The sequence below is a fragment of the Lissotriton helveticus genome, chromosome 4_1, assembly GCF_964261635.1.
Source record: "Lissotriton helveticus chromosome 4_1, aLisHel1.1, whole genome shotgun sequence".
In the NCBI taxonomy this organism is placed as follows: Eukaryota; Metazoa; Chordata; class Amphibia; order Caudata; family Salamandridae; genus Lissotriton; species Lissotriton helveticus.
The window spans coordinates 98396430-98540608 of NC_136063.1; the positions used below are offsets into that span (position 1 = coordinate 98396430).

General features: G+C 44.0%; 1 protein-coding gene and 1 pseudogene across 1 annotated transcript; both read right to left on the bottom strand.

Annotated features, from left to right (window-relative positions):
- Positions 1 to 7439: 7439 nt before the first annotated feature.
- Positions 7440 to 68052, bottom strand: LOC144827945 (uncharacterized; annotated as a pseudogene).
- A 6444-nt stretch (positions 68053 to 74496) lies between these two features.
- On the bottom strand, positions 74497 to 116363 carry LOC144827946 (vomeronasal type-2 receptor 26-like). The gene is made up of 3 exons (XM_078686110.1): positions 116193 to 116363; positions 106766 to 106889; positions 74497 to 75816 (listed from the first exon to the last, which is right to left on the bottom strand). The coding sequence occupies exons 1-3, from the start codon at positions 116361 to 116363 to the stop codon at positions 74915 to 74917; spliced, it is 1197 nt and encodes a 398-aa protein (XP_078542236.1). The 3' UTR covers positions 74497 to 74914.
- Between the last annotated feature and the right edge of the window lie 27816 nt (positions 116364 to 144179).

The following is a 144179-nucleotide window of genomic DNA, read 5'->3' on the forward strand; positions in this document are numbered from 1 at the left end:
TGTGGGACAGGCTCTTGGAACAGTCGTCCCTTGCAAAGGTTTTGTGGATTCCACCAATGCAGAGAGTTGTATGCCCGACTGGTCACCAACACTAGGTCTTTTAATTGCCCGTGAGCCTGGTTCCACTGCCTTGCTAGGCATTCTTGGAGCGGCGCATATGTAGCCTGGCATGGGGGACTATGAATATGCACGATGCCATCATGCCTATTAGTTGCATAAACACTCGAGCTGGTAATGAGTGTTGGGGTCTGAATCTTTGGATCAATGTTTGCATTCCCTTGATCCGTGCTGCGTTGGGATATGCTTTTGCTGCCAGTGTATCTATTGTTGCTCCCAGGTACTGTTGGACGTAGGAGGGTTGCAGATGTGATTTTGGGTAGTTTAGTGAGAATCCTAAACTGTGCAGGAGATGGATGGTCTTTGTGGCGCCGCGGCCAGGGCGAATGACGCTGGAATCTGGGGACCACGGTTCGATCCCCGGCTCCGGCGGCAGGTTAGCCCAGCACCATGTGACTCTGGGCAATAGCTCGCTTAATCTTCCCGACGGCCCCCAGCGCCTAGAGACCCTTATGGGTGATTGTGCGCTTTACAAATGTGGACTTTACTTTACTTTGACATGTGGTTGGCACATTGCTGGGCTGATGGCGCGTGTATTAGCCAATCGTCCAGATAAGGGTACACATGGATGTGTTGCCTCCTGAGATGTGCTGCCACTGTAGCTAGACATTTGGTGAACACTCGTGGAGCTGTTGTGATACCAAATGGTAGGACTTTGAACTGGTAGTGCTGTCCTTGAATGGTGAACCTTAGATACTTTCTGTGAGCATGTGTATTGGTATATGAAAGTATGCGTCTTTGAGATCTAGAGCTGCTAGGAAGTCTCCCTGGCGAAGCAATGGTAAGACTTGCTGGAGAGTGAGCATATGAAAATGCTCCGACACAATGTACAGGTTGAGGGGCCTGAGGTCCAATATTGGTCTGAGAGACCCATCCTTCTTTGGAATAAGGAAGTATAGGGAGTATACTCCTGTTCCCTGATGTTGTAGTGGGACTGGTTCTATGGCCCCCTTTTGCAGCATACTGGTGACTTCTTGCTGTAGTAGCGTTATATGTTCCTGTGACATGGGACGGTGCACGGGTGGTATGTTGGGTGGTGGTGAGGTGAGTTCGAGGCAATAGCCATGTTGGATAATTTGCCTGACCCACTTGTCTGTAGTGATATTTAACCAGACTGGCAGAAATTGTTGTAGTCTTCCCCCGACCCGTGTTATATGGTCTGGGGGTAGTGCTAAGAAGTCACTGTTTGGTGTTAGTGGAGGATCTATTTGCATTGCCTCCACGACCTCTTCCCTTAGTATTATTCCCTCTGTATCCACCCCTGTTGGTGTTTTTGTTGTATGTGGATTGTGTGTTACTCTTGTAGGTGGAGGATTGCTGTGATGTATTACTTTGCGCTCCTCCTCTATAATTGGAGCGACGAAAGGAGCCCCGGTGTTGTTGGGACTGGAGAGCTCCCATGGACTTCGCTGTTTCCGCATCCTTTTTCATTTTGTCCAAAATTGAGTCAACTGCTGGACCAAACAAAAAGTCTGGGTTGATCGGCTGATTAAGAATTGTGGATTGGACTTCATTCTTAAAGCCTGATATGCGAAGCCATGCGTGGCGCCTTAGCAGCACGCTTGTATTGATGGATCTGGCAGCTGTGTCTGCCGCGTCTAGGGCACATTTAATTGAGGCATTAGTGATGAGCTTTCCCTCCTGTATAAGTTCATCTGCCTGCTGTTTGTAAGGATCAGGTAAGTGTTGGAGAATTTCCTCTAAACTGTCGTAGTGCGCCCTGTCATATCTGGCCAGCAAGGCCCGTGTATTGGCTATTCTCCATGAGTTTGCTGCTTGAGCTGCCACTCTCTTGCCTGATGCCTCAAAGATTTTTGACTCCTTGTCTGGAGGAGCAGCCTCCCCAGTAGTCTGGGAATTTGCACGCTTACGTGCGTTGGATACCACTAGGGAGTCTAGGGGTAGTTGCCCCCTGATGTACGTAGGATCTATAGGTGCAGCCCTATATTTCTTTTCAATTCTAGGGTTTATGACCCGTGCCCTAGCAGTGTCCTTAAAAATGTCACTTGCGTGCTTCGGGACGTCCTTCAACATGGGGAGTGTTTTTACATGTCTTTCAGATGTTGTCAATGTATCAAAAAGAAAGTCTTCTTCAATAGCATCAGAGTGCATATCTACATTATGGTAGGTTGCTGCTCTATCTAGTAGGGAATTAAAGGCTACTGTATCTTCTGTGGGTGATGGCTTAGTCGGGTATACTGCAGGGTCTGTAATGGGCAGAATCCCTTCAGTGTCTGGTTCTCATCCCCCACCCCATGGCTGTTAGTTGGGGTCTCGAATTGGGTTTTGGGGATAACCAAACCCCACATCTACATCCTGATCTTCATCTGGGTTGTAGTCAGAGCGTGCAGGTGAGGTTGGGGCATATGGAGTAGTAGGCATAGCTGGAGTGATAGGTTCAAAAAGTATAGGAGAGGTAGCACAGTCTCTCTTCTTCTTTAGTGGAATTCTAGAAAAGTCTTCAGTTGGCAGAGGTCTTTTCTTTTTTGTGTAGACAGGCACTTTACCAGTTTTTGGGTCAATATACAGTTTTGACTGGTCTTCTGTGGAGGGGTCTGGATGAATAATCTCTTCTTCCACAGTTTTTGGCCTTGGTGCCGTTGGTTTGACTTTTTTCGGGTCGATGCCTTTTGTGAGTTTGTCTGCTTTTGGTGTTTTGGCCTCGATGTTGACTCGGCGGCTTTCGACTTTGAGCTCGACTCGGCAGCTTTGGTCTTCGATGTCGACTCGACGGTCTTTGGCTTCGAAGGTTGTATTGGAACTGTGGCCTTCAGGTCGACGCCCTTCGGCTTAATCACCTTCGGTTCGATGACGTTCGGTCCGAAGACGATATAGTCGACGAGTTTCGATGGAACCGGTGTCGTATGTCGTGTCTCAGAGGTCTCTTTGTGTAAGTTCTTAGCCGGGCGGTATGGCGGGAGTGTAGAACGAAAATGTTGATCTTGGCTAAGGCCTGCTGGTGATGGCTCGACCTGAGACTCTGATATAGGTGTAGTGTCTATATGGGGCGGTGTACTCACGGTTCGCCCCTCGTCGTCATCGGAGTCGTCTTCAACCGCTACGATGTCTTGATCGTATTCCTAGAGATCGACGATTAGTTCCTCCGCTTCGAGGTAATATTCGGAGTCGTGCTCCAAGTATTGTTCTTCGTCTTTATCCGAGTCTCCGGCGCTAGCTAGATCTTCCTCATCGTCGAAGATATTATCGGGCTGTAGCCCGACCTCTGCATTTCTTGCCTCGCCGCCCGTCGATTCAGGATAGTCTATTTTGATCGGAACTGGGCACAGGCTAGGCAACTATCTTCATTGTGATCTGGAGATAGGCATTTGTTGCACACTGGATGCTTATCTGTGTGCGGGAACTTGGAGTTGCACTGCGGGCAGTATTTGAACGGACTTCGTTCCATCGACGGTCGGTCCACGTGGTGTCGAGAAGGCCTCACGGCCCGATTCGACGACCGGAGTGCAATGGATGTTCAAAAAGTGTATTGTTACCGAGCGCTTAACAATACCGACGGATCCGAAGGCCTTTTGGCCTTTTGAAAAGTTGTTCTTGATTCCGAACTTGCAGTGCAGGAAAGTACTTCCGAACCCAATGGTGGAAAAAAACAATCTGAGGATGGAGAAGATGCCCATGCGCACTGTAGTCCGAGGGAGGAGCCACCTATCTCGTGATACTTCGAAGACTCTTCCAGGACAACAATGTGCAATCATCCGGACCCAACACTAGGTGGCGATCTATGCACAGATATGAATTCAGCAGCCTTGAACCAAGACTAGTCCTGGATTAGAAAGACTTCTAGCTAGGAAATATGATTTCAACTTTCATGTTAAACACATTCCTACGGTAAAGAACTCGCGGGCAGATTTCCTGTCCAGATGTCCGGCCAGCAGCAGTGATGGTGGGTCCAGAGTTGAGGACATCAAATGCATTATTGGTAAGGTGGAAGGGGGATGAAATTGTGGCTGGCTGGGTAAGCAGTATCCTTCTGGGAATGGGAAGAATGTACCATGCTTGACAGTTGCCAACCAACGCTGCAGAGATTCATCATTGGGGACTGGCCCCGTGAAGGGAATGTGAGTAATGATTTCCAGACTTATTTTAGGATCAATAAGGTGTCCATAGAGGGCAAGTTGGTGCTGCCTGGAGGACTGTTGATTCCCCTGGTTACCCATAGAGCTTGGTTGATGAGAAAGGCACATGTGGGTCATGTGGGTATGACAGGCACAAAGAAAAGAGCACATCATTTTTTACTGTGGCCTGGCACGGACAGTCTTGTGAATTTATAAGACCCCTTTATGTCCAGTTGAGTTTCCTAATGGTCCATGGGAAAAGCTGGGTATGGACTTCGTGGGCCCCCATGTACGATTCGCCAGCAACCACGAGATACACTTTGGTGGTTTTAGACTATTTTTCCTAAATGGTTAGAATGCAAGTTCATGAGGAAACCCCACACCGTGGTTGTCATTGATTTTCTATCTTCACTATTCAGAAGAGAAGGTTTCCCCAAGCTATGGTCACTGATAATGGTGTGCAATTTAAGTCTAATGCAATGTTCTAGGTTTGTCAGCTGCCATGGTATCTATTGGTTGCCATTTATAACCCACAATGGAATGAAATGGTGGAAAGGGTCAATAGAATGCTGAAGCAAACCATACAAGTATCTGGAACTAACGATGTGATCATATAAGTTCATCCATTATTTTAAGTGATCGTTATGGGATTTACGGGTGCTGGGGATAGTGTGTGCCCTTCTTTTGGCTCTTGGATCTTGGATCAGGAAACAAGGTGAGAAATGTACTGTATTATTTGTGCCTCTCAAGAACTGCAAGCATCTGTTCATAACTTAAAAGAATGATCTAATACACAAAAAGGAAGTCTTGTCTCTGCTCCCTCTGGATACTGGAAGTACTGTTGACTCACTCTGGAGACAGAAGTCCTATTTGTTACAGACACATTCATATGTATTTCTAAGGTCACATATTTACAATGGCAAAAATCCTTACCCAAAGGTTGCAACTCTTATAGTTGTCTCCTGTGGAGCAAAGGTTTGGGGTCCTTGACATGAACCAGTGCAGATGGGTTTGCCTTTGGTACACCAGAGTAGTGAAAACATCACCTGGGCTCCCCTCTGGATCCTCTTCCACACAGAATCTGGAAAGCATTTGGGCAAGAAACCTTTCCTTGGCTGCGACAAATTTTCGTCCAGTCCCTGGAAGAAGGAGAGGTACCGGAGGCATGGAAGCAAGCACTAGTAACTCCTCTGCTTAAGAAACCCTCCCTAGACCCCACGGTCCTGGCAAATATCAGACCCATCTCTCTCTTGCCATACCAGATTAAAATCCTAGAGAAAGTAGTTAGCAAGACCCTGTCATGCTATCTAGAGGATAACCATCCGCTAGACAGGGATCAATTTGGCTTCTGCCCGAGCCACAGTACTGAGACTGCCCTGGCTACCATAATGGACAATCTACGTATGTGTGCCAACAATGGAGATTCTACTTGGAGAAGTGTGGCTCACTGGTTAGAAGTGGCAGACCCTGAAGCAGAGGTCGGCCCGGGACCAGGGTTTAATTCCCGTCGCGGCAGGGTCTTGGGTCAATGTCTGCGGACTCGATAATTCTCGCCTAGGTGCCTAAGATAACCATGGGTCCCACTCTGCAACTCTGGGCAATAGCTTGCTTAATCTCCACAACGGCCCTATCAGCGACGGGGATGCCTGGCTTCACCTTGGGGGTGCACAGGAGGGACCATCTCACAGGGAAAGCCAGGACGGGTTCCCCAGCGGTATACAGCGCCAGGACACTGCGTGATGGAGTAACAGTGCGCTTTACAAGTATACATTTACATTTTACTGTCCTAGTGTTACTAGATATGTTGACCACATTTGATACGGTGAAACTAGACCTTTCCTGCCATCTTAGATTTGCTCACATGCCGAATATTCTTAAGTCTAAGGGCCAGGATACCCGTAGGCTGACACTCTGCGCTATATAAATCTACAATACAATAAACAGCCTACACAAGATATGAACAAAATAGCGCTGTGGCAACTACAAACAAGGTTGCCGTGTCTGGCTGCTCCCGACCCTTCAGTAGAGGGAGACTGGAAAACCATACTGGCTCTCATGGGATTATTCTTAACTATATTACACAGAGAGGTAAAGACAAGTTGCTCCACTTTCGAAGGCACAGATTTTTAAATAGCCTTCTTCTGCATTGAGACTACTTCACCTGGTGTCAGCGCGCCGTACCTGTAAACAAACACCTTCCATCCTTACAGATTCATTCCAATTACAGATTACTGAGGTCCTTTGGTGAGTACTCTCCCCCGCACATGGAGACATGGAGAAAAATAAATGCAACCCCATACAAAAAGGGGAAGACTGTGTGTGGCAAAAAACAAATAGAAATAGAAGACAGATTTCACTTGCACAGAAAATTTGGTAATAAATACGTAGAGTAATTTTTCTCCCAAAAACAATAAGATGAATTAGAATAATATGTATTTATTTACATATTTTACCAAAATATCAACAAGTGCATCTTTATCAACAATCGCTAGCATGTCTGATGCCTTTCTTGGCTGCTAGGGGCCATACTACACTAGGGTGCACTGTCCCAGTTTGCGTATCAGCACACCTTTAACTAGGTGCACTGGCACTATCTGTATAACAGAAGGTGCCCCAGCTTCCTCCTTCAGCGAATCTGGGGCCAATGCTTTAAGATGTCCAGGATGGGAGACAAGAAGACACTATCTCCAAACGGCCATCTGTTTCCTTCCACCACCCACAATTCATTGAACTCTTACAAAACCTGCCATTATCACAACATTCAGATGTCCATGTTTAATGATAATTCTGAATTCTGAGGTCTCATTTGTAGCAAGCAGCACTACATTCCAGTCATCAGCAGCAAACAATAGTTCTCAGTATCCCTGGACCTAAGTTCTCCCCCATGAGTCTCTCTGGTGCCACCATCAAAACCTGAACCCCTACTCCTCTTTAGGGAGAATGCGACCAAGCCTCAGGATGACATTCTCGAGGTAGGCGGCCACTTCACGGCGGTTCTTTGCCAGTTCTGATCGGGCTCCTTCGTTGAGGTGCATGATCCCTTTGTAGAGCTCTTTGCCATTTTCGTAGAGGGAGGCGGCTGCTGTAACAGCCTGGGAGAGGTACTCGTCATTTCCCTTCTTCCTTGGTACTGCAGCTACTTCTTTCGAGGCTCCATCGTGCAAGGGGATGGTCTCTATGGGTAGAGGCTCTACAGATGCACCCTGGGGCATTTCACCGATAGATTGTTGATGACCTGGTGATATTGCCTCAGATGTTTGATTTGCGGAATGCATCTTTGACTGCCAATATCTTCTCAGAGTTAGTGGCCAATGCCTTCATAAACTTGAACAGATGTGATGTTAAGTTGGAGTACTTCTTTTCAATCCTAGCTGGTTGAAAGTAAGACAACCTAATATTTATGTCCATGATCACTTGAAGAAACTTTGTCCCGGAGAGACCCTCTTCCTCTGCCAGATCCTGAGTTTCCCCTTAAGTTCATTAAAGAGAGTGGATATCTCTTGCAGGTGCTCCGCACATTCTTTAAATGTCTTGTCAGCAAATATCTCATTCTTCATCTGGTGTTCCTGCCCACCGGAACATGCAAACTCTCTAAGGTACCCCCCTATTGAGGATATTCCCATTCCAATAACAGAGACCAACGGTGAGGCTTTGCCCATGTATTCCAAGATGATTCCACCAGCATTGATGAGGTCACCACCTACGGATACACCGGACCAGAAGACCACGTCCTCTGTAACGTCTTTATGGACTTTGTCCATTTCATCAGCAATAAAGCGGAGAGAGGCTGCATGTCTCTCCAAGGATTCTCCATTCCTGGACACAACCTCATTGAAATCTTCAAGGTTTTCAGAAAATGTTTCCAGTTTTTTATACAACCTACAAAATGTGTAAAAGAAGCATGTTATTGTAAATGCAGTATAAGACATTATGCAAAATCTTTGGATACAAGGAGTTACTCCTTGTACTGCTGTTGGACAATCCTGAAGAATGCTATCTCTCCAAGCATCTGTGCATGCACCCTATTAATCTGATGTGAAGTACTACACTCTCGTGAATGAAAAGTGGTTGACCTGTGACAACCATGCAACCTCTGATTTTAGAGCTATGCTAGTCAATGTGGCCCGCCCTTTCCCTTCTTGTTGCAACTATGGGGGAATGCCCTGTCTTGGTTTCTTTCCCCACACTCACTTCTCCACACCAACTTGGCTCTTATCCCAAACCTAGGGGCATATTAACAACGTCTGGCGATAATTATCGCTAAGCGCACTTAGCGCTAGGATAATTATCGCCGTCGCCGGCCAACTCTGAATTTTATTGCAAAGATAGCGTACTATCAGCAACGCTTATCTCCACCGCGATAAAATTCAGAGCGCAAGTTGCCAATTGTGAGATTATCGCTGGAAATACAGCAATAATCCCACAAGGTTCGGCAATAGCTTGCTGATAGGGATGGACATACTTAGCCATGATATACACATTACATAGGATATCATGGCTAAGTCAGAAAAACACCAGACATAAAAAAGCAGCGTTAACCGCTGTTAGTGCTGCTTTTTATAGTGCTAACAGGGTGAGCGATGTAAATGTAAATGTAACTGTAGTAGTATTTGTATAGCGCCCGAATCGACCCCCAAAGGGGTATCTCAAGCGCTTGTACGCATACCGCTGTGGAACCCTTCCTGGCTTTTCCCTGTGAAGTGCCCACTCCTGGGCACCCCCAAGGTGAAGCCAGGCATCCTAGCGTTGTTGGGGCCGTTGTGGAGATTAAGCACGCTATTGCCCAGAGTTGCAGAGTGGGACCCATGATTAGAATAGGCACCGAGGCGAGAATTATCAGGTCCGCGGAAATTGAGCCCAAGACCCGCCGTGGTGGGAATTGAACCCTGGTCCCGGGCTAGACCTCTGCATCGCGGTCTGCCGCTCTAGCCATTGAGCCACACTTCTCCACGATATCCTTGATAATATGAGAAATGTTGCTCCGGGACATTTCTCCTTTTATTCTACTCTGGAACGCCCCCTTTGCAAGTGGAAGCGTAGAGTAAAAGGGTGCTAACACAATATTTTGTGTGTTAGCACCCTGTTGCTGATAGGGCGCTAGTTTTATCTCTGCTTTTTTGGCTTTTAAAGCCAAAAAAGCAGGGATAAATCCCTTGTTAGTATGCCCCCTAGTTTCCTATCTGTTCCATCATGGATCCTCTCTCCACACTCACTTCTCTGTTTCAGTGTGTGGCTCCTGCCTCAGTCTTCTTGTTCCAACGTGGGTCCTGTCCCCACACTCACTTCTCTGCCGATCTTAGCTCCAGCGTCACACTCACTTCTCTGTTCCATTGTGGCTCCTGTCCCCACACTCACTTCTCTGTTCCATTGTGGCTCCTGTCAATCAATCAATTAGATATTTGTAAAGCGCGCTACTCACCTGTGAGGGTCTCAAGGCGCTGAAGGGGGGGGGGGGGCAGCTATTGATCAAACAGCCAGGTCTTGAGGAATCACCTGAAGGTCAGCAGGTCTGTCGCAGGTGGATGGGGAGGGTGTTCCATGTCTTGGCGGTGAGGTAGGAGAAAGATATGCCACAGCTGGTTGTTCGCTGGATGCGTGAGACGGTGGTGAGGGTGAAATTGGTGGAGCGGAGCTGGCGGTTGGGGGTGTAGAAGGTGAGTCGCTTGTTGAGGTTTTCTGGTCCGGCGTCGTGAAGTGCTTTGTGAGCGGCGGTGAGGATATTGAAGGTGATCATCTTGTTGATGGGAAGCCAGTGCAGGTCCTTGAGGTGGGCGGTGATGTGGCTGTTACGGGGGTTGTCGAGGATGATGCAAGCGGAGGCGTTCTGTATGCGTTGGAGTCTTTTCTGGAGTTCCATCCTGCGGGTGACGAGGGCCTGGGTGAACATCCTTTTGGTTTCGGAGGGGATCTATCTGTAGATCTTGTGAGGCAAACGGAGGGTGTTGAAGCAGGAGGAGGAAACGGCGTTGACTTGTTGGGTCATTGACAGAGAGGAGTCCAAGATGAAACCCAGGTTGCATGCATGATCGGTGTGTGTCGGGGCAGTTCCCAGTGAGGCTGGCCACCAGGAGTCATCCCAGGAGGAAGGGGTAGAGCCGAGGATGAGGACCTCTATCTTGTCCGAGCTCAGTTTCAGGTGACTGCTCTTCATCCATTCGGCGAAGGCCTTCATCCTAGCGTGGAAGTTGGTTTTGGCGGTGGTGGGGTCTTTGGTGAGGGAGAGGATCAGCTGGATATCATCGGCGTATGAGACTATGTTGATGTCGTGAGATAAGACAATGTTGGCGAGCGGTGTCATGTAGACTTTGAAGAGTGTCGGGCTGACGGATGATCCTTGGGGAATGCTGCAGGTGAACTTGGTGGCTTCCGATCGGAATGGAGGGAGGCAGACTCTCTGGGTTCTGTTAGTGAGGAAGGAGGTGATCCAGTCCAGTGCTTTGCTGCAGATCCCCGCATTGAAGAGGCGTGTGCGTAGGGTGTGGTGGCAGACGGTGTCGAAGGCAGCAGCCGAGATGTACAGGAGGATAAGGGCAGCAGTCTTGCCATAGTCCAGTAGGGCCCTGATGTCGACGGTAGCGGCGATGAGGGTGGTTTCTGTGCTGTGGTTGCTGCAGAATCTGGATTGGGACAAGTCCAGGATGTTGTTCTCTTTGAGGAATTGGGTCAATTTTCTGTTGATGCTCTTTTCGATGACTTTCGCTGGGAATGGGAGTTGGGAGATGGGCCTGAAGTTTTTGATGTCTTTGGGTCTGCCTTGAGTTTCTTGAGTAGGGTGTTGATCTCTGCGTGTTTCCAGCTTTCCGGGAAGGTGGCGGTCTGGAATGAGCTATTGAAGATCTTACGGAGTTGGGGTGCGATGATGGAGCTCGCTTTGTTGAAGGTGTGGTGGGGCAGGGGTCTGATGGTGAGCTGGAGTGGATGGTGTTCATGGTCTTGATGGTGTCTTCATCGATGACGTGGTGCCAGGAGATCAGATGGCCGGTGTGACTGGAGGGAGGTGAGTCTGTGATGTCGACAGATGTAGGAGAGGTCTGAGTGTTGAACCTGTCGTGGATGTCTGCGATCCTGCAGTGGAAGAAGGTTGCTAGTGAGTCGCAGAGGTCTTGTGATGGTGGCATGTCGTTGGAGCTGGAGCTGGGGTTGGCGAGTTCCTTCACGATGTTGAAGAGCTCTGTGCTATTGTGTACATTGTTGTCGATGCGTTCCTTGAAGAAGGTCCTTTTTGCCGTTCAGATGAGTTGGTGGTGTCTGCAGCTGGCGTTCTTGAAGGCTGGCTGGCTGTCCGGTGTTTGCTCGTGGCGCCATTTCTTCTCTAGCCTCCGGCAGGTCTGCTTGGATGTCTGGAGGTCAGCGGTAAACCAGATGGCTCTTCTGTCGGTGCGTCTGTTTGCATTGTTGTGTCCTCACACTCACTTCTCTGTTCCATCATGGCGCCTGCCTCACACTCACTTCTCTGTTCCATCGTGACTCCTGTCCAAGCACTCACTTCTTTGTTCAATTGTGGCTCCTGACCAACAATCACTTCTCTGTTCCATTGTGGTTCCTGCCCCACACTCACTTCTCTGTTCCATCGAGGCTCCTGACCCACACTCACTTCTCTGTCACTTCTTTGCTCTTGACCCACACTCACTTCTTTGTCACATCTTTGCTCCTGACCCACACTCACATCTGTCACATCTTGCTCCTGACCCACACTCACTTCTTTGTCACACCTTTGCTCCTGACCCACACTCACTTCTTCGTCACACCTTTGCTCCTGAACCACACTCACTTCGGTCACATCTTTGCTCCTGAGTCCTGACCCACACTCACTTCTCTGTCACATCTTTGCTCCTGACCCACACTCACTTCTCTGTCACATCTTTGCCTTCTCTGTCACATCTTTGCTCCTGACCCACACTCACTTCTCTGTCACATTTTTGCTCCTGATCCACACTCACTTCTCTGTTCCATTGTGGCTCCTGACCCACACTCACTTCTCTGTTCCATCGTAGCTCCTGACCCACACTCACTTCTCTGTCACACCTTTGCTCCTGACCCACACTCACTTCTCTGTCACATCTTTGCTCCTGATCCACACTCAATTCTCAAGTCTCTGTTCCATAGTGGCTCCTGACCCACACATACTTCTCTGTTCCATCGTGGCTCCTGACCCACACTCACTTCTCTGTCATATCTTTGCTCCTGACTCACACTCACTTCTCTGTCACATCTTTGCTCCTGATCCACACTCACTTCTCTGTCACCTCTTTGCTCCTGATCCCCACTCACTTCTCTGTTCCATAGTGGCTCCTGACCCACACTCACTTCTCTCTTCCATGGTGGCTCCTGACCCACACTCACTTCTCTGTTCCATCATGGCCCCTGACCCACACTCAGTGTAGGAGAGTAGGATCTGCTTACTATGGTTACCCCCACTTTCTGCTGGTGTTTCACTGTTTTTCGACTTTAGTCTGGCTGGGGCCCTGCTAACCAGGACCCCAGCCTAGCTGCTTCCTCTCTAAATTGATTGCATGTATATTAGGTACACTCCACATTGGTTACTGGGTTACCTCTGTGAGTCCCTAGTATATGTACTTTAGGTACTAAGGGCATAGGTACCCCCCAGAGGCCTACCAGGGTCTGAAGCATGTTCAATGCCACCCCTGGGAAGCCTTCCGAAATGGCACCACAGTTCTGCTACTGCAGCCTGGGTAAGGTGGTGCATGCACCCCTTACTAATATATAGGTTACCTAAATCTACCTTGTATCAGTGACACATATAAACCTACAAGTCACTCCTATGGCAGACCTTAACAATCCTGGAGGCAGAGTACTTGGTTTTGTGTGAGGGGGTGCCCATGCATGAGCAGGACTCCTCTGCAGCTTTCGGAATCCCTTCTCTGTAGCTGTTCTGTGATGTAGCCAGACCATATACTCTTAAGCGCATTATAACCTCGCGGTTAATGATTACTTTGGAATGGCTGCAAGGAAACATGTCATGTTTGGTGTCAAACACTTTGGAATCCTACCCACCCCCCATCAGTTCTGGTGGCGGGGGTAGAATTCCACCCTTCTAGAGGCAGAAGACATGTACACACTTACCTAACCGGTAATAGTTTAAAAGAGCCCCAGCATCACAAGATGTATGCTACAGCCACAGACACAAGTCTGGCCTCCTGCTGCTAGACAAAACTCTGGCAGGGGAGGTCTGGAAAATAGGTTTCCTGTCACAGGGAGGTGTAACCACCTCCCAGACAGGCTTTTATCTATTGGGGCTGGGTGGGTGCATTCAGAGAATGCATTTCATACAGTGATGGGGGCACACTTGGTGTCCCTGTGCATACCCCAGTTCAAACCGGTTGGAGGGGCACTCAGCCCCTGCTGTGGTGCCAAACTGGACAAAGCGAAAGGGGTGTAACCACCCTCCTCCCTGGATCCACCCATAGGTGGGTCCCTAGAGTAAGTCCAACTCTTAGTATAAGTATAGGAACCCAGTCCTTAGGACTTCAGATTATCCTGGAAGAAACTCTGCAACATATATCCTGGAACTTCGATATTCTATTTTGACTACAAGATGGAAGATTCTCTCTTCTTGGGGTCAAGGAGTGACTCCCCTGTTCAAACAGGCACCAAAGCAGCATCTTGCTAGTCTGCATTTCCAAGGCTTCTGCCGGATCCCGATGGATTTGTGACTCAGGACATGGACTTTCAGACTTCTCAGAGGTCGACACGAGATCCCAGCAAAGCTGAGACCCGCTGCCCTCACGAATGATGTTGGACCGGAACTCCTGGACACAGTGCATATTTGCAAGTGCATCAACTTCCCGAGCTTTTCAGTAGTTGTGCATTGGGCTACTTGTAGTCCAAGCCCCTAGCACCATTTGCACCGAAGAATGTGGGCCTACACTCCACAAGTGTTCCATGGGCCCCCTTCTAGCATTTCCACTCAAGGCTCATTTGTGATCCCTGGTCTGTCAACTGGTGGGTCCCCAAAAATGTAACTCTTCCATTTCTTTGGCTTTTCCGGTTGCTCCAAACGTGCCCTGACTCCCCTCCAAAGGGTGAGTCCCTCAGACCTTCCTGGTCTGTACCGAAGCCAATATTTGCTTTCTGTGTGGGTTGCTGTTGCCAAGGCTTGTTGGGTCCAATCCAGAAACTGCCACCGCAGCACTCTCCAGCCATTGTGGGCAGCTCGAATCCAGCTCCTGGTCACCCTCGATGCCTCCTGGTCCTCATGGATGAAGAGTCAAGCTTCACCTTCTTCACCTGAAATCACACGACATCGGTTGGCATCTTCTCCTAGCCTTCCTGGTCACTGGCTAGTGACCCAGACTCTGTCCCCTCTGCTTTCAGGTTCTTCAGATCTTCGATCCACCCTTGGATCCACCCGACACTTTCGACTTGGTTGCCAGCATCACTTTGCAGCAGATCGCCATTGAAAACGACGACAATACCCGACAGCAAAAGATACCTATGCACCCGACTTCCCTGGGTGAGGTAACTCGAGTACTCCGGTGCTCCCGTGGGTATTTACTCTACAAATGCCGAGTTCTAAAGGGGTTTTCTCCAAGTTCTCTTCTAAGTGTCCTTTATCTGTAATTTTCCACCAGCGACTTTCCCCATAGAAGTTAATGGTGATTCCCAGCTGTGTTTAGACACTGCACGCGTCCTCCCTGGGTCTCCTCTGTCACTACCTTGGGTGGTTCCTGGTGGCCCCAGCGGTTCTAAAAGCTCTAGGCTGTGTATCTATGTCAGTCGTGGTTCTTATACCACTTTCTTAGTATATGGTTTGTGACGCCCCTAGGGCTAATCATGTATTGTGCTAATTTACTGTATGCTAATTAAGTTTACTGAATGTACTTTTGCCTCTAGCCTCATAAAGAGACTAGAGGTAAGTGTTTAGAATAAATACATATATTTTATTTATATAGCTGGTGTGGTTCTCCTTTCATTTGCTCATTCACAAGATTATAGACTGGAAAAACAAGCTGCTTTACATTCCTTCAAGACTTAGCCTGAAGGCTGCTCTCCACAGCTACCACTAGGATAGCTTTCTATAGAGTTTGTCTTTGAACCTACCATCAATAAGGGTCGGTTGAACCGGTGCAAGGTGCCCACTTGAATAGTGGACAGCATATGCCAGGCCAACTTCTCACACTCACTTCTCAGTTCCATCTTTGCTCCTGCGTCACACTCACTTCTCTGCTCCTGCCCAACACTCACTTCTCTGTTCCACCTTGGCTCCTGCGTCACACTCACTTCTCGGCCCCATCTTGGCTCTTGGCTCACTCTCATATCTCTGCCTTATCTTGACTCTAGCCTCACACCCACTTCTCTGCCTCTTGCACTGTGAATTCCCACCTAGGTTTTTTATAGTATATAGGCATGGATGACCGTAATGCTTTACCTGTCTTCCAACTGCAGTTGGTCACCTGCGGAAGAAAAGATAAAGAGGTTAGAACTGGACACACTCCGTGAGTATTTGCATGAGCATGTGTCTATACACATAACTAAAGCGCACCTTGATCGGTTTCACTTCGTTATAGTTTCACTCCACCATTTCACTTTATTGCACCTAATGGAAGTTTTTGTATTCTTTTCACACATTTATTGATAAACACCACATTGTGACATCTCAAGAAATACTGCAGATGTTTAAAACAACACTCTATCTTGTATCATTAAGGGTTTTATTTCAATTCACAGAAAACACTCCCTGATGTGGAGCATGTTATGCTCGAAATGCATTGGAGATAATTATAAATGGGAGATGATCATATGTCTGCTTCAGCAATGAATATATGAATGAAAGCAAAAGGAGACAATACAATATTTGGAATGAATGAATAAATTAATGAAATAATTCAAATGAAACTTCTTTTGTGAAATTATTTGGAACCTTTAAGGAAACACTGAGAGTGCCCCAAGGGAGTTAAAACCAGGATTTATGGAAGCACCAAGGTTCAGTGTGGAGGCGGATGTCACGCTCAAGAGACTCCCATCACTGGTCCCTACGTTTGTCCTTGAATGTAGCATCTCATTAGTTGACTCTACACAGGGTCAACCACCTGCCTGCAGAAGTTGTACCAACTCTTAATCATCGGCAACGTAAGTGATCATATGAGATTTCAGGTGAGTCTTATCTTGACAACCTTTGAAGCATTCGATGTTGAGGCACCAGGGTTTTCACATGGGTTTCTGGAGGTTCCAAACAATAATTTGGCATGAATTTTTATAACAATGTTTTTTATCTTACATGTAGCAGGGTAGTCAGAGCACTAGAATATGGTCTGGAAACCTTTTTATACCCTATCCATATTTATTTTGTATTATTATGAGCTGGCAATTTTAACATTCAGGCGTGTCCTTTACAGCAACACGTGTATATGGACATACTAATCAGGGTGGCATAGGCTTTGTTAATTGTTGTCTTAATGAATAGGGAAATGCATTAAATGGCATTTTTCAAAGCATGATTTATATTTATTAAAGTGTGGACCAGACTTTAATGGGAAGGAGATTCCATTGTTTACTGGAAGAAACGCCTCTACAGTCATCTATCATGTATAGACTTCTGACTCTCTAATCAATTTGTGTGGCATCACTTGCACTGTGACCATTACCTTTTTTTCTGGGGTGAGAAATGTGAATGGCCTAATGGCATACAAAATAAGTGGGCAGATTGTGATCCCAACCGCATACTACAACAAATAGTAGCAGACAATTCTATCTACATTTAATTACTATATATAGGATGATGTGGCTCCTAATTTGCTGATAGATAGCTTTAATCATATTAGCAGTTCTCTTAAATTACTTCTGACCCATTAACAATTTGGTAATGGAGGAAGTATTAGGGGATTGTTCTATCATGCTTGTACCCAGGCATCCCGGGGTCTGTAAACAAGCTCTAAAAAGTTTACCCCCGGTATTATGGTTATTCAAGTCTTTTTTCTTACAGTACAAACATGCTCTTTCCCCAAAAAATAAAACACTTCAAGACGAGGCGTGGTTAAAACTGAGATTAGCTTCAGAAACTAATGATAATAAGTTATTTTGGGATACGTTCAATGCTCTGTTTAAAAAAAAATATATATTATTCCTGAGTTCTGTTCCTTTGTTTCCATGTAAGGCCAGGGTTGCACATCGTTCTGTAATTTGTAAACAAAATAATATGGACAATGGTTTAGAAGGTCAAGAGGTTATACATAGATTAGAACCCCTTCCTTTAAAGATCACTATTGACGAGGTCCTTTTGGCATGTTGGAGGGCAGTAGAATCTTTTAAATCTCCTGCTAAATTATGGGGGCCTAGAGTATGTATTGTTGCTCCTGTCAACATTATCCCACCCTCCTGGGGTACATCTATTAGTCTATCAAGGGTGATGAATCAGGCCCTAACACGAGTGTCCTATTTTGCTCCTGGACGCTTTGGTAAAAAGTTTGACCAGGATCCTACTGAAGAGGTTGCAGGAATGCTCACAGGAATATTCTATTTTATCCCCCACCCAGTTTTGCTTCAGAAAAGGCCTAGGAACTATTGGGCAAAGTGTCAATCTGGACCTATTGATACGGAAATGTATCCAAGCTGAATCTTGCATCTTTGTTTTGCAGATCTAAGTAGTACATTTGATTTAGTTAACCATACCATCCTTTGGTAATTGTTGATCTGCCTTGGTGTTTCTAGGCCAAATATAGGTTTTCTTACAAGTCTTTACATGAATGTATCCAGAAAAGTTAAGTTTGGCTTACAGGGTTGATGCTTGCACACTTTCAAAGTGGGGCAGGGCATTCATCAAGTCTGTGTTTAGGCCTCTTTGCTGTTTTCTATTTTTATCAATGGGGTGGATACGTCTTGTAGTGAAGGCAGGGCCCTGCTTACAACCAATGCTATGTTAGCATAGGCTTATTAGAAGTTTAAATGCCATTTTACCTGTTTGTGGCTTTTGCACACAACAATACATGTAACCGTTGTTGTAAGTTAGACTGCTTGAATTTCTTCACATGAGAACGGCTTGTTTTCAACATCCCTAGACTTACATCATGACCTTAGTCTGCACAGTGGGTACAGAAGCCTCCAAGGTTACCATAATAATGTTATCTGTTATTCAGGCTGATCGGTCCACGCTCTAGACACAACATGCACACAGCTACAGCTAACTGAAATTCTAGCACCTTTAATATTGCACTGCATGCATGATTAGGGCACTTGGGGAAAATCCTTTTCCAGAGAGAGAGAACTTTGCTGATCCTGATGTGATTCACTTCTGCTGAACTTGGAGGTATGGGGTTCCCCATTCAAGCCTAAGAGACCTTCTATTATTATAAAACCTAGTTCTTAGCAAGGGAGGGTGGTACACAAGGCGCTATAGGACCTGTTTCTACTATCATTATAATATGATTTCTCCTTTTGTGTTTTATGGAATTGTAACAATGCTGATTGTATTATTTTCAATCATATGCCTGATTATGTTAGCAAAAATACTGCATCTTAGAGCAAGTCGTTAAAATAAACATTTTCAACTTTTCCATGTCTATAATTACTCATGTTGTGGACTTGATTCCCACCATTCCAGAGAGTACCCTAAGTCGCATGTTCCGGGTTATCTAATCATTGGTAACTTTGCTATAGGACGGAGAGCTAATGAGACACTGATGGTAGTCGGTTGGGGTTCTAGGTAGTGAGGTCAGTTTCTTTGGGACACCACAATTCACTGAGGTCCTGGGTCTCTGTGCACAGTTCTGTGTATGAGCAGAATGCCCACAACAGTCTTTGCAGTCATTGCAAGCTGATGCTACTTATGTAACTGGGTGTCCTATAACAGGTTAGTTATGTGCTGATGATGCTGTCTTGCTGTCTAGGACTCCGGTTGATCTGCAGAATTTGAAGAGTGCCTTTGGAGAGTTTATGTCTTCTGAAAATATGGTGATCATCAAATCTGAAATGTTCACAATGATCTGTGGGCAAAAACCCAAACTATGTAGATAATTTTTACTGATAGTATCCCAATTGTTAACGTAAATTCTGTTTGCAACTTGGAGGTTCTATTTACAGGTACTGGCTATTGGGCACAACAGATATTAAATGCCAAAGACAAAATTAGCAGAAACTCTAATGGGATTTTTCGGTTCTCATCTAAGCTAGGTAGCCGACACATTAGAGAAATGATGGAGAAATATAATTCTAAAGGGGTGGCTTCTGCTTCCTATGGGACTGGCCTACGGTTTTGCTCTTAGTGCAGCAGTGTAAGTTGAGGACATTGTGTTTTTTAAACTATTATTATTATTTCTCCCTCTGATCGAACATCAGGAGATTGGTCTACACTCAATATAATAAAAATAATAATAATAATCCACATTTGTAAACCGCGAACAATCACCCATAAGGGTCTCCAGGTGCAGGGGGCCATTGGGAAGATTAAGCAAGCTATTGCCAAGAGTCACATGGTGCTGGGGTAATCTGCCGCCGGGGATCGAACCGTGATCCCCAGATTCCAGCGTCAGTCGCCATGACCAGGGCTCCACACCTCTCCCAAGACATACTCTTGTCAAGGCCTTTGTTATTATGGTTTTCTATATGAGCAAAATAGGTAAACAGTATTCCAAATGTATTATCCCTTGGCTTGCAGATATTAATTCTTCTTTTAGTTTTGTGGTATATAAATAAATAATACCGGATCTATTTTTGAATAAATGAATGAATAACAGATAGCTCAATAAAATAAGAGTCAAGATTCGAGGTAGTAGGAGTTTCTGCAGGTTTATTACAGCATAAGGACAGGATCAGGACAACCTGCATAGGAACAGAGGTGACAGGGCCCAGCAGGACAACTGGGGCCCAGCAGCTGCCGGGGCTTGATCTGGGATGAGCGCGCTAACTTTTAATAACAATACATTGACTTATATACATAGCGCAAACACATAGCATTACATTGCAGTAGGCGTAGCAGTGGGTGGAGCAGAAGGCGTGACGCGTAGCAGTCGCGAGAGATAACAGTAAAAGTAGGTGTAACTGGGAGTATACATAGACATGTGATGCAAACGTAACAGAATATGTCATGAATGGGCGGAAACATAGGAGGGGGCTACCTAAGGAGCCGGGACCTCTAATCTAATGGTGCGCGAAAACTGGCAATGACGTGTTACTAGGAGAAGCTGGGGGCTACGAACTCTGTGCTAGGAGCAGAGACTAGAGTCTGGAGGGTCGGAGCGACATGTACCTAAACCCTATCTGGTATCTAATGTTTAGAGAACATATTGATATAAACTAGGAGTCATGAGGGGAAAAGCTAACTTGACTCTAAGACTGGACCATGCATTATTCTACATGTAATGCGTGATGAAGAATATTAAATGACCATTAATACAGTATTTCTCTAACGTGGAGCCGAATAGGCTAGACAATGACGGAAACTATTGATGCAGTTCAGTAGCTTAGGAATGCAGAGAAGAAGGACTGAACTGATAGCTGGAATCATAACATACTCTTGGCAGACTCAGAGGCAGAGCCAAGCTGCACCGGGCACTGCGAGGCAGGAAGTAAGTGAAAGGTCGAGGATACAGGTGGGGGCTGTATCGCTCCTCAGCGAGGCTTTCAGGAGACAGGAGCTGAATCTGATGTCCGGGCCCTTTTGAGGCCTGGAAACGGGGACTTTATAATGAAATAACGTGCACACTGGGAAACGTGGCGACGTAGCTTTACATAGGCCTGATATTCGTAGTATTCACGAGGACTGGAAAATGACATACCAGAGGTGGACACAACTGGAATTGCGTCATTAATCGGACATGGGGAATAACATATGCATATTGGTCATGCACACATAACATATGATGGATGAGGCGTAGGGACACAGAACATAGCAAAATTTACTTTTCCACATTCCCTCCTTGTCACTACGTTTCCATCAGGAAACATCAATTTTCATGATACCGTCTATCATTTCATACAGTACCATTTGCTCGTCTCGAATTGCCTTGGAACGGGATTTAGAACGGGGCTTGGGACTAGGAATACAAGAGGTAGCACACATGCTGCAAATCGCAGGGCCACATTGTATACAGAGGCAGCAGCTAAATATGATCGCTACTGCAATACCTAGAAAGGACAGGACTTTCCATCCCCATGCGGAAATTATATTCCAGCACCAACCGGACCATGTCCAGGTGCCTGGATCTTGGTGTAACAGATGGGCAATTTTATGGAGTCTGGTTATAGCTGAATAAACAGACGGCGCGTTATTTGGAATGAAAATACAGCAACTAGATCCGATGACTCTACAGGCCCCGCCCCTATCGGCCAGTATGACGTCAAGGACGAGACGATTTTGCAAAACGACAAATCTCATAGCAGATTGTTCTTCGGTTAAGTTACCTAGAGCAGAGGCAGTCTCATTTACTACAGCTTCAAGGGTTCTGGTTAACCTACGGATCAGTTTACTATTCTGGACAGGTCCTACAAAGAAGAAGAAACCTTTATTGAAATCTGTATACTGTTCTAGAGTAGTTTCAGTATAATCGACAATTGGGGACTCCCTTCTATGTCTAATGTGTACTAGATGTGTGTTTCTGTGATAATCAGATGGGGCTAGGAAAACAGGTGGCAGTAGGAAGGCAATGTAACAGGTTCCCTCCCAATCGAGGGGCAGACGAACATATGCAGTTTGACCACAAATAAAATAAGAATGACGTGAAGCTTTAAAAATAGATTTCCTACTGTCACTATACTTGACAACAGTAGTACATTCACTATGTCCTACATGTACAGAACCATAATTACGGACACATAATTCACCTTTGACTGGTAGTACTGAAATAGCAGGTAAGTCTGGAGTAGTATCAGACTGAACATTCAGAACCATAAAATTCGACGAATAATTACCTAAATTATATACTTCATTTTCTAGATCTAAACCTGTTCTGTGGGGGAAACCTTGCTTGTCTGGAAAACATGTACTGTTAAGAAAAGACATATCTGTTGAGGATGACGTTAACGTGGACCATGCTCCACACGAACCATTGTGTGAGAATGGATAAGGAAACAGTGGCAGAACTCCCTTCGGTGTCTGAAAAGGGGGGAGTCGACCACACACCCAACAATTAGTGGCATTGCTGGTCTGGTGTGAATAATGTAACATACGGATGAAAGAGTTGTTGCGCATAGCGAGGCGGTATGAATATTCGTGAGGAGGCAGATCACTAAACGTGTGCTCTACTGTAGCATTAGCAGACATATTTACATGAGGAACTGGAAAATACAGATAGAACGCATAGCTGGTGCAGGAAATCATTATGCTGATGAATAATACGAAACTCAGAAAAACGATACATTGAATTGAACTTCGACTGACTCTCTCACTATGGGGGTCTATTTTATACATGTCAGAAACAGTCTAACCGTTTCACCTAGGGGAGGACTTATACAATCAAACTGACTGACTTATTTTACTAGACCTGAGCTTTAACTTATACTCCTGTTGCGGAGTTTTCTCTAACAAGGGAGGGGTTGTAATAATGTCTTGTGCGGGACAGTCCTTAAGAGCAATATTCTGGCAGTCCTTCAAATCCTGGGAAATGTTTTTAGAAACGGATTTCAGTCCTTTAAAAAGTTTAACATGAGACAGGTGGATCCATCCTTTTCTGCCTTCCAACTTGACGGCGGTACGGGTGGTCAAGAGGACCTGACGTGGCTCCTTCCAACGTGGTTCCAGCGGACTTGATCTGTCAAAATTTCTGATCATCACCAAGGAGCCTGGAACGATTTCATGCGGTGCCACCTCGGTATTGTCTGGAAAGGCGGCAGCAACCTGTGAACGACATGAGTTGAGGGCAGACATCAAGGAAGCTAGGTAATCTGTCAGCATATTACATGAAACATCAGTAATACTTCGGGGTCTAGGAGTACCCCACATGTTAGGGGGGCGGCCGAATACGACCTCATACGGGGACAGACCTGATCTGGAATGTGCGACCATGCGCATATAAAACAAAGCGACTGGCAGAGCTACTAGCCAGTACACACCTTTTTCTTTACAAACTTTGGCAATGCGGATTTTCAGGGTCTGATTATGTCTTTCGACTAGACCGGCTGCTTCAGGATGGCGTACACAATGGAACTTCCACTGGTACCCTAACAAAAGGGAAACGTGCTTCATTAACTCTGAGGAGAATGGCTGGCCATTATCAGAATATACGACTCTAGGGAGTCCATATCTAGGGAAAAACTCACGAACCAACTGCTTGGCAGTGGTCGCGGCTGTGTAATCTGGGACTGGATATGCTTCTGTCCACCTGGACAAAGCGCATACTACTACAAGGACATACTTGAAACCTCGACATCGCTCCATTTGAATATAATCCATCTGGAGGACCTCAAAAGGGTGGTCAGGGGGCTGGAAACCACCTCGTTCCACCGGGACACTTTTACCTGGATTAAACTGACAACATATCATACAGGTACGGACTTTCTGCTTGGCTGCAGCTCGTAAATGCTTGTTGAACCAAATGTTCTGGATACTGTCTAACATAGCTTTTTCTCCTAAATGTGCTGGACTATGTGCGGTATTGATAATGACTTGAACCATAGAATCGGGGAGAAACCATGTGGCTCTACCCTTCGTTAACCATCCTTGATCTGTCTGGACCCCTCCTTGTTCAGACCATTTCTTGATTTCATCGGGAGTAGCATGTAACTGTATATCTATGACGTCTTGAGTAGGGTCCTTAACTGTCATGCATGTAATCGGATCTGGAGTATGTGTCTGATTAACTGGAATGTCTGGAGCCTGTGCTGTAAGCTTGGCTGTGCGGTCTGCTAGATCATTACCTTGGGAAGTAATGTCTGTAACTTTCGTATGTGCTTTGCATTTCATGATAGCAATAGATGTCGGTAAATGTATGGCATCTAACAGGGCTTGAATAAGGAGACCATGCTGAATCTTGGTTCCATGAGAAGTCATGAAACCTCTCTCCTGCCAGAGCACTCCGAAGTCGTGTACAACTCCGAATGCGTAACGTGAATCTGTGTAAACATTAACTTTCAGGTTCTTGGCATGTATACAGGCTCGTGTCAGAGCGACTAGCTCTGCTGCTTGAGCGGACAGGGTATCGATACGGTGTGTTTCAATAACTTCGGTGTCAGTAGTCACTGCATACGCGGCGACTAGTTCTCCTGTACTAGTTCTCATACATGAACCATCCACATAAAGTGTCAGGTCAGGATCTGGTAACGGAATGTCTGTCAGGTCTTGTCTTGGCTTTGTCGTAATATTAACTACTTCCACACAGTCATGTGGGTCAGGATTTGAATTAACTGATGGTAACAGTGTAGCAGGATTCAGGACGTTGCAGCGTCTGATTTCTATGTGTGGCTGGAACAGTGTCAATTCATAACCTGTTAAACGTGCAATTGTCAAATGCTGAGTTTGTGTTCGGTTTAAAAGAACTTCTACTGAATGTGGGACTTGTACTGTCAGGGAGTGTCCTAAAACTATGGAATCACTTTGTCTGATAGCTAGTGCTGTGGCTGCAACTGACTTGAGGCACGCAGGCAACGCCTGGGCGACTGGATCTAGTGTGCTCGAAAAATAAGCACAGGGCTTGTATTGACCTGCTTGATCTTGTGTGAGAACAGATAATGCTGTACCTTCCCGTTCAGTAACGAAAAGTGTAAAAGGCTTACTGTAGTTCGGTGTAGCTAGAACTGGAGCTTGGCATAGGGCTTTCTTTAACTCATTGAAACTAAGTGTATGTTCAGATGTCCAAGGGAGGACAGTCGATACGGCTGCCTCCTGTGTCGTTAACTGTATCAGTGGCTTGGCTAGAAATGCATACTGGGGAATCCATTGTCTACAATAAGAAGTAAGGCCAATAAAGGCACGTACCTCCTTCTGGGTTCTGGGCTGGGGAAGACTCGCTATTAACTGGATACGGTCGGGTGTCAACTGCCTACCCCTCTTGGACAGCAAGTGTCCTAAGTATACCACTTGCTGGACACAGAATTGAAGCTTCGAGGGTGACACCTTGTGCCCCATCTCGGCTAGAAAATACAAGACTGTAAGGGATGCTCGCTCGCAGTCACGTTCAGAACGGGCTGTGATCAGGAGATCATCGACATACTGGAGCAGGGCAGTGTCAGTTGGCATGTGAATATTGTCTAGTTGTCTCTTAAGTGCCTGACTGTAAATACTAGGGCTTTCTGTAAAACCTTGAGGAGCGCGTGTAAACATATAGCTCCTTCCATTTAAACAAAATCCGAAAAGAAACTGGCTGTCTGGATGAATCGGAACACTAAAAAATGCATTCTTGAGGTCTATGACAGTGAAGAACATGGCTTCGGAATCAATGGCTGTTAACAGGGAAGAAATATCTGGGACAACTGGGTACTGAGGAATAATACATTTGTTAAGCTCTCGTAAATCAATCACTAATCGATATACTGGGGGTGCCTTCGGATCAGTACGTTTCATGACTGGAATGATCGGAGAATTGCATACATTGGAGTCAGTTTCTACAACTACTCCTTGAGCCATGAGCTCGTCAATAATTTTGGATAAGGCTGCTACAGCCTCGGGTGGCAATCTGTACTGTCTGATTCGGGGTAACACTACACCGGATTTGAGAGTCACACGATGGGGTGTGATTTGCATGTAACCTACATCAGTTGGACCTTGCGCCCATAAATGCTGTGGAACATTAGACAATCTTGAATCAAAATCTCGTAACACATAGTGACCCTTAAAGTCACGTAGGAACAGACGTATTCCCTCTGGGGAACAGCAAATAACTGCACCTAATTCTTTCAATGTCTTAATGCCTAATAGATTTTCTGGACATGACTTAGTAAGTAACAGATCAGTAGTGCGGGACAATGGACCTACTTCTAGAGTGACTGGCTTAGATATCTCATTAACTATTGGCTTTCCTGAAAATCCAAGGGAAACATTTCTTGAGCCTGAGAGCGGAGCCCCTGGAACTTCGGCGTGACTAATTGTGGTCCTACTTGCCCCTGTATCGATCAAAAACTTTCTGTCTTTCCCTAATACTTGACTGTGAACATAGGGACCTTCTTGATCTACAGGTATCTCGATGAGAGGCAAGCCTACCTCCCTCTCTAGGCTGTTTCATGAATATGGCTGATACTCTGGATACTCGGACTGTGCATACTGGTACATCTGCGATGTAACGTGCTGTGTTGCAGCAATGGGCTGCGGTGCGGGAACTGTCTGTTGTGCATTCTGTGGCTGAGGAATCTGTGAAACTTGTTCTTGTCTCAGCGGACGTGGTCTTTCTTTAGTTTTACCAGTAGCTATGTTATGTTTCAGAACTGCACACTCGTTTATAAAATGACCTGGCTGTTTACAATAATTGCAATTCCCTTTAACGGGAGCTGCAGGATGACTGGTTTGATTCGGACCCCTCTTCTGACTGTCTTGAGGAACGGTTTGTGCAACTAGTACTTTCATTTTCGTGTCTTTCATACGTTTTCTCTCGTGTTCTTGCTCTTCTCTAATTCTATTCTGGTGATACTGGAGCATCTGGAGCATCTGGGACGGGGTATTTGCTTGCCAGGTGCTTTCGACTTTCAAAACTCGATTTTTAATTTGTGGACTTGAATTCTCGACTAATTTAGTAACGAAAAGGTGAGGGTATGACTCACTACTTGTCTTGAGACCACTGTTAATACTGAAACATTTCTCAAATCTAGAATAAAAATCACTAATATCTTCATCTTGTTTCTGTTTACAGGCTGAGATTGCATCCCAGTCTTCTTTTCTCGTTGTCAATAATCTGGGTAAAACTTGAATCAGTAATTCTGGTAATTCTTTACATTTATCTCCAAGACCGGTACCTGGTACTCGTGCCTTGTCTTCAGCTTCCAGAGCTGCCCAATCGATCTTTTTCTCTCCCACCTCCCATTCCTTTTCCTTTAACTTTTCATACACCCCTGCGGGTAACAGGACCTTTAACATTTTAATGATATCTGGGTAAGTGTATTCTCCCATACGGAGCATGTCTTTTAATTCTCTATGGAACCCTGCTGGATCTTTGTCATGACAGGGAATTAATTTCTTCATTTCAAGAAGTTCCATCTTTGAAATCGGAGTGTATACAAACACTCGTTGCATTACGCCACCCGCCCCTTGGACTGGGTGGACTTCTCGTAACGGATTCTGTCTGTCTATGTAGAATGATTTACTTTCTGGGGGTGGGACATGAACAAAATGCGGGTTCAGGAACGTTCTATATTTGTGACGCTGTTCTAGAATGACACTCATTAAATCGGTACCTAGACCTCTCCATCTATACTGGAGTAACTCGTTCAGGATATCATGCAACGGACCTGGATCAGAATGTTGACCCTCATACAAAGTAATGAGGTACTGGATCATATACATACCCACCAGTCGTTGCTCGGCTGGGGGCAGTTTCAGAAACATTTGTGCCACTATTTCGTCTGGAAAAGTGGTAGAATCAGTAATCCATCGGACTGCTGATCGGGCTAGTTCTTGTTCATGCATAGTACTTAATTCACTGTAACCGACTCGTGATTTCAGAATGTGATCGGTAGCTTGAAATACTTGTTCTAGAGAACCTTGTTCTGGTGCTGGATGATGAAAAATAGACTTGTGTTCTAGACGTAAATGGCGATCCGGAAATCTAGATTTTCCTACATACGCTATTCTGGCGGAATTCTCGTCTTCCTCTTCAGGATCAGAGATACTTTCTTTCTCGCTTACTTGTGCTGCTTTACGCTGTTCGTGTATCTTTACTATCTCTTTACGGATTTTCTTGTACATACTCTCCATAGCACCGACGGTCTTGTGCTTACCCTCGGCTATATTATCACTCCACCTTGTCAGAATTCTCATTTCGGCAGAATCTTTAGACGGGTAATCTTGTTCTCTTATTAGACAATTGATCAGGAACTTTAATATCATGAGCTGAATCTCGGCTTTCCTTTGAGACATAATCTCGCCAATACTTTCTGGATCATCCCCTGTACGGATGAAACGATATATTCTGTCTAGATCTTCTTTCATATTCGGCAAGGTGACTAGATACTCGGTCACTCTCCTTACACGTAAGGAATATAAAACCATATTATATTCGCCTGGAACTGGATCATAGACACATTCGTTAAGGGTTTGCCTGATTTCTGTAACAGACTGATGTTTAGGCGTGCGCTGTAACGCTTGAGCATGTAATTCGAGTAATGTTAAACGCTTGTGTGGCGGCGGGGTTTGAGGAAGACCTCCTCCTGCGGCCCCTAGACTAGAATCGTCGACTGACATTCTTCGTCCTGGCAGGGTCGGTAATTGTAACGTGGGCTGGACTTGTATGGCGGACTGAGCCGGGGGAGCTGTTAAGGGCACCCCGGTGTCTGGAGGAGCAGGAAGTGCCTGATTTACAGGGACTGGCGGAGTGCGAACAGGATTTGCATATTCGGGGACTGTATCGTCCAGATAGGACGAAATAAAAATATCAGCTGCGGTCGGTTTGTGACGTAGCTTGGTCGGAACTAATGGTGGCGGGAAATTACTAGATGCCTCTGGGGTCGCTTTCGGCACACCTTCGGCAAGAAGAGGATACATACCCTTAATGAGGGCGTGCCTCTGTCTGTCTGACTGTTCGGCTTTGACTTGTTCACCTATCTCGATTAATTCTCTTTCTTGGGCTCGTTCCTGGGATTCTCTACTTAACTCTGACTTTCTGACTTCCTTTTCCGTTCTTCTATGCGCTTCTTTACGCCATAACTCGATGGCATCTTTCTGTGACTGTCTGGCTTTCTTTTTCCATAATGCTTCTTCTACTCGCATGATACATTCGGCATCCCATGTACCCGATACGGGCCATCTATACTTTTCTTCTAACTGTTTGGTATACTCTACCCATAAATCTAGGTACATTATGGCGCTTATGCCATGTTTCTGATACATAAAGTGACCTGGACTGTCCCTAGGCGGGACAGGAACCGCTTCCTCTAACAGACCCTTTCTAGTTTTTAACTGACGTAACTTGGAAAAGAGCGGCATGACTGAACTGTAATCTGGACACAATACAATATACAATGAAAACACAAAATCACGTCACACTCATACCACAACATTAAAATACATGAAGAACATTATAAATAACAGTTCGAACAGAATATTACCTGGAATACTGAGAACAGAAACAGAACAGAATTTCTCGAGAACGGAACAGACTAGAGTTACTGGATGCACTGCTGTAACAGTACGGAACATACCGGTCCCATAAAGGGACGCATCAAGACCCGTATCCACCTAGGTGAACACTTCGTTTGTGAGTCTGGGCACCACCAACCCACGGACCAGGAGTCAATTTAGATTGGTCCTGTCTAGATACTACCCCAGCAATGGTACTCACCGGGCAGCACGGAACGGAAGGCCTCGGACGGGACTGGACGACGGACGACGAACTTCGGACTTCAGTTACAGGTGGGCCTCCGGATACCTCGGACCTTGGACTCTCGGCTTGGGCTCTGGTCGGGACTCGCCGCGTTCCTCCACCGTCTCGTTCGGATGCTGGACCGCCTCCTCCGTCTCCTCCGTGGGCCTGAGGGATACTTGGAGCAGAAATATCTGCCAGTGCACGGTATGGTTCCGTCACGACTGCAGAGGGTCAGGGGGTCGGCGTGGCTTCACCGACGCGTGGGGAAAGGGCAAGTCCCTATTCGGGCGCCATTATGTGGTATATAAATAAATAATACCGGATCTATTTTTGAATAAATGAATGAATAACAGATAGCTCAATAAAATAAGAGTCAAGATTCGAGGTAGTAGGAGTTTCTGCAGGTTTATTACAGCATAAGGACAGGATCAGGACAACCTGCATAGGAACAGAGGTGACAGGGCCCAGCAGGACAACTGGGGCCCAGCAGCTGCCGGGGCTTGATCTGGGATGAGCGCGCTAACTTTTAATAACAATACATTGACTTATATACATAGCGCAAACACATAGCATTACATTGCAGTAGGCGTAGCAGTGGGTGGAGCAGAAGGCGTGACGCGTAGCAGTCGCGAGAGATAACAGTAAAAGTAGGTGTAACTGGGAGTATACATAGACATGTGATGCAAACGTAACAGAATATGTCATGAATGGGCGGAAACATAGGAGGGGGCTACCTAAGGAGCCGGGACCTCTAATCTAATGGTGCGCGAAAACTGGCAATGACGTGTTACTAGGAGAAGCTGGGGGCTACGAACTCTGTGCTAGGAGCAGAGACTAGAGTCTGGAGGGTCGGAGCGACATGTACCTAAACCCTATCTGGTATCTAATGTTTAGAGAACATATTGATATAAACTAGGAGTCATGAGGGGAAAAGCTAACTTGACTCTAAGACTGGACCATGCATTATTCTACATGTAATGCGTGATGAAGAATATTAAATGACCATTAATACAGTATTTCTCTAACGTGGAGCCGAATAGGCTAGACAATGACGGAAACTATTGATGCAGTTCAGTAGCTTAGGAATGCAGAGAAGAAGGACTGAACTGATAGCTGGAATCATAACATACTCTTGGCAGACTCAGAGGCAGAGCCAAGCTGCACCGGGCACTGCGAGGCAGGAAGTAAGTGAAAGGTCGAGGATACAGGTGGGGGCTGTATCGCTCCTCAGCGAGGCTTTCAGGAGACAGGAGCTGAATCTGATGTCCGGGCCCTTTTGAGGCCTGGAAACGGGGACTTTATAATGAAATAACGTGCACACTGGGAAACGTGGCGACGTAGCTTTACATAGGCCTGATATTCGTAGTATTCACGAGGACTGGAAAATGACATACCAGAGGTGGACACAACTGGAATTGCGTCATTAATCGGACATGGGGAATAACATATGCATATTGGTCATGCACACATAACATATGATGGATGAGGCGTAGGGACACAGAACATAGCAAAATTTACTTTTCCACAGTTTGCTGTTTAAATTGATGATATTGTCAGACTATTGTCACTCATTAATAAGACTATCAAAGGATACTTTTTTCAGCATAGACAGGGATGGAGCATGGGCACTGAGATTATAAAATCTATGGTTGCTTTTTAAATGTCACTTGATTTAGAAGAGGGTTGCAAAATATATTTATCCTGTGTCACCGAACCACCGCAGGCAGCTGAAGATGGTCACGACTGCTCACGTTCAGAAACCATCCGCGTTGAGGAAGCTGCCACTCGAGGAGAAAATCTCCTTGACCTGCAGAAAGAAGCAGTGTCCTCTTGACCTGTGCATTATGCCATTTGTGCTGGGACAAGCACCAGGTGCTAAAAATCAGTGCAAATAGCACAAACTGATGCACTCCACCGTTTGTGGAACTTTGCATAGGGCAGCAGAGTTTTTAGCCACAGTGCAGTTCCGAATAGCAGAAATCTGCGAACTATGACCAGCCCACTTTTGACAAGACTCAGGTTTGGTGCAGTGTATCACTTGCTGGTTTCTTCCTAACATGAAGTCCTGCCCCTCGTATATGATCTTTTGCTAGTGTGATAGTCAGAGTAAACAGAGCATGTTGCAGTTTTGGATGTTTTGCAACTTTTTCTAAGCTATAGTCATTTTGTCTTAAACCCCAAATTGTTGCCAAGATCATTAGATCTTATATTGTCACTATGAAGTATTAAATTACCCTTCTGTGTGTTTTACTGTTGCTCTTTTTATCCTAAAGGCAATTAATTTGAGGAAAATTGTTATGTATTGGCGAATCCCCTGATTTTTATTAGAAATGTCAAAACATTTTAAACAGTGTTTAGCATATGCTTTATGCAATGTTATGGCTGTTATTGTACTAGCTGAATAAAGTTGATGAATTTAATCAAATTGTATAGCTCACCTCTAGTGGACAGTGCTGGAGCCAAAAGGCCCAGACCCTCAGAGTGCAACTCTCAGAACACCACAGGGCATCGTTGATGAGCCGTGGTGACAGTGGTCGTGCCTGCCACAATCCGCATTACGTCATGTCATTGGGCAGCAGGCTCTGTCCAGACATCGGAAAGCAGAGCGGGTACAGGGAAGGGTCAGTAGTGATCTCCAGTGCTTCAAGGTCTGAGGGCCACATTGGCTGAGTAGGGCATGGGAGCCAGTGATATGACTCAAAGCTTGCCCCGATGTCTGCAAGGCATTTTCCCTCCAGGGGAGTCAGCCATCATGGCTGGGTATAGGAGAAAAAACCCTGATGTTGCCAGAGTTATCTGGACCCACACAGAGTAGGGATATCTAGGTCAGTGGCAAAAATCTGTCCCACCGAATCAATATTAATTCAAAGGATTGCTGTCCATATCATTTTTAATTGTCCTGCTTAAAGGTGGAAGAGATGAGAAGATGCAGAAGTAGAAGACAAACAATATAACACTTTCAGTCCCTGCAATTCCTTCCTTTTGGGTGTGATTAAATGTCCATCCTAAGGGAACACATCACACAAGAACAATACCCTCTGAAATCATGAGATGCCATGGAATGCAGTAAAAGGCGGATGATCAGGGTGGTTATAATCCAGCTTTCCTAACAACAGTGGTTCACTCTTGTTGTATCATGTGCTCTGTGCGAGCACAACAAGCTAAATACTCACCATGGCAGGGTCTGTAATTCACCACTGGTGAAACATCACAACAGACAGACAGCAACAGTACCAAGAACAGACCAATACCTCCATGGCACACATGTGTGTGTGTCTCAACTATTGTTGAGGGCCGGATCTTCCAGGTAATTTCATAATTATAGGGCACGCTGTGGAAGTAGTCTAGGGTGGCATAGTCCAGTCAGTCTCCTCCAAATCTCCTGTTGGAACCACAGGAGTGCATTGTTGCTGCTGTATCCCATGCAGAAAGAAAGAGGAATCATATTTATGTCCACTGTACAACACTGGCAGCACAAAGACAGATTCTTTTGGTGAACTCACACTGATGGACTGATCACCAAGGTGAAGTGGTATTTTAAGTATTATGCCCGATTAGTCATGTGCACCAGAAGAGGTAGCATATAGAGATAAAAGAAAAGGTTGAACAAGTATTCTAAAAAGCAGTACAAAAATAAGAAGATTCCTTGGATAATCTCCATAAAATAATATGGGTGATTGGCATTTATTTTTGGCAGTGTAAAGTTTAAATTATAACTTTTGAGTCAGGCCAGTAGAAATCCCAGGCCCTGGAATCTTGTCTAAGTTGCCTTTATCAATTAGCAGAGTCTCTATTAGTTGCTAATCTCTGATTTTGGCTACTTTGGAACTGGGATGGGCGTGGATTTTTTCAAAATAGAGACAACATTTATGTAACAGCATTATTGATGACTGATTATTGTCTGTTTGTTTCTTCTACCTGGTCGGGACACAACCCCAAACTTATGATTTACAGTGCTCACCTGCCAAGAAGCTGTGAGGCCATTCGTCACACCTCTGACGCAGTAATACCCCAGCTTAGTTGTTGTCAGTAGTTGTTACAAGTACCTGGCATGCAGAGTCTGGACTTGTGAAGTGTAACACTGTAAGAAAAAAGCAGATGGACTCATGTCAGCCTCTCTGGGAATACACATGCTTGGTACTGTTCGGGCTGTTTACGGACCACCAACCTCCATATTGAGCCATCTTTGGTTCCTGGGTTTATGAGATGGTTTCATCTGCTTGATGCATTGAGTGATCCAAGCCCAGACCCTTTAAACACCCATAGACATTGGCTCGCGATCAGAGAAGGTGCTCCTCCCGATGAGCTACTAATGATGATGTCATCTGTAACCATGGAGGAAACTGAAACCTAGTGTCACTGCTCTATTTTAAATACCAATGCCAAATTTCTATTGTACAGTCAATGTATATCCTGCCAATAAATATAAATGCAAATTGCTTAACAAATCCCTGTGTTGACATGTGATACACAAAGAGTGTAACACACTGCTGCATGCTCAAACACTGGCTGACTTTGAATCTCTGACTCCTTCAGTTGTATCACTTCCTTTCCACCACCAAGGGCTGTTTAATTATGAACACATCTGTGCCTGAACCAGAGAGACAAGGTGTCACCTCCCATCTGAGATGCGGCTGGACATTTTGGATCAGTCACCGGGGACTGACCTTGAGTTCATCCTTCTTCTTCCTTTCCAGATTGAAGGCCATCAGTGGCCAGTCTCATGAGAGTCCCAACTATGTAACCAGTGCCTATCAGTGGGACCCTACCAGGGGCTCCCAGCCATTCCTGCCTTGCTTCTATTTCTTGGCCTTAGAGGTGAACAGTAATGTGTTTATGTCCACAATTGTAACATGCTCTGTAATCCTAAAATTGGTCTGCTTTATGCTGTAACAAAACCCATGTCATAAAGAATATAAACCCGCCTAATAATTTACATTGAAAAAGTAAATAAACTTTAGTTGACACTGCTGCATCTACTATGGGTTGTGTGTTTTATTTATAGCTATTGATTGAGTGTTTAATGGGAGAGGTGCTGTAAAAGGAATAATGGCAAATAGACCCCTATATAGAAGAGTTAATGAATGAAGACACAGAGTCTTATAGACGAGGCCGCCGATGGAACCCTCAGTGACATCGAACCATGGCAGATGCCTTGACTGCCATCACTGTGAAATTCAGTGGAGGACGGGTTGGACCAAAGTGAAGTTCAAGACTGTCTCTCAAGTAAATTGTGGAAGTCTGGGTCTACTGTTAGTTGAATAGGCCTGAACATTTTAAACCTGCTCCCAGAAGTAAGCACTTAAAACACACTATAAAGCTCTTTATCATGATTGGGGATAAAACAAGACATTTACTAGGTCAGATGCTGACCTATAACAAAAAAAACTTCCTTACAGAAAAAGTGGCACCTTATGTGGAGAAGTCTTACCCACCTGTGGCACACATTGGTTATAGTGGAGAAACAGAAAGCAAATGAAGAGGAACATAGTTATATTCCCTGTCCTTCCATAAAATGATCAAAAGAAATGCTCCCCAGATCAGGAATCCAATGACCTGGAAGACTTGAAGTGCTCTTTCCAATTTTAAATGAAAATTGCTCTTGGATTCTTGGGAGTGGGAGCGCTGCTGCTGCCCCTGTGTGGCCCTGGACACAAAAACAATGTGCCTGTAGTCCTCCTAGCCCACTTGCATCACCACAGTCCAAATATGCACATTTTTAAACAACACTGCAGATGATTCTGGGATGCCCCGAAGCTCTCAGGTCTATTGTAAGAAAGTGTATTATTAACTGGGGTGGGTAGTCGTCCTTATTAAGGAATAATAACACCAACTGCCAGAGTGTACTGTAGGTGTCACAATAATTAACATGAGCTCAAACCCCTGGTAGCAATGACACAGAACATACAGGCCTAATCTAGGGACATTATTTATGCAGAACCAGAGGAATGAAACTTGAAAAGCTTAAGTACAATTTAGTGCCAATAATATTCTAAGGTACACCAGGACATAAGCACACTTTATCACTCACCAAAATGGACATCGAAGTTGAGTACAAAATGGAAGTCACAATCTCTCAGCGGGGCAAGGCATCAGACTTTATCAGGAAATGTCTCACTGAAGTTGGACAGGCATCAAGAAAGGTCCAAATAAAGTTGGTGATTTTGTAGGTAAAAGCTCTAATCAGGAAAAAATAAAACTTTGCATTTAATAATCTACATTTGTAAAGCGCAAACAATCACCCGTAAGGGTCTCTAGGCACTAGGGGCCGTTGGGAAGATTAAGCAAGCTATTGCCCAGAGTCACATGGTGCTGGTCAAACCTGCCAGCCGACTCTGGGGATCGAACCGTGATCCGCAGATTCCAACGTCAGTCGCCCTGGCCACGGCGCCACACCGCTCCCATTTAGAGAATTTGTTGTATAGTATCTTTGGTAAATCTGCCAAGACCAGATTTCTACGTTAGGATAATGTGGCATATTCATCAAAGTTTTTCCTTGCACTTGTGCAACGCAATTGGCTGAAAGTGCAATCCATAACCTATGATAGTTGCCATGCTACATTTGCACCTAGCGTGCCTCATTGTGGCTTGGAAAATGTGGAAGAACACTGCCTTGCATTATTCTGCCCCAGGGAGCAGTTCTTTGGGTGGATCAGGTCTATTCCCACACATCCACCCATGGATGTGTGGGAGGTATAGCAAGAAGAGGCATAGCAAGAAGAAATAACTTGATATCTCCTTGTTTCTTGCTCCTTCTATTCTTGTTATATTTCACAGCATACTTAGAAAGAGGAAACACCATCAGAGGTTTGTGTTTTGTACAGGAAGATGTCCCTTCTTGAACAAAAACAATCCTGCTTACAATGCATGTCAAACTTGCACCATGGTGCAAGGCATCACTTTGTGTGCAAGCACAGGCAGACTTTAGGAATATGTTGTATAATGTGAAATATGGCAATTTCCTGCCCACTCCCTTCATGCAGTGCAGGAAGGTGGCTTGCTGCTTTGCATTGGGTGAACACATTTTTGGGAGGTGTAATTCTTGTAGCAGGCATGGTATACTGTACTCTAATGGGTTTCCTTTCACTGAAGTCCCACTGGAAAAGATTTACTTCTGCAAAGGAGCTCCAAGCCGTACAAATCTGTTTCTTTATCCCACGGAGCGTGTGTTAAATTCACCGCAGTTGTTGGTCTCTGTCATACGGTTGTCCTTTTTTCTTTAACTATTCACATAGGGTTCCCAGACTTCAGGAGTAGTTCTTTTAGGGATTTGCATGTCCAGGGCAAGACCAGGGACCTGTTCTTCATTGGTAAAGTAATTTTCAGCTTGTGTGTCCCTGTAGCCACACAGGATTTTATCCCACTCACCCTCTGTAATCACTCAACTATGCTGAGTGCAAAATAAAGCAGAAACCCTTATGGTTCACACTAGGTAGTGGGCGGGGGTGACTCCTGGCTCCTCCCTAACCAATTAGCAAAAGGTTTACTGTGGCAACATGACAATCATGTTCTGGAGTTACTGGTTACCTGCAAATCATTCAAAAATACCCCTCCTTCACAAACCCAAGAATGTAATGTATTGTGGTGCAGTGAATTTGAACCCTTTGTGGGCAGAGGTTGAGAACTCCAAGTGCATATCATTCACACCGGGCACTATGGACCAAGAGACCACATCCCAGCAGCCACCACTGGAGCGGCAGCTATTGGCTGCTGCTCTTTTTCCCCGTTACATTATCCATGGGTCGGAGTGGGGGTCTCCTTACTTTATTAATGATAGATAGAAACAAATGTCTACAAACACAAACAGCATAGTTTACAAAAAATGAACACATTGCATGCTGCAATATAAACGTTATTGACACATTTGATTGAAAGTTAAATCATTACTAAATGAAAGATAAATAAAATATGACCAATCTTAAACATTTCAAAGTTGTGCTATTCGTATCTTAGTGTAAGATACAAAATCAGAAAGGATCCTACCCGCCCTGGTCCGACACGGTAGCTAGTACCGTTGCGTGTAGGGCGTGGTAGGTAGAGTCAGGCACTTCCGTCTCCACTCCTGCTTTAGCAGGTTAGCGCTCTAGTTGCATGGGAGAATCCTGCATAAATTCCACTTGCCCCAGCGACCGCGCAGCGGGCGCGCCGCTGGTGCGCCGAAGGCACGCACAAGGCAAGCCCATCTGCGCCCGTTCGCGCCCAGCCTGGGCCAGGACCCCTGGAGGATCTCAGGTATGGATATCTTATTTGCAACAGGAGCTGCTGGCTCGCCGTACTGGGGCGATGGTTAATTATAGACATTTTATGGACCCTAGCGGGGCTGATCAAGTTAAGGAGTGTAGGTACTGCCGGTTTTCTACTTATCCTTTTTTAGGGAGCTGTGAGACTAATAAAGAGCTCAGATGCGCCCTGATCAATCAAGAAACATAGGGTGGAAATACGTGACTACTTAGTCGATAGTCAGCTAGATATATTTTTTATTACTGAAACCTGGCTGGATGAGGATTCGGCTCCAGAAATATTGGATGCATTACCTCCAGGGTCTAGGATATGTAGGCTGGATAGACCCTGCAGAAGGGGGGGAGGGAACGCTATGATTCACAAGGGCAACATAAAGTGTACCTTAGAGCCAGCGATAATATCTGATAGTGAAGCAGGTACCTTTTCCATAACATTGTCAAATAACTATATAATTAAGGGTCTTTTAGTCTATAGACCGCCGGGAGGAAGTACTCGATTTACCGCAAGCCTCATCCAGAATATAATGCCCCCCGTCATGCGATATGAGAAGTTCATTCTGTTGGGTGATCTGAATTTGCATTTCGAGGATGCCTCTAATGTACCTGCCCAAGAGCTTCGACAGGACTTGCTTACCCTGCAATTATTATTAAAATCTGAGCTTCCGACACATCGGATGGGACACCTTTTGGATCCTATTTTTTGCAATTGGGAAGCTCCCAAAATTGAACCTCCTATACCCATGGTCTGGACGGACCATTTTGTGGTTCCGTTCCAAATTAATTATATTCCGGGAAGCACCGCTGGAAAAGTGGGAGGCACTAATAAAAGGCAGAGAAAATGGTCTAAGTTCTCTTCTGAGAACTTTTGCACTGCCTAGGCTCAGGGAGGGTCACTGGGAAGTTTGGGCTCTCAGATTGATGGTGCGTGTGAGGCTCTGAACCATCGTATTCAGCTCGCTCTGGATAAAACAGAGCCTTGGTCTAGTACGGGCCCCACACGGCGAACTAAATCGGCCGTGTGGTTTAATGCTATATTAAGGGAGGCTAAGACTGCTTGTAAACGTCTGGAGAGAAGCTGGAGAAATGGTTATCTACCTGCACCGGAGAGGGTATGGAAATCCTGCCTCAACGAGTACCATGCCTCAATAAGGAAAACTCGATCGGGCTATTTGCAGAGCGGATTGATAAGGCGGATTGTTCCGCCAAAGAACTGTTCCTGGTATATAAGGAGTTATCCTCTCTGGCCTCCATTAGGGAACCAGAGGTTGGCTCTGCGGAATCCTGCAATCAGATAGCAGACTTTTTTGCCAACAAAGTGAAGGATATTTACTCTACCTTCCCGAGAGAATCTAGGGTTGGATCTGTTAGTGAGGAGACACCCATGGGCGGGTTAATGGAAAAAGATTGTCTGAAGATGTTCAGGGTCTCTGACGCTGACCTGCTGCTTAAAGTTGCGAGGGGCGTGAAATCTGGCTCACCTAAAGATCCCGCTCCAGCTAAAATCCTGTGAGGTAACCTTGAGATCTTAGCACCGTACATTATATACCTGTTAGAGCTGTCTTTTGGATCTGGTACGGTGCCGTTAACTTGGAAAGAAGCGGTGGTTCTTCCTCTAAAGAAAAAGCCACAAATTAGAATGGATCAGATGAGCAATCTGCGACCCATATCGCTCGTCCCATATTTTGCTAAAATAGCTGAAAAGCTGGTTAACCAGCAAGTGACTGATCATATTGAAACCCATAGCCTCATACATCCATCACAGTCGGGCTTCCGAGCCTGCCACTCTACGGAATCAGCTTTGCTCTTCTCCACAGAGGCCTTACGGAGACATGTGGATGAGGGTCAGACCGCCGCATTGATTATTCTTGATCTCAGTGCCGGGTTTTACACTGTGGCGCATCACACCTTGCTGTAGTGTCTAAGGAAGGGTGGTGTGGTCGGCAAGGCATGGGACTGGCTGGAATAATTTCTCCACAAGCACAGTTTTCGTGTTGAGCAAGGTCCCCATAGGTCTAAGGCTATTAGCCTGGATCAGGGGGTCCCGCAAGGTTCCAACCTGAGCCCCACCCTTTTTAATCTTTTTGTGGCACCTGTGGCGCTAATAACTGAGCAATATGGGGTGGTGGTGACTTACGCAGATGACACGCAGGTGGTTGTGGCTTTGGCTCAGCCCGCTGAGTGAGCAGCCAGCAATTTTGCGTCTTGTCCCCAAGACCTTGCTGGATGGATGGCCGATAATTGTCTCAGACTGAACGGCGATAAAACGGAGGTGCTGATTGTGGGCAAGACTCCGTCAGTCTGGACCTCGGCCTGGTGGCCCCAGTCTCTGGGTCCTCTACCTGTACCTAAAGATCAAGTTAAGGATCTTGGAGTCTGGATTGACTCTAAGATATCATATGAGCATCACACCAGATGGGTAGCCGGAATCTGTTTCGGCATCCTGCGCAGTCTTAGAAAGACATTGGATCTGCTCCCTATGACAGCTAGGAAGGCCCTAGTTCATGCTTTGGTTACCTCCAGGCTGGACTATGGGAATGTCCTTTATTTAGGAGCCAATGTGAAATGTCTCCAGAGATTACAATATATCCAGAATGCGGCCGCCCGCCTGGTGCTGATGCTGCCTAAAAGAGCCGCCTCTCAAAAAGCTTTGGAATTGCTGCACTGGTTACCTATTAGGGAGCGTGTTGTATTTAAAACTCTCTGTGTTAGTCACAGAATAGCACAGGGAAAAAGGCCCTTGCTTCCTCCGTAATCTGTTAACCTCTTACACCCCGACTCGGCTGCTACGATCAGAAGGGGCTGGTATGATGTATGTCCCTAAAATTAGAAGGGCAAGAATGGGAGGTAGATCCTTCGGTTTTTTGGCTGCTAAGCACTGGAATGCTTTCCCCCATAGGCTTCGTGTTGAAGCTTCTGAGGAGGTTTTACGTAAAGAACTGAAACCCCACCTATTCCCTAGGTACTAGTTCCACTGGGTCAGGCTGGGAGAAAATGATATAGTGTGTTGGTCGTGGGTCAAGTAACTAGCGCGAGGACACACTGGTTAGTGTAACCAGGTGCTGTATAAATTCAGGATTATTATTATTATTATCCAATAATGTTCTCACATGAGGGTATGTTCAAAAGAAGGTATGTTTATTCCAAAAGAAGACCTCATCCATATCCCAACAGATTCTCTGGGCAACGTTTAATCTCTCTTCCACTTCTACATTCCACCTACGAGTGTGACACAACTATCATTCCACTGCCACCTCTGACCTCACATTACCTCTCACTGCCCAGATACTACACTTATCCTCCAAGCTGATTGCAAAACTTTAAGACATCTTCTGTACACCTCCTATTATTGTTTAGGGCCCATATTAAAGCATAGGGGAACACTCTATGTAGATTTTGGATTTCTATGGGCTCCAACAGGTACAATAAAAGCTCCTTGTTTACTTTGGCATGAGAAGTGTGTTCAACAATACTATTGGTCCAAAAGCATGTAAAAATAGCAAGTGGGGGGCACAGTAAATTGTATGTATAAGCTTTGATGGATGACAGAATTTAAAATAACCCATAAACACCTTATAGTCCTCAAATGTATCTTCACATTTAATCTTCAAAAGATTTTAAGACAACAGTGTAACTCTTTCACTAAAGAAAGCTCCCAACCCCTATATTTTGTAATATTAAGACCAGTAGGAGGGATTAATGTAGGGTGCAGTCAATAATCATTTAACGGCAATATGCTCAGCCGTGACCTAGCATACCTTATTAAAGGACTTTGGATGAAGCGGGTCTTTGCATAACATCTTGTAGGGATTCTGTATAGGTCTTTGGTTCTCTATATGCTGACTTCTGGTAATTGGTGTCCACCATGCATGTGAGTCTGCAAGTCCCAGATACTAAAACTGGGAGCCTCTTTTCAACACCGTTTCTCCCAAGCCTCTTGTGCTCCTGCAGTTTTTGTTGGGTTAAATGCCATACATTCAGGGCCTAGATTCTGGGTTCCTGGTGCAGGGCAGCACAGCAAGTTAGTTACTTTGCTGTGCTGCCATGCATCACAGGGAAACTGCAGGAATGGGTTGTATGTATGATATACGGTGCATTTCTGTCCTTTCACACTAGGCTAGCGCCATTTTTTCTGTCTTTGCTGCGTTGTTGGTGGGATTGGTTTTGTACAGGAAGGGGCACCTTCCTACATAAAAACATACCTTAGAGGTATTTTCCTTGTTTTATGTGTGAAGCAAAGAGAAAAAACACGGAGAAACGCATGCTCTGAAGAGGTATCAGGATTTGGCACCCCCTCTCCCCCAGATTCATGTAATTTTGCAAATCTGGAGCAGCATCAAAATCCATGGATGTTGCATAGGAGCACCCACCGCAATGCCCATGAAAGGCCTCCTTGAAGCAGAGTAATGTAACACAGCACTTTGAGTTGCCTTGCCTGACTCCATTCTGGGAGTGCAGCTCTTGGTGTTCTTCTGGTTAATGGCGATTCTACCTCTGGGCTTGTGAAGTCTGTCTTGTCTGGCAATCTTGTAGCTGAGGGATGAATATGGCGATGTCAGGTGCTGTTACAAGTTCAGCCTAGTTTCCATGATGGAAGCGAGTCAGGGGCATTATCATGCAGCCGGTCCCAGATCTCTGGGGCATGTTTGCTGCTTGAGCATGCGTGCAAGTGCAAAGTGCTGTGTGTTGGTTGTAGGACCATGTGAGTGTCACAGAGAGGGGTGTTGGGTGCTGGGGGTAGAGAGAGTTCTGGGTATGGGTAAGAGCATGAAAGGTTACAGGAAGCGTATTCTGCATCAACCCATGGGTTTTGATGCAATCTAAATTTACAAGGAGCAGCACACATATATTTATGTCAAAATGATGTGCTTACCTCAGCCTGAGGTCAAAAGTAGAAATATCTTTCATTCTCCTCCCTATTTCCTACTTCCTGCACAAAAACTATCCTGACCATAACACAGACACCATTGCACTTTACCGCAAGGGCATCTGTGTTGGTGATAATGAGCACAAAGTGCACCGGAGAAAGGCGAGAACAGAACCGTGCAATTTGCTGGAAAAGATGGTGCAATTCTGCTTGCTTCCTTTTATACTTGTGGTGCTGAGATGTTTGAAATGTTACTAAATCCATGCCTTGATTCATATAGCAAGTGTACCTTCGTAAATGTAAGGGTACTTTGTTTTTTGCTGCAAGTGGTCCCTTCCTTCATAAAGATTTTTTTTTCTTTTCTTTTTATGTGTTTATTGGAATGTAGCACACGGGGAAAGAGGATTAAACAATGGTGTAATTCAAACACTATTTTTCATTCTCCTATGTTAAGGGTAATTGTAAACCCCACTATAATTGGGAAAGATATCCTTGCTCTGAGCAGTTGTTTGTGTCTGGGTATTTGTGTGTGTGTATAGCATCAATTAAGGCAGGCAGGAGGGAATATTCAAACAACTATGTCTTCAGCTTCTTTTATAACTAAATAACTGAGGAGGAGCCTTGGATATGTCATTTCAGGTGGTTCCACATATTCTAAGCTCTGTAGGAGATGAAATGACTTCTGAATGAAGTTTAGCATATGCATGAGGTGCCTGCAAGTAAGAGTCAGCCTGAATGAATTGTGAAAGGTGAGCTTTCTATTGAGGTATGCGGCAACAGGGTTGTGCAGTGCTTTGATAATGTGAGTGAGTATTATTAACTGTGGTTGCTTGTGTATAGTGAGCCAGGAGAGGTCCTTGTGGTGCAGTGTGATGTGTGTGTGAAGTGAAAGTGTGAGTCTGATTCTTGTTGTGAATTTATTATTGTCTGGAAGATGTGTGAGGACTTGTGTAGAAAGTCAAAATTAGAAGATCACATAGTCTAGTTTGCTTGTGACAATATTCCATGTGATGTTTTGTGTAAGCTGTTGGGAAGCATTTTGAAGATGTTCATAATCATCAGGGTGTTGAAACAGGAATCTTGAATATTGTTTGACAACCCCTGCTCAACCCTGTATTATAGTAGCACGAGCAGTTGAGCCTATCTCAGAGGAAGTGTGTGAAGTGTTTATGACCACGTAAAATAAGGCAGTAATGACACCACAAAAGGAAACAACTCAGGTAGGTATAGAAAAATAATGTCTTTATCTAACAATTTTACTCAACTCTCAAAGCGTTTAAACAACTACAATTCATGTCAACCCGTAGGGAGTCACAGGGATAACAACGTATTCACCAAAGCGTAACACTGACTGAGTTCAGGGACGGGGCCTACGTGACCCGTTGCGCACCAGGTACCTGTCGTTGAAAGGGAAGACATCATGCAGCTTCTCGAAGAAGTGGAGACGATGACAGGCGGACTCCCAGCGGCCACAAGACAGGCTGCAGAGGTTCGAAGCGAGAGATCGTAAGTAGCGCGTGGGGTGGCTGCACCCTTACACTGTTGCTGTGGGAACTTCCTTTTTAAACTTTTTAACTTGAGCATTTTTGCACAGAAACTTGAGCATTTTTGCACAGAAACGATAGAATATTTTAAATACCTCAAGCCTTGCACTCCTTTGCCGTTCGCCTCCCGCTCCACCCCGGTCCACTGCAGCTGAGGCTGTTTGTTGTGGAGGGCAGACCGGGCAGAGCGAGACACACCCACGCTGACGTGGTCTCAGCATCAGTAGATAAGGTCATTAGCCTACACGCGCGTTTTGAGATCGTAAGTAGCGCATGGGGTGGCTGTACCCTTACACTGTTGCTGGGGGAACTTCCTTTTTTAACTTTTTAACGTGAGCATTTTTGCACAGAAACTTGGGCATGTTTGCACAGAAACGATAGAATATTTTAAATACCTCAAGCCTTGCACTCCTTTGCCGTTCGCCTCCCGCTCCGCCTCGGTCCACCGCAGCTGAGGCTGTTTGTTGTGGAGGGCGGACCAGGCAGAGTGAGACACACCCACGCTGACGTGGTCTCAGCATCAGTAGATAAGGTCATTAGCCTGCACGCGCGTTTAGAGATCGTGAGTAGCGCGTGGGGTGGCTGTACCCTTACACTGTTGCTGTGGGAACTTCCTTTTTTAACTTTTTACCTTGAGCATTTTTGCACAGAAACTTGAGTATTTTTGCACAGAAACGATAGAATATTTTAAATACATCAAGCCTTGCACTCCTTTGCCGTTCGCCTCCCGCTCCGCCCCGGTCCACCGTAGCTGAGGCTGTTTGTTGTGGAGGGCGGACCGGGCAGAGCGAGACACACCCACGCTGACGTTGCCTTCCGGGTATAAATGAGGACACCTCCCCGACCGCGCAGCGGACGCGCACAGCGGCGCGCACAGCGGCGCGCACAGCGGCGCGCCAGCAGCGCGCTGAAGGCGCGCCAAAGGTAAGCCCGTCTGCGCCCGTCCGCGCCGGGACCAGGCTTAAGGCCAAATACTCTGCTCAAAATGCCCCTGATTTAGGAGATCTAAAATACTCTAGCGAGGAACTATTAGCCTTAAGACCCAGCCCTTGCTGCCGGCCTCATTCGCCCCTAGCAGAAATTAAGCACTGCCTGAATTGTGGGCTTATATTTGCCTTTACCCAAAGTAGTACTTTAACAGCGAGTACCCGGTCAAGGAAAATAACACAAATACCCTTTAGGGCGGGCCTTATGAACGCACGTTCCTTAGTCAAACACAACACCAAAATGGCAGACCTCATAGACTCACAGAAATTGGATCTAATCTTCATTACGGAAACCTGGGCGGATGAAGCCTCAGATACAGACCTACTACTAGCAATCCCAGAGGGATATGGAATTACTAGAGCAGACAGGAAAGAGAAAAGGGGGGTCTAGCTATTATTACCAGGAACAAACTAATGGTGAAGGGATGTAGCTTGGGCAGCACCCCAGATTGTGAAACCTTATCATTTAATATTAAGTTAACCTATAACTACACCTTCAATGGGCTCCTGTTATATAGACCACCAAAAGCTAAAACCCCGCTGACACTGTTACTTAATCCCTTCCTAGAAGCCAGTGTGAAGCACCCAGATTTCACCATTCTGGGTGATTTTAATGTCCACCTGGAAAAAAGAGATAAGACAGATACGGTAGCATTGATAGACACCTTTATTAACCTATCCATGGAACAGATTGTGCATAAAGACACCCACAAAGCAGGGCACACGTTTGACGGATTTTCACGTCCAATAAACACATTGGAATGATGGACTGCCTTCCTGTTACCTGGGCAGACCATAAGGTCGTAATCTTTTCAATAACACCAGACAATGTTGAAGGGGTAGCACTACCTCTTATCACGGATATATCTACATCATTTGTTGACTGGTCCAGATTAGACCCACAAAAATTAAAAGAACACTTGGCATCAACTATACCTAGGTTAGTGCCGGATAGCAATGCGGCCACCGACCAAATTTGTAATTGGATAGCAGAGGCTATAAGAACAACTGCACCACTGGGGAAAAAATCTATTCTCAGAAAAAAACAGGCATCACAACCTTGGTTCTCTGAGTCTCTTAGGCAGAGGAAAAGAATTTGTAGGAAGCTTAAAAGGCTGTGGAGGGTTAGCTACGATCCTGACAGTAAAAGGGAAAACAAAAAGCCTTAAACTCCTATAAAAAACTAATTTTCGCGACTAAGAGCCAATTCTTCACCCAAAGGATAGAGGAGTCAAAAAACAGTAGTAGAGAGCTCTTCTTGACGGTAAAAAAGTTATCTAAGAGATAACAACAAACAGCAATACACCTAGTAGTACGGATTTCTGTAACTCCCTTGGTCAATTTTTTACTGACAAAGTGACATCCGTATACGAGTCATTTAAATCAAACAACCTCCAGTCAGCGACCTCAGAGAACATCCCTCCTAGGAATATATCCTCTGTTGTTGAATCATCGGAATCAGAGTTCAAGTTCCGCCCCCCAGGGCTAGAACAGGTCTTTCAGGCAGTCCTGTCCACAAAATCTGGGGCCCTCGGGGATCCTTGTCCACCGAAAATTCTGCATCTTTTTCCTGAGCTTCTCAGTGAGCAACTGACTAAACTCATAGAGCATATAATCACCTCGGGGTCTACCCAACCACATGGAAATCTACTTCGGTCCTTACCCTACTCAAAAAAAACTATTGAGATCCACTAGATCCGGGAAGCTATAGACCCATAGCTAGGATCCCGTTTGGCGCAAAGGTTCTTGAAAAACTGCTGAATAAACAACTGGCTCGGTTTGTTAAGGAGGCAGACATTCTGGACCCATCTCAGTATGGGTTTCGAGAGGGACATGGCACCGAGACTGCACTGGTGATGGCGGTGGAAGAACTCAGGAGTGTGCTGGATGCCGGGGGAAGGCCGCCTTAATCCTGTTGGATATTTCGGCGGCCTTCGATACGGTAAACCATGGCACACTCCTGGACCGGCTGACAGCAGTAGGGGTCCATAGAGATGCAAGAACTTTGCTGGCGTCATTTCTGAGAGACCAGTCCTTCACGGTGGAGACGGGGAACGCTAAATCCAAACCTTTCAACTCCCCGTGTGGGGTCCCGCAGGGGTCCTCACTGAGCCCGACATTATTTAATCTATATGTATCACCACTAGCTGAAGTTATTAGGGAATGTGGCTTCCTCCCAGTGTCATACGCTGATGACACACAAATCGTGGTCACAATCTCCAAGGATGTTTTAGGCATGGCCGATAGGTTTAGAAATTGTATGAAGCAGGTTAGCCTCTGGATGGAAAGGAACTGTCTAAAACATAACGGAGACAAAAGTGAAGTAATGATACTGGGGAGTAACACTGAAATTTGGTCTCCGAGTTGGTGGCCCTCAAACCTTAGCAAATGCCCCTCGCCGGTCGAAAAAGTAAAAAATCTGGGGATGCTGATAGATAACAAACTTACTTTTGAAGCTCAAGTTAATAAATTATCATCAACCTTGTGGTACACACTGAAAATGATTAGAAAACTAATACCTTATATCCCATTGGACTCAAGGAAAACAGTGGTCACCACATTAGCTTTATCGAGACTTGACTATGGGAACGCCTTGTTTGCCGGTATGCAGACCCAGCATTTGGTGAAATTGCAACGCCTGCAAAATTCAGCAGCTAGGCTGCTATTAAATATCCCCATATCAGAACGCATTTCTCATCATTTGAATTCCTTGCACTGGCTCCCCATAGCGAAAAGGATTACATTTAAATCATTGTGCTTAACATATAAGGCGCTGCAGGGCTCCGGATCTCTTTTTTTGAGAACACACCTGAAACCGTATGTTCCAACTAGAGAATTGCGTTCTACCCAAGCCAAACTAATTCAGGTCCCCCGCTTCAAACAAGTGAGGTGGGGCGGCAGAAGCTTCTTAATGCACGCTGCTAAGGACTGGAACCGACTCCCCCGGGTCATTAAAAGTTGTACTTCCCTGCTGTCTTTTAGAAAATTGACAAAAACCTGGCTTTTTAACTTACAATAATCCATGCTATTCCATTAGTACTGCTCACGTGTTCTCTGTTTAGCGCTAGGACGCCCATGGGCATATGCGCGCTTTATAAAACCACAAATCAAATCAAATCAAAATCACTCACAATGTGTGTAAATGTGTGTGTAAATGTATTTGAGCTTGTAAAGCGCACTGCTACCCGTCCGTAGGTTTCCTGGCGCTGTATAACTCTGGGGAACCCGTCCTGGCTTTCCCTGTGGGATGGTCCCTGCTGGGAGTCCCCAAGGTGGAGCTAGGCATCCCCGGAATTGATGGGGCCGTTGTGGAGATTCGGCAAGCTAATGCCCAGAGTTGCAGAGTGGAACCCCTGATTAGAGTAAGCACCGAAGCGAGAATTATCGAGTCCGCTGACCCAAGTCCACAACCCTGCCGCGTCGGGAATTGAACCCTGGTCCCGGGCCGACTTCTGCTCCTGGGTCTGCCGCCTCTAACCAGTGAGCCACACCACTCCACAATGATTCCGGCACTCAGGACAGGCAGGCTCTCAGCAGGAGCAGCACGCGGCTCTGGCGGCCCAGGTTGGGGGTGGCGAGGACTCTCATCGTGCAGCTCCGGGATGGGCACACAGCAGCAGCAGCCCTCTCTTAGCTGCGGCGGCCCACATGAAAATTCCAAAGGGATGTAAAGTTTTCAAGGTGCTCTGCGGCCACAGCTCTCTCTTAGTGGCGGCAGCCCGCGGGGCAAAATCTGATGAGGCAAAGTAGCAAAGGGTGTGGATGCTTAGCGGCTACAGCTCTCTCTTAGCTGCGGCGGCCCACACAACAAATCCCGGTGATGCACAGTAGCAAGGGGTGTTGGCCCTCAGCAGCTACAGCTCTCTCTTGGCTGTGGCAGCCCAAAAGCCAAATCAAGATGGTGCACAGTAGCAAAGGGGTGTGGGTACTCAGCGGCTACATCTCTCCCTTGGCTGGGTCGGCCCACGGGACAAATCACGATGGTGCACAGTAACCAAGGGTGTGGGCACTAAGCGGCTACAGCTCTCTCCCAGCTGTGGCTGCCCACACCGCAAATCACGATGGTGCAGGTTCCAGCAGCTCTCAGCAGGCGGCAGCTCTTCCTCAGCTGCAGCAGCCCACATGGATCCTGTAGAATGTTGAAAGGTACAGATTTAGGCAGGCTCTCAGCGGCGACATTTCCCTCTTAGCTGCAGTGGCCCACACAGGTTCAGCAAAAATTTAGAAGATCTCAGCTTAGACTCGGGCTGGCTCTCAGGGGTGGCAGCTCTCTCTTAGCTGCAGCATCCCGCACACGTTTAGCAAAAGTTCAGAAGATGCCCAGTCTGCGGTCCTTACAGTAGAACTAGAGGCTCCGGATTACTCGACGGGGGCCTCACCTGCAAGCAGAACTCCTCTCACAGGAATTCCGATGGCTGACTGGGTGAAGTCTAATGTCCCTGAGACTTCGGAAGGGGGCTCTCTCGATTTAGGCCCTCGGGTAGTTTCTTCGGCAAGCTGGGTAAAGGTTGTAAAGTTCTTTTCTCTGCTCATTCTGACAGAGTGTTGTCCTGATATCCAGAAGTAACACAATTGGCCAAAGTTCCAGCGCAGCATTTTATACCTAAAATGTCTTTGTTTTCTAAGGTTGCAAATCACTGACTCCAGTCAGAACCAGTTCGGTGGGGTTGGGGAGCACTTACTTTAGGAGGCAACATCCTGCCCTTTCAGAATGAGGGGGTCTGCTATCAGACACCCAGTGGGAGGTGGAGCCATCATTCACCTTGCCAGGCACGGCGCTGCTTGGGTCAACGAGTCACCCCTCCCCATGCTTGGAATACCGTCTCTCTCTCTCCAGCCAGGTCTGACCCAGCTGGCCGTGCTGCTCCAAAACCAGACGGCCAATACGCATAATCGCAACAGCTTGCAGTAGCTTTAGACAAGAAACTATAGCTTTTTCAGGAAAGGCATTTCACAACATATGATACCTAAATGGTCCTTACTACAAGGTGACTGTCCCTGGCCTGAGCATAAACATATCAAACTCGAAGTTCCTATCGGGTTCCTAGGGCCTGATAGGGTGATAGAAAGTAATCCTTAATAAACAGGCTATACAGATGTAAGCATTAGAGTTATCCTTATTCACAAAGTCATTTATATACAGGGAGCATTCGCGCTGTGGCCCTGATTAGCAGTGGCACGGCGCCTAGAACATCGACATCCAGCCAACATACAAGACAGGAAGAGTCACAGGGGAAGGAAGACCCATGCCAATGATGCCAGGTCTAACACGCATCCCCTCCAGTTGAAATGTGGGAGAGAACTAACATTCCCCTTGGGGCTTCTCCAAACTAAGGCGGAAAAATCTGGACAGTTCTGTACCAGGGCGGTGTTCCACCGTGAAATCCATACCCTGTAGGGAAATGGACCACCTCAACAACTTGGGATTCTCACCCCTCATCTGCATCAACCATCTAAGGGGCCTATGGTCTGTCTGAACCCGGAAGTCCCAAACAGGTATGGTCTCAACTTCTTCAGTACCCAGACCACAGCAAATGCCTCATACTCTATTGCAGTACACTTCTGTTCCCGGGGAAGTTACCTTCTACTTAGGAAGGCTAGTCCCCACTCATTGATCTGTGACAGGACAGCCCCTATACCATGCTTACAGACATCCGTCTGGACAACAAATTCCTTTGAATGATATTTGAGCGGAAAACATGGCGGCCGCTAGTTAGAGCGGCACGCACGTCCCGACAACACTCCTGACCCGGCGCCCTCAATGTTTTGAACCGTTACCTGGTCGGCTTGTGGAGCAGATGTGGTGAGGCGCAGTGAGCCTGTGGGCAAAATCAGCATGTGGTGGTGCTCTCCGGGCCCCCCCGGCTTTCCCGGTCAAGTTTCGGCTCAGTCGGCGTTCCATGGAGCTTTGACCGCGGCTCACTACAGCCGGAGCAGTCCATGTGTTTTGCACTTGTCCCGCCCCCGCGCCGTTTCGCTGGCTGGAGGCAGCCGTGGAGCTGCGGAGAAGCCGCAGGGAGGCAGTCCATGGTCTACTCAGAGGCGGAGGAGCGTTCAAGGGGTGCGGTAAGGGGGCTGCATGGGGGTCGCCAGTATTAGGGTCCCGTAGGGCAGGGCTGGATATTAATAACGCTACAGAGCCAGATATTGCCGCAAGTTCTGTTCATGATGCACCAGCTAAACCTAGTTCCTGTCCTGATTTTGCCCCAAAGCTGAGGGAAATCAGGAGCAAGATAAATTTAATTAATACCACTGTTTTGGCTCAGAGGAGCGTGAAGGCTCCAGAGAAGGGGGGAACCCCGAGGGAAAAGAGAAGGTTCCAGCAGAACTCTGGGGAAGCGAGGGGGCAAGAGCAGGAAGCAGGGAAAAAGCCTGTTGACCGACAAAGACCCTATTAGGGACTCTGTCAGTGAACCTGAGGGCGAGCCGGGGGCCGTGCCTGAGTCTGAACCGGTGCCTGGACCTGAGCCTGGGCTTGATTTAGTGTTGGGGCCAGGGGACGATATCTCAGGTGAGGCAGGTGAAGCAGTAAAATCTGTATCTCAGGTTGCCAACGCAAGAGCTGAGGGGTCTGGGTCTGGGTATAACATCAACCCAAATAAGCAGCTGCCGAAGCAGTCACTAAAGAAAGCCAAATCCAGAAATACAGTTAAAGGGCTGCCCAAATAACCCCCTCTCTAAGGTCTTATTTTAAGGTCCTACCTCAAGTCCTGAATATAGCTCAAGAATCGCAGGGTCCAGTGGTCGGACAAACTGTATATAGTAAGAGGGTAAGCGCCCCTATCTCCGACCCCAGCGCCTCTGGCAGCAGTGATACACGGGCAACAGGGGAATTACTGGGGCAGCTAGATATGATGGCTACAGGAGTACCTGGACAAACAACAATTACAGCGGTGCTAATGGACTCTGTCTCGGTCGTTCCGGCGGGGCCTGATCCCAGAGGTGAGGTAAACGGCACCAGCGCGCCGGAGATTTTTTCTGGGGGTAGCAGTGAGGGTTCCCTCCAGGATATGCTAATAGCTATGAGGAGCGAACTTAAAAGTGGCTTTGCGTAATCGAGACAAAATCAATCTGAGATCCGGGCGGTGTGTGAAACTCTAGAGACGAAAGTGGATGGCCTCTTTGAGAGGAAGGAGAGCCTGGAAGGCGCAGTAGGTGAGCTCAAGGCTAAGCTAGAGCATGCAGAAGTCAAAATCCAGACATTGCGGAGAGAAGGGGAGGCGGTAAAAGACAGGGTTGAGTACCTGGAAAATTACTCTAGGAGGAACAACCTCAGACTTTTAAAGATCCCAGAAGGAAAGGAGGGAAGTGAAATCAAACAATACGTTGTTTCCCTTCTTAGAGATGCCCTTAACTTAGATGAGTCAGCAGCAGAGTTAGAACTGGATATAGAAAGGATACACCGGGACTCTTTCCGTCTGAATTAAGGGAGGACAAAGCCCAGGAAAATCCTTGTGAACTTTCTAACCTAAGCAACAAAGGAGAAGATTCTGAATCTTGCAGTCAAACCTAAGACATTGAAGGCCCTGGACTTCTTCGAAGTTAGATCAGATCTGTCAAAAACCACATTAGAAAGGCAGTGGGAGCTCGGGCAGAGAATGGAGAAGTTCAGGTGCTTTGGGGGCCTCAGTGCAAATGAGGTTCCCTGCCTTCCTGAAAATAATGTTTAACAACAAAATGCACAACATCAAGACACCTCTAGAAGCAGATGAACTGCTAGTTTCTATCAGCAAGTTTGCACAAAGGGGTACCTAGTGTCTCTCTTTTTCCAGGGGGTGGTCTTTGCTTCTATACCTATTCAGATACCCATTGGCCGTCTCCTTAGGCTTATATACTAGTCTATATAACAGTCTATACAACAGATAGCAAGGTCTAAGGGGTAGAAGTACAGTATAGCACTGGAACACATGGAATAAGGTGCTCAAAGGAGTTCAGTAAAGAGTACCAGAAAAAAAGGGGGGCACTAATAAGGAAAAAAGGGGGGGAAGGAGAGGGAATTAAAGGGGAAAAGTGTGAAATAATAGCAGTAAGAAAGAGAGGAGAATATAGTATAAAATAAAGGAATAACATGTACCTATTATGTAACTAATGAGGGAATCAAACATTAACATTACTCTATAGGGACAAACCTTTTGCATAACCGGATTAATGGTCTTTTCCACTCTTTTCTTCCTCTCCACATCTTTATCTTGGTTTCTTCTGCACACCACCTATCTATTTGATTCCTATTCACTAGCTGGCCAATATCGACCATTTAAGATGGATAGGGGCAGGGTTGGGGGTATGTTGGAGATGGCACACTGGCAGGACATCTAGCCAGAGTAAGTTGGGGGGGGGGTTCCAGGGGGAGGGGGATGGGGGGGGGAGAAGGCATTAAAAAGTCCTCATAAGCAGCTCTTTGTTTTTTTGCATTATGCAGTTTCCAAGCACTATTTCAATTACCAGTTTGACAGTATAACCCAGGTTAGGCAGGAGATTGGAGGGAGAAGTACAGGGTTCCCAGGGGTAGGCAGGTCTGGAGAGGGGAGGATGGCTGGCAAAGATAAATGAGGGAGATTATGTTTTTATCCTGGAATGTTAATGGCCTGCGCGTGAAGGGAAGGAGACATACAATTATGCAATATATTAGGGATTTCCCCGCGCAGGTCATAATAATCTAGGAGACACACTTGCTAAGGCAAGAGGTCATTGATATAATGAAGAAATTGAAATGGGTTGACAAATTTCTCAGTACGGACCATAATGCCAATATTCGCAGGGTTTTCATTATTTTTAAAAAAGAAGCCAAAGCTCAGATCGCGGATTATAGGGTGGATCCGAGCGGTAGATGGCTAATATCCAACGTCCAGCTCGATGGGAAGGTGTTCACTCTGGTCGGGTACTATGGCCCCAACCAAGATGTCCCTTCCCACCTTGACACAATACAGAATCATCTGATCACGTCTCAGAACCCCGTGATATAGATGGGAGACTTCAACCTGGTCCTAGACCCGAAATTGGATAAATCCCCCAGCTCTAGAGCAGTACCACACAGCAAAGCGAGGGCTACCCTTTTGACTTGTATGTCGAACTTGGGGCTGGTGGATTTTTGGCGGGAGAGAGCAGGCAACACCTTGGGGGTTTCGTTTCACAATTATAAATATAAGCACAAATCTCGTATTGACTATGCCCTATTTAGCTTCACCCTCAAAGATTCCCTAAAAAGCTTGGTCTAGCTACCCTCTCACTTGTCTGATCACTCGGCTATTCTCTTTTCATTAAAGTTAGACCAGAAAGTCACTCACACCTCATGGTCCTTCGATCGTACCATCCTACTTGAAGAAGAGGAGAGGGAATTTCTTATATCTGAGTCCGCTGCTTTTCTGGAGCGCTATTTAAATTCTGCCCCCCTGGTGTCTGTGTGGGAGACTTGGAAAGCCTATCTAAGGGGTTGCATCACCAACATCGCCTCCTATAGAAAGAGGAAATATAGAGAGGAGTTATCAAATATAGAGAGAGACCTGGCGCTCATAGATTAGGACGACCCCCTATCCCCAGCGAATTCGGAAAGAAGGTCTGCGCTAAAAAATAAATTAGATGCTGTATTGCAGGAGAGAGTGACTAAAAGGTGGCAGGCTAGAAAGCTCTCACACTTCGAATACGGTGAGGCTGCGGTCAAATTGCTTGCCTGGAAAATCAAAGCAGACCAAGCCAGAAACTATATTAAAGAAGTGAGGGTAGAGGGCGAAGCCAACAATAGGAACTCAGACTCGGAAATAGGGGACGCCTTTCGGGTCTTTTTTGAGAATATATATATGGAGGGAATCGGAGTCAATGCTGAGGAGAGAGATATGTGGCTGGAGAGGGTGGGCCTTCCAAAACTAACTAAGTAACAGAGCGATCATCTGGACAAGGAAATAACGGAGGCAGAAGTCACAAGAGCTATCAAACAGCTGAAGCAGGGGAAGGCCGCAGGGCCTGACGGTATACCCGGCAAACTGTATCGGGTGTTAGACTCGACTATCATCTCAGTCTTGACGGACTTGTTTAACAACATATTAATCAGTGGTGGGGCACTGCCTAGGTCATGGGGTGAGGCAAATATCGCCCTAGTCCCAAAACCAGGAAAGGACCCAGCTGAGTGTGGATCTTATTGCCCGATCTCGCTCCTAAACAACGATTATAAGATCTTTGCAGCAATTTTGGCAGCACGTTTGGGGAGTGAGATCGGTACGATTATCCACCAGGACCAAAAGGGCTTCATTCGGGGATGCCAGTTGGCTGATTTGACCTATGATTTGGACGGGGAAATAGATATTGCTTCAACTTTTGCCCTGCCTTTTGCGATCATGAAACTTGACGCAACGAAGGCATTCGATAGGGTCGATTGGCCCTATCTAGACGCCGTAATGAAGAAATTCCAATTTGGTCCTAAATTTTGTCGAGCAATTAGCCTGCTATACAGTGATCCGAGGGCTAGCCTCTTGATTAATGGCACCCGCACAAAACCTTTTCAAATCCGTAGGGGGACAAGACAGGGGTGTCCGCTTTCCCCCCTCCTGATCAATCTTTATGTTGAACCCTTTGTTCAGACCCTTAGGGATGATCGCAAAAAAGGTCGGGTTGTATGCGGACGACATTCTCGCATATACAACTGATCCCCACCAGGCTTTTCCCAGGGTTATAAAGAGGGACGAGGAGTTCGGGAAGTTTTCGGGTTATGAAGTCAATGCCGGGAAAACCGATCTCATGGCTTGGAATATTGCAAACCTTCATCTCCCAGTAACACCCTCAATCCGCTATTTGGGAGTCAGAATTACAAATGACATTGGTATTTTGGCCCAGATTAATTTAGATCGGATTTCCCGCAAATCTAAGGCACTGTTGAAAGCATGGTCCTTTCTCCCTCTTAATGTTTATGGGAGAACGAGTTTAGTGAAAATGACTATCCTTCCTAAATATATATTTATCTTTAATGCCATTCCGTTGGCATTTGACTCTAAGCAACTCTTTAAATGCCAACAGGACATCAACTCTTTCATCTGGGGTTTTAGATCTACCAGGTTGGCCTGGAAAAAGTTATGGAGAAGTAGGGAGAAGGGGGGCCTTGCACTGCCAGACCTGGAATATTATGCTTGGGCTTTCCATCTGTCCCACTCTAGGATGTTATTAAAGACCCCCGAAGACAATTCAAATGGTTGCATGTTTCAGGCAATGTTATCTGGCTCTAATCTCCCACTTGACGGTTTCTTGTTTAAATTCGGACACCAGAGATATTTCAAGAGAGTGAGGTTAAAGATCCTATATCTGCTTGTAAAAGAATGGACCCAAATTAAAGCTAGGGTTGGGCTGGCATACTTTTCTAATTTCGCTCCTATTTGGGATCTTCCGGGGCTCTCTCCGCACCTTGTAGATAGCTTTACATCTGTGCTATTGGAGGCAGGGGTATTAAGATGGGGAGAGCTGGTGGCAGGAGGGATTTTAGTAGAATGGCATGCTTTTTCTGAGAGGGTCAGCTCACCTTTATTCTGGTTTATATATATGCAACTGTCAAGCTGGTTTCGAGAACAGACAAAGAAAAAGGTTAAACTCGGGGGATATAGTTCTTTAGAGAAAAATCTCGTAGAGAAAGTAAGGGGTGGTAAGGAAGTCGCTTTTTTGTATTGGACCATTATGGAGGAAGCGGATGGAGACTTCAGCCTCCCGGCTGAACTGTAGGGAGGGAATGGAGAAGTCCAGGCGGAGGAGTTATGGACAAGATCTTTTAGCCTCCTGTATAAAGTCATCAAACCTGCCTGGCTGAGGCGCAACCATCTATTTACTTTGCATCGTGCATACTTCTCTCCCCAAAGACTCTCTAAGTTCCAACCAGGGAAGTGCTTCAATAAATGTCTCCTCCTAGCAGCCTCAGATGTCCATATGTTCTGGGAATGTCCCAACATTAGTAGCTTCTGGCAGGAAGTTAAGGCTTCTTTAGATTCAATCCTCAAAATCCCGATTCCTTTTTCCTGGTCCTTAGTTATTTTTGGACTAAGTGATAACATCGGGGGGTAGAGAGGTCATTTGTGTTTTATGCCATCCTGGTAGCAAGAAGACAAATTTGTAAAAACTGGGTCAACGCCAACCCCCAGACTCATGCAGAGTGGTTGGCATCACTCTATGAAATATCCAAAGTAGACATGGCAAGGTCTTGTAGTCCCCGTAGTTTGGCCTTTTGGAATTTGCTACTTAAGTGGAGATAAAAACTATCAGGGACCGCGGGGTTGTTTTTTTTTTTTTTTTTTTTTTCTTTCCCCGGGTCCGATGATTAGGCCCAGTACTCTAGGTCCAACGGGAGGCTCCCCCATGCCACGATGAAAGCAGGCCGACAGCCTGATTTAGGCTTTGACGGAGAAAGATCGTCCGGAAGGTACCTCCCGCCAAGTTACTTGGTTTGTTCCTGGGAAGAATGGAACTATTTTCTAGTTACCTGCCTTTCAAGGACTTTTATGGTGGTTGGTTATTTCTTGGAATGATAAGGCGGCTAATGAGGACACAAAAAAAAAAAAATCCTTTGAAAATTTGGGCGCCTGAAGCACAGGTGCGGTGCACATGGCAGTCTTCAGGTTGTCAAATGCTTTCTGACAGGTGTCAGTCCAGTAAACCTTCTTTGGCTGCTTATTAGAAGTCAGCTCAGTCAAGGGTGCAAACATTTTGCCATATCCCTTGACAAAACTCCTCTAGTACCCTCTGACTCCTAAGAAGGCCCTCACCTGCGTCTGAGTCTTGGGGGATACCCACGCCAAGATAGTTTTAAACAGTGAAGTATTAAATAGTAAGTTTTAAGTAGTTTTACTAAATTAGTACTCATGGGTTCTAAAAGTTATAATGGCCATGCTGGTTCATGCCTCAATACTTGAGGTATGGCTTACAGTAACGCACTGTATTTTATGAACCCATTTTGTTAATATATTTTATTAGCACTTTTTAGAAATGAATTCAATTTTGCTCTTAGTAAGCACAGTGTACTTTATGATCAAGCAGTCTTTTTGTATTGTATGTTACAAAATTAACGAAGATTACTATTTGAACATGAGGGGAAATGGAAGCCCGGCATTGCACTACATGTTATCAATGTTCATTGAGAACATATTCTATCAGTGCTTTTTAAAAGTAAAATGAAGTCTGATTTCTTGAGAAGGCAATCTTATCACCATCAATGTATCCTATTTCAAATAGCTGTATGGTTGTTGTGGTTGTTATTCACTAAACAACAAATATTAATTAATTCATTCAAATATTAACAAACATTTAATTTGATGAGATATTGTGCTGTAACATTTTATTTTTATTTATAAAATAATACTTTGAATACTTTACCATTTCTATTATATATTAAAATTGTTGTAATAATGTTTTTGGAAAGATGACCCCATTTTAAGAAATTTCATATTCTTTTCCTTATACCTCAACACCCAAAAATGAGTGTCAAAAAGGCAACAATCCTCCCTATTCCCTCTCCAAACCCTTCAGCTCTACAGAATTCCCAATATCCCAAACTCTTAAATCCCAGCCCCCCACACTCTATCTAGGCCTCCCACTGAAGTTGTAGATCCTAACATGCAGGGACACAGGGAGATGCTACGAGTGTGAGCGGACGCGTACTCTTGATGAATGTGTTGCTACAGAGTCCATCCTCCTCTGGTACCCTTATGATGTCTGTTGAAAAAACAAGTCATTTACAACCATACAAGGAAATGTCCTATAAATATGGTCTGTATGGTAACCTGCATGCTTATTACTATTTAATTGCAATTAATTAACAATCGCAAAAGGCAGGGTAAAGCCTAATGACCCTTTATGGGCTATATAAAGGCTGAAACAGATGCCTGGGATCATTAATTCCTAAAACATCACGCTGATCTATTTTAACCTACCCCTAGATTTCAATGGTGTAAATCCCTTCAGTAGTTGATGAGAAATTCAAAAATAAAAGTTTTGATATCTATGGCCGCGGTGGAGTAGTGACCACTGTTCCCAATAAGCCGCGCGCCATCGCCCAAGGCAACGGAAGTCAAACAAAGCGTGCAGTGTGCTGTATTTAGCGCGCACACAACATCAGATCCTGCGAGACCATATTCATGTTAATTGCAGCGCACACGTGCGCTGCAATTAACCAAAGGCCTTTGGGACCTTATTAGTGTTGGGCCATGCAACAGTTGATGTTGTTGCACCGAGGATATTGTGCTGGATACCGAAACACTTATAAGGCCCCAAAGGCGAGAACTATTGCCAATGCCAATGTTTGTTTTCTTTTCTTAACAGTGCACAGCTGCGAGACTCTGAGATTTTGAATGGGCAGACTGCAAGTGGGTCAACTTGAACACTCAAAATACGCCCAAGTGGTACATTATTAGAAATTACTATTTCACGTAATATGATGGGCCCCTTTTGAAATGAAGTCTTAAGCAGTTTTGTAAAAGAGGGCTAGTTTAAAATCAATGGACTCCAAGGGCATAGCAATTTAGTGATCAAAGGTCACACACAGAGTTTAAAATTCATTAGGCCACTTATGTGTTACGAGTGTACAGCACCACAAATTGGCAGTGTTGTAATCACATTGTAGGTGGGAACGCCATTTCCCCCTTCAGTATTGGCGCCTCATAACGCAAGTGTCCTATTATTTTAGCTGAATCAAATTAGAAGCAATCATTTAATCCAACTGAGTATTAACCCATGCGTCATCAGAGGTGTCCTCCCCTTCCTCCACTTACTCCCTTGACTAAACTTGTGCAGTTTTGTAAATTTATCGGGACTGCCACTTTTAGTTGGTACTTTTCCGTCACATCCTAGCTTCACTTTTTGGCACTGATTTTTAGTATCTTACAATCAACTGTTTTATTGATTTGTTTATGTTTTTAATTGTATAACAAAGTTGTATGAAAGTTGGATATTTTAAATTGGTCTTTTATTGGTGATATGCTGAAATAAAGATCCTATTGCACAATCAATACACCCAAAGGGTTCTTAAACAATAATGGAATTCTTACGCACACGTCATACAGGAAGTCCACAGAAAGCATATCACAAGTCCAATTTCCAGTTGCCACACTTTCATATCTGTATTACTTCTCTACCAGTTTACATGATGAGTACTCTCCAGGCTGCCGGCTACACAAAGGTTTGGATATTCTGTTCATTTTTTTTTTATAATAACATGTGTGATGGATTATTGCCTAATAGCATATAGCTAGCATAGAGTGATATTAAGCCCTGATGAAGTCTTGGGCGATACGCCTTCGTGACGAAACAGTAAATGCAACCACTATCCAACTGGTGCTATAAACCTGTGTGAGCAGTGGGTTTGTAGTTCGGAATAAGTTACCTGTTAAGGAGAGTTCAGACAGGCTCTGGGCTGAAATACTGAATTATGTCTTTTCTAGACGCATATGGAAATGCCCTTTATCAGGCAAGAACACATCCTTTCAGCTTCATCCACCTGCAGCTCTTAAAGAAAGAAATATGAGAATGTGAAGGCTGATGTCAGGGAGGCATGTATGTGTTTCTCCAATTTCCCTTTACATATAACAACAGAATCACTGTATGATCAAACACACCTCGTCACAGAGATTAATTTGTCTATTGATAAATAGATATTCAAGCCCACTATTTTGGACTTCAATATGGTCAAACATTCCAGTATTTAAAATCCTCCTGTTAAATGCTGCACACAAGTTTTTCATAAAGATTATACCAGTAAATAGAATTCTTAGCACCTACTTGTGACCAGTTTTTGTGCTCTTGGTACCCGGCCCTTAAACTTGCCCTAGCAGCTTTGCAGATAGAACATGAATTTAAAAATGTCTTCTGCTGTCATTCCGTCTTCCACCATTAGAGGCGCTATGGACTCATTGGTCAAACTCTGAACTTCTCCTAACACACAAACTTGAAACAGGCTCCAATGATGACTTCTTCTTCTGAGTACATCTTCTGCTTGTATCTTTCAAAGCAAATATACACACTTTGATCTTTGAGTCATTAGTTTTCCTGTTAGAGATTACTTTATTTTCTGTAGCAATGCTGAAGATTATACCGTATATGATGGTATTTCAACCTCCGTGACAGGGGCGGCCTTAGGCATGTGCAAGCTGTGCACCTGCACAGGGCCACCAAACCCCAGGGGCCGCCACGCCAATATATATCCTTAATATAATAATCCTCTGAGGATGGATACATATTTGCGCGGCGGCCCCTGGCAGTTCCACCTTCCTGGGCTCCGGGGGGCTCAGCCCCGCCTGGACCCCCTCTTCCGGGGCCCCCTACCTACGCTCCCTGCTCAGGGCCGCCATGAGCCTAGAGCCGCCCCTGTCCGTGACTTTGGACTAGTTTTCTTGAGGTGTTTTGGCTGAGAAAAACGTTCTTCTCCTTCAATGTTTACAATATGTTTGTTTATTTGGAGCCCTTGAGCAGTTCTTCAGTGTTTAAGATATTTTATTGAGTATTATTGAGACAAACAGTTAAACACACAATAAATAATATAGAAAAGTACAAAGTAGTGTACATCGTAGGGGATTGCAAAGTCATTATAATGATAAACGTTCATAGTAATGTTTTACAGTCATACGACCGTCCTTTGAAAAGTGAAACATAAAAACAACATGGAAAAGGCCTACTCATATATTATGAAGTCAAAATAGTCTATATAGGAATCAAGAGATGTCCACATGTTAAAAGAGCTTGTACATTTTAGGGCTACAAAGCGAGGATAACTGGTGACTGTTAGGATAAATTACCCAATGAGCAGACAACAATTTGTTTTAATAAACTGCGTTCTATGAGCAGTAATTGTGGAGGAGCAGACAGGTCATCCTTGTGAAACCACAATGAACTCTGTGCAACAAGGAAGCAAGAGTGACATTTTTTAAGTCAGGCAGATTATTACCACCATTGGTTTTAGTGAATTGCAAAAATATATATTGTATGCAAGGAGGATTGTTATTCCAAATAAACTAGATAATCAATGTATTCAGATTACTATAGACGGTAGATGGTAACCATAATGGTAGAATAGATAATGTTTATAAGATCATTAAAATACTAACTGTTGGAAATGGCTCTCTCTTCCGGGGCACCCCCAAACCTTTTCCCTTTTTCCCTCAGAATTTTGATGATTTTGGGTTGTTTGCCTTAGGGCATGGTGCACTTTACCACTGCTAACCAGTGCTAATGTGCATGTGTTGTCTCCCTAAAACATGGTCGGATTGGTATATAGCTATTTGGCATATTTAATAATTATATGTCTCTACTAATGTGCACTACATGTGCCCAGGGCCTGTAGAATAAATGCTACTAGTGGCTCTCCAGTACTGCTTGTGCCACCCACCTAAGCAGCACTTTAATACATGTGCCCAGTTTGTCATTGCAGCCTGTAGACAGTGTCTCCTAGGGCAGGATGCTGTGTAATTAAAAGGTAGGAAATGCACATTTATGTTTTACATGTCCTAATATTGAAAAAACTCCTATATCATGTTTTCAGTACTGTGATGCCTGCCTATCTCATAGGATAACATTGGAGATTCCTTATTACATTTATTAAGCTGCAATTCCTAAACAAAAAGAGGTGGTTAAATCATGTTTGGTACCTATGAACTTGTACTAATAACCCTCTTTAATGTAAAGTCAAATATATCATTACAAGTTTGAAAATGCAACTTTTAAAAAGTTCACATTTTCCTGCCCTTAGCCTTCTATGCCCTCAGCCAGCCTTAGTTCACATGAATTGGTGAAACTGACAGTTGAGTCTTTGTGAATTAATCCCAGACTGTCACACAGTAGTAGGATTAGCATAGCCTAAGTGGCCTTCCCACAGGCAGGATGGGTTGTGGAGCTGAACACAGCCTTCCTTGCACCTGAATAGGTGGTTTTCTGCCACAACATAATAGGCTTAATGACCCTCTATTGTCTGTGCAGCGAGCTAGGAGGCAGGATACCCCTGGAATGTCAATGAACCTTTCTGGAAACTTCTCCAAACTTCTAAGAGCAGGGCACCAGGGTAAAAAATTAGGGCTCTCAGGCCTACTCTTCAGCTCACTACTGGACCTGCAGAATGGCTCTCAGAGGACTGCCTCCTGTTGCGACCTGCTGTGCACTATGCTGAAGAACCTGTAAGGACTGCTTTCCTGCCTGAAGCCTGCATTAAACCCTCAGAGGCCAGATATGCTGTTGAGCCCTGCATCTACACATGCACCCAGTACTACCAGAAGTGACCCCAAGGGCTAGATCGCTAGCCTCCCACCATCTTGAGCCCGCACCTGGACCCAGCCTGAGTGGGTCCTGAACCCTCAAGAGGTCTCCATCTACTCCTGGACCCTTGGTTGTGGTGCAGAAGGAACCCATGTGGCCATTTTCCCAAACTGAACCTTAAAGTATAAAAAAAAATCATAATTCCTGTTCTAGTGATTGCATGTATGTCATTTTAGTGTTAAATCATGTATTCAAATGTACTCTATTGTATACATTGGTTTAGTGTTTTTCTTGTTTTGTATCCACACATTTTAACTGTTTGTGTGCTTCATATGTACTTTACACTTTGCTACTAAGTTAAGCCTGACTGCGTATTGTGCCAAGCTATCCAGGGTAAGCACAGATAAATGATGTGGCCTTTTGTGGTTCACCCTGCAAAGGAGTATGGCTGATGCTTGACCAGGACTCACACCTCGGTCAACCAACAACTTAATTACTCACACTAATCATTTTAACAGCTTCAATCTTACTTCACCAATTCAATGCAGTGAGGGACTGCTTGATTAATAGAGGTGGAAAACACAATACCAAGATCTTGAGTTTAAGCGGGTTCCATATATTATTCTTCCACTCTTGCATGTCAGGAGTTCATAAAACATTGTAAGGGATTAATTGAGTTTTAGTAATAATTATTGCGTATCAAAAGACAGAAGCATATTGTTTGAAAATATTTAAAATAAATGGAATCAAGGTAGAAGACTTACTAACATAAAACAAATATAATCCACAGACTTCGAGAGCAATATCCTGTATTAAAATACCTGTATTGTCTGTACTATTTCCGATAAAACATAATAAAGGTTGTATCGCAATGAGAAATAAAAGTGGGAAAAGAAGACATTAAGGTCTAGTAACTTTATGCAAAGTAATACATGAAGAAGAAAGACCAGTAAGATATATTTTAGCTGATTGGCTATTATATACTGCCTTGACCATTTTAAAAACAATTAGGACCAAAATGAAAAAAAATCCAACACAGCAAATACAAATTGTAATTTCACCTTGTTGAATGCTTGTTGAGCATCTGGAGCTAATAGGCCATCAGGAATTTAAATAAAGGATAGAACATGACATAAGTTGTGTGGTATGTGCGGAAAGCTTTCCTTTCATAAACTAGTTTGTTCAGAATGAATTAGGGAGGCGAATATTGTGACTAACCTGTTAGCTAATGAATTATCATAAATGTTATAGTCTTGCTAGTATGAGCAATACTAGTTGATAATTAGAAATTGAAGTATGATTTATTTGGGAAAAACAGCATTAATCACTTATTTCAATAATCACTTATTTAAAAGAACCCCTTAATAGTAAATACTAGTTAAAAATCATGAAATCAAGAAAGAATGGACGATAGTTGTTTCTCAAATGCTTTATGGAAATCAGCAGAAATACCACCTGGACCAGGTGTTTTTCTTGAGTTTAGGGATTTAGGGCCAGATGTAGGTAATTCTAATTTACCGATTCATAAATACCGAATTTTACCAATTCGGTATTTATGAATCGGTAAATAAGAAGGTGGGAGATGTAGGTACATTTAAATTTTCATTTACCGAATCGGTAACATTCGGTATTTACCGATTCGGTAAATACCGAATCAGTTTTGCCCATTGATTCCTATGGGCTTCAAGGCCCATAGGAATCAATGGGCAATACCGATTCGGTATTTACCGAATCGGTAAATACCGAATCCTGCAAGGGTGCAGGGGGTGTCACTTTGACACCCTCTAGCACCCCAAATACAGGCATGTGTAACATGTGGCACACATACATGCCCTAAGGGCATGTCTGTGTGTCACATGGCACAGGTGTGCATGCACAGATGTGCATGCACACCTGTATTCGGTATTTTACCACCCAATAGGATTGGGTGGTAAAATACCGATTCTTAAGGGCCTGTGGCACTCTTTGCAGTGCCACCTACATCTCATTTACAGAATCGGTATTTTACCGATTCGGTATTTTACCGATTCTGTATATTTACCGAATCGGTAAATTTACCGATTCTGTAAATGACATGCCCCCTACATGCCAAATCCTAAATACCGGTCGGTCACGGCCGAATTCGGCCGTTACAGACATCTGGCCCTTAATTTCTAAAGAGATTTCCAGCAGGTAAATAGGGTTTCCTAACATAAGTCTATCTGCTGTAGTAATTTGAGGCAATGTACACTATAGGAGGAATTTGTTAATAACAACTTATCGGACTCTCATGAAGGTCAGACTAAAATGATAAAAATTAATTTGCGATCTACTCTAAATCACGCCTTTTGTATCTTAAGGAGCGATTACAATACGGCCCGTAAAGGCTCTGACCTCAGGGGCCACATTGTAATGGGCCCCTAGGTTTCCTTTCCCACAACCTTATTATGTCAGAAAGGACACCAGCCTGTCATTCCGGCAGGCTTCTGAAGGGCTCAGAGAGCCCATCCACTAGTGGGTAGCCAGCAAGTAATCTCAAGGACGGATCTTTCTGCCCTTGAGATTATGTTCACAATTTCCGACCTGGTTCCAATGCCAGTGAGTCCAACATGGATAACATGTAACGCGTGTTTGGGGGTCCTTGCAGGTCCAACTTTGGTGCACAGCCTCCTGTTGGATGTTGAGGGGGAACCTATAGTGCCCCCCTGTTGAACCCTGCACCTTGTGCCTACCACGGGTACAGGAATGAGCAGCATCTCTCATTTCACTATGGGAGCATGCATTACAGACGGTTTTATGCTTCCATAGTGAAATATAGGAAAGCAACCAAACAGTTTTTGGTCATATCCTAATGCGGCACCGAATGGGTGTCGTGTAGTCCCAGGACCAAGTCTGCCTGACATCATAATGAGCCCCTAAATGTATACATTTTCAATTAAAGGTTTTATTTGACTTAGAAGAGGAGTAATTTTGCTGATTGCTGCTGCATTATCTCTGATTTTTATCTTATTATCAGCCTCTTTCATAGAGAGAGTAGTAATATCTCATAGAATCTGTGTAATATCACAACATATCATATCAGTATTGTTATTGAATTGCTTGTATTTGCTCAAGATTGCAGTGCTGCCATACTTCTTGTGATTCAATAAGTTTGGATTTCAAAGGAGGTGTTTAGGCTACTTGTTTTCTTTTATTTGAATGGAATGTTACTGATTTTGGCCATAATTTATATAAAAAAACACATTAATGTTGGGAAATATTGCTTGAGCTAGTAAAAATAATAAATTAAAAGTATTAGCAATAATGTTGTTCCAATAAAAATCACAAGCAGGTATATATCACCAAAGAAGGAAGCAGTGAAGTCAAGCAGAATACCAAAAAAGCATGTTAATAAATGAATCAGTCAATAATATTCTTTGCAGACTGAATGAAAGCCAGCAAAGCCAACATATTGCAGCAGCAATACCTTTAAGAGGGACAATGCATTGAAGAAGAACTGTAACAGACGGGGGGGGCGGAGCTTGCCGGCAGCTAAAATGGCTGCTTAATCCCAGAGCTCCGCCGTGAACTACCAAATATTCTACAAAATCTTGCAACAGAGCACTGTTTTTTCGCCCCTGACCCCCCCCGCAGAAGTGGCCAGGCGCGGTGCCCTTGGCAACCTAAAAATTGCGGTGCCTTGCCGTCCGGAGCTCAGCTGTGATGCAGTGCGGTGCTGCGGGGGACTGGGCTACGTAGCCACGGTCCACAGTGAGCGTCGCACCGCCAGACGTGCCCCTGTGTGCGGCAGAAGTGCGAGCGCCAGCCCGTGCACTGGTGAGGGGTATCGGTGAAGTGGGAGGCGCGGAGCTCCTGGCGACCCCAGGTTTGCGCTGATTTGAAGCCCCGGAGCCCAGCTGTGACCGTGCGTGGGGCTGCGAGAGACTGGGCCGCGAGGCCGCGGCCCCCAGTGAGCGCCACGCCGCCGGACGTGCCCCGGCGTGCAGCAGCAGTGAGAGCCCATGCCCGGGCGCCTGTAAGGAGAATCGGTGGTCTGGTGGGGCGCGCCTGGACACGGGCCCCGGGAGGTGAGAAGGGATACCCCCACATTACTAGGAGGATTACCTCCGCAACTGATACGTGCGAGACTCGGCGCGGGAGGGACGGGTGCACCGCTAGCCACGTGGTGTTGAGATGACCTACTGAGGCTGGGACACTGAGGCCTGGAAGACTTGGGGGACAAGGCCTACTTCACCCGCTCTGTGTGACCAGACAGTAGAACACCCTGGGAGTGCGGGGTCTATCCCCCTCCCCCCTCAGACCTAGTATTCTAGTATTACCTGGTACCAAGGCGACCTGGGAGCCTGCAGGGGAGTATACGGGCTACTGGCTATGAGGGCCTTCAATAGACGAGACTTTGGAGTGCAGTGGTGGCTCCGTCGGTCTGGCTTTGACCCTTGTCCCCGGACACGGCTATGAGAAGGTCCCCTCCAGGCAATCATCTACACGTGGAGTAGTAGCCCCTGCGAGTCGCCAAGGAAGGACTGCGTTTTTCCCAAGGGAGGCTAGAGGCGTAGCGCGACAGGGACGCGGGGCGGCTGTTTCCTACCGATGCCGCACGATTCTTACATGGCAGTGTCACAGAGGCGCTGAGCGGGCCGTAATACGCGGCCATACCGAGGTACAAGGACAGGCGGGAGAGGAGCTACACAATCAGTCGGCGATACTTTCGACCTCGCGCCCCAGGTCGGCGAAGAGCCTTGACATAGCACCAGGCCCCCTGGGGTAACCCTCCGCGTCGCTAAATGCAGCATTGCGGCTGCCTGGCCTTAGCAATGGGAAAGGGAGATAAAACAGAAAGCAGGCTACCATTTGCGCAGAGAAGTTTGCAACTGCAAAGCCCCCCACCGGAGCATAGGGAGACTACGCAACCTGTAGAGGAACAGACACCTGACTCCGACATCAAGAGTATTATGCGCTCCATGGAACAAGGCTTGCAAACTATCATATCTGCGCTGGGCGCCAAGATAGATGCTATGTCCTATAGGATGGACCGTATGGCCGAGCGTCTAGATAAGCACGCTGAGAAACACGACATGGCCGAGAGGAGAATAACTGAAGTGGAAGAGGCGCAGACTGAACTGGATACGGCACACAGGAAAATATACCACTTGATGCGTTCTCTCCAAGACAAGACGGAGGATTTGGAGGCGCGCTTGCGCTGCAGTAACCTCCGTATAACGGGACTGCTGGAATCCACAAACACTGGTACGATGGAACTCTTCGTGGAGAAGCTACTCACTACACTATTGGGTGATGGAGTATTCTCATCAATGTTTGTGGTGTAGCGGGCACATAGGTCTTTGGGCCCCCGCCCGAAGCAGGGAGCACCGCCCCGCCCGATTATTGCCAAGTTGCTGAACTACCGGGACAGGGATACGGCCCTCAGACTCGCTAGGTCAAAATCTTCCCTGCAGTACGAGGGGTCGGCCATTTCGATATACCTGGACTTTACCGCGAAAGTACAGGAAGCGCGCAAACACTTCATCCCACACAAGAAGCGACTCAGAGAGATGGGTCTGGACTATGCGATGCTGTACCCTGCTAAACTACGTGTCAACAGGCAGGGTCACTGGCATACATTCACGGACCCTAAAGAATTACTGCAGGCCATGAAGCGGTGGTCGAGGGAACAGAGATCCGAGAACGCTGAAAAGCCGGCCGACGAAGACAGCAGCCATCTCGACGACCAGGAATGACTGAGTTATTAGCACTGTGGAAGGCCTGGTACGAGGAGATCTGGAGTGTCAATTGCTTGTGAGGATGTGACTAGGTTCCGGATTCACTCGCCAGGGGGAAGACCCTGCCAGAAAAATAGTGGAGAGAACTGGAAGAGAATGTGGCATTGTGGATATTTATCTAGGATTGCTGTCCTTCTGCTGTGACCTAAGGTGGAACAAGCCAATCTGAGATATGTGGGGCTGTGCGGGGGGGGGGGATATGCGGGGGTGAGGGGGAAGTTGCAAACTTTATTCTAGGAACCGAGATACTATCATGCAGCTCTGTTTCCACTTATGGTAGTGCATGGCGGAAGGAAGGGTGGAAGCCTGACATTGAACTTTGAGACCATTAGAAGCAACGGGCTGTTGGGCGACCTTGGTCCCCGAGCGCAAAGCACTTTTGAAGTTCAAGTTGTTGCGGTGAGGGGTGTGGGAAGGGAGTGGGGAGGGCTGGAAGGGTATCTGCATGGCCATGTTGGTGGGGTCTGCTGTGGGAGGGGGGTGGAGGGTTTGGGGAGTGTTTGGATGTTTTTTGGTATGCTCTGCATGCTCGTCCTATCTGAATTGTCATTTGTGATGGTTACTGCCTTACACCGCACTTTTCCGATTCTACGATGGCTGGGTTGCACAATGTAAATGCTGATGGGGAGGCTGTCACGCTCAGAGCGTTGACGTGGAATGTAAGAGGGCTGAATGATCATCGAAAACTCAGGAAAGTCCTAAACTATTTGCAGCGCCACAATGTAGACCTCGCACTACTCCAGGAAACGCACCTCCCGCTTACGAGCGGAATGTTTCTCAGCAGGGGACTGGTAGGCCACTATACTGCTCCTGGATTCACAACACATTCTATAGGGGTCTTAACCTGGGTAAATCCAAAGTCAAAACTGACGTTGTCCCTGCTGAGAGCTGATCCGGAAGGCCGATTTCTTATTTCTAGATGTGTGGGAAAGGGTCACGACCTGATTGTAGTTAATGTTTACGGCCCTAATTACGATTCCCCGGATTTCTATGGTATACTTGCTCAGCATTGTCATGCATACTCCTCTGCTCAATTGTTATGGGGGGGGACTTAAACTTGGTGCTGGACCCTGGGCTAGATAGGTCTTCAGGCCCTCCTCGTAAGCCTACTGCAGCTGCATCAAAGATTCACTCGGAACTCATTACGCTAGACCTAGTGAATGTGTGGAGAAGTAGGCACACTAATAAAGGGGGTTACACTCATTATTCGGCATACCACGACATACATACCAGAATTGACTATTGGTTGGCGTCATCCTCGCTTATGAGACTCATAAAATCCTGTGCTGTGCTGTCACGTACGCTTTCGGACCACTCGCCGCTTCTTTTGGTTCTTGAGACGCCAGCGAGGAGGATCCCTCCTTTTACGTGGTGTTTCCCTCCGTACTCTCTTTTGGATGAGCTCTTTAACCCCTTCGCCGCGGTTGAGCTGTGCTCATAACGGAGCGGTTCCGTCATGGCCCCGCCCGCTCAATGGAATTCGCGCCGCTCAGGCGCGCCCAGCGGGCCATGACGGAACCGCTCTGTCATGAGCACAGCTCAGCCGATGCTCATGACGGAGCGGCTCCGTCATGAGCATGGGAGGGGTTAAGGATGAACTTGCGGAAGAGATAGAGAATTTCTTCGAAACCAACGTAGGCTCGGTAGACAGCTTCCAAACTGTGTGGGAGGCATTCAAGGTCTACATTCGAGGCATCGCGATGGCGAAGCACTCCAGTGTACTTAAGGCTATACGCCAAAGGCTACTACACTTGGAGACGCGGCTAGCTGAGTTAGAGAAAATACAGATTGAGGGCCCAGGCGCTGATGTATCAGAGGACATCAAAACTCTCATAGCTGAATATAACGTGGAAGCTGACAGAGAGGTTCAGCACATGTGTAAATACACTAAGGCTCAGTCGTACGGTGAAGGAGAGCGCCCGGGCTCCCTCTTGGCCAAGATAATGCGTAACACGAGACGCCCTCAGGTGATATCTGAATTGGAGACGTCTGATGGACTTCTCCTTACTGAGGAAACAGAGATCGTAGAGGAGTTCAGAACTTTTTACTCGGGACTTTACACCTGTCGCGATGCGCACAATGAGGAGGTCATAGACGACTACCTGGGTCATATACAGTTGCCTTTCCTATCGAATTCCGACCGGGAATTCTTGATGCAACCGATACACAAGGATGAGATAGTGGATGCACTTGCGAGTATGCGCTCTGACGGTGCACCAGGGGCGGATGGGCTCACAGTGGGCTTTTATAAGGCATTTAAGGATGTACTGATCCCTCAGCTTGCCACTCTATTTGATGATATCTGCGTGGAGGGCAGCATGCCACGCTCCATGAGAGAGGCTATTATAGTGACTATTCTGAAACCGGGCAAACCTGCGCACATTAGTGGCTCTTATAGGTCGCTTTCTCTCCTAAATGTCGACGCCAAGCTCTATGCAAAGGTCTTGGCAACACACTTGGCATTATTGGCCTCGGAGCTGGTTGCCCTGGAGCAGGCTGGATTTATCCCCTCCAGGAACCTCACTTATAACATTAGGACCATATTGGGTACTATGCAGCATGTCAGACAGGACACCAAAGCCATGGCTGTCTTCCTAGACATGGAAAAAGCATTCGATTCCGTGGAGTGGCCCTTCATGCTCCGTGTCTTTAGGCGAATGGGAATGGGCGAACCTTTCTTACAAATGGTGGGTGCCTTATATTATAACCCCACTGCTAGGGTCCGGGTAGGTGATCGGGTCTCGGACTCCTTTGCAATAGGCAGAGGCACAAGGCAGGGCTGCCCACTCTCGCCATTACTATACGCACTGGTAGCTGAGCCACTGGAATGTGCACTCAGGGAGTACCATGGTCATGAAGGGGTGAACTTTCCTACGTACAAGATGGTCATATGCACTTACGCGGATGATACCTTGCTCTATGTACGTGACCCGGAAGCGAATCTCACTTCTGTACTCCGGGAGGTGGTGCGGTTTGGAGCACTTTCCTGCCTTCGAGTAAATTGGTCGAAATCGGTGGCCTTCCCGCTGACCCTGCCTTTGATATGGAGTAGCCATTGCAATGGACCACGGAACTTCTCATACGCGACAACTATGGTGTGGCCTACAGTAAATTGGAAGACGACGTAGAGAAGTGGATTAGCTTGCCGCTGTCCTTAATGGGACGCATAGCGATCATGAAGATGGTCGTCTTACCCAGATTTTTATTTCTCATTAATAATATCCCGATTTCAAAGACTTTTTTCAAAAACCTGACGCAGCTGCTAATTAAACTCGCTTGGGGGGGGTAAACAGCCGAGAGTGAAGTGGTCTACTCTCATGCTACCTTACGAATTAGGGGGACTAAATGCACCAAATATGGAACGGTACTACAGAGTAGCTCAGGCGGCGCACATGCACACGTGGATTCACAGCAAAGAATCCATTCCGCATGTTTGACTAGAGCGGCTTTTTGTGGACCCTCTTCCGCTCCCATCCACAGTATTTTGCCCGACGGACCGTAGGACTGGTATACAGGATTCTATTACGTCCACCAACCATGCCTGGAACGCGTTGCGACAAAAGCACCACAGCACTTTATTGTACTCCCCCCTAATGCCCATAGAATGGACATTATGGCTGCCCCCTCTAACGGAAAAGGGAGTGACCCAGGCTATGCGTAGACTGGGTATTATTACGGCGGGAGACTTATTTCTGAACGGTGCCATGAAAACATAGGAGCAGATGGCGCAGACCCCTGTAGAGACCCCTCTTCTTCTTCACTTCCAGTATCATAGGATCCGAAGTGCACTACTGGGCCTCTTGGGCCCGGAGCTAGCCAAACCACCGGAAGTTCCGGAACTTACCCATGTTATTAAACATCCCTCCCCCTACAAATTAGTCACAAACCTATACCGGATGAACGGAGAACATGACGACCAACAACACTCGAAAGCTAGGACGGCCTGGCAGCGTGACCTACAAATTATGATAGATGATGGAATGTGGATATACTGCTGCAGGAACACCAGGAAACTGTCGTTGAACGGCAGGCATAGACTGGTCCACTTTATATTCCTCCAGCGAGTGTATTAGACTCCGGAGAGGCTGCATTGATATGGCCTCCGTCAATCCGCTGAATGCGAACGATGCCACGCTCCATTCGCGGACTTTATACATCTATCGTGGCAGTGTCTGGGTATCCAGAGATTCTGGACCGGGATCTTTGCCGAAATGAGCAAGATCCTAGAAACTGAGCTAACACCAGACCCCGCCCTGGCGCTCCTGGGCCACTCTCTGGGCCTTTCGGTCGCGCTGCGGCCGTTGGCTGATATGGGCATGCTAATGGCCAGGCGAGTTGTAGCTATGTGCTGGATGAGGGGCCCACTTCCGACCATACAGAGGTGGGAGCGGGACATGAGTTATTGCTGTACGCAGTCCGAATGCTACAGTGAACTACTCCCTCCCACGAGCCGCCCAAAGAATTTCTGGAGCCTGTACCGCGACTATATTAGGACAAAAGATATGGTGAGTGCAGTGCGCGTGGAGGTCCCTGAGGGGCAGGAACGTTCCACCGACGAGCCCTCTGATGACGGAGCGCCCGGTTGCGCTATGACTGAATGAGGGGGGTACTGGCGAGAGGTGGTGCAGTGACCCTTAACTGCTTGTGTCGAGCGGGGTCGCAGCACAGCAGACGGAACTTGAATCCTCATATGAGTGGTGACCCATTCACCTAGTGGAACAGGTATATACGCACAAGATTAACTCCCCATCACAATACCACCATTCCTAGGCAAATGGGAGCGTACAGCAGCACACAGTTAGGACCATTAGTTATAGCAGAGCGGGGGGGGCTCTGGTACAGAGGTTGGGGTTGTTGAGGGTTGCGTTAGTACTGAATTTACAGGATATAAGTTTTCGTGCGGAGTGACTGGCTGCCATGGAGAAGTGTGCAGTGGAGTACAGGTTACACGGCCATCCCTGGGAAACAGCACTCACTACACTATAGACACTTTACATATGTATAACTGTGTACATAGGACGTTGTTTCAGGCGCCGCCGGACCCTTGGGTTGTAGGCTACTGGCTGTGTATACTCAATGACTAAAGTGATCCTGTGACTGTCCCCGCTGCCGGCCTCCGGGTTGTGGCTGCTTGCTGTGTATGACTCTTTTGCATAATAAAGTTTAAAAAAAAAGAACTGTAACAGACAAGGAACTTAAAGACAACTCTTTCACCAGTCCCACATCTTAGAAACTGCAAGTATACTTGACACCTGAAAATACCCCAGGAAAGATCGCTCAGCAGAGGATTGAACGTGGTTTTACTGAACTGCCAGAAAAATGTCCCAAACCTTCACAAAAAGAAATCAAAGATTGCAGGTAATGCGGAGAACTATACCACAGAAGCCATCTGGGTTCATAGGCTCCTGCTTTGCTCTTGAGCAGTTATGATGAGGACGACTCAGCAGTATGTGCACAGTGAGATTTGCAGAACTAGATATATCGCAGAGCATCTGTGTACATATCATTACACGTATTACAATGACAGCTGACCCCTGTATGCCTTAACACACAGGAAATTACAACTAGTACACCATAGGAAAGCATGCCTTTACAACAAATGTTATTTCGTTGTAAAGGCAAAAATACTAAATGCATATTCGTTGTAAAAGTTTTAAAGATAAGTATTAGGTGTTCATATATATCTTTTCATTCTAGTGTGGCTAGCAGCGCCACTCGACACTGTTTCTTCAGTGACTACAAATTGCCTTTCAGAACTAAACATTCTATGCTATTTCCATCCATCCTAAGAATGGTATAACATTTAGGAATGAAGATACAGCCCAGCAGTCCAGCGCTAGAAGCCAAGATGGCAAAGATCTCCACGGCCACCATGTTGCGGCCTTTAGTGCTGAGGTAGGCAGGAATGAAGGAGACCCAGACGCTGCAGAACACCAGCATGCTGAATGTGATGAGCTTGGCCTCGTTGAATCGGTCAGGGAGGTTCCTGGCGAGAAAAGCCACCACAAAGCTAGCAAAGGCCAAGAGTGCCATGTAACCAATCACACTGTAGAAGGCAGTGACAGAGCCCTGGTCACACTGCACGATTATCTTCCCAGTCTCAGACTGTGTGTCAATGCCAGGGTGAGGTGGAGAGGTGAGCAGCCAAGACAGACAGATTGTCACTTCTCCCAGTGTGGACAAGAGGACAATAGAGCCAGACACCCGGGATCCCAGCCATCTGCTTAATCTGTTCCCAGGCCTGGTGGCATTAAAGGCTATGACAACAGTGATGGTTTTTGCTAAAATACAAGACACAGCAATAGTAAAAATAATCCCAAATGCAGCTTGCTGGATCAGACAGGTCCATGTCCCGGGGCGTCCTATAAATAAGAGGGAGCAGAGAAAGGCCAGCATTAGGGCAGCGAGGAGTGTGTAGCTGAGATCCCGGTTATTAGCCTTCACTATTGGTGTGTCTCGGTGTCTAATAAAGATTCCCAGCACTGCAGCTGTGGCTATAGAGAAAGATAGAGCTGAGAAGACCAAAGTCTCACCAAGGACATCACTGTATGAGAGGAAAGCAATGGTTTTGTGGATGCAGCCGTCCCTCCTGTCATTGGGCCATCTGTCCTCAGGGCACTTCTGGCAGTTTTCCACATCTAAAATGAAGCAGATATTATATAGTTAAAAATAGAAGCCATAAACTTTCCATCAATGCTAAATGTAGCAGTATGTTTACAACATTGTTAATGACATATTGATATTTAATGAATAATTATATTGAAGGGGTTGTTCTTGTTGTGATGTATTTACATAATATTATGCTTTTGTGATTCCTCATGGCTTTTGGGACCTAAATTCAGATACTGAGTGACATAAATCCATTGGCCCTCTCTGTTTCTTTTTATTTAAACAGTAATGTATTCATAGATGATATACAAACCTTGAGCATTCTAATTCTATTCCAATTCTAGTCAGATATATCGCCAATAAGGAGTTAACAACCATGAGGCAAAGGTCAGATGATTTATGATTAGGCTGTTCTTTTTTAGGTTTAAACCTATAATAACTGATACAACCCCACTGAAGGGGAAATTGCCAGTAAAACATATAAACAATTGAAAATATACCTGCACAACCAGAAACTAAATGCCATTCAAAGAAAGGAAAAATGGAGTGAACAAGTTTTTTTTCCTTTCTGAAGGGGCCAATAGAATGTAATTTTGTTATACAAGCTAGCAGTAAGAAAGTCTGGGCTAACATTATTCTGCTTGAGTTGTGTTGTTTATAGATGCCACTAAAATATTGCTTCTTCTTCCTTTTGTTTTTTTCAGTTCTGTGGTCTTTCGTCTAAAGATGCAGAGTTTAGAAGCATGTTTTAGGTCTTGTTTAATTATTTTATAAACTGTAGAGAATCGGGAAATATCAAAATCATATTTGATTCTGTCACTGATAGGTAAAATGTCTGGTTTCATAAGAATCTTTCCTAATGTGTCACCACATTTACCCATAGAGAATGGGTAAAAACCCTTTGCACTTCAGCCCTCAGTTTCTAGTGAGTCGGTATTGATAGTAGGTGAATTGCCAACACCTCAGGCTCTAAATGTTCAATGCAAGGTAAAGTGACAAGTATATGTGAAAAGAGCGCTATCACTAAACATCTGGGATAGTGGTTAAAACATGAAACCAGGCTTTTGGAAAACATGGAATGCAGTGTCACTTGTAATGCTCTGCAAAAAAGGTTCTTTCCAAGTTCAACCCAGATTGGAATGATATTGTTTGTATTTGCAGTGATTCAGCTACGTATATGAAAAAGTTGTGTGATGACCTGTCACTGTTGATACCTGAGCTGAAGTGCTTCCCTGTGAGAGATCCTTGCCACTTGGTAGATGGTACGCTGAAATCATCCTTACAATCTTCAGAGTTAATAAGGAATGCTATTGACTTTTTAGTCCATTCTGGTGCACTGTTTTCTTATGCACAGAAAACCAAAACGCAAATATTTATCATGTTTTGCTTTGTGTGGCTTCAAAGTAAGAGTCATCCCAACTGTGTCCCTAAGCTGGTGGTTCTCAGTCCAAGGGGCTATGAATGGTATTTTATTCATGTGGCAATAGTTTACAGAATTTTTGCAGAGTGAGGATGCCAAAGGCAAACAATGTGAGGATCTTTGGTCACATATTGATAGTGATGTGATAAAAATTACTCTCTAGTGCATTTTTAGATTTTTACAGGAACACATAACTGCTATAGCGGACATAATAAACAAATAGAGTCTGAAAACACCCTTGTCTGCCAAGTGTTCAGCATAATTGGTGTAGATGTGAAACATCTCCTTGAGAGTAGGCTGGGCGACACCTTTAGTGACTATGGCACTGTAACATGTTCTATGTTGGAGTGCCTGCCACTTGGTAAGCAAAGCAAGGATAAAGAGCAATTCAGGAACTTTAAATTTACACTGTAAGATCCCTTCCGTTAAGAGGGATTTCCTCAGTAGTTTCAAAAGTGCTGCTTCATTTTTGACCGCTTCAATAACTCTAAGGGCATAAGCGCCCAGATCAGAGCAAAAGCTGCAGAACCTGCCCTGAGGATGGCAATCTTCAAGTGAACCAGTATTGGCATTAAAAGCTATCTCAGTGGCCGGAGTTAACACATTTTGTTGTGGTTGTTTTGGCGTTGCTCATCTCAATTGCCAATGTTGAGAGGGCCTGTTCACAGAAGTTTACATGGGAAGGAAAGAGCGAGCACACATGACCAAAGAGTCACCACTGAAGAAGTATTGTAAGGTGTACTACAATCAGTTTCATTTGCAAAATTCCGTTTGGACCTCATATACACTATACTTACACTGTCTATATAACATGCGATATCAGTGTAGAAAGCAAGGAATAATAAAAACAAAACGTTCCATAAACACCGGAAAAACTTTGGGGCATATTACCAAGGGCTTTATCGCCGCTTTAGCGGGAATTTTTCCAGCTACAGCGGCGATAATTTTATCGCCCTATTACCTAGCTGTCGCTAACACCAGTTAGCGACAGCTAATAGGCGATAGCGGGCATTTAGGGGCCCACTCTGCATGTCAGCGATGATTATCGCTAATGACATGCAAAGTGGGCGTGCCAAGATGTTAGCGACTGGAAACAGTCGCTAACATCGCTATCCCCTATTACCAACTTTTGGAAATAATCGCGCTAAGCGCGATTATCTCCAAAAGCTAACGCCTGCCCAGAGCAGTTCTTAGCCATGTTATCCAATGGAAGGTGGATAACATGGCTAAGAGCATTGTCACGATAATGCATGAATATCGCTGATTTTACAGCAATATTCATGCATTTCCCACGATTTTTACCGCTTTTGAGATAAACCTTGATAATATCAAGGTATCTCAGCGGTAAAAATCGTCGGAGTGCGGCGATATTTTAATGCCCGCTAACCAAGCCTAGCGATAATTATCGCTATAGCTTGGTAATATGCCCCTTTGTTTCTGTAGTCTTTAATTGCGCAATAATGTGTAACCACTGATAACCACTGTTTTTTAAGGTATTGATATTGATCCAGCGCTCTCAGCAAAATATTGCACAAATGATACTATCTATTACCACAAAACTTACACTACAACACTAGGCCCATATCAACAATAGAGCGACTGAATCATGAGGCGATAAGATCTAAATATGTTGTTTAAGACTATCTACAATAATCAAGACCAGCTTGTCATTTTAGAAAGTTTATTTAAACACATCTAGAAAAACTCAGATTTTGGAATTTTATTAAGCAAGCATTATAAAATGTCATATAGAGAGGTTTATTCAGAATTAATAAAAGAGCATAAATCAAGAATTATTATTCATTAGCAGGAATAAGTAAAATTAAGCATTTCCAAAATCCTAACTATCTCTCTGTCTCTACCCTCATCACCTAGAAATAAAGTAATTAATAAAAAACTCCTTTCCTTACGTGTGTAGTCCATCAGCATAACACGTCCTCCAGATTTCTCGAGCGTAAGCCAACTATCTGTTCCCTGAACTCTTTTTTATACCCTAAATAAGCTGAGCTAACTATTTTTCACATTCCAGCAGACGAATTCTAGTTCTCCATTGGCTGAGCCACCTCGTGCCACAGTAAACTGTGACACCTCCTTCTCACATGCCCGGGCAAATTCACTAGTTCATTGTTCATGTAGAAGTCTTGGCAGCATTTCCTCAGGCTGCTACAATTTGTATCGAAGGAAATTCAAGCAATGCAATTTTTGTCACGTCTCTTCCTTTCAACCTTGAGCCTGTCCGCTCTGGGCTCCCGTGGCACGTTAGCAAATTTCTCCACAGAGTCATCTTTTAGCAGTTCTTTCCAAAACCTTTCAAAATAAAAGCTCAGAGGCTTTTTCCATCCTTTCAGAATTATTTTCTCTTGTGCCATTTTCATCATTAGGCCTCTTTCATAAAGCGTCATTTTTCTGCGCCACCTCTCTTGCGCCACTTTTAAAAGTGCACTATTTTTCTGCAGCCATCTCTAAGCTCCATTTGTAAAACTATTATATAAACAAACACAAAGAATAATTAATGCAAGAAATACAGTTTGTTCTGTTATCACCCATTATAACTAATAATTATCCCATTAGTCTAAATTACCTAGCTGTAAAGCACAAATAAAGCAGCATTTTATATCTACCATTCTTCATTTAATTCAGCAGAGTTCTTTATGCACCTATAGAGAATAGAGTGACACCACATAGACAGGGAAGCAAAATAAGCACATGCCATTATTTAAAAACAGCTGCTATTACTTATGACATGACAATAGACAAGATTAATTTATTATTTCCCACATACATGAGAATGCAACATAATGCACATTTATGAGCACACATGTTAGTTTCCCGCGTGTTCAGTGAAAATACAACTTTAAACTAGGTTAAATTAATACACACACAGTACAAATTGTTAGCATAATTAATTAATTTATGGAAGTGTGACTTCACGAGTTGAAATAAAATTATTTCTGAATCTCGCTTCATCAACTCCCCCATCTGGTGATTTTAAAATCACCAAACCACACCAAAAATGTTAGCAATTTGTTTTTATCTAAGATGAACATGATTCAATTTCACTTGTGTTAGTAGTTCTAAAGACTTATCTCATCATTTTATCTACAATTCTCATATTGAGTTTTAAGAAACCCCTCTAGTTCTATTTCTTTCTCTTGTGTAACATGCAACTGAGCTTCAATAAAAGTGTCGCAAAAACTATAACTAATAAAGTGTCAGTATCTTGCTTGTCATATTAACCTTAAACTTCTCCTTGTTAATTTCTAAAAGAAAAATAACAACCTAAATTAACCAAAGCAGAATTATTAGGAGCATATATATCAGAGACATTTTACAACATTTATTTAAAATTAAGCATCTTGAGCTTGTTGAATGTATTTTCATTAAGCTTGCAAAAAAAATAAAACAAAAATGTTAAAACATTTTTCCAAATTTTATTTTCTAAAAATTTCTAACACAATTTTTTAAAAATTTCTAACACCCCCCTTTTTCAATTTTTTTCAATTTTTTTTTATATATACTCTTTAAACCTTCTAACAGTTTTTCTTCGACCTAATGTCACAAATTAATTTTTCAGCTAACAGAATTTCTTCGACCTTGTGTCATCTAACACATTTTCTTCAGCCTTATGCCAAAAACAGAAAACCTAAAAATTTAACAGGTATGTACTTCAATCATTGTCACTTTTGTTTTCAATCTCTTTCTGACTGTGACTATTTACCTCCATTACAGGTATCACTTCTATTTTCTTTCCTGCCTCACTTTTCTTTTCAGAATCTTTTTGACTTGATATCTCATCAATCTGTTTCTTTGATCTGTATCTTAATTTGAATTTTAGGCCTTCGTTTTCTCCTGGCCAGTTATCACTTTTTCTTGATAATTTCTTCTTTTGCTCGGTCACATTACATTCTGTTTTCCAAGCTCCTTTTCTGAATTTTCTTATTTGAGAATCTTCATCACTCTCATCAGTTTCAGTGTCAGAAATTTCCATTCTGGACTCAGGTACTTCTTTACCCAGCAGCTTCACTCCGTTAGGAACATCATCTTTGTAGCTGGTACTTGGCAATTCATTTTCTTCTTCTTCAATTACCTTCAACTTCCCAGTTTCAGAATTCCTGTTCCTGCTTTCAGAGCTTCTTTTCTGCTTTTCAATACTCTCCTGGTCTTGAATCACAATCTGATCACATTCTTCTTCTGCTCCTTTTTCTTGCAGATCTCCATCATTTTCTGAGTCTTCAGTCACAACTTTCAAGTCTTCTTCATTCAAGGCTTGTTTTTCAATCAAATTCTCCAGATGTCGACCAACCTGTCGATCTTCAAGATCTGGATTCTTTTCAGGCTCTTCTTCAGAATCTGAATCAGCAATGATGACACTATCCTCATCAGGATTTTCAGGTGTAAATACACGAAAAGTATGGCCAGTGTCAATCCACCTCTTCAGTCTTTTGCACTTCACTGCATTTGTTGTGACAAGACTGACTGGCCTCCTTTTCTGCCACCTTGGCACTAGACAATTTCTTTTTAGACGAACCTTTTTCCTGATCCTTTTACCTGGTAACAGATCAAGTGCTTGCTCTTTTTCTCTTGTTTGCACTTCAGTTTCATCTTCATCAAACACAGAGATCATTTCATCTGATAAATTCCTGCAGTTCTCCAAATTGATGCTATCATTGATAGTCACCATTCTTTTCTCTGGTATAAATGCCTGTCTCATGACCTTGTCCATCATAATATCACGTGGACTTAAATCTGTCTTTTTATCAGTAGTATTTTTCAGAAACATCAAAACAAGTGGAAGAACATCTGTCCACTTTCTACCTGTAGCTAGGCTCATTTTTGCATCTCTGTTTTTTATAGTACCGTTCTCTTGCTCCTTAACACCTGAAATTTCTGTTCTATCTGTACAATGGAGCAGTCTGTTTTCAATATGTCTTCTGTCATCTGATAACTTTTCAGCAGTAATTTCATCATTATGTTGCATCTGAAATTTTTTAACCCATTTTGAAATCAAACAGATAATCACAAAAATGTAGCACAGTTTGTCATGCAGTGCCATCTCACAGAAATCCATTTGTAATCTAGTCAATGAATCACTCTCCTGTAATTCTGTTCCCAATCCCACAATTGTTCTCTTACTTGTGTTCACTTGCTGGCAAGTCAGACATCTCTGGTAAAGAAATTCTACAATTATTCTGAATTTTGTATTGAACCAAATTCTTCTGAAAAGCTCGACCATTGAATCTTTTTCAATTTGTTCCAGACTATGGTACATTCTAGCCATGTCATCAATCATGCTATTTGGTAAAACTACTCTGCCATCTTTGTGTGTCCAAATCTCATCCTCATCTCGCTGTCTATTATCTGCTCTCAACCATGTGTTTTTCTCCTCATGAGTTGCTTCATCTTGAAAATCTTTGACTACCTGACATGTTTCAACTACAGATGTTAGTATTAGTGAACTCAAAGCATGTTCATCATTCTTTTTGTATGCTGCACATATCACGACAGCAATCCCTTCTGCCAATTGAATGTCATCAATCAATCCTTTAATTAAATTTGCATTTCTGATAAGTGAACCTGTAGAAGTCAATGTTTCAATCTGTTGATCAATTATATCTGTTGCTTGGATGTCTTCACTCAAAAGATCATCAATTTTATTCCAATATTCTGGAAGTGCATCTATTCTCTTTGGACTGTTTTCTTGTTCTTTATTTAATCCTATATTTGTTTTGTCTGTCTGTTCATTAACAAAAATTTGCAATGGCAGTGAAGCCATCTCAATCTGCTGAATCATTACCTGTCGCTGTATTTGTAGCTGTTCATTCAGCTCATTTATTTCAATCTCTTTTTCCTTTGACCATAATTTTGACTCATCAGGCTGTGTCAATTCAATCAGATCAGTATCAGACTTCTCACTTGCTAGAACTGAAGTCATCTCTGTTTCTTGCTGAGTTGCAATCCCTACTAGTTCAATTTCAAGTATAATAGAATAAACTTTTTCATTAAATTTTTGAATTTCAGAATTAAGTGGGACTTTTAAAACTGTGGAACTAATTTCATCTTTTCCAAGCACAGGGATTGTCTCAGTTTCCATAATTTTCATGGACTCCTTTAAATCATTTGTTGAATTCACATGATCAGGAATATTAATTCCAGATGTACCAAGCATCTCATCATGTTTTTCTGTTCCATCAATTTTAGAAGAAGTCTGAGCTGACATTCTATCAATCTGATCTGGGACTTTTGACGTTACATTAATCTGTTCTGGGGGTCTTCTTGAATTCCTGTTCTGATCAATATTTACGACATCAATTTTACACTGATCAATATTTTCTACTCTGACACTTTTATTATTTACATTCGCTAATTTGGGAATCTTTAATTTACTCTCACATTTAGCAACAACCTTTTTCATTTTCTTATACAAGAAAGACATTTTCTTCAGATAATTTGGTAAATGTACTCTCTAAATTTGCTTTGCAGCGTTTGCTGATCAATTAATTAATTAATTTAACTCTATCAGGTGTAGCAAAATTCTTATAACTCAGTCAATTTAATATATTTCTTAATTTACCTGCATACACTTTTTAATTGGGGCAGAAAAATGAACTTTGTGAAAAGTAGCGAAAAAATATTTAGACTAGCAGGAGTAGAAACACCTTCAATTAACTTGGTATTTAAAAATGCTTATTTGTACACACACAAAATATCAGCTCTGGGAAGGCTCAAAATATTTATTTATTTAATTTAATTACTCTATACAATCCTTGTTCTCCCTACTGTCAATTCACTCTAAAAACATTCCCTTTGAATTTAATTTATCTTTGAACGAACTGCTGTGCAAGATGAGCCACAACCAGCAGCCAGACAGGACTGAAGAGGAACCTGTAGAGAACAACACAGAACACTTCCTCAATCCCCAAGCACTCATCAAGCACCCCTCCCACAACACTATTCACTTCAAAACGAAGCTCTGAGCACTATTAGCGCAGGAAATCAAACACTCGACAAAAGTAAATAATGATTATCAGCACAACAAATGCCTGAGCCAATCAGCGCAGCTGCTATAACACTTAGCCAATCACAGCACTTCCCTTGCAACGCCCAGATAATCACAACCACTTCTGCTGCAATCTCTCCTCGAGCTCTCACATTCCAAACAGCCCCTCCTCTGCAAACAAGCCCACAACACAGCGCACAACTAGCATGTCACTAAACACATCAACTATGATAATCACAGCAATAGCAGGGAATGAAATCTAAACAGAGACAAATGTAAACAATTCGGTAGGCAGCAACGCGCATTCAGCCAATCACAGCACGGCTACAAATGCCTCGACCAATTACAGCACGGCGCTCCAGCCAATTAGAACGTTGCCTTCGCGAGCTCAGCCAATCTCAGCACGGCTGCAGCTACAACGTTACTGCTACTGCTGTAGTCTCTCCCCTCTCGCGCTCAACCAGTCTCTCTTTATTAAAAATACAGCGCGCAACTTTTGTTATTCATTAGATGTTACACACTTCTTTTAAAATAATAGCGCAATTTTGGAAGAAAACCTAAACGGGAATATTTGTAATCGAAAACAATTTGTCAGTTCCACCCAATCACAGCACAGCTTTGCTGTGACGCTCAAAACACCCCAGCTAATCGGAGCGCGGCTCTATTATGACGCGCTGGTCAATTTCTATCAATCGGAGCGCGGCGGCCTTAACACACCCAGCCGCTGCAGATCCAAGCTTTCTCCCTTCGCTCTTCAAACGATAACCAATAGCGCGATAAAGAAGGGAATCAAAATGGGCATTCAACTTTATTTAGAGTGTGTTCATGTAAATTTGGGAACACTTTATAAATGTAAAAATTTTCGTCAGGCAACCATTCTAAACATTGAAACCCTAATAACGAATCACAGCTCAGCTTTGCTCTGACGCTGCGACACTCCAACCAATCAGGGCGCAACCCTGCTATGACGCTGCGGGCACTCTGACCAATGGGAGCGCGGTGGCTGTGACGTAGACAGCCGCTGCAGCTGGCAGCTCTCCCCTTACGCTCCTCACTCGGCAAACCGCCCCTCCCTTCAGAATGCACTGAAATCACTACAGCGCAGTTGTAGAAAAGAAAGAAATCATGGGGAAGAATTCATTTATATGTGATACACACGTTATTTATTTTCATTGTTTCATTCAGGAGAGTAATTTAAAACAGGACTTTTATCTTACAATCAAAGTGGAGATCCACCTCTATTTTCGAGTGCGCTCTACACTAAGAACTTGCTCAAATGGACAACTAATTTAATGTTCCTCAATATGCATCAAATTTGGAGACGCTTTCTCGGTAGGCAGTAGTAACACAGCCAATCACGCGCAACCACTACCCAATATTGAAACGCTCTATATCAAATCACAGAGCTGCTTTTCACAACATTTCAGCCAAACAGGGGGCACCTTTTCATTAACAAACCAGACGCTCTAACCAATCCGAGCGCGGCAGTTCTGACGCAGGCAGCTGCTGCGGTTTCAGTCTCTCCTCACACAATCTCACTCTCTAAAATAGCCCCTCCTTCACAATTTTCGATCGTGTTTCTTTTCAATTGATTTAATTAGCGTGCAGTGCTTTTAAGTGTATTTAAACACTGCACAACATCTTAAAAAGTCTTAGAATGGTACAGACTTTACCTAGAACATTCCTAAGTACCTTAGAATTACTTTTGGTACATTTTAGTAAGTACATAAAACGGACTCATCTGCCTGCTTCTTCTAAATAGGATAGTTTTACATGCATTCAAGTATTCTCAGCTTGGAATAGTCGGCCCTATTCTCATAGAATATGCATTTGCCAGTACAGTAATCCTTTTACTCTACCCTTCAAACAAGTAATTATGAACTCATCTCCCTCAGAATGCACAACCAAGTGACATTTCAAAGTTTAACTTGAGTTGAGGAGCCTAGCTCGCGGCCTTGATGGTCGCCCTTTAGCTCGGCTCCCGCAGCCCTCCATCCTGACTGCCTATCCTGTCTTTTATCCTGTCCCGGGACGGCACACTTTTGGGGAATTGGAAACATTACGGCTTGTTTGTACTTACCATCTGACCCCGGGGTCTCGACGTGCAGTGGCTCCGGATTTCTGGCCTCCGAGAGATCAGGGCCTCTGCGAGACTTGGACCGGGACCTGGCCGGTGGGATCCGACGGCTCTCGGCCCCGGCCGAGAGCGAGAACCAGTGTTGGGAGCCGATGTGCGAAGATCCCGGCGATCCTGACCCGGACCTGCCCTGGTGGTCGCGTGGCCGACGTGGGTGAGAAGCCCCGGGACCTGATTCTGAGAGGGGGTCCCCCCGCCGCTGCTTTGTCCGGCGGCCCTGGTCCTCGGGGCCCGGACTCCGCTTGTTTGGGGCACCGGTGCTGGTGCGGGCGGAGACCCGTTTTGGGCGGACATCCTTTTGGCATCGAAGCCGCCCTTGCTGGGACCCCCGGCACTTGTAAAGTCCTACATTTGAGAACTGTTATTTCCGGGGGTCCTCGTGGGCGGCGATTGGGCTGATTCACGAAATGGCGGCCGGCCATCTGGAACGAGAGTCACCCTGTGGCGGCGGGCCCGAGTTGCCTGATTGTGTGGGGATCGGATCTGGTGGGCGTGAGCCGGCAGTCAGAGATATCCTGGAAGCCCTCAGATCCCTGCACGCTTCCCTGGCCCTGGGCGTCTCGGTGGGTCCGCCACGATCCGCCGCCATTTTGGGCGGCCGTTTCTTCTTGTCGCCCTCTTGTTTCGATGCCTCCATTGCCTCACCCCCCTCGATTGACCTGAGTGTCTCCACCACTGATCGAAGATCATGTAGTGTGCTGGTGACTTTGGGGCGCCCTGCTTTTCAAGGTTCGGACCCCGGGGACTCGGATGCTGTACTGCGACCCTGTTCGACATTGTTGCCTGGAATTATGGGTGGACTTCCTCCTGCGCCTGCTTCGATGACTTTGCCTGTGTTTAAAATTGGGACCACCTCGCCCGCTCCAGTGGCGCAACTGAACTCCTGTTTCTCATGGCTCGTGCTTCGATTGTTGATGCATCAATACTTTCAGTTTGGACTACTGCTCACTTGTCGATCTATCTACCCCCCACGTAGCTATGCTAGTCACCATTCCACTCGATTATATGCTGATTTCGTATTTAGTATGTGGTTGTACATTGCCATGTGGTGGGTGCAGTTTGTCGCTCGGAAGGGTTGGGGGTGAAATGTACGACTTCTGCTTGATTCCCGGTATGCGATTTCGTTGCACAATTGTCTCTGATCGTAGAGGGGTGGGAGGTCCCCTTCTCCTAATATTTTGTGGCGCGTGATGGGGTGTCGTCCTGGTCTGTTTTTGATTGTACTTGTCGGGTTGGGCGGAGGGCTGTGGCCTACCGTTTGTATTATAGTTATTCTGCTCCTCCCTCCTGTTTTCTTTCTCTGCTTTTGTGGCCTTTTTGTCTCGTTTTTCTTTCTTTCTTCTTGCTATATTTCGGGTTCTGGTTTAGGGCGACAGGCACGCTGTTTGAAGGGTAGGCCGTAGCCTTCTACAGGGGTGCAGGGTGGGACGGGTGGGTTGGGTTCTATTTTTTGTTTGTCTTCTGGTTCTATGGCCCTTTTGTATCTCTTTTTCGTGAGGCCGCGTCTGTCCCGACCTCCTATAGTGTGTTTCGGGTGGGGGTATGGCATCGTTACTCCTCCTGCTACATTTCGGCTGTCCTTCCATCCGATTGCCATGCCCCACTTGGGCCGCTAATCCTTTTGTCTCCTGTCCTCCCACCACGGGGAGCCGTGTCGGCGTGTCTTTTACCTTTCTTTTTTCATATTTCCTTATCCCCCTTTTATTGTTTGGTTTTTCTTCCCTCCATTTTCCTTTTCCTTCCTCTCCCCCCCCCTACCTAGTCCCCCTTCCCTTTTTCCTTCCTGCGTCCCAGAGGGTACTGTGACGGGCGGGTTTTCATGCATTGTCTTCCGATCCCTCTGTTCTGGCTTGGTAGTGTCCCGGGTGGTGGGCGTGTTACGAGGATAATGCTCAGGGGCTGACTGTATCTCACATATCCTGATTTCTTGACTGCATTGTGTTGTCCCCCTGATATTTTGCCCCATGCCCCCTTCTTAATGTTGAGGTTGATTACGGGATGTCGGATGCCTCCGTATTGCAAGTGTGCCTGTCATATGTCCTCTCCCCTTATTGTAAAATTAAGCCTTATTTATTCCTGTGTTTTAGCCCTTTAGTTTCTGTATTTCTTCTCCCCTATTGTGATTGTACGGCCTCTGCTTTGTATTGATTGATTATGTACTATTTGCCTGCTGACTCCTGACTGTTTTGTACACTGCGGCCGGCCGGCTTGGTTGTGGGCCTCGATTTGTCTTCTTTTGATATCAATAAAGGTTTTCAAAAAAAAAAAAAAAAGTTTAACTTGAACACAATTACAAAACAATCACGCACTTTCAAACAGAAAATTTCCCTATTCAAACACACATGAAATCCGTACAGGACTCTGACCTGTTTATAGATATCATGCACCGTTAGTAAAATAACGACGTTATCCGTACAGGACTCTCACCTGTTTATAGATATAAAACATGTACCCGTACAGGACTCTCACCTGTTTATAGATAATCATGCACCGGCATTATCCTACCCCTCACTCAAGCTTGAATATATACTATTACTCTTATCACAGTGAGTTTTACAACAGGCTCTCAGTCCCTATACTCATGCTGTTCAAATTTCTTAGATAATCCTCACTATACAACATTCACACCTAGCCCTAACATGTGTTGCACGGCCACAACACTGGTGATACACGACGATATCACCTCTGAAGCAGAACAAATGTACTTGTGTAACCTGCTTACATATCAGCGTCCTGATCACAGCATTACACATCTCTAGCCATGGCTAACCTGAGAAATTTCACACTGCTTGAAAAATCTCTTACATAAAACAAACTGACTAACTCAACATATGTTAAATTTTAATCCTATGAATATACCAACATATATGTGTCAAACATGTAACATGTATGTCAAAAACAACATATAAACCGTCCGATGGCTACCATGAAATTGATCCAGCGCTCTCAGCAAAATATTGCACAAATGATACTATCTATTACCACAAAACTTACACTACAACACTAGGCCCATATCAACAATAGAGCGACTGAATCATGAGGCGATAAGATCTAAATATGTTGTTTAAAACTATCTACAATAATCAAGACCAGCTTGTCATTTTAGAAAGTTTATTTAAACACATCTAGAAAAACTCAGATTTTGGAATTTTATTAAGCAAGCATTATAAAATGTCATAAAGAGAGGTTTATTCAGAATTAATAAAAGAGCATAAATCAAGAATTATTATTCATTAGCAGGAATAAGTAAAATTAAGCATTTCCAAAATCCTAACTATCTCTCTGTCTCTACCCTCATCACCTAGAAATAAAGTAATTAATAAAAAACTCCTTTCCTCACGTGTGTAGTCCATCAGCATAACACGTCCTCCAGATTTCTCCAGCGTAAGCCAACTATCTGTTCTCTGAACTCTTTTTTATACCCTAAATTAAGCTGAGCTAACTATTTTTCACATTCCAGCAGACGAATTCTAGTTCTCCATTGGCTGAGCCACCTCGTGCCACAGTAAACTGTGACACCTCCTTCTCACATGCCCGGGCAAATTCACTAGTTCATTGTTCATGTAGAAGTCTTGGCAGCATTTCCTCAGGCTGCTACAATTTGTATCGAAGGAAATTCAAGCAATGCAATTTTTGTCACGTCTCTTCCTTTCAACCTTGAGCCTGTCCGCTCTGGGCTCCCGTGGCACGTTAGCAAATTTCTCCACAGAGTCATCTTTTAGCAGTTCTTTCCAAAACCTTTCAAAATAAAAGTTCAGAGGCTTTTTCCATCCTTTCAGAATTATTTTCTCCTGTGCCATTTTCATCATTAGGCCTCTTTCAGAAAGCGTCATTTTTCTGCGCCACCTCTCTTGCGCCACTTTTAAAAGTGCACTATTTTTCTGCAGCCATCTCTAAGCTCCATTTGTAAAACTATTATATAAACAAACACAAAGAATAATTAATGCAAGAAATACAGTTTGTTCTGTTATCACCCATTATAACTAATAATTAACCCATTAGTCTAAATTACCTAGCTGTAAAGCACAAATAAAGCAGCATTTTATATCTACCATTCTTCATTTAATTCAGCAGAGTTCGTGGAGTAGTGTGGCTCACTGGTTAGAGGCGGCAGGCCTGAGAGCAGATGTCAGCCTGGGACCAGGGTTCAATTCCCGATGCGGCAGGGTCGTGGACCTTGGTCAGCGGACTCGATAATTCTCGCTTCGGTGCTTACTCTAATCAGGGGTTCCACTCGGCAACTCTGGGCATTAGCTTGCCTAATCTCCACAACGGCCCCACCAATTCCGAGGATGCCTGGCTCCACCTTGGGGACTCCCAGCAAGGGACCATCCCACAGGGAAAGCCAGGACGGGTTCCCCAGAGTTATACAGCGCCGGGACGCCCCGTTGCTGGGGCAGCTGTGCGCTTTACAAGTATACTACATTTACATTTACTACATTATGCACCTATAGAGAATAGAGTGACACCACATAGACAGGGAAGCAAAATAAGCACATGCCATTATTTAAAAACAGCTGCTATTACTTATGACATGACAATAGACAAGATTAATTTATTATTTTCCACATACATGAGAATGCAACATAATGCACATTTATGAGCACACATGTTAGTTTCCCGCGTGTTTAGTGAAAATACAACTTTAAACTAGGTTAAATTAATACACACACAGTACAAATTGTTAGCATAATTAATTAATTTATGGAAGTGTGACTTCACGAGTTGAAATAAAATTATTTCTGAATCTCGCTTCATCAATATCACTTGAAAACACGGAAAACCCCCCACCAGAATTTACCAAAAATAGAAACTGAAAACATGAAAGCCTACTTATAATTGTCACCAACAACGAGCTGCCTACCCTAGCCAACAAAAAGTTTGGCTATGAGCCGTGTGTTTTATTTCAAATTCTTTATGAAAATATTTTCCCATTTCCCAGCAGATCAATGTCGCCAGGTCCTAGGTTGTGAAGGGCCTTCTAGGTGTGTGGTATTTGCTTTGATTGACATCTCTTCTGTACTGAGCCAATGGAAATCTTTGAGGTGAGGGGTGATGTGGTGCCTTCAGGGTTCGGGGGATTGAAGATGAGTCTGGCTGCAGTGTTCTGGATGGCCTATAGAGGAGCATTTAGGGATCCCATACTAGACTCCATAGTTCAGCCTGCTTGTGATAAAGGCTTGTGATGAAGTGCGTTTGTTGTTAGTGGAGAGCCTCTTGAAGATCTTCCGTAGCATGTGTGGAATGAAGAAGGTGGCTGATGAGACTACGTTGATCTAGGATGTTAATAGACAGCTTGCAATGAAGTATGGTGCTGAGGTTGTTGGTGTGATTGGACAGGGAGGGTTACAGTCCTAATTCTACTGTGTTCTGTACTTCTATTTTGTTCATGTTGAGCTTCAGACAGTTGTCTCTCAACCAGTTTGTGATGCTCATCATCTCAACCAGTTTGTGATGGTCACTATGCCCCTGTGGAATCTGGCTCTGGTGGTGGTGGGGTTTCCGAAGAGGCAGAGGATACGTTGAGTGTCGTATGCATTTGAGAGCGTGTTGAGCCTGTGGAATCTGACAATGTTGTCCAAGGATGTCATGTAAGTTTTGAAGAAGGTGGGGCCCAGAGATGAATCTGTTGTTCCCTTTCACTTGCCACTAATACTACGCTTACCTTCAAAAGCTTTGCCTCTTTGCCAAACTAGTATGTATGTGAAAAGGAAACCTTCAGGCGTGTATTTAGACCTCATTATGCGGCTGACTGTGGAGGACTTATAGTTTAGTGCTAATTCCAGAAACATTCGACAAATCTCAAAATTACAGAAAACCAACCCTGCCTAGCTTTACTCTAATGATATTTTCTTATGACTTCTCTGTGAGTTCATTTTTTGCATTATCTCTCGCCGAAAGAGGCAGAAGTTTCAATGAGCTGATTTCCATTACAACAAAAACATACTTTATAGTTGTTTCCACTTGTGTTAATTGGGTTTTTTGAGTGCTACGGATATAATATATTGCATGCCTAATAAAATAATAAAAATGAGCACCATATATCATGCATCAAATAATAATAAGCATTTGCATAGCCAATAGGTCTCGCCTTTGGGACCTTATATGTTTTTAGCCATGCAACAGTTGATGTTGTTGCATCAAGGATATTGTGCTGTATAACTAAATACTTATAAGGTCCCAGAAGCGAGACCTATTGGCTAGGCCAATGCTTGTTTGTATTGCACTGGGTGCTGCAGCACGCAGCACCCGCCGCAATACAGAATATGGACAGTGAGACTGCCTTTGAGGCGGTCGCATTGTAACTTGGTTGATGGGACTGCTGACAGCATGTCGGGTAGTCAATCAATCAATCAATCAATCAACATTTGTATAGCGCACTACTCACCCAGTAGAGTCTCAAGGTGCTGGGGTGGAGGGGTTCGTTACTGCTCGAAAAGCCAGGTCTTGAGTTGTTTCCTGAAGGCGAGGTGGTCCTGGGTCAGCCGTAGGTGGATGGGGAGGGAGTTCCATGTCTTGGCCACCAGGTAGGAGAAGGATCTTCATCCAGCGGTGGCTCTGCGAATGCGTGGTACGGCGGCGAAGGCGAGGCTGGCAAATCGTAGCTGGCGGGTGGGTGTGTAGAAAGTAAGGTGGCTGTTGAGGTACTTCGGGCCCATGTCGTGGAGAGCCTTGCGTGCGTGGGTGAGGAGTCTGAACGTGATCCTCTTGTTGACAGGGAGCCAGTGCAGGTCTCTCAGGTGGGTCGAGATGTGGCTGCGGCGAGGGATGTCCAGGATGAGTCGTGCGGAGGCGTTCTGTATGCGCTGGAGTCTTTTCTGTAGTTTGGCAGTGGTTCCCGCGTAGAGGGTGTTCCCGTAGTCCAGTCGGCTGGTGACGAGTGCCTAGGTGACTGTCTTCCTGGTTTCAGTGGGGATTCATCAGAAGATCTTACGGAGCATGCGCAGGGTGTTGAAGCACGATAACGATACGGCGTTGACTTGTCTGGTCATTGAGAGGGAGGAGTCCAGGATGAAGCCCAGGTTTCGTGCGTGGTCCGTTGGCTTGGGGGTGGTGCCCAGGGCAGGGGGCCACCAGGAGTTGTTGTCCGATAGGGTGACAGGAAGACTTAAGTCCGCCCGCCATCCTAATCAGGCCAATAGTTTTTTATTCCTGTTGATTAAATCTGTCATCTAAATAGACTCCTAAATATTTATAGCTTGTAACTGCTTCTAGTATCTTACCATCCAAGCAGATTTTATGTTTACGGTCAGGTCGATTTTGGATCAGTTGGTTTTGGACTTAGTTGTATTGATTACCAGTTTGTTGGTTGTGACATAATCCTGCAATTATGTTGGCTCCTTCTGGAGGCCTACTTGTGTTAGGCTCATTAATACCACATCATTAGCATATGAAAGATGTGACAGGGTTTATTTGCCCAGTTGGGTCGATGAGAGTTGATGCGGTCGAACCTTTGTACAAGATCAGATATAAACAAGTTAAATATGGGGGCCAGTACAAATCCTTGCTTAAACCTCCTATTTGTTCAAACCTTCACTTTATTGCTCTCCTTCACACGCAGCTGATATATTTCAACTTGCTTGGGGATCTTCACAAAGGGTGACTTCACCAAGCTGCAGTAGTGAGTCTCTACACTTGTTATGCTCTGTTGTTTGCCGCACCTATTCCTTCTTCCTTAAAAGATGAGGCAAGACTTTCCCTGGCATACTTTCTCCTTTTTCTGTACTATCGGGAACTGTTCCCTCAAGTTTGCCTACCTAATTTTGATGTGTGTAATCTTTTGACTGTGAAGTTTATCCATACATCGAGTCTTGCTTCGCTGATTAACATAACTTTTTAAAGTGTACACGTTATTTTTCAAATACTGTAGTCTCTGTTTGGGAAGTTCAATCTAATTTTTTTATCTGCAAGACTTTATATGCTGATTCGCATAGCCCTTTCTTTGGTTCAACATTATAGCCCAGTAGTTCTGCTGTGGTTTTGAAACTTAAGGTGTTTACTGCTAATATTTCTACTCTGATTTGCCCAGCTTTATTCATGCAGTATTCATGTTCCTAACTTAAGTGTTTCCTGCTGATATGTCTACCCTGATTCGCACAGCCTCCTACATACAGTATTCCTGTTCCTCATTTTGTGAATTGCGATTGTCTTCTGGCTAACTGTATTTTCTTGCAACTTTTGGAATACCATGGCCACTCCTACAACCAACATTACCGTCAATGCACCAAAAGAGTTTATGTGCATTCCGGGTGATCCTCCTGTTCCCTTGTTCCAATGGAAGAAGTACTTTATGAATTACTTAATGACCATTGACCATGCTAATAAGTTGTCCGGTGAAAGGAAAAAAAGGTTTATTAATGCACAGTTTAGGACTGGAAAGTTCATGAATCGACAGTCAGATGAAAAATATATTGTTTATGGTGGTGAAAATCTTTTTAATCAAGCCTTTAGACATTTAGAAAACTACTTCTCTCCTAAAGATTGTATTGGTGTAACCCATTTTAAGTTATTTCAAAGTAAACAGCTTAAAAATGAAACAATTGCTCATTTTGTTACAGCTCTTCAAAATCTTGCAAACAATTGCAGAATTCGTGTTATTCAAGAAGAGTGAATAGGAGACCAAGTTGTCATGCATGCTTTCGATTCTTCCATACAAGACAGATTATGGGTTAATGGTGACATCCCTCTTAAAGATGTTGTGGCTATTGCTAGGAAAGCTGAATTGTCTGGTAGGTGTGCCAAAGCCCTTAAAAAAGAGAACCTTGTTAATAAGCAACAGGAAACTGTTGCCAGGGTTCTCTCTAACAAAACTAAGGTCATCTTTTCCGGCAGTTCATCTGTTAAAAGAGATGTAAGTTCCATTCATAAAGAACTCAGATGCTCCCGGTGTGACAGTAGCTACCATCTCACCAACCATAAGAAATGTCCAGCCATCTAACAAAAATGCACTCTATGTGGGAAGATCGATCATTTCAGCCGAGTTTGTCACACTAAAAAACCTAACAGAGACAAAGTCAAGTGCATTGTGGAGGGTCTTTTATCCTCCCCCAATGAAGTTTGTGATGATGAAGCCTGTATTGCTTTAAGTTCTATGGACAATGTTGCCCTCTATATCTCTCAAAAAAATATTCTAACAAACGCCTGTGTTTAATATTCATGGGAGGAGTTAATGTACACATTGCAGCTGATTCATGTTCTCCTTTCACCATCGTTAATGAAGCTGTATGGTCCAATAAATTGGTTGAAAAATGTGGTCCTTAAATGCTTCAAACTGATATTGCTCCGGAAAGCTTCACTGGGGAATCTGTTGATTTACTTGGTTTTAGGTACCTTATCCTTAGGTTCAAGAACAGAAGGGTACTTTGCAAACTTTATATTCCTAAGAAGGGTCCTTCTGCTCTTGGGTAGAAAGATCACAGGAAACATAAGAGTATTCTTAATTCAAATGGCATTGAACAAGTTCTGGTCCTAGATGAAGGTGAATGCTTAGACAAGACTGTAATGATTTTCCTGGTATTTTCTCTGGTATGTTGGGCAGATTGGAAGGTTTCGAACACCAGATTTACCTCAAACCCAATGTTCCTTCCACAGTCCACAAACTACGCAATATTCCTTTTTCTGTTAGGGATGAGGTGGAAAAGGAGTTGGGTAGGTTTGTCAAAGATGGTGTAATTGAACCTAATGAATCTTCCCAATGGGTTTCGCAGGTGGTCGTTGCTAGGAAGGCCAACAGAAAGCTTAGGTTATGAATTGACTTGCAACATCTAAATGCTAATATTTTGATAGACCAGTTTCCTCTTCCAAATATTAATAAAATGTTTACCAAAACCAGAGGCATGGACATCTTCTCCATCATGGACATTTCCCAAGCCTACCACCAAATTCCTCTTTCTACTGATTGTAAAAATCTCACTGCCTTCATTTCACACATTGGTTGTTTTCAATACACCAGGATGCCGATTGGCTTAGCCTCTGCAGCCGCTGTTTTCCAGCGTTTAATGCACAAGATTTTTGGTCATCTGGATGATGTTCTCATCTTCCAAGATGACTTTCTCATCATGGGCAGGAATTTATTTATTTATTTATTTTTATTTGTGGTATTTGTAGAGCGCAACACTCATCCCAGGGGATATCAAGGCGCTTATACCAGTACTGAGACTACTGCTACTAGGAATAGTAATGATCACAAAACTAAACTTCTTCATTTACTTTTTCTCTTAAACAAATGTGGACTAACTACAATTTTGAAGTGCAAGCTTGCTGCTAATGGAGTGAGTTATCTTGGTCATGAGATCAGCGCTGTTGGCATTCATCCTATAGCTAAACTGGTTACTGCCATTACTGATGCCCCCAGTCCCAAAAATAAGGATGAAGTTAAATCCTTTTTGGGACTTGTTGGGTTATTTTCTTAGTTTGTACAAAACCTTTCAAGCAGAACTTTTCATATTAGGCAACTACTTAAGTTCAAGTCCGGTTTTGTGTGGTCTGCTTTGTGTCAAGAAGAATTTTCTGACATTAAATACGCCATCTCTTCAGCTCCTGCCCTCCAAGGTTTTGACCCTTGTGGAAAAAAATATAATCACCACTACTTGTATCGGTGCTGTTCTTTCACAGGTTAATGAAAAGGGTTATGAATCTATTGTTGCATATGCCTCTAGGTCCTTGTCTCCTGCAGAGCGCAAAAACGCTGGTTTTGAATGTAAGGCACTCACTTGTGCTTGGCCTTTAGAGCATTTTCGCACCTTTGTTTGGGGCAATGAAGTTACCATTAAATGTGATCACAAACCTTTAGCTAAAATGTGGTCCAATGTTGGTATGGTCAACATTTCTGCCAGATTAGGACGCATATCCATGCGTATATTAGATTTTCTCTACAAAGTGGAATACTTACCTGGTAAGAAGAATGCTGTTGCTAATTTTCTTGCATGTTTGTCTGTCCAGACGGTCGAGAACCAGGATGATCTTATGGATAGTGTTCTGGTTGCCATGGTTGTGGGACCATGGTTAAGATTCTTTTTGTAATAAGAGGTGAATGAGTCTTTGACCAAAGACGAGTATTTAAAGAAAGTTTTGGAATTTGTGTGCAATGATTGGCATTGCAAAATGGATATTAAAGATTTAAAAGCTTTTTGGGAGGTCTGGGATGAGTTATCAGGTGGCGAAGCTGAAAGGGGGCTTGCAACTGGCTCATGTAGTTCACACATTGAGTCATCAGCGTGTTCACATGCATGTTGAAGGGAATTTGTTGGCTGATGAAGCCAAGTATGAACTGCTGCCATTGCCACAATCCCTCGTTCTACCATGAGGCTAGATGGATCAATCATGATAGCTGTCAACGCCTCACATAACAGCTCTGCCTTGCCCACGTTTTTTCCACTCAAGTACTCCTACAAGTTAGATGCACAAGACATTCTGTATGCTCAAATTCCAGGAGTGGGGGATAAAGTAATACCAAACAGGGATCACAGATTAGGATTAATTCTAGCTGCACATGAGGATTTGCGTTCTGCAGTGCTATTGGTGACCAGGTCTCTCAAAAAAGACCAAGAACTTTGTTCTCAAGTGTGACATCTGTCAGCAGATGAAAGGTTCCACCGTGGCATGTCCACCTCAAAACCGCTACTTATATCAGACAGACCTCTTGCTTGTGTCTATTTGGATCACTGCGGTCCCTACAATATTACGGGGCTTACAAGTACATCTTGGTGGCAGTTGATTCATGCTCTAGATTCTTGTGGGTTTGGCCTCAGGGCTCGACTGGCGCCTGAACTGTTATAAATGATTTGTGAGTCCTCATTGGGACTTACGCATTTGACACATTACATTCAGACTGTGGTCCTGTGTTTAGCTCTCTGGCTTACAAAGAAGACAAGGGAAGATTGGGTGGGCTTGGGGTACTCCTCTCTGTATCATCCCAAGGGAAATTTGATTGTGGAGAAGAAGACCCGTGACTTAAAGCAATCCTCCACAGCTAAGGTCTTAGGCTTGGGTGGCAGTTGGGTCAATCTCCTATATGGGGTCCAGAGGGCACTAAACAACATGCCACGAAAATCCCTAGGGGGCGCACCCTATATGAGGTCCTGTTTGGGATAGGAATATGGGTATCTGACCCTGATAGTGGCGGCACAGTGGCAGATGAAAAAGCATTTGACATCAGTGATTATTATTGGGTGTTTTACAGGAGCTACAGGGTAAACGCATAATGATCGTTACACCTGTACCTGCCTTAGAGGCAGTGAGGAAAGCAAGCATTCCCAATTCTAAAGCTTTACATCTGAGATGGATACAATGGGTTAATTCTCTTGCTGCAACAGACGTTGAATACGTTTTTGATCCGTACTTGAAGACACAAGAATTCCTACAATACGAACACGAATGTCCTATGCCGACCGAGATTCTGCCTCTAGAACATTACGGATGTATAATCGATACAGACAGATCAGCACAACCCGCAATTGAGGGTAAACAAGCCTATAGTGCTGCATGCACGATTGTGAAAGGTCGCTGGCGCGAAGGTAAATTTAGACCTATGGTCACTAAAACTCAATTACTCGGAGACTGTACAGCTCAGCGAGCTGAACTACAGGCTTTCAAGATGGCGCTGGATAATACCGATCGCGAATTCCCCATACTCATAGTGTGCAATTCGTATTACTGCGTCCAGTCTTACAATGAATATCTGCAGAACTGGGTTCAAAACAGTTTCAAAGACGCAAAAGGTGGCGCAATTAAGCATAACATGCTTTGCAAACAAGTAGTTCTTTTGCAAAAGGAACTACATAAGACTCACATGATCCATACACTGAGTCATCAGCGTGATGGCATTCACGTTGCAGGGAATTCATTGGCTGATGAGGCAGCTGTGCAAATGGCTTCCGTAGCTCCATTCTCTCGGTCAAAAATAAAAACAGATAGCGAAATAATGCAAGCTGTCACTGCTACAGTTAAAGGCAGTGGTAAGACACTCCCGAAAGGCTTTCAAGTAAAGCACTCATTTGTAACTGATGCAAATAATGTTCCTTTTGCTCGAATCCCTGGAGTGGGGAATAGGGCAATTCCAAACATGGAACACAGGTTAGGACCGATCTTAGCAGCACACGAAGGACTGGCATCTGCTCACGCAAAAATTTCCGCCACAATATCATTATTAAAACAAAGATATTGGTGGCTGCGCATGAGGAAACAAACTAGAAACTATGTCCTAGAATGTGAAACATGCCAAAAAATAAAAGTTTCAACAGTGAAAAGACCTGCAGAGACACCCCTCCTGATTTCAGATAAACCACTAGCGTGTGTTTACCTGGACCACTGGGGTCCTTACAAGGGGATGGAAACTATAAATATATCATGGTCGCAGTGGATTCCTACACAAGATTCATTTGGATGTGGCCCTAGCGCTCGGCTGACGCCAGAACTGTTATAAAGGATTTGCGAGTCTTTATCGGCACATACGCAATCGGCACGCTACATTCTTACCAGGGTCCTGCGTTTAGCTCTCGAGCTTTCAAAGAGGCGATGGATAGCTTGGGCGTTACATTGCGGTATTCTAGTCCCTTCCATCCTCAGGGTAATGCGGTTGTGGAAAGAAAAAACCGTGACATAAAGCAATCAATAACTAAGATATTAGGTTCGGGTGATGGGTGGATCAAACATCTAATAAGTGTCCAACGAAGTCTTACTAATCTGCCAAGAAATTCTCTTGGTTGAATCACTTCATATGAACTTCTGTTTGGTACTAGAATGATAATCGAAGACCTCGATTGTCAAACTTCAGTGGTGGAGGAAAAACCCCTTGATGTCAAAGATCGTTTGGCTGTATTACAGGACTTAAATGAAACAAGAAGTCTGAGTAACACAATACAGAAGAAAACAACCACTGAAGAAAGACCTGTCTGAATTCCAAAGATTGGGTATCTAGTCAGAGAAGATCGCGGTAAAGAAGGAATTTGGGCCTTCTTACAGAAAAGCAGTACCTGTCTTAGCTATCCACGGTACAAGATCAGTATTACTGCCGCCCCTTGCTGGTAAAAGGGAGAACAGAGTTGTGTCCATCGACCTGGTCAAACCACATCATGTGGCTGATAATAAGTAGTAGGTCAAGTGGACTCCCAAGTAGTAGCAGACAACCAAATCTGGCTACAATCTTAGAGGTTCAAACTGAAAGACATCACTTTTGATAAACCTACAGTACAAAAAGAAGGACTATGCAAAAAATACATGGAACTTGTGCCTCTGGATACCCAAATAACAGGTCGTCAAGAAACACCTGTCTACAATGATATAGCATCTGACTACACCAACATGGCAAAAAAAGAAACAGCTCCAGCATTTTCAAGTAATCCAAATGCTATCCCAACAATTGACAGAACTGCCTCTGGCTATTTTATCAACTTTGATACAGTTTTCGAGGATACCAGTGAACCTGAAAATACGCCAGCAAATAAAACTTTCAAAGAAAAAATAACATAACTCTTTCATCTGATTGAAAAAACATATCTAGTTACACCATGGGTTGAATTTTGGATTGTGTTAGGTGTACTTTTCCTCCTGCTCTGGCTCATACTGGTATTAAGCTTGGGAAGGATGATAGATGGAAAATATAGTACAATGGACACAGCAAGTAAGAAAATAAACTTGGTCCTGAAACCCCACAAATCATCTCATCGTGAAAGATGAGACCTGTCATCAGTAAACATCACAGCCATTCCTATACCTGGTGGTATAGCATGGGACAGGACTGATTGAGACATCTATGGCCCGGTGGAACTGTTGAGGATTCTACACCAGTTTAAGGTTTCTTTCACTGACTTTGTATCACCCAGCACATTTTCTGATGGGACTTTGAGACTGTTAACAACATGATGAAAGATTTAGAAAAGTCAGCTAAATTTACAGAACACGACTACCTAGAAGGTTCATCAGATTATGAACAAATGTATTGTTTCAATCACTATGGTCACCATTATTTGCACAAATCTGCAAACCCTAGAAATGTGCTTAATTACAATCAATGGGAACATTGTCCAACACTGCCAAAAGGCAGCTCAAAACATTTCATGGAAAATGTCCATACTTCTCAGGTTTTAATGTTACAAATCCAGAAACGTTTTATTTTAAAAACATAAATAAGACAGGAATGAAAACTATGTTGACAAATACTAAACAAATTTATTCTGCAAACTTTTATGCTCAGCTGTCTACATTAGGTTTTGACTTTTGGAAAGACGACATTGAAACAAAAACTATCTAGGGCACGAAAGAGTGGCAGGTGCAAGGTTTAGAAGCTTTATTCAGAGCCTGCATCATCTCAGAACAAATAATGTTTTTAAATGACACTGTTCAACAAACATCGTGTCTTGGCCTGGCTAAGATAAAATATTTAAACAAACCGTCTATACCTAAACCCACATCTGACAGTTATGACACTACAGAAGAGGAGATAGACGTACCCTATATTTTTCAACAAAACAGTACTAATCCTGATTGGAAAAAATGGTTAATCTGGCCCACGGACACTAATAACTGTCAAGATAGATTCCTGAACAAAACACAAGGGTTCACAGTGAATAGGCCAGATCCAAGATACTCCCAGAGACAACATCCAGGGATAGTAACTACTTACAGTGTAGGAAAGCTATTCCTCAAATGGCTTCAGAAATCTACACTTCCAGAAATTAAACAACAATTATCTTTACTTAAAGAAGGCAATGATCTGCGAGATTTCTTAATGGGGCCTCGCAAACCACGTCAAAAATGTTTCATATACGCCGGTATATCTGCTGCTTACAATGAAGCATGGAAAATAACGCAAATGGAAACTGCAGAAAGAATACGAGAAATTGATCGTATTAATTTAGAGAAAAGCCTCTCTGTAGTGGACAATGGGTTAACAACTCTGTCCTCCAGAATTTATTCTTTGGACAGCATCGTATCCTCTGCAATTGACATAATGGGGTTAGACTTGCTAATGTTACAACATGGCCAGTCTCAATTACGTTCTATAATGCTGCTAGGCTGGACGTTACAAAATCTCCGTTTAGGCTACGTGCCATGGCGTCTAATCAATACCACGTCATTGTTTACTGTATTTAACCTTAATCTCTTTGGCACAAAGAGGAGCAGACTATACGGTGCTGAGCATTGAAAAACTGGAAAGATTACCATTAACAGTTTCTGAGAAGCCTGTCATTGAATGGATAATACATGGCACCATCACGATACCAGTGATGACTTTCCAATTTCAGTATTGTCTACAGCATATAACAGGCGGCCTGTATGAAAGGTTGGGTAAAGAATACATTAAGTCGACCTGGGATTTACCCTACACACACAAGTGTTGGAATGGGGGACAGGAGGTATTCCTTAGTGGTAAAAATTGTAAGAACTCACTAAGTGGTACACTTTTGTGCCAAGGTATTAATTTACACGGAGCCTGCGAAGGTTCTGCAAATAACCTGTCTTGCCACCTGCACGGTTCACCCTCCACAGTGATAGAACCAATTGTAAGGCAGCTATCCAATGGCAGTTACGTTATGCTCAAGGATCAGAGCTGTTGTGGCATGTTGCCAGGAAAAGCTTATCTGGTTAGTGTGTCATCCAGGGTCACTTGTTGTATGCAAGTATTGTATCCAAAAAGTGAGACATAAAGGGAGACGGCATTATGGCCTTCACTGAATATCTCTTCTATACCAATTGATACTTTAAGCAGAACGAAAGTCATTCTTTTACAGAAAAATGTGCCACTGACCTCGTCTAGAGAAACATATGATCTGCAAGTTGCAAGGACATCCGCAGAGATACATACATTATTATCAACAAACTGCCCAGTACATTTCGCAGAAATGTTAAGTCAAATCTTAAACATGTCTGATACCAGTGGCATCGCACATGTATTTAAGACGCTTTTTTCTTGACTGTTAGCACCATTTGAAGCAGTCCTCTGCATTTTTCCGAAGTTCGTGCACTCTGTGTTCGGCGGCCTGCCTCTCATCTTGGGACTCGTAGCAGGAATTCTAATTGTATTCCTTCTTTTCCGATATGGCAAGTCCAGTCACCAACGATATCCAGACTACCATGAGGTATCGTGGGAGAATTACACAGATTCTTGGCTTGGCTCGTTTAAGGGATCTGAACACAACTTGGTTCCTTTCGTTCAGACCAATCTGGCAAGATTGCATCTTACCTGTTCTACGATGCCTGCTTTGCGGAGAGGAATGCGTGTTGGACATTTGTCTTACACTTCCATCAGTCCAGCCATCGGATGTTGACGCTTTGCGAGGTCCGGTAACGACTCATGCATTGTGTTGCCCCCAACGGCTGCCAAATCTGATGACGGCATTCATTGAGATCTCACCGGCAAGTCTAACTGAGGGTGAGATACTTGACGTCACAGGCGCGCAGGTACCATCTACTGGGGACATTGCCAATGCTTCAAATGCTGATGGCGATGATCCTCATCTATGCACATTTGACCTGCTAACTGAAGTGGTTCCACTTTCACCTACTATGGTAGACGGTTTCTTTGCCAGCCTAGACGATCTGATGTTTTCTCGTGACACTGAGAATAACTTTTGATTCATGCACACAGCGTTCCCTGAACTCTGAAATTCGGCCTTCATTTTTTAAAACAAACCCATCTACAAATTGAACTTTATCTTTATCCAAAACAGAACTTTTGGCACAGAGTTGTCTGCTTAAAGTAGAACTATTCTTAGAGAACATGATTTCTTTTGAAAACTTCCTAAATGACAATATTTTGCTTCAACCTCGAAACAAAACAGTTTAAATATTATGCTATGGGGTGGTCTTGGAATTTTTTTTTCTGTATCTTAAATACACGTTTCATTAATGTAATTTTGTTTTTCATTAATGATGGAATGTATGCTCTCATGTTATGCTTCATATCAGTCGAGACCTATTTTTTCATACAGTTTATACTCATTTCACCTGAACAAACCTTTCAAATTCAAAATTGTATTTTGGGTGGGATTGTTAACACTTGCTTTAGATATGTTCAGTGCTTATAGCTTTAGTTTTATTGAACTTAATATCGTGGAGTGGGTGTTGCATAGGAATCTAGGACCCTAGTGTAATTTTCCCGATTCATGCCCATATATAGGTATAAATTACCCGATCCTTATATAGGCATAGAAATCATTACCATATATAGTTTCGCGAATCAACAACGATTTCTCAGAGAAACCCGCCTTCAGCAGCTATGGACTTCCCCTTGCCTGAATACTAATTTATCTAGGATATCATGGAGGGTTCAAGGAACAAAGTCTTTGATGATGTTATTATGTCCAATCATACGTCAAACTCTGCGCCTTCAAGGTATAAAAATGCCTACATTTGCCCAGACAAACACACGGTGGTTTGGAGCAGATCGACTATCTACTTGCCCGACGCCCTGCTGCAGCAAGTGCCGAAGGAAGCCGACCCTCCAGCTGACGCACTGAGAGACGCTGTCTTTTCTCCAGCCGAGAAATCCAGCTCCAGTGTTTCCAGGCTACCCTTGCGGGTTGCTGGGAAATTGAGTCCTGTGAGACCTCCGTCATTCTAAAACCAAGATACGGAGCTGATTACACCCTTAGATCATTCTTGGAATAGATTCTTGGCAGAAAAATACTAAAACCTAAGCTACACTTCACTTACTTCTTCCCTCGTACTAGACCTATGTTAGGTACACCGGGGTAGGCGTATTTTAGAAGCACCAGTTGAGTACTTTTAGTCATCATTTATCACTGTATGTATTTTATGTATTCTATAATATTTTATATGGCTTAAAAAACATACCATGCTTTTACAGTACTACTTTATAATACTTTTCGTATTTTATGCCTTGTACTTTATAACCAGTATTATGATTGTAGCAGTACATTTCTGATGCTTGAGAAAGAAGACTGTTCAATAAATACTTTTTTATTGAAAAAGCCCGTCTCTCTATTTTCTCAGCACCTCTGGTGAAACGAAGCATGCACGATTGACTGAGTAAAATAGCTATCTATTGTTTCCGCGACTCTAGAGATAGATTTGTTATTCTTGGGAAACAAAGTTGTCAAGTGTATGTGGTTTTCAGAAACTAATCCCTTCTTGTGAATTCAAGAAAGCTTCTAGTGACCTCTGAGCTAGCTGGCACTCACAATTGAGTTTAATATATTCGGTAGAGACCTAGTCGACCTCAGTCCTACGTCTAAACTGCAGGATATATTATTCCAATGCGCAGAGCCTAATGGGAATATAGGAACTACACTACATGGCACCCAACGTTTGGTAAGGCGATAATTTAATGCTAGATACTAGAGTAACTCAGTTGTGCTTTTCACACAGACCCCTTTTTCCCGTAAAATACTCCAATAGACGTCTGGAGTGAGTTAAAGGAAAATATCCTCTAAAACTGAGTAGGACGATAAATTCTATGTATTAGTTTTTAGTTTGTTCAACGTTGAAGGATACAGTGTTCCAAAATATTGTGCACCGTGACCTAATCTTTGTTTCCTTGAAACTTGTTCTTCAAAAACTTCCATTCGACAAAATGTCGGATAGTGAAGAGGAAAGACGTAGAGTTGCAACAGCAGCTCAAGCGGTTTTAGATGACAGAAATCTCCTACAAAATGACCTGTATGCTATACTGATCCGGGTCAATGTAAGAAAAAGTATAACTTACAAGCTCATGAACAATGGAGTATCATCGAGAGGTGGTTAATTAATCTTTGTTATAGAGGCACATAATTATCAGCAGACAGAGGTGTTCTATTCATGGATTCAGTTCCCTGCAGCAGATGCAGGAACACACGAGTTTCACTACTACAAAGTGGAGGAACCTCCAGCGGAATAGGTTCCTTATGAGGACGTTGAAATTCCATTAACTTACCAAGAGCATCAGCTCTGGTTTAAAGGCGCCCTACAACATCAAAATCACATAGCAAGGCTCTCCAGGCCCGTTTTCGGATTGAGAGACAAGAAAAATATATCACAAATCTTACAATAAGTAACATACTGTGCTGGTTTGGCACCAGAAGATTGTGGCCCTGTTATTGTTCAGAAATAATTTTGTATCCAATATATCTCTTACACAATATGGCTCCATTGCAGTTAATCACATATAATCTACACCCACAAGAGGGATATGTTTATATATAATATTTATGCCAAAATATGTATGTTAGATGATATTATCAGGCACACCCACTTCAACTCCTACTAAATAATATTGACACAAGAGCTAGCACAATAACTACCTACTCAGTCTATTTGTTAAGAATTCTAACAGCTAAATTTGTACATGCATGTGTTCCTTCTACTGTGTCAGTATTTTTGAGTTGTTCTTCCAAGTGCTAAACAATTCATTCTTTGAAAAAATAGCAGCTGTGTACTGTGTACTTCGCAAAACAGTGCTCAGGTCCGTAAGAAGTATTGTCTCACCAGTCTTGTTTGAAAACTCCCCTTCGGCACACGGCACGCAGTTGAAACAGCAGGTGGGTCTCCCTTCTATTGGAGCCTTTCGGTACCCAGGGGTGCAGCTCTCACTACAGACAGAGTGAGGAATCTGTAAGGAAAGAGGGAATAAAATAAGAGATGAAGATTGTCTGAAAGTCTGAGCTGAAGGCCCAGGAGTGGCTCTGACTACAGACAGAGTGTGGAATCTGTGAATAAAAAGGGAATACATGAAGAGATTAGATGTCAAGTCCGAACTGAGGGCCCAATGACATCTTTCACTGTTAACAGATCAAGGGATCTGTGGGGAAAGAGGGAATAAAAGAGATTAGATGTAAAGTTTGAGCTGATGGTCCAGGGGGCAGCGCTCACTGTAGACAGAGTGAGGATTCTTTGAAGAAAAAAGGAAAATCGGACTGTGTTATATTTCATATCGGTACCCTCTTATAGGTCCAGGGAACATCGTATGCATTCCCTACATCAGCTCCCGTTATTTCACATGAACAAGCCTTATAAGGACCTAATTCCAAATAAGGACAGAATGCCTTACAAGGGCATCACGCCTTACAAGGTCTGCAGCCTTTTATGGACTAACCTTTTACCTAGTTCTATGACGAGGGTGGGTTCTGCCTGATCGATATTGCTAAGACGTCATCCTTAGCACATATGAATAATTGATGAGTACACTCTCCAGGAGGTACACTTCACTTCTCCCATCGACACACAAGGTTTAATCCCCAACGTCATCCTCATACTGAACAATGGGTAACATATGCACATGGACTGTATAAATAAAGCACCTCTTGCTTTCAGTAGGCAGGAGGGAACCAAGACTTCATGGCTGACACACTTTTCAGAGATGCTTCAGCTCCGGCATGCCATCGCTCCAGCTGACAGTGGTCTGACGAACCCTTGCGGGGTGTCCAGCTCAAGTCCAGGACGAAGTCCCACACTCTCACTATTCAGGTATGGGGGTTCGACTAAAGCCTCGCAAGATTCTTGGTTCTTAGGCTATTAGGCTTAGACTCTATAGCTATTCCAAAAAGGAGCCAAGAGGGAAAAGGGAGTAACAGGGTTGCCCTCCACTCAAAAACCATCAAATTAAAAAAAACTCTGTCCCTTAGACGTTAGTAATTGGTATATTTTTTCTCTTCGCAATAGAGAGGCCAAATGTCAGTTTCTACTATTGCACCACCAAACTTCACCAATTTTAATCTTAAGGTGTGATCACATATATCGTCCAAAATTGTTAAAAAAGACAAGAGGGGTTCCTTGTGAAATTTCAAAGAGACAGTCAGGATGAACACACAACTGATGTCAGCGCCCACAATTTGCGCAGTACATCAGCAGTTAATTAGTGACCTATACACCACACCCAGACATTGACACAATGCCAGGTGATAAGCTACCTGTTCAAATGAAAGAGTTGATAAAACTTTACAGGGACATAACACACTTTGTCTTAAGGAGACTTGCGGTCCAACCAATTGTAATTAGACCAAATGCTGCTCCTACACAGTAGAATGACTACATCACGGTGGAAACACCAGACCCGGGTTAAGCGTCCCACATAGGTTACATGAGGTACACTCCGGCTGGAGGGGGGAAAGCCCAGGAAAGTAAAAGCTCTTTTATGGAAGAACTCATCATCTGGTTATGACATTCTGTTAGCAAGATTGGCCGCCCGCATTCGTAATGGAGTGCCCCAGGGGAGAAAGTATTATTTTCCCCGCATTTTCCAACTATGTTGCTGTTCATTTAAAACATGCTTATGCGCTAGCTCTAGCTCCAGTACTGTACAAAAATCACACTGGGTGGGATGAGAACTCAACCTACAACGTGTTCCCATTAAAAGTTTCACCTGATGCTCAAAGGCAATATCCAATAAAGCAAGAAGCTAAAAAACAGGTCAGGGAGAACTTAGAACAACTTGAATACCAAGGGGTCATTGAAAAATGTACCTCTCCAATGAAGAATCCTTTGTTTCCTGTCTCTAAACTGGACAATACATATTGTGTAGTTTTAGAGTACAGACATTTAAACTCATGCACAAAGACATTTGCTGTCCAAAATGCACATAGTGGCGCATTAATGAATAACATTTTGCGCAAAAAATACAAAACCACTCTTGATAACTCACAAGGATTTTTCTGCCAAAATATAGCACTTGAAAGAGGGTATCAGACTGCATTCAGTGCATTAGGGTCACAGAATAATTCTGTCGTTTAGCAAAAGGGTATAAAACAGCCCAGGTGTATTTTCAGGAAGAGTAACACAGTTACTTCAAAAGTTTGATGAAGAAGCGTTGTCCTATGAGGATGATATTTATCTGACAGACGACAACTAAGTGAGGCACTTGACCAGGGTAGGCACCATTTTTATGGGATTTGCCACAGAGGGCCACAAATTCAATTTAAAAATATTTAAAATAACCCACCTCACTGTCATATTTTTGCGATACGAACTGTCAATTGAAAGAAAAAGTCTGGCAGCTAACCTTTTAGAAAAGTGTGCACTGCTTCAGTTTCCAAAATCATTAACAAATTTACAATCAGTATTAGTGTTCCTAAATTTTTGCAGGACATACATTTTAGATTACACATGAAGGGTAAAACCTTTCTATGACTTAATAAAACCTGACTTTTCAGCCAGAGATTGGACACAAGAACATACTAATATTATTTGTTTACCCCAGTAAGACACAATTGCTTCCGAACACTAACATACATAAACGTACGCCAGTTAGTGATCCGAATGATCAGGGTCAATTGCAGGTACACTTATTTGACCCATAATGAAGGAGAAGCTGTACCAATTGCTTACAAATCTCACCTGTACACAAATGCAGAAATGTGTTTCACTTCAACGGAAAAAATCCTGACAGCAGTTAAGACTGCTGTAGCAAGAGAAAGAGCACTGGCTCAGGGGAAACGCATCATTGTCGTAACTCCGATACCATCTTTAGAAGCTGTTACAAAAGCCAGCATCCAAAATGCGAAAGCATTACATACTAGATGTATAGAATGGGCTAATTCCCTTACTGCAACAGATGTTGACTACAGATTTGTGCTCAAGTTTAAAAACAGAAGCATGACGCAATACGAACAAGAATATCCTCTACCAAATGAAATCTTGCCTCTAGAACAGTATGAATATATTATCTATACTGACGGATCTGCGCAACCGGCCATTGGAAGTAAGCAGCAATATTTTTCAGTGTGTGCTTTCATTAAAGGTCGCATGCATGATGGCAAGTTCCATCCTAGTTGTACAAAAACGCAATATCTAGGAGACTGCATGGCTCAGTTGACAGAATTAAAGGCACTGATACTGGAACTTGTAAATATGGATCACTAATTACCCACACTAATCGTATGTGATTCCTTTTACTGTGTTCAGTCGTACACTGAGTAATTACAGTGTTGGGAACAAAACAGTTTTAAAGATGCAAAAGGTGGCACAATTAAGCATAAAATGCTATGGGAACAGGTAGCGGAATTGAAAGCCAAGATACTGAGGACAGACGTGATTCATACACTGAGTCATCAATGTGATGGCGTGCACATTGAAGGCATTTCATTGGCTGATGAAGCTGAAAGGGGGCTGTATGCACTGCTCCCGTATTTGTTCTGACTCATTCAAAAACGAGAATAGATGGAGATATAATTGTAGCTGTCATCGCATCACGCAAAGGCAGCACAGCAGTACCTAGAACATTTCCTCTCAAATACTCCTAAAAGTTAGATGCATAAAACATTCCAGTTTGCTCAGATTACTGGAGTGGGGGATGGAGGAATACCAAATATGGATCATAGGCAAGGGTTAATATTAGCTGCACACAAGGGTTTGGGCTCCGCGCACACAGGCGCTACAGTGACTATTTCCTTCCTGACACAGCGCTATTGGTGGCCAGAGTTAACTAAGCAAACTAAAGACTATTGGGCATATTAGCAAGAACCTTGTTAAAATTATCGCTGTTTTAGTGACAGGAAACTGCCGCTAAAATGGCAATAACGGGCTTGCTAATATACGTTATAGAATTCCAATAGAAGCCCAGGTTAGATGTGCAGGACATCTAACCTGCAAAAAAGAACAAGTGATGGACTGAATGTGGATCAATGTCACACACTCCCCCAGTCAAAAGATCTGGGCCCAAATCCATCGTTTTTTTGCACTCCACACCACCCTGGGTCAGATAATGGCTTTATGCAAATCAGCTCTGACCCTGTTGCCCCATGGGAACAGTCCAGTCCGAACTACAACAGCCATATCTTTCCCAGACCGGAATCAAGCATCCGAGGACCGGACCGGTTTCGAGGTAACACCTCTCTTCAGCCCGGCTAGCTTGACTCCAAGTGGTGTGGAGTGCCTGGGACCCACGTCTGGGCATCCCCAGCGCACTTAGGGCGGCAATTGCAAAAAAGAACAAGTGATGGACTGAATGTGGATCAATGTCACACACTCCCCCAGTCAAAAGATCTGGGCCCAAATCCATCGTTTTTTTGCACTCCACACCACCCTGGGTCAGATAATGGCTTTATGCAAATCAGCTCTGACCCTGTTGCCCCATGGGAACAGTCCAGTCCGAACTACAACAGCCATATCTTTCCCAGACCGGAATCAAGCATCCGAGGACCGGACCGGTTTCGAGGTAACACCTCTCTTCAGCCGGGCTAGCTTGACTCCAAGTGGTGTGGAGTGCCTGGGACCCACGTCTGGGCATCCCCAGCGCACTTAGGGCGGCAATTGCAAAAAAGAACAAGTGATGGACTGAATGTGGATCAATGTCACACACTCCCCCAGTCAAAAGATCTGGGCCCAAATCCATCGTTTTTTTGCACTCCACACCACCCTGGGTCAGATAATGGCTTTATGCAAATCAGCTCTGACCCTGTTGCCCCATGGGAACAGTCCAGTCCGAACTACAACAGCCATATCTTTCCCAGACCGGAATCAAGCATCCGAGGACCGGACCGGTTTCGAGGTAACACCTCTCTTCAGCCCGGCTAGCTTGACTCCAAGTGGTGTGGAGTGCCTGGGACCCACGTCTGGGCATCCCCAGCGCACTTAGGGCGGCAATTGCAAAAAAGAACAAGTGAAGGACTGAATGTGGATCAATGTCACACACTCCCCCAGTCAAAAGATCTGGGCCCAAATCCATCGTTTTTTTGCACTCCACACCACCCTGGGTCAGATAATGGCTTTATGCAAATCAGCTCTGACCCTGTTGCCCCATGGGAACAGTCCAGTCCGAACTACAACAGCCATATCTTTCCCAGACCGGAATCAAGCATCCGAGGACCGGACCGGTTTCGAGGTAACACCTCTCTTCAGCCCGGCTAGCTTGACTCCAAGTGGTGTGGAGTGCCTGGGACCCACGTCTGGGCATCCCCAGCGCACTTAGGGCGGCAATTGCAAAAAAGAACAAGTGATGGACTGAATGTGGATCAATGTCACACACTCCCCCAGTCAAAAGATCTGGGCCCAAATCCATCGTTTTTTTGCACTCCACACCACCCTGGGTCAGATAATGGCTTTATGCAAATCAGCTCTGACCCTGTTGCCCCATGGGAACAGTCCAGTCCGAACTACAACAGCCATATCTTTCCCAGACCGGAATCAAGCATCCGAGGACCGGACCGGTTTCGAGGTAACACCTCTCTTCAGCCCGGCTAGCTTGACTCCAAGTGGTGTGGAGTGCCTGGGACCCACGTCTGGGCATCCCCAGCGCACTTAGGGCGGCAATTGCAAAAAAGAACAAGTGATGGACAATTTGATCCACATTCAGTCCATCACATTTGTTGTTTTTTGCAATTGCCGCCCTAAGTGCGCTGGGGATGCCCAGACGTGGGTCCCAGGCACTCCACACCACTTGGAGTCAAGCTAGCCGGGCTGAAGAGAGGTGTTACTTCGAAACCGGTCCGGTCCTCGGATGCTTGATTCCGGTCTGGGAAAGATATGGCTGTTGTAGTTCGGACTGGACTGTTCCCATGGGGCAACATGGTCAGAGCTGATTTGCATAAAGCCATTATCTGACCCAGGGTGGTGTGGAGTGCAAAAAAACGATGGATTTGGGCCCAGATCTTTTGACTGGGGGAGTGTGTGACATTGATCCACATTCAGTCCATCACTTGTTGTTTTTTGCAATTGCCGCCCTAAGTGCGCTGGGGATGCCCAGACGTGGGTCCCAGGCACTCCACACCACTTGGAGTCAAGCTAGCCGGGCTGAAGAGAGGTGTTACCTCGAAACCGGTCCGGTCCTCGGATGCTTGATTCCGGTCTGGGAAAGATATGGCTGTTGTAGTTCGGACTGGACTGTTCCCATGGGGCAACATGGTCAGAGCTGATTTGCATAAAGCCATTATCTGACCCAGGGTGGTGTGGAGTGCAAAAAAACGATGGATTTGGGCCCAGATCTTTTGACTGGGGGAGTGTGTGACATTGATCCACATTCAGTCCATCACTTGTTGTTTTTTGCAATTGCCGGACATCTAACCTGGGCTTCTATCGGAATGTTTAAAACGAATATTAGCAAGCCCATTTTCGCCGTTTTAGTCGCAGTTTCCTGCTGCTAAAATGGCAATAATTTTAACAAGGTTCTTGCTAATATGCCCCTCTGTCTTGAAATGCGACATCTGCCAAAAGATGAAAGCCTCCACTGTTGCAGGCCCCGCACAGACGTCATTACTAAAGTCAGACAAACCTCTTGACTGAGTGTCTTGGACCACTGAGGCACCTTACGAATGGAGGGGCTCACAGGTATATCATGGTAGCAGTGGAATCATGCTCAAGATTCCTATGGGTATGGCTTCAGCGTTCTGCTGACGCTCAAACTGTTATAAAAATGTGCGAGTCTTTATCAGGACATACGCAATTAGCGTGTTACATTCTGACCTCAGACCTGCGTTTAGATCTCGGGCTTGCAAAGAGGCCATGAAAGGAATAGGCATAGCATTGCCGTTCTCATCTTTGTACCATCCTGAGGGAAATTTGGTTGTGGAGAGAAAAAAACAGGACTTAAAGCAATCTTTAACAGCTAGAGTACTAGGCAAGGGTGGTAGTTGGGGCACACCTGTTTATGGGGTAAAGTGGGCATTAAACAACCAGCCAAGAAGCTCTCTAGGGGGTGTAACTCCATAGGAGGTCCTCTTTTTGGACACAAATGCGGGTACCTGATCTTGATTGTAAAGGCGCAGTGGTGGATTAAAAACCATTGATATCCATGATCGTTAGGCTGTTTTTCAGAATCTAAAGAAGTTCAGGATAAAAAAAGCAATGTCCTTCTAAAGGAGACCCCGACTGAGGAAGTCAAGGTAGTCACGCTAAGACCTGTCTGGATCCTAAAAGTCGGGGATTTGGTCCGTGAGAAAATTGTGAATAAAAATGAATTTGGAGCCTCTTACAGAAAACCTGTAGCAATCCTTCCAGTACATGGAACAAGAATTGTGCTGTTACCGCCTCTTGCCCGAAAAAAGGAGAAAACATTTGTCTCAATTGACTTAATCAAACCACACTATGTGGCCAATACTAAACAGTAGGCCTAGTGGACTCCACTATAGCAGACACCCTCCTCTAGCTACAATCCAAGAGGTTCAAACAGAAAGACTCATCAGGTTTGAAGAGCCACCTGTAAGAAATGAATAACAATGCTGTGGAACTTGTTCCACTTGAACCAGATATTCAAATTCAAAATAAATATCTGAATAATTCACAAGTTGGAATTAGACCTAATGCAGACGTCTACATCCAAATGCCTCGCGGATGGGAGACAACCATTTCAACTAATCCCGATGCAATACCTACAATTGCTCAAACTGCTTCTGGCTATTTCATTAACTTTGATATGTTTTCACTGGATCCAAGCGAGCCTGAAACGACGCTATCAAAAACACCCTTTAACCAAGAATTAAAGAACTTTCTTCTTTTTCTTCAAAGGACAAACCTGGTATCACCGTGGATTTAAATTTCTGTGATAATGTTTTTTCTTCTCTGGCTTGGTTTAGTATTGACTTTTAGTATGCTTATTAATCGACTCTATCATCAACAAGATTCCACAGCCCAAAAGGTCATCATCCTCCTGAAGCCACACACATCATCACATCGTGAACAAAGAGTCTTGTCATCAGGGAACGTCACAGTTGTTCCTATACCTGATGGTATTGTATGGGATAAGGTTGATTTTAACATATTTGGACCGACCAAAATTAATCATGTATTTAAAATCTCATTAAGTGATTTCATTACCTCAAGTACATTTGTGTACCATCAGTGGGAACATTGCCCAACACCACCAAAGGTTTGCATATTTTTCAGGGTTTAAGACCACAGATCCAGTCTCATTTTATCATTAGGTTGCGCCAACATCAGCGATGAAAATGATGTTGACCAACACGAAACAGATTTACTCTGCTTCCTTTTTGGCACAATTGTCTGAACAGCGTTTCAACTTCTGGCATGACAAAATTGACAAGAATTCGATTTGGGGGTCAAGGGACTGGCAAGTCCAGGGTACAGAGTCACTATTTAGAGCATGCCTCATTCTACAGCAGATGATCTTTTTGAATTAAACTGTGCAACAGACATCCGGTCTTTGAATAGCCACAATGAAGGATCTGAACACTCCAAGGTTTCCAACACCAACACATGGGTGGCAGAATTCTTCTACAAAGTAAGGGGTAAGAGTTAATGACATGCTAAAGTACAATAGAACAGACCCCAATTGGAAGGAGTGGGCAGTTTGGCCCTAAGACACAAACACATGTCATAAACATTTCCTGCACATCACCGAGGTACTTAGTTTACACAGGTCAGACCCACGATATGTACAGAGAGAACATCCAGGGGTAGTGACATCCTATAGTGTTGGGCAGCTGTGCCTAGAATGACTAGAAACCTCAACACTTGCAGAAGTGAAACAACACTTATCTTTACTCACACAAGACATGGATCTTAGGGACTTTTTACTAGGACCCAAGAAACAACATCAAAAACATTTCATATGTGCAGGCATTTATGCTGCCTATATTGAAATTGTATTGTATGAGCATTTTTAAAGGGTTCTGTAACCCTACGGGCATCCTGGCACTGTTACGCCTAAGTTACTGATTCAAGGTGCTGTGCCTTAAACTAAGGAGGTTATGCTCTGGGAAAGAGCCAAGTCTTGATTTGTTACGGAACAGCATCAGATCCTGTATCTGTCTCCATTTGGGGGGAAGGCTGTTCCAGAGGTGGGCCTCTGCCACTCCAAACGTCCCCCCCCCATAGTTACCCTCTTTATTTTGGGAATGATCATCAGATTAGCTGATAAGGAGCGGAGTGTACGAATTGGGGTGTACCATCCGAACATCTTCTGTATAGGTTTGGGGCCCAGTCTGTGTAGGGCCTTGAACACTAAACAAAGGGACTTAAACTGTACCCTTTGAGCCACCGGGAGCCAGTGCAAATCTGCCAAAGCCTGAGTGGAAGATGACCGGCTTGGTCTTTTAGGGCAAGTTTTGCTGCGGCCGCCTGGATTCTCTGGAGTCTCTTCAGCAGATATTTTTGGGGACTCCAGGAGCAGAGCATTACAGTAGTTCAGGCGACTCATGTTGACACTCCTGACCACTGATGTTCTAGCCTAAGTGGGTAGTACTTGCACCATTAGAGACAATGGGGTTACCCAGTAATGTACAGAACCTGGGGAATATACGATAAACGAGCAATGGTTCTGCTACCAATCCTCTCACAGAAAGTTTTACTGATCAACTTAAATAACCTTTTGTCATGGGCTATTCAGTCAAAAAATGAAAAAAGGAATTTACTCCAAATGGATTGGTTGTCAATCCCAAAGAAAGAGAGTTCTCCCAAATATGTCAAATAGTCAACAATTATTTATATTGATACTATAGTGTATACACACATATATGAAAATAACATATACATGTAAAAAGTAATCACATATATAAATTACAACACATTACAAACATTTATAGCGTGAAAAAGATTGTGACATAAATATACAAACAAATCACATCACATTACAATATACATAAATAATACAATTTACATATACGAAAAACAACTTCGTGTCACGTCCAAATCCTAATTGTGAGTCATGCGTCAGAATATCAGAGTTGAATTACTCGGTCTCTTGTTCAACACTGACTGGGACATTTAATCTATCAAGCACTTCGACGTTTCGACCCCTCGTTATCTGGCATAGACTTGGTATGTCACTCTGGGGTCTTCATTAGGACTAAACAAAAGTGCGTGTAACCGTTAAAGATATGAATCTGGCGTCTCTTATATACAATGTCAAAAGTGGGTTCTCGAACGTGAACTCCATCTTCCTTGACCTCCTTATGTGTTTGACCTAGGTCCAGGTCTCAAATCAAGGGCATTTTAATCCCATTCTTCTCCATTTCGAACAAAAGGATAAACAATTATCTAATTAATAGTCAGTATCCTCCCACCTTGTATAATCCCCCAGGGTAATTATGGGTAAATCTTTTTACTCCATCATCAATTCAATAACTGGCTTTGTACTTTCAAAAGATACGTGGTGTATTACTCCTCATACAGTCAACGAACCAATGCCAGATAAACCAAACTCGGGCGCACAGATGCTTACTCCGAGAGCTCAAACGCGTTCAGCCACCACCTAGAATGCCACGTTCTAGGTGGCGGCTGAAGTACACACCAGGGGAAACATCCTTAACAACGAAGTATAAAGTACGACTTACCTGAACAACGAAGTCCTAACCACGAGAAATCCTGAACAACGACGTTCTAAACCACGAAGTCCTAAACCACGACATTTCCCGGACTGCAATGTTAAACTATGCTATCACGTCACTCATCTCCGCCCCACCCCTTAAACCTGGAAACGGAAGAGAGGCAAACTGGATGACTGCCAATCACGACTGAAGAGCCAAAATGCCTGGCGCATGAGAGAAATGCCCGGATTCTGCCAGCTCAAATGCATGTTTCTTCTCTTGTTTTGTTCCTGGGTACGTGCTGTGTGCCCAGCTGTGGTCTCACTATGGTGCGTGAATAAAAATGCCTCAGATTTTGAAGAGATAGCGCGCTATTCTTCTTGAATTAGGTAATACATCTCCCCCACCCCCATCATGACACTTGAATGGAAGTATCAGGCTGACGGGCTCAGAGGAAAGTAGGGAAGCAGCCAGCCTAAATGATGGCAGCATGCAAACACCACAAGTCTGTCCTCCTCCCCATCCATACTTTTATAGCGACTTTCAAGTAGGAACAGCCTTGCAATACATGTTCCAAATATTTTCTGTAGAATACTTTTCACACTCTACAGAAAAGTCAAGTCTGCAGCTGTTATCTGAATTGCTCTCCTTCGACCAGGGTGCACGCAATACGGCATCACTCTGCTCCGATGCTAAGCCAGGCGCACTTATAGCCGAGTCCCTTTTTTTATTAACACATACGAGCAATTGATGAACAATATTCAACAAGCTAATATTATTATTTTCGGGTGCCTTTAAAGTTGCCAACTGCTGGTTTGACTACTTTTTTTAGTTTAATGAGAAAACATTACGAAGAAGTATTGTTATTAGAATAGTGCCATCTAATGGCCAGTCACGAAATATTTTTTTTTCGTGGTTTAGGAAGTCGTTGAAAAAAACAGTAGTGCTTTAGAATAGCTCGTTGTTCAGCTTTCGTGGTTAAGAAAGTCGTGGTTTAGGAAGTAGTTATTTAGTCATACATTCCACACCAGCTGTAGGCAATGAGCAATCACATCTATGCACTAAATCTGTATTTGTAAAGTGCGAACTACTCACCTTTACATGTCTCAAGGCGCTGGCGCTCATCGTGGAAATTAAGTGAGCTATTGCCCAGAGTCACATGGTGCTGAGCTACCGCCGGTGTCAGGGAAAGAATTGTGAACCCAGTGCTCCAAAGGCAGCTGCCAAGGCCGCTGCACCACACCTCTCTTGACGTGCTATGTGAGGTATTACAATGTTTGTCCCCTGCTGTAGCAGGCAGCCATAATGTCATGTCTCCCAGCCAGGATTTAATCTAAATTTGGCTCACCATGTGCTGGGAACTAATATGGAACTTTTTCCTTCCCTTTCATTTTTCTCAAAATTATTTTTTTTCAAATTGACCCATTCTATCTCAAAGCATGGCCTTCTAAGTACACTTGCAGTAGTTCAACTTGTGTGATCGAACTCGTTTAGAACTGTGATTTGCGGGAACTTTACAACAATGTCAAACATTACCAAATGACGTTTTCCTTGTTTTTTAAACTGTTTTAAAAAGATTTTTTAATGATATGCACTGACACTGTTATAAATGTGTATTTCAAGAATGTGTATTATTATTGTTAAGTATAAGGTAGAGTGGGTGTTATATCTCATACCGGTACCCTCTTATAGGTCCAGGGAACATGGTACACTTTCCCTACATCAGCGTTCGTTATTTCGTTAGATCGATCCTTATAAGGACATAACTCCAAATAAGGACAGACTGCCTTACAAGGACATCACACCCTACAAGGTCTGCAGCCTTTTATGGACTAAACCTTTCACCTAGTTCTATGACTAGGGTGGGTTCTGCCCGATCGATATTGCTAAGACATCATCCTTAGCACATATGAATAATTGATGAGTACACACTCCAGGAGGTACACTACACCTCTCCCATCGACGCACAAGGTTTAATTCCAAACCCCATCCTCATACTGAACAATGGGCAACATCCCCACATGGACTGTATAAATCAAGCACCTCTTGCTATCTGTAGGCAGGAGGGAACCGAAACTACGAGGCCGACACACTGACCAGAGATGCTGCGGCTCCGGCATGCCATTGCTCCAGCTGACAATGGTCTGACGATCCCTTGTGGGGTGTCCAGCTCAATTCCAGGATGAAGTCCCACACTCTCACCATTCAGTTATGGGGGTTAAACTGAAGCCTAGCGGGATTCTTGGCTCTTAGGTTCTTAGGCTCTCTAGCACCTTCTCACATGCGAGGTACACTTAGGTGCTGCTTGACAGGCATCTTAGGAGTACTCACTTTATTTCATAAATGCATTCTATATTCATCTATGTGTTCATGACTATTGCAAAATGGTAGAACAATACTATTTCTTTTTGTTCACTGTACTGTTGGCTCTATATCTCTCCTACTGTGTCACAGTTTACATAAGAAGAACAACGGTACAATAAATTCTTATTGTAAACATGCCCAACTGTTCTGTGTATCTCTCTGAGAGCAAAACAAGCAAGTACGAGTGACTGGGTGAAAAGTAGTATATTATTTCCATGAGTCTGAGGTTATTGTGTTCTAAGGTTGCCAAAAACAAATCTCTCTGATAACAGGATATTCTAGTAACACTATGAGCTAACTAATGCGAAAACATAAGCTGACATATTCGATGGGGGTGGACAGACTCAGTTTGCCACCAAGCCCAAAGTATATGTTATCTGTAAACAGTGTCGGTCCTGCATGAAAGGGTACTATTGAAACTACACTACAACTGAGATTAGATGCAAAAACTGAGCCGAGGGCTGAGAGTCTCCAAAACTTGCAAAGTCAGGACACTTCAAATCTCACAGTATGAACAGGTTTCATTGTGTTCCTTTATAAGATATTAGTTGAATGAACCAAGCGTTGAGAAGCAATATTACCATGTACAAAAAATGGAATGAGGAAGATAGTATATTCCTTTATGGCAGTGTCTCTTCAGGAAAAAGGTAAACTGAACAAGCATTTATCGGAATGATTCAGAGAACTCTTGGATTTGATCTGCACGCTATTTAAAGGTTGTATTGACAGGTGAGTTCCTATTTTTGTGAAGGCCACATCCTCAGTGCTATATTGTGAATACTAAGGATGTGACCTTCAAGCCCTGGTACCTACCGTGGAGCTATGCCCAGATACCACGTTCCCTCAACACCCACATACATCTTTGACCAGCAGCAAAATATCATCTGATGCATGAAAAAGGTATTGGCTTTTTATGATGTCATTGTTTATCCCAAAAACCAATCCACACACTGAACATGTTGAATTACAAGAGAATGAATAGTTCCTCAAGTACAAGGTGGGACTCTCACTGTTAGCCCGCCTGGGAGACAGAGATGTAGGCTTTAAACCCTACTTCACACTCTGTCACTGAGGTTGGTAGGGAAACCTGCTTGTTACCAGAGATGCTACTGAAGGAGGTGGTGGATCACAGGAATAGAGACTCATCTGTCTCCATGACAAGCAACAGCTGCATTCTACTGACGTCCACTGTTCCCCATTGTAGCCCTACAGGCACTGTCTGTGGGCACTTGTGCCCACAACAAACTTTGTACCCCTGCTACTGTCACTTCCTTAGTTGTTAAATATCTAGAGAGTGCATGCCATATTCTTTTGCCTTTGACCCTCAGGATAGAGCATACTGTCATCTCCTTGTTTACTTGGGTCTCAGCAGGAATAAGAGCCTCCAGTTGTGACTCACAGCTGAGGGTCTATGTTCCTGCTCGGGGAGCATTGTGTGTGATTCTTCAATGTGGTCTAATACATATTGTCTAGAACAGGATACCCTCCAACTCAAAGATGAGACAACTCATTTTCAATCCCAAGAAAGTGTGCTGGACTACATACTATAATTTGTGGTAATTGTAGTACATACTAAGATGTCACATATAAATACAAAGCTATCTTAGGTTGGCTTTCTAGTCTTCATTAGAATACCTGTACTTAATATTCCATATTCCATGTTCCTCTATGTTTATCTGGTGGGTTCTACACTTTGGCAGTTAACTGGTTGCTGCTGAGGTGGAGAGTCTGCTCCTACTACTTGTCTTAGTCTTATAATAAAGAAACCTTATTACAAGCTACAACGACCTCTGGACGTCTTTACTACAATATTTTGGCGACGTACTTCAGAATCCACGGACCCTCGCTAATAGGAGCAGACCCGAATGAGATGATCGGTGTTTTGGAACTGATAAAGCACAACAATTCGGCCAAGAAGACGCGCTACACTCGAGGGGCACTACAGAAGCAGTCGGCAAGTTTTTGTTTACTTAATTACCTTGTCCTTCAGCTCCCCGGTGTCCTGCCGTCTTCCCACTGCCAGCCTCCTACTCCGCTCCCTGTCTCTCTAAAAATGATGACGTCGTAGAACATTGAGGGGGAGTTGGTGATCGCTTCTGTGACGCATTCTGTCTTGTTGTCTTCGCGCTCTCCATACTGCGCTTGAAGACGTACTCAGTCGCGCCTGACGCGCTAGACGCTACAGAAGCCACGTCACACGTCACCACGCATTGGAGGCCATTTTCTCTGTTACCTGGGTTACCGACTCATCTCCAGCAACGACGATGCGCACGTCTTTTGCGCATTCTCCACAAAAAAAAATATCAATTTATTGACAGTTTTAACGATATTTAACAAAACGCTCACCCGCTGAGGTTAGTGACAATATTTACAAGAAACCGTTTCTGAATAACATTGTTTAATACTCACTTTATAATACCTGATATTTAATAGACTTCGTCATAAATTAATTATAACTTCAGCTATGTCTGAACAAGTGGCTTTACAAGGTGGCAATGTTGTCCTTCCTCCCAGCTTTCTTGCCATTCCAGGTCAGCCCAGTATACCATGGGAAGATTGGTATCCCATGTTCGAGAATTACCTGGATGCTTTAGATGCGCAAGAATACTCTGCCAAAAGAAAAAAAGCACTTCTTCTCAGTTCACTCGGCAAAGAGGGCCAGCGAGTTTTCAGATATTTACCGCAGGCACTTCAAGCTGGTTCTCAAGTTGCTTTAGACGAATATAAAGAGGCAGTTTCACGTCTTGAAGTCAGATATTCAAAAGAGGAAAACCTCGTAATGAATAGATATAAATTTTACACCAAGAGTCAGAAAATGGGTGAGACTATTGATGATTTTGTTTCCAGGTTACGAGAGATGTCTGTCAAGTGTAAATTTGGAAACATGACAGATGAACTGATAAGAAATCAGCTCATTGTGCAGTGTAATAATAAAAAGATACAAGAGCGTTTATGGGCAGCAAAGAACCCGAACCTTCAGACAGCAATTGACTTAGCAAAAGTCGTTGAACAATCTGAGGGGTGTATGAAGGAGTTAGAAAAGAGAACAATGTCAAGTGATGTCAGTGAAGTATCTTGTCATTCACAGTTTGTCTCCTCTCAGGAAGATAATGAACAAGAAGACATTGCCTTCGTCAAACAGAAGAAATTCTTCAACAAGAAGATAGTTAATGTAAAAAGTCAAAACGCTGTAAAGCCTATTATTACTAGACAATGCCTAAGATGTGGTAGTTTAGCACACACTTCTGACTCTAAATTTTGTTTCGCAGCTAAACAAGAGTGCATGAAGTGTGGCAAGTTGGGGCATTATGCTCGTGTGTGCAGGGGTAAAGCACGTTCATCAGTATCGTATATAAGTGATATATCTCAAGTAGAAGATGATGAAAATAAGATATTGGTGGTTAGTGACAATAATGATCCTCAATATGAGGAACTCAAGCGGAAAAATAAACCAAAAGCACTTTTTATTATAAATGGTAAGGAAGTTTACTTAATGGTGGACACTGGTTCACGGTACACAATCATTCCCAACTCACTATATGTCAACTTGTGGGGAATAAGTCCCCTTATTCCTAGAGATATTTCGCCAGGTGGGTATCAGGGTGAACCTCTGAACATTTTGGGATATTTTGAAGCCAACATTAAGTTTTGTACGAGACAAATCTTTGGAAAAGTATATGTCTCAGAGTCAGGTCCTGCTATTCTTGGGTGGATACACCAATATGACCTCTCTATTATTGTTAATCCACGCGCTGATCCCCAAGTTATGGTCGTAGAAGATATAGAGTTACTCTCTTTACTCTCAAGCTTTAAGGATGTTTTTGGAGAGAGCTTAGGCCGTCTTAAGGGCTACTCACATAAAATCATACTAAAACCCAACTCGACTCCAGTCCAGCACAAAGTGAGACGCATTCCCATTGTCATTAGAGATGAAGTCAAAGCACTTCTTGATGACATGTTAACCTCTGGTGTCATTGAGCCAGTAGAAGCATCTCCTTGGGTTTCCCCCATTGTCGTCACTAAGAAAACGGATGGCAAGCTCCGTTTCTGTGTCGACCTGAGGTCCCTTAATCATTGTGTCATAGCAGATACCTTTCCCCTTCCTAACATAGCAGAATTAGTCACTACCCTTAATGGTGCCAGATTTTTCTCCAAATTAGACCTCAGGAGTGCGTATCACCAGATTGATTTACACAAGGACTCCAAAAGTCTGACGGCCTTCATTACACCATGGGGTACTTATCAATTTACTCGTCTGCCATTTGGTCTCAAGTCAGCAGCGAGCGTCTTCCAACGTATGGTTTCTGGCATATTTGAAGGGGTGTCCAGGGTAGTCTACTTTCAGGACGACATCCTGATCTATGGTCTTACTGAATATCAACATAATACCACACTCAAAGTAGTTCTAGAAATATTGTCCAGTGCTGGGCTTACCCTGCGCAAAGATAAATGCTTGTTTGGGGTAGATCAAGTAGACTATCTAGGCTACACTATCACCTCCTCTGGTATCAAGCCCAAAAAGGACTTATGTGAGGCTATTCGCTCTGCACCTTCTCCTTGTGACAAGGATCAGTTGCGTTCATTCATGGGACTCATAGAGTACTATTCGAAGTTCGTCAAGAACTTTTCTGATAAAACTGTGTGTATAAGATCTTTGCTAAAAAGGGGTACGAGTTTCACATGGACAGTTGAACAACAAAAATGTTTTGAAGATATCAAAAATGAAATTTGTGATGCTAAAATGTTGTCTTCTTTTGATATACACAATAAGTCAATAGTTACTGTGGATGCCAGTGCACATGGGTTGGGTGCCATGTTGTCACAAATGAAGGGAGCGACAGAATTGACCGTTGCTTTTGCCTCTAGGACCCTCACAGACACGGAAAAAAATTATTCTGTTATAGAGAGGGAGGCACTAGCTGCGTCTTGGGCTGTTGAATATTTCCGCACATATTTGTGGGGCATGAAATTTATATTGAGGTCCGATCATAAACCCCTCATCAAAGTTCTCTCTCCTGGTGGGGCGGGAAAAGGTTCAGCGCGGCTCATGAAATTAGCTGCCAGGTTACAGGAATTCCAATACTCCATAGAATACATTCCTGGGTGGAGAAATGTTCAGGCAGACTGCCTTTCGAGGCTATCCTTAGATTGGCGTTCTTCTCCCAATTCAGAGACATCTCTAGTTTTGGATGATGTTGCTGTGGCCTCAGTTGAAGATGCAGTCTTTGTGGGTGAAGGTGTTTTTTCATCCAGTGATTGGTCTAGAGAAATGGCTGTTGATACCACTCTTCAGGAGGTCATCAAACTGGTCCGACTAGGATCCAGGCGAGAAAGCACTGTCTCCGTATCTGTCAGACCGTTTGTTAAAGTTCTGGATGATCTTTCAGTGGTGGGTGACATACTCTTCAAAGGTGAGAAATTCATACCACCGTTTGGGTTAAGGTCTAAGTTATTGGCTTTGGCCCATGAGGGGCATATGGGTCAGACTCTTACTCAGAGACGCATTAAGGACCACTTCTGGTGGCCAGGCGTGGATTCCCAGGTGGTTGATTGGATTGAAAATTGCACGTTATGCAGAGAAGGGGAAAAAAGGTTAAAAACTGGTCCTAAAGTTGTTCCTAGTGCACACATTCTAAGTCCCAATTTACCATGGCATACCATATCTCTCGATTTCATTGGTCTCATGGGCGAATTAGGTGAATCTGACAGGTTTGCTATTGTAGTTGTGGATGTCTTCACTAGATGGTTAGTGGTTCATTTCACCAGCGATATCACTACACCCAGTACTATTAGATTCTTAGGCAATCTTTTCAAAGACGAAGGGTTGCCTTCTGTCATAATTACAGATAATGGTCCACAACTCACTTCCAGTGACATGCAAGTTTTTTTGAAAGGATGTGGTATTTCGCATCATCGTACATCCTTGTACAACCCCCAAGGCAATGCTGTATGTGAGAGGGCGAATAAGGTGGTCAAAGGCATCATTCAGATGGCCTCCAGTGGAGGGCACATTGTTAGGAAAATGGTCAATGAAATGTTGTGGGCCTACCGCACCACTCCCTTAGCTAACGGAGATCTGTCCCCTTTTCAGTTGATGAGAGGGCGTGATCCTGGTTTGAAGTTGTTTCCATCTTGGATGAAGAATGTAGTTACCTTGCAGTCTCAAGGCAATATGTTAGATGATAAGGAAACCAAAGATGATACACTTCATTCCCAGTTGATGTCTTCACCTTCTTTTCATGTAGGTGATTTAGTCAAGATCAAATTGGGGAGGTTACAGAAAGGTTTGTCAAAGTTCAAGGGGCCTTTCAAGGTCAAGAAGGTTCTTAACCATTGTGTCATTCTTAATAATGGAGAATGTTGGAATTTCAGGAGAGTTGCACTCTATAAGAGAGTAAAATTGTGTAGTTCTCCGACTCCTTTGCTTAATGATGATTCCACGTTCCATTTTTCAGTTTCTGGTGATTGTTCTACGAGTGGCTACTTGCTAGCAAATGAATTACCTTCTAACCCAATCACTCCAGTCGGAATTGATAATTCAGGCAGTGGTGATGCTCCAGTTTCTTCACAAGTTCGTCCTGTCCAGGATGAATCCACATGTACTCGTTCGCTGAGGTCTAGGAGGCCTCCTACTTATTTGCAAGATTTTGTTCGTTAAGTTTTTTATATATATAAGTTTCCTTTATCAGTTTTTGTTTTCTTTCTCAGAAAGGGAGAAGATGTGTAGTACATACTAAGATGTCACATATAAATACAAAGCTATCTTAGGTTGGCTTTCTAGTCTTCATTAGAATACCTTTACTTAATATTCCATATTCCATGTTCCTCTATGTTTATCTGGTGGGTTCTACACTTTGGCAGTTAACTGGTTGCTGCTGAGGTGGAGAGTCTGCTCCTACTACTTGTCTTAGTCTTATAATAAAGAAACCTTATTACAAGCTACAACGACCTCTGGACGTCTTTACTACAGTAATCGATCCTGTTCTGATCCAACTCCGCTTGCCTTTTGTTCCCTATATTTGTGTTTCAGCTGCAGACAGCAAGGAGTTCACAAACTAAGGTGTTGCAGACCTCCTCTCCTATGCTCAGCTGGTCGAATCATTGGTTGTTTAGACAGTGTGTTAACTGTATTGTTTTTTCCAGATCTCGGTCATGCACCACCCACCTAAAACCCTTCCTGTTTTAGTTCCATCGCCTGAATAGTTACTCGGTGCAAAGAGGTCTTTATTTATACATGTGTACTTGGGTAGTCAAAAGGAAGCAGAGCTCTGTACAGAGACAACAGCACAATGCAGTCAAAAAGTGATAGTTTAGTGTTTCCTACATTAGAGAAGTGTTGTGGAGCAGCCCCTGGGTGTATAGATGAAGAAGGCTGGTCTACTGTCCCTCACTCAGATTTTACATACACGGATCAATGACTGTAAAACCTATGGTTTAGCATGTATGTATGTCTATGGTGTTTTTCTAATACAAACCTAGCAAGATGACAGGATCTAAGACAATCATAAAGTCAATGGTGGGCAGGAATCCAGTGGATGGAAGGTTAATGCATTGTGATGTAGTATTCTTTAAAGAGGGTTGTATTAACCCCTCCTAGCAGCGTTGGGATGGTACTTAAGAATATGGGGATATTGTTCCAGATGCTATGTGCATAGACTCCACATGACTGCTTCCATATTTTTTTAAATCTTTACACTTCTTAATCTGTGATGTAATTGTATGCTGGCTGTGAGTGTGTCAAGATTGACCAGAGATTGTGAGCTTCAAGTATAGCAGGGGTGCTGGTTGTGTAGGCATTAGAAATGATTCCGCTTTTGTTGTTGCTGAAGATTGTACAAAGAGACAAGGGGAGGCAGTGGAGTTCCTCGAGAATAGGGCTGATCATATTTCTACATATTTCTGCATGCCCTGGATAAGCTGTGTTGCGAGGTGTAGGACGTCCTTAAGGGGTGCCAGTGTGGAGTCTGAGTGGTCTCGAGCATGGTGTTGGCATGCTCCAGATGTGTACGAGGGCTTGAACAGCAGTTTCAAAGTTACTGCAATTTCTTTAGAAAAGAGAGCTGGTACCAAAACATGTTTTCTTGGAATGTGTTCATGTGTAGCGGCCAATGTTTCCTCTAATTTGTTTCCTCTGTGTGCGGCAGTGTAAGGTCTTTGTGCACTGCAGCTCATGCTATGTGCGCCGGGAACCAGACCGCGCGTGTGGGTGCAGCGCCAAATATCATTCCAAATATTTGCTTTAAAAAGTGAAATGACGGTGCATTTCCACACCTGCAGCATCACATGAAGGGTATAAAGGCAGGTGTTCAATTTAGATACACACACCATGACATGAATTGGTTACACAGGCAAGTACACTTTGGGTTTAGGGTTCCGGGGGTTAGCGCTCCTACGTCTCTCCCTCGCGGGCTATTTAATATGGAGCTTAGAAGGATGAGCAGCGGACGTGCGCAGCGGGCGCGCCAGAGGCAAGCCCGTCTGTGCCCGTCCGCGCCAGGCCGGGACCAGGGGCCAGTCATAATGCCCATTATTTTACCTATACCTCATCTGTTCTCCACAACCTGCAACATGAGGGATCCATTAACTCTCAGGCTAGGCAGGCAGCACTTAACTCCGGTATCTATGTCTCAAGACCTACTTGCCCTGGCCAACACACACGAGTGCCATTTGTCCCCCACTGTCCTTCTAGACTGACATCCCTGGTCTTAGCCCCACTGGCCATCACCTACTTAAACACACGCTCAATGGTGAAACATCAATTGGAGATCTTCCAACTACTTGACGCCAATACCATCGACAATCTTCTTCTGTCAGAAACCTGGTTAACGGATGATTCTGCACCCGATATTTTAGCCGCAATACCCACTGGGTATTATATCCTTCAATCCAACCGACCCCAGGGTAAAATAGGCGGCGGAGTTGCAGCTATCATCCATTAAAAGCATAAATTCACAATCTTAGAAAGGGTTAGTCTCCCTCAAGTCAATAGCCTCATTCTGAAATTCTCCTCCCCTAAGTTTTCTTTTATTTGTGCTCTTTTTTATTGCCCCCCTGACCATATGCCTCTGATAGAGCAAGATTTCGCATATTACGCGACTTATTGAGTCAAGAACCTCGAATAACTTATAATCCTGTAATACAACCCGTATGTTTTACTAATTTCCTTTTATTTTGGATATGTGTGTATCGTAGTGATGCTTGCCTATGTGTTTTACTAATACGAATAACTCTCGTCCTTAAATTGGCCACCGCTTGGGGATTTTCTACTGCGCATGCGTTAGTCACACTCACGTGACGTGACGTAGTTGCAGTTCTGGTGGGAAAATGTGCGCATGCGTATCTGCCTCTAAAATGGCTGTTTGTGTCTAAACGTGGTGAAGCTTGCGCAGATGCTTTCGTGTTCTCGTCTGTTGCACTAATTATAATGCAATAGTATATTTTTATGATTGAAGAAGTATAAAGTAGTTATTCATGGTATGTCGTGAATTCATTTATTTCTATGTTTTAATTTGTTTTCGCTTACTTTTCATATACCGCGATATTGGGGGTCTGAGTGAGACGTGAACACATCTTGGAAGTCCCTTCTGCGCATGTCGCGCAGCCAGGGAGAAGGCAACCTTGAGCAGTGGAACACAGCCAGCTGGCAGCCACAGTCAAGATGCTCCTGTGAATACAACCTCTGACCCAGAGGGATGGAGCTAAACTGTCCCTAATTCGCAATAAATGTTATATTTCTATTGTATTCTGTCAAGCTTTCCGTGAGAACCCCAAAATCACTAGGCGGGCCCATAAAATGTAAATTTAGGCTTGTAGAAGTTTGTTCTGATTGGTGTGTTAACCTATCCTACATGGGGACCAATCGAAATTGGGGATTCTGACACTTGCAACATTTGGGGGGTGGTACACTGACCCGAAAACAGTATAACTAGCCTAGGTTTGGCTAGAGAATTTGTCCGACTTGTCTGAATAGCTGACCTGTCACTGACCCAACGCACTCAATAGGTGACTGAATACAGAGCGCTGCGGAGCACTCTGTCCGAATTTTGACCATAGACTGTAAGGTTTTACTAAACCTTAAGTGCTGGCGGAGCACTTTGCTGGGGAGTTCGCTAACCCAATCAGGGTTCTGACTGATAGCTGCAGAGAGGGTGGAGCGCAGGCGTTGCTTCCGAACTGCGGGTGCTGGTCGTGCCTTGGTGGTCCTGTCCTGATTCTAATCTAGTTTTCCTGTCCTGTCCTGGGGTGTCCATTCTGCACCTGCTGTCCCATTGATGACTGTCCTTCCTTGGGGTATTTCCTGTTCTTGACTGATCCGTGGCCAGGATTGGTTTTCACACCATTCTAGGTAAATATATAGTGCGAAAACTCTATACTGCACCTTCTATTTTCTGTCTTTGCTTCAATAAAGACATTTCTTTGCATACGTTAATTTCCATGCTTTCCGCAATCTACTATATGAAAAATCAATGCATTTATTTCCTAGCATGTTCCTATGTTTCCCTACCTTTTACAGTACATTCTCTTCAAACTGTCTATGAACTATAGATGTGGTTTATAATTTTCCCCTGCAAACTGATTGAAGTAACATTGTTAGATTTATAGCGTGTTCCAATTTTTCCCCGTCCTATAGATGTATAGGATCCCTAATCTTCATTCATACTCTTGAAGTACGTCCCAATAGTGTAATTCTAGTACGTGTATAAGTTTGCCCATTTATAGTTGTCCATTCTTAAACTCCATCTGGAATCCGCTTAGTGTATTCCCTGTTCACATCTCATATTAGAATTCATAAATGGTTGCCTTGATTTATTTCCTCTACGGTTATGTGTTTTTCGTTATCTTGATTATTGATTGCCTTTTGACTGTAAACCTAATGTTTTCTGAAACTGAATCTTAGATAAACTTTTAAAACTTCTCAGTTGTCCGTGGTCATTTTATGAGTACAAAGGGAGATATAAAGTTGGTATTTGTGTTTGCCTACCTTTTCTTTCACAGCTAGCTCCCTGATCCATTGTGGTCATAGGTACCCGTGACGGTGGATTGGTAAGTCGGGTACACTAGAATTATATAGGAAGGAACCCAGGGTTACTGGTAGTAGAGAGTGAAAGGTCACCAGATTAATGTGTATGATTAAATTGGAGAAAAGGTACATGGGCCTGGTACGTGTATGGTGAAATTATTGACCGGGTGACCCACGATCTCTATCAGTAATTTTCTGGTAGCAGAGCTATGGTTAGGGACTAGTTAAAGTTAGGTAGGACTAGTTAAGTTAGATAGGTTGGATGCTGCTAAGAGTTTGTTTATGCTGCTATTAAGGGTAAACATTTTTTGTGAACTGATCACTCACGTGAAATGCTTTGCTTTAAAAAATTATGAAATGTTTTAAATTGTTTTTCCTACTGGTATATTAATAAATGTACTAATCCATTCGTTAATTAAAGTGTTTTTATGTTTGTTGGGAATCCCCGGATAATTGAATAGCGAGTGGTGAAGAGAATCCACTTGCTTTGAGGTCACTGATTCAAGGAAAGTTGGTGCAGGTTAGGCAGAACTGGAGGCACTAATTAGGGTTTTTTCTGAATATATGTTTTGAATAAGTGATAGCAACGAGTTCGCTGGCAAAACTTCTATCGTGATATAACCTAGTAAGGGTCACACCGGAAAGAGTAGCAGGTTCGTCGGAGCTTGGGTGATAGCAAAGGGGTTCGCTGGTGAAACTTTGAACTAAGTATATATCCCGAAAAGAAGTGGATGAGTCAAAGAAGTAGCAGGTTCCCTAATGTATGAGTGAAGGGTAGGCGGAAGAGATCTATCCGCAGTGTGTGAAAAGTAGACAGAAGGAGTTTACTTGCAGTGAAACTAATCTTTGCTGTCTAGACACTTGAGTACAGTGGCGAATGTGTATTCGTTGTTAAATAACCAAAGCACTTACACTTTTAGAGAGAAATTAAGTTTCCGTTACCTTGTGAGGGAGGGAGTCAGTTGCGAGGCTGCTCTGACGTCACTCTGTGCTGCGCTGGGATTGGTAGACGCAGCGGGTGTGTAGCGGAGCTGAAATTGTAAAGGAGGGGTGAGTGCCGAAGCGTGAGAACCTGTCTCGCGAAAAGGCCGCGCACCCATTGGTCCAGATTATTTGAATTCGTGCATTTCATTGGTCGCACGGAAATAAGAGCCGCACTAGGATTGGAAGTGATTTGTAAACAAAGTCACTCGCAGAAATCGTATGTGGTACTCGTATAGACCGCATACCCGACCTGATCCTCGATATTTAGGGTTTGAGAACGATCAGTGGAAAGGTCATAAAACCGACATTATGTACGGAAATAAGAGAAAATTATCCCTTGTGAACAAAGTAAAGAATTATTTTAAAAAGGACAAACCGATTAGAACCAGAGAAGGTGTTGTCATTCCGCCTCCGAATACTCCCGCATCTTTTATGATGTTTGATAAAGGGTACCACTCGTGTGTATGGTTGGAAAACTGGGCGGAATACACAAAGGATGACGGAATTTTGGCTTTTCCGTTAGAAGGTACATTTAATGGCAGGATTCTATTTAATTTAAGAACCCGAATGAATGATTTACATCCCAGACCTAGATTAACGCAGTACGAAGCCCTAGAGGAATGGGAAATCGAGGCTTTTGAAAGAGATAAGCCCCGTATGGATAAAGGGTTAACAACATTTTATCCGAAATTGAAACAAGAGACCCGAGACAAAAAGATGAAACAGTGGAGACAGAATATGATTGTAGAAGGACTGTTTCCAATGATGCCGATGGGTGGTCCTCCTGGGGGGGAGAAGAGGACAGAAAAATGCAAACATTGGGTGCCCATTGGGGAGTCGGATGATGAATTATTAGATGACATGTTTATAAGAAGTCCACCTCCTTATAATGAAGGACACAGACCCTCTAGTGAAGGGGATAATTCCCGAAAACCTCCTCCCCAGGATGAGGCCAGATCTGCAAGTGTCAGGGGAGGTTGTCAAATACCTCCCTATAACGAGGGATTGGCACCCATAGGTATGAGAGATATTTATCCAAGGATACCAGTTAGTGGGGAGGCAAGATACTCAGGAGAAAGAGATTTTTGCTCTAGACCTTCCTACGAAGGTGAGGCAAGACCCTCAATTTCAGGAATTCCGTTCTTAAAACCTCCATATGAGGAAGAACCAAGATCCCTAGGCACAGGAAGTTTGTTCCCGAAACCTAATTATGGTGAAGGACCAAGTGAGACGCATCCCACTGCCCCGAGTTATGCTCCAACGTTAACCCCGCAGGTATTACATGAAAAATCATTAGACAGGTTACTGGAGGAAAAGGAGCGAGAAGCTCTAGCTAAACAGAGGGCCGAGATAATTCAGAAAATCTCCTAGTTAAATACCAGTCCTGAAGCATTGACAATCCCGGTAACTATTGGACCAGTGGTTCCGTTATATGGGGACCGACAAGGGAGTCCAAAAACTCCAGTTATCACCCCAGTTATAGCTCAGCCGAGACCAGAGCTCTTAATTGTAGATGATCAGACAAGTGAATGCGAGTCTGAGGTCTCGCTAATGGATTTGCCCATCAGCAATGCAGGAAAAAGGTTACAGAGAAGACATAATCCTTTCAACACGAGGGAGATTCAAATGGAATCAACTTCGGGTACCAAGAGTGTCACGTTAGTGACTCCTGAAGAAATTGAAAGATGGAGTCGAGAGTTAGAAAAACAAGTTCCTCAGTCGAAACCTTTAGATCTCTACAAACTGAGAGTAGAAATAGAAGAACTGATGGCAGGAAATGTAGGATTAGACCGATTAAATACCTTCTCTGAGGAAGAGCTGTTGTTCATCTGCAAGAATCTTACCCGAAGTACCAGAGTACTCCATGAAAAACTAACTGACACTGCAGCTAGCATGGGAATAGATATTTCAAAATCAAAACCATTGCAAAAACCGTACAGAGCAGATTTCTCAGACAAAGATTTAGAAAGCCTGAATGTGTCAGGGAAAAAGGCACAGGTCAAAGAACTATTGACTGTGTTGCAAAAATGGGGAGATGTAGAAAAATGGAAAGCCAGATGGGCCAAGAAGAAAGATGAGGCAAGATCCAAACAGGCGACTCCTGAATTCGTACTAAAAGAAGCTGACAAGCCAGAACAGTTATACCCGATGCGCGAAGTGCCAGGTGGAAAGTACGTGCACGTTCCATGGTCCAGACAGGATATTGTGTCCTTTACCAATGACTTTCCAAAATTGAGAGAGAAGCCTGTGGACTGGTACAGGCAGGTGGAAAGATTTGTAAAGGTGCAAAAATGCTTATGGAAGGACCTGGATGGGTTCTTCGATATAGTGGTTCCTGTGGATTTATGGACCGAATGTAAGATTGCCATTGGGTGGCCTAGTGAAGAGTACCCGAGGGACTCTAACACAGGAGCACCCTCTGATAAACTAATGAAAAAATATGATCAGGTAATTCTACACCTAAAGCAAAAGGTGCCTGCGAAGGAAACTGATTGGACAAAGATAGATAGAACCACGCAGGAGAGGGATGAGACTGTCCACTCTTTTTATGAGAGATTGTTACAGGTGTTTAAAACATACAGTGGTATAGATAACATTGAGATGAAGGATATGACCCACTTCATTTACAGGTTTGTAAACGGTTTCAGACCTGAAATTTGCCAGTGGATCAAAGATAATAAAATTTGTTGGCAGTCTAAGAAAATGGATGAGGTCTTACGGTACGCAAAGTGCTGTGAGGACGAGATGGCAGAAAAGCGAAAGGCTTTGAAGGAGAAGGTCATGTGGGCACAAGTAAAGCTAGCAGAACAGCAGGAAAAGCAATTGAATAAAATGAATAAGAATACCCAAAATCAAGGCTCTGGGGGTGGAGGGAAGCCCAAGGTAAAAATGAGCAAAGAAGAAGCTAAAAAGAAATGTCCCTGTCACCAGTGCGGAGAAATCGGGCACTGGAGAGACGAGTGTCCATATTTACAGCATGATAATACCCAAACCCCTGATTTAACTCCACAGACGCAGAATGAAAAATCAAGAAAGACCCAGCATCAGGTAAAGGCAAGTCAATTGCCCCGAGCGCCAAAACCAAATTATAAGGGAAAATCACCGCAGGGTGATGACATAGAGATCTGGGGAGGCAATGAGAATAGAAATGCAGCAACTTCGCAGTTTCTGTTGAATGATACTTTTCTCTGTGACGACCAATACTGACGGGGCCTGAGAGGGGAGGACGAGGAGTGTGTACTTGGCGCCTCCTTGCCGGTAGACCAGTCAGGGCCAAACATTGAAGGAAAGGTTGATGGAAATGATGTCACCTTCCTATTGGACACTGGTGCTACCCGTTCTACTGTGAGAACAGCGGACGTTCCAAACCTACCCCTCTCAGGAGAAGCAATCCAAGTAGTGGGTGTGTCTAATCAATTGATTAGTACCCCAGTTACTGAGCCCATGGAGATCACAATAGGGAACTTCAAAGAAATGCATAGATTTGTAGTTTGTGATACTAGTCCAGTAAACTTACTGGGACGTGATTTGTTGTGTAAAATGAACTGCACCATCTTTTGCTCACCAAAGGGCGTCGAAATTCAAACCCCTGACGAAGATGGCATATACAAATTAATGTTACTTACACCTGACTCAGAAATTAAACAAATGACTATACAAGACTTACCCGAAGAATTACAAAAGACAGTGAAACCAGAAGTATGGGACTTTACTGGAAAGGATGAAGGATTAATGGCAAACGTAGACCCAATACAAATAGCCATGAAAGAAAATGCAGTTTACCCCAACACCAAGCCATACAAAATGAGTGCCGAAGTGAGAACAGGAGTTGCCATTGAAATAAAAAGATTGTTAGAAGCAAACATCATACAAGAAGTGATGAGTAGTCCGTGTAACTCACCCATAATTGGAAACAAGAAACCTAGTGGCAAGTACAGGGTAGTGCAGGACCTGAGAAAGGTAAACAAAATTGTAGTTCCTTGCTGTCCTATTGTTCCAAACCCAGCAGTGATCCTGTATCAGATTCCCTGGGATGCTGAATGGTTTACCGTAATAGACCTCTGTCACGCATTCTTTTCGATCCCATTGCATCCAGATAGCAAATTTCTTTTCTCATTTGCTTTCGACAGTCACGTGTTCGTTTGGAATCGCGTCCCTCAAGGGTACACAGAAAGCCCCTCTATCTTTAATCAGATTCTGAAAAAGTGCCTTGAATCTTTAGTTTTACCTGGAAAATCTGTTTTGGTGCAATATATAGACGACCTTTTGGTGGCATCTAAAAGTCATAGAGATTGTGTTATTGACACCATTGTTTTACTGAATCACCTAGGTGAAAAAGGACATAAAGTGTCCCTGACAAATTGCAGTTCTGTACAAAGTCAGTAAAATATCTGGGGCACCAGATAGAAAAAGGCATCAGAAAAGCCACTTCTGAGAGAGTCAGAATAATTCGGAACATGCAGTTACCCCGTACTCAGAAAGAAATCAGAATGTTCCTTGGAGTGGTAGGTTACTGCAGGCAATGGATTGTGGGATTTGCAGTCCTGGCAAAACCTTTGATAAAAATGACAAAGAAAGGAGCAAAGGACCCAGTGGAATGGGATGATGAAGGCATAACAGCATTTACTAAATTACGAGAATGTCTGTGTACAGCCCCTGCTTTAGGGATGCCTGACTATTCTAAAGAATTTGCACTGTTCTGTGACACATGAGACAATTGTGCACTGTCTGTCTTAACCCAGGAGCATGGTTTGACTAGACGCCCGTGGCATACTTTTCTGCAACTTTGGATCCAGTGGCTGCTGGATTACCTGGGTGTCTGAAAGCAGTAGCTGCAACTTGCACGAGTTTAGAACCGAGTGAATCCCTTGTTATGGGACATCCTGTAACTGTGTATGTTCCCCATGCAGTTGTGATTTTATTGACCAGAACTAAAACTCAGTATCTCACCCCTAGTCGGCTGACTAAATACGAGAGGATTCTCGTGGGTGCTGCGAATGTAGTCATTACTAGGTGCAATATTTTGAATCGAGCCACCCTGCTCCCCGACTCAATGCTTGGAGAAGCTGAGGTAGAGGACGAACATGACTGCATTGACCTGACAGAATTCAGTACTAAACCCCGCCCAGACATTAAGGAAATGCCTTTGCCTGTGGAAGATGAGGAGCTGTTCGTGGATGGCTCATGTATGAGACACGAACTTGTAGGCCTAAGTGCTGCTTATGCTGTAGTCTGTATAAACAGCATTAAAGAAGCATCCTGTTTATTTGGAGTAAAGTCTGCACAAGTAGCCGAATTGATTGCATTGATAAGAGCCTGTAAAATTGGGAAAAACAAAAGAATAACAGTCTATACTGACAGTCAGTACTGTTATGGTGTTGTGCATGAATTCGGCCAATTGTGGCTACAGAGGGAGTTTCTGACTTCTTCAGGTACTCCCATCAGAAATGGAAAAGTTGTACAAGATTTACTGGAGGCAATCCAATTACCAAAAGAATTGGCAGTGGTCAAATGTGCTGCTCATAAATCTGGCTTTGACCCTATAACTTTGGGAAACCGATTTGCTGATGAAGTGGCCCAACATTGTGCCAGAAATCGCATGTCTGTAAATGTTAAACTGGGGGGACCTGGAAACAGCTGCCAACTTATGGTGTTTGAAGAGGTGCCTACCTGGGAAGAGTTGAGAGATTGGCAGCATGCTGTGCCATCAGAAGAGAAAGAAAAATGGAAGAAACTTGGTTGTCGACCGAGAAGTGAGGATGGTGTCATTGTGGGCCCAAATGATATGCCTGTGTTGCCTAGACATCTGCTTGCTTCTATGGCCAGATTGATACATGGAGATTCACACACTGGTAGGGACGCCATGGTTCTGGTTTTCCAACAAACATGGTACAATCCGAAGTTCAGGAAGGTAGCAGAGTCACTCTGCCAAAGGTGCTTAACATGTCAGCAGTTCAATGCTGGGAAAAGAACAGTAGTTGAATTAGGAAAATTTGGGAAATCAGGGGGTCCCTTTGTAAGAGTACAAATTGATTTCATCACCATGCCTCGCTGTGAGGGAAAAAGGTATGTCCTTGTCATTGTCTGCCTGTTTTCAAAATGGGTGGAAGCCTACCCTGCCAAAAAGAATGACGCCATAACTGTAGCAAAATTTTCACTGCGAGAGTTGATACCTAGGTTTGGGGTACCAGTCACATTGAATCAGATAGAGGAAAACATTTTCAGAATGAGGTAATCGATCAGCTCTGTAAAGCATTCAAGATCACACAAAAGCTGCACTGCGCATATCGTCCAGAGGCTTCTGGAGTGGTGGAGCAAATAAATGGCACTATAAAATCGAGATTAGGAAAGATGTGTGATTCTACTGGCATGAACTGGATAAATGCTTTACCTCTTGTTCTGATGGGACTCAGAAGAATTCCAGACCGAAAAACAGGCCTGAGTCCTCATGAAATCCTGATGGGAAGAGTGATGAGACAAGCATGGGTACCAGGACATAAACTGATAAACATTTCTGATGATTTGGTACTTGAGTACTGCAAGCAACTGGGTGACCAAGTGCGTTCTATCTCTCGCCAGATTGGGGAAGACGCCGTCGCCAATCCAACAACTCCAGTCCACAAATTGGTTCCTGGCAACTTGGTTGTACTCAAGAAACATACTCGTTCGAGTTGCCTTGCACCGAGGTGGGGAAAACAACGCCAAGTGATACTGGTGACCACGACAGCGGTGAAGTGTGCCGGCGTTCCAAAGTGGATCCATGCCAGCCATACACAGAAGGTGATTCCAGACAAGAAAACTGACGCTGAAGGTTGTCCAGCTGAGGGGTCTGCAGACGTTGGTCCTGAAGTAGCTGATGACGAACAACTGAGCACCAGTCAAGAGGATTGGATACCCGTAATCGATGTGACTGAAGACCCCATTAGAACAATAAGTCAAACTTATGCAGATAGAGAGTGGGATAGAGAGGAAGAGATAGGCACAGGCGAAGAACCTCAGATTATTGAGATTCACGTCAAGTCTGAGGAAGAAGAAGATCAGACAGGGATAGAGCAAGTGATTGACACACCTCGACAAACTCCTGAAATTGAAAAGGGACAGACTAGAACTAGCATAAAGGTTCGAGCAGAAGAAAATCAAGGGATCGAAGTGCTTGAACAGGATCAGATAGAACTAGAAGAACGTGTTCAGGACACAGAAACAGAGACACTCGAAAGTCAAAATCAGAATACACCTGAACAAGGCCAGCTTAGTAACCAGGCAGAAGAAATAGAAATAAGCCCTGGAAATAGTCAGGCAGGAAGGGAAGAAACAGAAGCAGAAGTGCCACAAACAAACGAAAATAAAAGAGCATTAGAAGAAAGCCAAAACACAGTGCCAGCTAAAAGACTCAAGAAAAAGAAACATATCGAACCAAGATATATTAAGAGACTGAGACTGAGAGTAAAAACAGTAGAGGAGAAACTTGCAGAAAGAAGGAAAAGTCCTCGTATTGCAGAGCAAGCTGGAGAAAGTTCCAAAAGAAGGAATGATCGAATAAAAAGACTGAACGAAAAATACCAGGATCCTGAATGGACTTACTTAATCTTGGAAGAATTTGAGGATCTTGATATAACTGACGAAAGTGACGAAGAACAGATTGCTGATCTGTCTGCTGAAGAAGCCGAACTAACCTGAAGTTGTTCAGTGTAAGCTACCCGTGCAAAGTTACAAAGAGGGGTTGAAAACTTCTTCTGAGCGAAAATGTCTGATTCAAATGTGAATGGAAGGCCTAGACTCAGTTGTTGCAAAACATGCTGCAAAGTATGTATATGTAGTGTAGCTATAGTGTTAATAGTTTGGATAGGACTAACTGTTTTCATTCCGTATATGGTAAGCAAAAATACTAATATTGATCCTACACAGACTGTGACTCCTGACACTGAAGAACTGACAACACGAAGTGTAGAAAGACGTGAAAAAGCACTCAGACAAACAAAACGAGACTTAGAAGCACCAGATGAGGAAGGACTACATTATCATGGAATTAAGAACCAAACACATCTAAATGTTTTCGCAAACCTGTTAGTACACTACGTAGAAACTATGGAGATAGAAGACTACTATGTCTGCATGAAGCTACCTACTTCTGTAGCTGAAGGCGTGACTTATCATCACCTGCCCCTGACTTATGGAATTTCCTGTAGTATTTTAGCAAGCTTATTTTACAAAAGAGGACCATTACAGTACTACTACTCTAACTCAGACGTGATATTTTCTGAACTTCCTATACGTGGAAATCTAAATCCTGTACATACCAAAAGTGACGTTACACGTTATATGGGAGAATACTTTCTGACTATAGGTACCATAGACTTAAATGAAGCACACAGAGATAACTTGACCTGTTCATTACATGAACAAGAGAAAATATTTTTAAACATGGCAGAGAAAAGAAGGGAGAGTTTCCAAAGAAAGGCAAATGATAAAAGACAGAAAACTCCTAAATGGGCTGAAAACATGGAAAGCACCTCAAATGGTGGGGCGGGTCCTGCTTTGTTGCTGGATTTCGAGAGGAAGGGAAAACTCTGTCTTCACCGCGAAAAGACTAGTTATTATAATAACATTTTCATTGGTTCCAGTCAATGTGAACACAATTACAAGGTAATTGGAGGTTGGGGTTTCAAAAATGGGTCAGAACCGGTGTTTCCCGGAATTTATTATATATGTGGAAACAAGGCTTATTTCAAATTGCCGGATCACTGGTATGGAAGCTGCTACTTTGGCATTGTTTTCCCGAGAATATACCATGTGAATGAAATTGCTGGAAGCAATGAAAACACTAATGGCTTAGTGCGTAGCAAAAGAGAAAGCGTAGGTGAAATAATGGGTAGTATTTTTAGTGCACTGATACCTGGAGTGGGAGTGGTTCTGAACACACACATAATTTGCAAATTGTCCACAATAGTGGATGTGTTGTCTACTGACACAGCTCATGGATTTCTGTTGGTCAATACCGAAATGGTTGCGATCAGATCAATGGTTTTGCAGAACAGACTTGCTCTTGACACTTTATTAGCGAAAGAGGGCGGAGTCTGCCGGATGCTGAAAGCGCAACATTGTTGCACTTACATACCGGACAAAAGTGTACAAATTAAAAAATATGTGAAGAACATTACTAATTTGGAAAAGGTACTCAAACCACTGGAGGTTGATAGTGCCTGGAAGAGACTTACTGATGGTCTCTCCAATGTAGGTCATTGGTTTGCTAATTTAGGTAAAGGTTTATTGTTTAAGGTACTGATGCCAATTGGAGTGATAGGTTTCATCATTTTCCTCATAGTTGTCTGTTGCAAATGTCGCAAACACACAAAGAAATACACTGTGAATAGAAGAGGTGTGAAACGGAGTGTGGATGAGCTTGAATTGGAAGAAATGAATAATCAAATTTACAAAAAGGTGAAAAATTCTCACCCTAATAAAGATGTGAAAGAGAAACTGAATCGCCTGTTGGAAGAGATTGAAATGCACAAAGTGTGAGAAAAGTTGGCATCTGGTTCCATTAGTTTGTGATGATAGTAAATATCATCAAAGAGGGGATTGATAGAGCAAGATTTCGCATATTACGCGACTTGCTTGAGTCAAGAACCTCGAATAACTTATAATCCTGTAATACAACCCGTATGTTTTACTAATTTCCTTTTATTTTGGATATGTGTGTATCGTAGTGACGCTTGCCTATGTGTTTTACTAATACGAATAACTCTCGTCCTTAAAACGGCCGCCGCTTGGGGATTTTCTACTGCGCATGCGTTAGTCACACTCACGTGACGTGACGTAGTTGCAGTTCTGGTAGGAAAATGTGCGCATGCGTATCTGCCTCTAAAATGGCTGTTTGTGTCTAAACGTGGTGAAGCTTGCGCAGATGCTTTCGTGTTCTCGTCTGTTGCACTAATTATAATGCAATAGTATATTTTTATGATTGAAGGAGTATAAAGTAGTTATTCATGGTATGTCGTGAATTCATTTATTTCTATGTTTTAATTTGTTTTCGCTTACTTTTCATGTACCGCGATATTGGGGGTCTGAGTGAGACGTGAACACATCTTGGAAGTCCCTTCTGCGCATGTCGCGCAGCCAAGGAGAAGGCAACCTTGAGCAGTGGAACACAGCCAGCTGGCAGCCACAGTCAAGATGCTCCTGTGAACACAACCTCTGACCCAGAGGGATGGAGCTAAACTGTCCCTAATTCGCAACAAATGTTATATTTCTATTGTATTCTGTCAAGCTTTCCGTGAGAACCCCAAAATCACTAGGCGGGCCCATAAAATGTAAATTTAGGCTTGTAGAAGTTTGTTCTAATTGGTGTGTTAACCTATCCTACATGGGGACCAATCGAAATTGGGGATTCTGACACTTGCAACATTTGGGGGGTGGTACACTGACCCGAAAACAGTATAACTAGCCTAGGTTTGGCTAGAGAATTTGTCCGACTTGTCTGAATAGCTGACCTGTCACTGACCCAACGCACTCAATAGGTGACTGAATACAGAGCGCTGCGGAGCACTCTGTCCGAATTTTGACCATAGACTGTAAGGTTTTACTAAACCTTAAGTGCTGGCGGAGCACTTTGCTGGGGAGTTCGCTAACCCAATCGGGGTTCTGACTGATAGCTGCAGAGAGGGTGGAGCGCAGGCGTTGCTTCCGAACTGCGGGTGCTGGTCGTGCCTTGGTGGTCCTGTCCTGATCCTAATCTGGTTTTCCTGTCCTGTCCTGGGGTGTCCATTCTGCACCTGCTGTCTCATTGATGACTGTCCTTCCTTGGGGTATTTCCTGTCCTTGACTGATCCGTGGCCAGGATTGGTTTTCACACCATTCTAGGTAAATATATAGTGCGAAAACTCTATACTGCACCTTCTATTTTCTGTCTTTGCTTCAATAAAGACATTTCTTTGCATACGTTAATTTCCATGCTTTCCGCAATCTACTATATGAAAAATCAATGCCTTTATTTCCTAGCATGTTCCTATGTTTCCCTACCTTTTACAGTACATTCTCTTCAAACTGTCTATGAACTATAGATGTGGTTTATAATTTTCCCCTGCAAACTGATTGAAGTAACATTGTTAGATTTATAGCGTGTTCCAATTTTTCCCCGTCCTATAGATGTATAGGATCCCTAATCTTCATTCATACTCTTGAAGTACATCCCAATAGTGTAATTCTAGTACATGTATAAGTTTGCCCATTTATAGTTGTCCATTCTTAAACTCAATCTGGAATCCGCTTAGTGTATTCCCTGTTCACATCTCATTTTAGAATTCATAAATGGTTGCCTTGATTTATTTCCTCTACGGTTATGTGTTTTTCGTTATCTTGATTATTGATTGCCTTTTGACTGTAAACCTAATGTTTTCTGAAACTGAATCTTAGATAAACTTTTAAAACTTCTCAGTTGTCCGTGGTCATTTTATGAGTACAAAGGGAGATATAAAGTTGGTATTTGTGTTTGCCTACCTTTTCTTTCACAGCTAGCTCCCTGATCCATTGTGGTCATAGGTACCCGTGACGGTGGATTGGTAAGTCGGGTACACTAGAATTATATAGGAAGGAACCCAGGGTTACTGGTAGTAGAGAGTGAAAGGTCACCCGATTAATGTGTATGATTAAATTGGAGAAAAGGTACATGGGCCTGGTACGTGTATGGTGAAATTATTGACCGGGTGACCCGCGATCTCTATCAGTAATTTTCTGGTAGCAGAGCTATGGTTAGGGACTAGTTAAAGTTAGGTAGGACTAGTTAAGTTAGATAGGTTGGATGCTGCTAAGAGTTTGTTTATGCTGCTATTAAGGGTAAACATTTTTTGTGAACTGATCACTCACGTGAAATGCTTTGCTTTGAAAAATTATGAAATGTTTTAAATTGTTTTTCCTACTGGTATATTGATAAATGTACTAATCCATTCGTTAATTAAAGTGTTTTTATGTTTGTTGGGAATCCCCGGGGAATTGAATAGCGAGTGGTGAAGAGAATCCACTTGCTTTGAGGTCACTGATTCAAGGAAAGTTGGTGCAGGTTAGGCAGAACTGGAAGCACTAATTAGGGTTTTTTCTGAATATATGTTTTGAATAAGTGATAGCAACGAGTTCGCTGGCAAAACTTCTATCGTGATATAACCTAGTAAGGGTCACACCGGAAAGAGTAGCAGGTTCGTCGGACCTTGGGTGATAGCAAAGGGGTTCGCTGGTGAAACTTTGAACTAAGTATATATCCCGAAAAGAAGTGGATGAGTCAAAGAAGTAGCAGGTTCCCTAATGCTTGAGTGAAGGGTAGGCGGAAGAGATCTATCCGTAGTGTGTG

Excerpts from the sequence above, each read along its gene's own strand:
- LOC144827946 (XM_078686110.1), bottom strand. The coding sequence starts at position 116,363 with ATGAGTCGCCTGAACTACTGTAATGCTCTGCTCCTGGAGTCCCCAAAA. Across the intron at positions 106,890-116,192 it reads GGCTCCCGGTGGCTCAAAGG|ATTCCTCACTCTGTCTGTAG; the intron begins GTACAGTTTAAG and ends CTTTCCTTACAG. Across the intron at positions 75,817-106,765 it reads GGAGTTTTCAAACAAGACTG|ATGTGGAAAACTGCCAGAAG; the intron begins GTGAGACAATAC and ends GCTTCATTTTAG.